A 144,179-nucleotide genomic window follows, 5' to 3' on the forward strand; every position below is an offset into this window, starting at 1 on the left:
GAGAAGGTGAGCATCTGTCATTTACAACATTACATCAATGTAAAATCAGTTTAAAAGTTCAACATTTAAGGTACATTTAGATACATTAAGACACAGTTTTTAAAGGTTCATTTTTACAGTGAAATTATGAATACAAATTTTGGTGGAGTCAGGATTATGGTAAACACAATGTTGCAGCTAAGAAATCTATTGTATCAATTGGCCATGCCACATTAACAATAATGCTCCCTAATAAATCACCCCCAAATTCAACAGTTTAAAACATTTATCTTCATGGCTACGTGATGGCCAGCTAATATCTGAATCAATAATCAAGAGTGAGATGATGGTAGCTCAGAGGAGGGCAGGAGTGAGGCCTTGGGTGGTAATGAGAAGTAACTGAATTTAAATATATGACAGTGAGAGGTGAAGCCAGCTGAGCTTCTGGGTCGTGGGGACTTTGAGAACTTTTGTGCCTAGCTAAAGGATTGTAAATGTATCAATCAGCGCTGTGTGTCTAGCTAAAGGATTGTAAACGCACCAATCAGCACTCTGTTAAATGGATCAATCAGCGCTCCGTAAAATGGAACCATCAGCAGGATGTGGGCAGGGCCAAATAAGGGAATAAAAGCTGGCCACCCGAGCCAGCAGTGGCAACCTGCTTGGGTCCCCTTCCACACAGTGGAGGCTTTGTTCTTTCGCTCTTCACAATAAATCTTGTTGCTGCTCACTCTTTGGGTCCGCACTACTTTATGAGCTGTAACACTCACTGCGAGGGTCTGCGGCTTCGTTCCTGAAGTCAGCGAGGCCACGAACACACCGGGAGGAACAAACAACTCCGGACGAGCCACCTTTAAGAGCTGTAACACTCACTGCTAAGGTCTGCGGCTTCACTCCTGAACCCACCGGAAGGAATAAACTCTGGACACATCTGAACATCTGAAGGAACAAACTCCAGACTCACCATCTTTAAGAGCTGTAAAACTCACCACGAGAGTCTGCAGCTTCATTCTTGGAGACCAAGAACCCACCGGAAGGAATAAATTCTGGACACAATAGGCTTTGCATCAGACTGTAGCAGCTGAATCCATTGATCTGAGCTCCATTCAGCTGACATAATAGTTCATGTGTTTCTCATTCTTCTCCTGGTACCAGTGGGCTAGATCAGGACATGTTCTTCTCATGGTGATAGCAAAAGCTTAAGAGGGCAAGCACAATTACCGAAGATCTCTTCAAGCCTGGGCTCAGAAATATTAATAGCACACTATCAAATCTGTCTATATGCCACTGGCCAAAATAAATCAAAGGATGGGAAAGTACAATCTGCTTAGGATGCCAAGGGTGTGGATACAAAGAAGGATGCAAAGACTTGGGCTAATGTAGTTTGATCTAGAAACCCTTCTGGCAACAATGAGCTCAAAAACAGACATATGCTGTATTTGGAAGTGGTTGTGGTAGACACATAATTAATTGCAAACTGAAAAAGTACAATATTCTATAATCAACATAGAGAATGTAGGTGTCAAAATTTACACATTTTTATATGTGTACAGAGTAGGTAAACTACAAAATTTTTGTGATAAAGTTGATCTTAAATAAGTTATAACACACTTCAGCATAGCAATACATGCTTTTTTTTCTCTTTGCTGCTCATCATCAATAGGATTTTAAGAAATGTTTGCAACTTGGAAAAATTAGTTTGCAAAACAACCTAAAAGGCTTACAGTGAACTGAACTTCTTTAAAAAAACACAAAGCCTCTAAATTTTGGTTCATTTTGTTCAAAATTAAGTTTGGAAATCTTTAATCAAAATGTTCTGCAAATAGAGCAATAAAAAAAAACTGCAGCTTTTCAGGCTTATGGAAAAGTAAAATGGAAAACAATGCTTAACACAGAAAGGCATTAAAATATATCTACATAACCAAGGTAATGACTGAATAAATTAAGAAATGAGATCTCAAATGATGTACATAATTTTGGAATACTATAATTTTACTTTGAAATACTTAAATTTGTGGGATGAACTTTTTGGTGTAGGTCTTTTAACAAATTAATTTATAATTTCTACTAAAATTGAATAAAACACCTATAGATTTAAACTTGGTGAAATACACAAAAGAATAAAAAAGAGACACTTATTTGACAAGTTATTTTCTTTTGTTTTATTTTTTCTTTTATTTGGAACGGAGTCTCTCTCTGTCACCCAGCCTGGAGTGCTGTGGCGCAATCTCGGCTCACTGCAACCTCCACCTCCCTGGTTCATGCCATTCTCCTGCCTCAGCCTCCTGAGTAGCTGGGAGTACAGGCGCCTGCCACCACGCCTGGCTAATTTTTTGTATTTTTAGCAGAAACTGGGTTTCACCGTGTTAGCCAGGATGGTCTCAATCTCCAGATCTCGTGATCCGACCGCCTCAGCCTCCCAAAGTGCTGGGATTACAGGCATGAGCCACCGTGCCTGGCCATTTTAACAAGTTATTTTCTTATGAAATACATATGAAAGAAAGGTTTTTAAAATGCAGACAATAAGATAAAGCCTGTTAAAAATATCTAGGTCGAAATATTTGTACATTTGAACACCAAAAAATAAAATAAAATAAACAATAACCTCCGTTTAGCAAAATTTGCTCAGGTCTTACTGGGCATCTTACATCTGTAAAGAGAATATTTGTTGTTTTTTGTTTGTTTGTTTGCTTGGTTTTTGTTTTTGAGACAGAGTCACGTTCTGTCGCCCAAACTGGAATGCAGTGGCAAGATCTCCACTCACTGCAACCTCCGCCTTCCAAGTTCAAGACATTCTCCTGCTTCAGCCTCCCAAGTAGCTTGGATTACAGGCCCCCGTCACCACGCCCAGCTAATTTTTTGTATTTTTAGTAGAAACGGGGTTTCCCCATGTTGGCCAGGGTGGTCTCAAACTCCTGACCTCAGGATATCTGCCCACCTCAGCCTCCCAAACTGCTGGGATTACAGGCATGAGCCACCATGCCTGACCAAGAGAATATTTGTTTAACTCAAAATATAATGGTCCACATAGAAAATCAACCTAAATTTTCAAAAATTCCAAATTTATTAGCCATAAGATACAACTTTGAAGAAGATTGTATGTAATTTTATGAAAACTGAAAATAATTAAACAGTATTAAAAAATAAATTATTAAGAAAAATTTCAGTGGCATTATATATAGACATGGATAACAAACTGCTTAAAGAACATGAATAGTGGGCCAGGCATGGTGGCTCATGCCTGTAATCCTAGCACTTTGGGAGGCTGAGGCTGGTGGATCACTTGAGGTCAGGAATTCGAGAATAGCCTGGCCAACATGGTGAAAACACATCTCTACTAAAAATACAAAAATTAGCTGGGCATGGTGGCGAGCGCCTGTAATCTCAGATACTCGAGAGGCTGAGGCAGGAAAATCACTTGAACCTGGGAGGTGGAGGTTGCAGTGAGCCAAGATCACGCCATTGCACTCCAGCCTGGGCAACAAGAACAAAACTCTGTCTCAAAAAAAAAAAAAAAAAAAAAGAATAAATAATATGAACAGTTTTCAAGAATAATTATTCTGCTTATATTTTTAACATTAATATAATCTATAAAATCGATATTAAAATTTTTGCTTTATGAACATGGACACATGCCACTTTTTATTTTTAGGAATTATTTTACAGTTTCAGCATAAAAATAATTGTTTGTAAAGAGATAAATATTTAAAAATATGTAATTTTAGAGGGGGCCTCTTTCATTCTCAGAAATTTCCTAGATTGAGATTTAAATAAATGGTCAAACCTATATTTCAGCAGTCTAGGCATAACGTAATATAGCAAAAACTACACAGATGATAGTTGTCAGAAATGTGGATAGAGTGTAATTATTTTTAAGTAAAATCAATAGGATATGAAGTAGACAATGCTAGGTTTTATAAGTTGATGCGTGGAACTAGTTGTTTAGTAGAAGGTGTTGACCCTCATGGGATGAAAATTTAAAAGGAGGCAAAAAGAGGTACAGTTTGGCCAGAAACCAGTTTTCCGGTGGAGAGATTCAAGAGACATTGATACATAGGTCTGAAGCCTACAGAAGTCTTGGCTATTGATATAAATTGAAGGTACAGCTTCTTCTAAATAATGTGAGGGTTAATATTGAGTGTCAACTTAATTGGATTAAAGGATGGAAAGTATTGTTCCTGGGTGTGTCTGTGAGGGTGTTGCCAAAGGAGATTAACATTTGACTCAGTGGAATGGGACAGGCAGACCTACCCTCATTTTGGGTGGGCACCATTTAATCAGCTGCCAGCATAAAAGCAGGCACGAAAGGAGCAGACTTGCTGAGTCTTCTGGCCTCTGTTTTTCTCCTGTGCTGGATGCTTCTCGCCCTCAAACATCAGACTCCAAGTTCTTCAGCTTTTGAACTCTTGGACTTACAGCAATGACTTACCAGGGGCTCTTGGGCCTTCGGTCACAGACTGAAGGCTGCACTGTCAGGTTCCCTACTTTTGAGGTTTTGGGACTCAGACTGGCTTCCTGGCTCCTCAGCTTGCAGACAGCCTATTGTGGGACTTCACCTTGTGATGCTGTGGGTCAATTCTCCTAATAAACTCCCCTTCATATATTCATCTATCCTATTACTTCTGTCCCTTTAGAGAACCCTGACTAATACACCATGTTAAAGGCATTTCTCTTATCAAATGTACAGAGTTCAATTCATTTGAAATCTCTGAATGTAATTATTTTAGGTGTTTTGAAAAAATATTAGGTAAAAGATAACATATTCTGTATTTGTCTTGTTATGATAGACCAGTAACAAGTTAGTAAACAAGAAACAAAAAAATACTCACTACATATTAGTTTTCTGTGATATCAAGGCAAATCAATGAAGCCCCCAGTAAGATAATATAGAGAAAGGTAATTTCATAATTCCATTTACCCAGCAAACATAATGTATAATTCAACTACACAATGAATCCACTGGAATTTAGTACATGGATGAAATTAAAAATTAATATATTTTCATTCTATATTGATTTATTTTATTACTCATGAGAAAACACTGTGTTGTCATTTACAAACATACAAATACTACATACCTTAAAATCCCAGCTCATATAATACACCAGTTGAAAATGTACAGATACAGCAGATAAACTAAGGCAACTTGGCATTTTTAATGTTTAAAAAAGACTGTTTCAAATTTTTCACATGGTTCACTTTGTAGTCATCCGATATATTTAGCAAGGTATTACCTATTGCTTTAGTACAAACTAGGTTATTCATTTGCATAATCTTATGATTACTAAATCCATGTTTTTGTGTTTTCTCTTTCAAGATTTTTCAAGATCTTTCAAGATCTTATTCAGTTATTTGAATCTGGAAATGAGATTTCTGTGTGTGTGCATATGTGTATATTTTGAAAAATCTTTGTGGAAAATATGTTGCAGAATCCTGCAGTAATATAACATCTAAATTTATAGGATTTGGTAGTTCTAAGACTTCTCATTACATCTGAAGAAAACTCTAAATACCTCTTTTTACTGGAGACATTTAGATATTTAGTCTGACTAGATGTCAGTAAGTGTAGATAATCAAGTGCTTCACAGGTAACTAAGAACAGAACAGAAAAACATGTGCTAGATGGAAACAGAATCAACTGGATTCTAACAATTATTAGAAAGCTAATTCTAAAATTAATATGAGGCTTTAATTTCCTGAACCTTTGAAAATATGTCAGTCATCCTACTTGATGAACTCAATCTTTCATGTCTTGAAAAATAACACATTCATTATAACATTAGAATACAACAGAAACATCCGCTCCTTGCTCCTGGTGAGGATATTCGTTTTCTCACCCCACCCCCAGTTAACTGTTACCCAGGTTTTTCTCTTACTTTATATTTACCTCTCCTTTCCCTTTAATTCTTAGCTGGTGCACACTAGACCTCATTGTTCACTAAGAAAAATGGCTACAGGGAAACTTCCTCACATTTCCTGCAGCAAATCTATTCATTTTCTCCACTATTCCTACTAGTACAAAAGAACTAACTGTGCTATCAAATCTACCCTCATCAGCATGCAGATATTCTCTATTATTTCTATGTTAAAAATCCCTTCCCTAATCCCATATTTCCTCCAGTTATTATCATATATTTTATTCCTTTCCTCAGCAAAAATCCTTTATCTAGTTGCCTGACTTACTCTCTCCAACTCCATTTGTCCAATTCATCCATCAAACTACACATATTTGACTTTATTCTCCTTTCCACTGACTTGATTCTTTTCAAGGTCAGCAACTACCTCAGAGTTGCCAGTGTCAATAGGAATTTAACCTACTTGGCAATGCTGTTCTTCGAGAAAGCTTCCCTCCTGGATTCCTGGATCTAATAGTTTCACGCTTTTCTTCCTACGTCACTATCTCTTGAACTCAATCTCTGATTTGCACCCTCCTGCTACTTCTGATTCAAGATTTACCTTTCCCTCCTCCTCTTTACTGTCCACATCTTCTTCCTAGGTTGTCCCTTTCTTTCCTATGGCTTTAGATCACATTCTTGTGCTCCCATGTTCCAAATCTCATTCTGAGGTCAGACCTATCCTCTTGGTCTGAATTCTAGACTCAGGTGTTCAACCGCCTGTCTGACATCTTCTCTTAGATACCTAATTGGGTTGAAAGGTTCAAACCATAGCTGGTGATTCTCTCCATTGATCCATTCCTCTTCCTGTTAAAAATGGCTCTGCCAATTAGTTAAAAAATATACACACACACACACACACAAATCATGCTTGATTCCTCTGTGTTCCACACTGGCATCCCTGATTGATGCCCAATTGACCATCAGGTCCTGTTGGTTCTAACTGAACTGCCACTGCCCTATTGTAAGTTATCTTCCTATCTTTTCTAAAATACTGCACGAACTTCTTACTTCTTAATTACAATCCCTGCTTTCATTTTCAATTTTTCTGTTCTCCAAACTGTGGCAACAGTGATCTTTTAAAATAAATCAGATTACATCCCTTCTCTGTTTATCCCCCTCTAATGGTTCCCATTGTGTCTTTTCATAATCAAGCCCCTAATTCCTCTGCAAACCCAGGTCCTCTATATTCTCTCTTGCTTACACTCCGTGTTTGAGCCCCCTGGCCTCCACTCTGCTCCTCTAGCCTCCACCTTACCTTTTTCTACTTGAAATGCTCTTCTTTCCATCCGTACCCATCACCAGGCTCATTCTCAGGAAAATATCCTTTAGATTTCAGCTCAAACATCCCCTCCCCTATAAGATTTAAAGTGGGCTCTGCCTACTCTCCTTTATCTTCTCACCCTAGCTATTTTGCTGTACACTTATCACCATCTGAAAACACCCAATTTGTTTTCTTGTTTACCATCCATCTATTTAAACGTCCATTTGGATGGATGCTCCCGAACAACAGGAACATTGTCACTTTGGATCTTCCTTAGACCTAGACCACTGCTCACCCTGTATAGCACTTAAGAAATAAATGTTAAATAAATATACAATTAAATAAATAGATTATTTGTATAGCATATTTGTTATATACAAAGGGCCAGGGATTTTGAAATTGGATGACATCACAATCTAACTCAAGCTAAGTGGTCCAACACCCTCAACTGTCTAGAAAATCCAGAAAACATTAATAATCAATGGAGACACAGAACAACAGCACAGCTGAAGAGAATAAAAGTAAAACAAATATATTAAGCTGGAAGGGACCATTATTTTCCTTTTCTGAGAAGTTACATAGAAATGCGTATATAACTATAGGAATCTTAGAATATGTTTATAAGAAAAAATAATCAAGAATACATAAAATCCTTCATTTGGTTAGGACCTGAGTTAACATTTTATTATATGATTTTCAGATTTTTCCCATGGAGAGCTGTACAGTTACTGAACTCTTGAAATGTAGTTAGTGCAAATGAAGAGCTTTTTATTTTATTAACCTAAAAGTAAAATTGAAGCAATATAAAAGGTTTTTACCAATAAACACCACTTTATTGTTTAGTATGACTGCATTTCACTTCAATTACTGAAAATAAAATGTGTGAATTTAGACACATAAATTCTGGATTTGTATGCTGGCTTTTTTTTTTTTTTTTTTTGAGACAGAGTCTCACTTTGTTGCCCAGGCTGGAGCGCAGTGACACGATCTCGGCTCCCTGCAACTTCTGCCTCCCTGGTTCAAGTGATTCTCCTGCCTCAGCCTCCCCAGTAGCTGGGATTGCAGGCACTTACCACCACGACTGGCTAATTTTTGTACTTGTAGTAGAGACAGGGTTTTGTCACGTTGGCCAGGCTGGCCTTGAACTCCTAACCTCAGATGATCCGCCCTCCTTGGCCTCCCAAAGTGTTGGGGTTACAGGCATGAGCCACTGTGCCTGGCCTAATTTTTGTATTTTTAATAGAGACAGGGTTTTGTCATGTTGGCCAGGCTGGCCTTGAACTCCTAACCTCAGATGATCCACCAGCCTTGGCCTCCCAAAGTGCTGGGATTACAGGCGTGAGCCACCATGCCCAGCCCATATGCTGGATTCTTGAAAGACTTAACTAAAAAAAAAGCAAAATATTTTGCTAATAAATTTCTGATGGATAACATGTTAAAATAACATTTGTGATATAATGGATTAAAATATATTTAAAATAAATTTAACCTATTTATTTTTATTTTTTTCTATGTGCCTATCAGAAAATTTAAACTACATATGTGGCTTATATTTCTACTGAATAGCACTGAATATTTAACCTTTTTGAGTAATTGTTTAGTATTTCACTGTGTGGAATATTAGAGCCATTCTTAGTGAGTGTTTAGATGGTTTCTAAATTTTCATTTGTGTATACAATGCCAGGATAAATGCATTAAGCAAAACTTTTATTGTTGATGGATGGTTATAAGGGCCAAGTATCTTTTATGCTGAATTTTAAAAGAATTGGAGAACGGCATGGCAAATTTTTAGAAAATCATTTTTATAAAGCACATAAAAGTACATAAACTTATATATTTTATAAAAGTATACATTTTATATACAGTTGTACCTTGGTATCCACAGAGGATTGGTCCCAAGAACCCCCAGGACACCAAAATTCACAGATGCTCAAGTCCCTAATGTCAAATGGCTTAGTATTTGCATATAACCCACACACATCTTCCTGTATACTTTAAATCGTCTCTATATGTACAACACCTAATACAAGGTCTACAACATCACTTCCTTCACATGGATTCAACATAGTACTCAGCACCTAGCAAATTCAAGTTTTCCCTTGGAACACTGCGGAAGTGTTTTTTCTGAATATTTTTGATTCATGTTGTTTAAATCCACAGATGTGGAACCCACTGATATGGAGGGCCAACTGTACTTTGATAAAATATACTCATTATACAGAGTATAAACTATAATCAATATACATTAACATAATGTATATTATAAAGATTTCCATGAAGAACATTTAAAACACTTAAATGCTAAATCATTATTTTCTTAAAAAACACATTCTATGACTATTTCACCTCCCTGAGAACATCTTACAATTTTTGATGAAATACTGTTATTTTAAAAAATAGAATACAAGCCCTTGGATATAAGGGACCAAAATCTCTGGTCTGTTTCTGCCATTTTTGCCTGTCTCTGCAGAGATGCCTTGAGTACAACCTCAGAAGACAAAAAGCCAAAAGACAGGTACCCCAGCAGCCCCCCTGGGAAAGTGTGTCCTCTCTGTGCTAATGTCACCCATCTAAGCGCTAGTGAAGGGTTTGCAAACAGAAATGGAATTGTTCTCAGTCCAGTTCAGAGAGGTCCTTACTTTCTGAGAGCCAACCTGTTAGACCCACTCCAAGTGGCCAGAATCTATAACAATATTGTCTCCAGAGAATCATAATACACTCCACATTAGAGGAAATAAACAAAGTAGGACTGTCTTCATTTTCCAAGCGTTTTGAGTACTTGACCTGAATATTGACCATTTGCTCAATATTTCAGTATTATATGAATTACATATTCCCAGTGTCCCCAGGCCACTATTAGGTTCCTAGACAGCCAAAGATTCAAGTTTAATATAGAGAAAATTAGAGACATAGAAAAATTATTTTATAATATATGAAAAAACTATCATATTTAATAATTCTAGAAAGTCTTTTAGAGTTTGAACCAGTTATGCTACTTACCTTATTCATAAAATTATATGACTTTCCTGGGTAAGAGCATTACAGTTTAGTCTTTTTCATTTGCTTGTTTCATCAGTAAGGGCTTTGCCTTCTATGTCCTACATTGGAATTTACTATAATTTCATTCAATTTATATAGATAATAAGTGAGATCTAACGTTGTTCACTTTCTCACAGTTACAGTTTTATATAACTAGGTTGGAAATTCAGTTAGAAGGCACTCCTCTCTACATAATCTTTGTAGTGTCACAGAAGCATCCAGAAGGTCTGCCTTCTTCTTCCAGCCCTGCCATGTATTGATTATGTAACCAAGGATCTGCCAATTGATCATTCTGGAAGTCAATTTCCTCATCTATAATATGGGGAAAATAATTTCTGTGCTACCAACCTCACAAGATTGCAGTGAGAATCAAATGGGGTAAAACATATAAATACATTTTGAAAAGAAAAAAAAAGAGAGAGAGAAATAACATTTCTGGAAACCCAGAACAACTTTAACAGCAATAACAATAACAAGTCCTCATTTTGTAACTATGTCTTGTATTAGGAATTTTATGATTGCAATCAATAGAAATCAACTCAAACTAGCTTAAGAGGGGGAAAAAGTGGAGAGAGGACTGCATCATAAGGATTCAATGTCATTCTGGGATCTGAAACTAGGAGCACATCAAGATCTCAGGAAAGAACTGGAACCAGTTACCTTTCCTCTCTTCTCTTGTATTTGTTCTCAGTTTATCTGAAATATTATTTCTAATATCTAAAGATATATTTCCTCTGCCTATCCTTGAATAAAAATTTGGTTGCTTGCATATGCAGAGCATGTATTTTCCAGATCCAGCCACTTCGAGACACCAATCTCTATTTAATTTCCAATTACAAATTCACTGGGAATCTGGTTACGCTTCGATTATGTGCCCACTTTCAGTTCTACAAATTGTGATGAATGATCAAGAATAAGATTTAAAAAATGGCTGTTGGGTGAATACTGCTATTCTCCAATATATTAGAGACTTTTTATTTCTTTTTCCTCCAGAAAAAAAAGGTTGTTGAATATAAAATCCCTTAGGTATCCACTCTTCTCTTTAACTTTCCAAAGCATTTTCACATGTGAATGAAATGAGATATTGTATTATCTTAACAGATAGAAACAGAATTTCTCTGAGGGATGGAACTATTTTTGTTGAAAGGGGGAAAAAAGATACTTCAGTAAGCCATTTGAAAGAGAAGAGAGATCTGGAGGGCATAGGTGCAAGCTGAGTCCCAAGAACAAAAGAGCAGCTTGGGGTGCTCTGCTTTAGAAAATGAAAGCCATTGGATTTTGCTCCTAAGAGGATTGGGGAGAAAAAAGAAAGAAGGAGGAGACTGGGAGGCAAAGAGTCCAAGAAATGTGGCGCATCAAAGTGGCATGAGGCAAGGAACTTGTAAAAATCTCCCCATTGGTACTGTGGCCCCCACCCCTTCACCTTTACCACCTCCACCCTACACAAACTCTTTAAGAAGAAAAATATTCAAGATGTGATTTTCAGTTGTTTTTGTGCAATTTGAATTATTTGTTCATTCTGCGGAATTAAGTAAGAGTGTGTGTGTTTGTGTGTGTGTGTGTGTGTGTGTGTCTAAATTTAGTACATCTGGCCGGAAGTGGTGTGGAACAGAGGGAAAGTGTGTTAAAGCAGAAGTGGAGGCAGAGCATACACCACCCAAGGTGTCAAGGGCAGGGAGGCAGCAGCTGACTCTGGGTCATAAATGCATTATCTCCTATGCTCCCTCCAATAACTTGCCAAGTAATTAAAACAGATATCATTACTGTTTGACAGATAAGGAAACCGAAGACAATCATTTACGGAATGTCTTACAGCAAATTAGTCTTGGAGCCAAACTAAAATCTATACATCTTTTCACTGAACTCAGGTTATTGCATTGAACTTCCTTCAAATGTTATGATAGGGACAGGACAATGGTAGCATACCTTAGTGGCAAGAATCAAGAAGACATTTCTTTAAATGAAATGCTCTTAATGCTTTTAGTGAAACCATTAAGATTACCTTTTAGTCATTCTTCCATTCATTTAATATATATGTGTTGAATTCATGCTCTGTAATTAGCATTACGATAGGTGATAGCCTTTTGCTTATGAGTGAGAATCATTTGATCAAAGTGAATCTTTTTTAAATATTTTATTTAATTTTAATTTTATCTATTTATTTTATTTTTTGAGATGGAGTTTCACTCTTGTTGCCCAGACTGGAGTGCAATGGTGCAATCTTGGCTCACTGCAACCTCCACCTCCCAGGTTCAAGTGATCCTCTTGCCTCAGCCTCCTGAGTAGCTGGGATTACAGGCATGCACCACCACGCTCAGCTAATCTTTTTGTATTTTTAGTAGAGACGGGGTTTCTCCATGTTGGTCCGGCTGGTCTCGAATTCCTGACCTCAGGTAATCCACCCACCTTGGCCTCCCAAAGTGCTGGGATTACAGGCGTGAGCCACCACACCCGGACTTGACCAAAGTGAATCTTAAAACTATGAGAAGAAAAAAAGGAATAAGAGGACCATGAAATCCACAGCATCCTGTTTTTTTCTGGTTTGTTTTGTTTCGTTTTGTTTTTTTGGTACTTTTTGAAATTGCAGTGACACAAAGTCTGACCTAGATTCAGCACCAGAAGTAACTAATTATGAATCCACAACTAACCATATTAATCTTCATACACTGATGGTGGGAATTGAATGGTATATAGCACTTTAGAAAACAGCTTGGTAATTCCTCAAAAAGTTAAATACAGAATTACCATATAACCCAGGAAAATCATTTTAAATTTTCCTAAGATCACGAAATGCCTGGAAAGTGCTCTGCCAGCCTAAACACTCTCCCTTATCCAAAAGTTCCCAAGGAGAAGGCTATATTCTGAATGTCTGTGTCCCTGCAAAATTCATATGTTGAAATCTAATCCCCAATTCAATAGCATTATGACGGGGGGTGCCTTTGGGAGGTGATTAAGTGATGAACGCAGTGCCTCATGCATGGAGTAGTTCCTCATAAAAGAGACCTGGGGAAGCCTGGTTGCCCCTTCCACCATGAGAGGACACACAGAAGCCATCATCTATGAGGAATGAGCCCTTGCCAGATGGCGAATCTGCTGACATCTTGATCTTATACTTTCAAGCCTGCAGAACTATGAGCAATACATTTCTGTTGCATATAAGTTTCTCAGTCTAAGGTATTTGTTATAGCAGCCAGAGTGGACTAACACAGAACTGTTTAGAAAGGGGACAGGAGCACTTTGTGAATTAAAGCACCACTCTTTCAATAGCTGTGCAGCCCCAGATACCCAAAGAAGTGCCTTGGTAAAAGAATGAGGTTGAATTTACAGCTGAAGCTTGAGAGCTAAGCAGCACTTTCCAGTTAACACAAATGAAAAATGGGTGAGCCCGCGTGCTCAGGCGTGCTTGTGAAAAACAATGTTTAACTCAGGCCGGTCCCGAACCCATTGACCCAACCAAGTGCACTGAATGGAAAAGAGAAGCTCCTGCAGAAGTTCTGCCTGTAACACGGAGATTGGAAACACATATGCAAGCAAAGCATGGAGAGCAGAACATTGCTTTTAAGATAAACTCAATGTTCTGAGGCTCATTCCATGTCTGAAACTTCTGCCTACTGAATTTTTAATGTATCTTCTTCAGTGTTAGAGTGATAGTGAGCTGGGAATAAAGGGGGTAAGGATAAGCCAGGCATAGGAGAGGTGACCAAAGATTTTCTTTCAACACATACATTTTTCCCCAGTCACTTTTATCAGAGATTTAGGATCTGATCTTGAGCACTTGGCTGACTGACTCTCCACTTTGCATAATGTTATAGATCGGTATATGGAAGATCTGGATAATTTCATGTCTTAAAGCTCCTCCTGTGTGATATTTTTCCCCATTCAACGGCCCTTAATTCTTTTTGTTTTGTTTTGTTTTTGTCTGAGACAGGGTCTTACTCTGTAGACCAAAGTGGAGTGCACTGATGCAAGGCTGGAGTGCAGTGGTGCAATTACAGCTGACTGCAGCCTCGAACTGCCAGGCTCAAGCAATCCTCCCATCTCAGCCTCCCAAAGTAGCTGGGACCACAGGTGCATGTCACCATCCCTAGCTAATTTTTAACTGTTTTGTAGAGTCAGGGTCTCACTATGTTGCCCAGGCTGGTCTTGAACTCCTGGGCTAAAGGGATCCTCCTGCCTTGGCCTCACAGAGTGCTGGGACTACAGGTATGAGCCAATGCACCTGGACCCTGAACTCTTACAAAGACATATATCTTAAAAACTGAAAACATTTTATTCCTTTTAGCCCCTACTCCATATGTGGTCTAATAAACCACTGATATTCAACAAATGTTTGCTAAATGCTTTAATACAATTATTTGGAATAATATTGCCACTGATAGTAATTAGAACAGAAAAGCACTCAATGCTTCCCTGAATCCCTTTGGCCTGCCTCCTATTCCCAGTCCTCTATCAACCCTTCTGTTGCAGTTCCTGCTGAGCTGAACAAGAGACACACATGCCAGCCTCACAGCTTAAACAAAGAGCTACAGTGAAAGAAAAACAGCTGAGCCAGCAGGAAGCATAAACAGAGGGGGAGGTGTCAAGATAGCTATTTTTAAAGCCAATGTAGTAAATAAACTCATAGGCTTTAATAAAGCCAGGTAGCTCTTTTCTTCAGAAGCTAGCCTATGCTTCAAGCTTGGCCCAAGGTTTGCTTGATCCTCTGTTAGGACAGCATATTTGAAATTTTGGTAAGGGCAAACAACACTGGGGCAGGGGAAGACATATCCTCATTCTTAGGTTTATTCTTAAAAAGAAAAATAGGAAGCTTGAGAACCATGAAAACACAATGCAGATAGGAATCACAAAATATGTACAAAATGTTATTGTTGCCCATCAAGATACAAACGGATACATCATGAATTTGATGACAATTTCTCCTCTTCGGATCTTATCTACATCCCTCCTTCTGGCCCTCAAAGTCCTCAATTATCCCTGTCACCTTAATCTCTTTCTCTTTCCTATTTTGTTCTTATTCTTGGATCTGACAAAACAGAAAGAAAAATGCACTATAATTATGAGCACATGATGTGCCTGGAACTGTGTTATGAGTTATCTTACTTAACACAACACTTCTAATATCTCCAGTGTTGAAGAAGAAACTGAGGTTTACAAATTCCAAAGTAGAAAAAATTCTCATCTCCACTTCAGTCAAACTAACCTTTGAGTTCCTTGATCAAGTCAACTTCCATTCCACCCTAGGGCTGTTGCCCTTGTATTCAACATTGAAAGGCACTGGAATCTTCTTCCTCCAAACATGGTTCTTTCTAGTCATCTGGTTCTCTGCTCAAACGTTGTCACCTCATTAGAGTAATCTTCATGAATGTTCAGTTGAAAGTACCTAATCTTTCCCTCAGAGTAACTCCTTGTTGTGGCCACGAAAGTGCACCATTCAGATGACCCTTTAAGGGAGCATAGTTGGCTGATAGCCTCCAACTGCCCCATCTTTAGATCCATTGCAGTGTTCTCACTTAGGCCTGAGGCTCTCTCTTCCAAGGCTGCCCTGAGCCTGTGACTGAGTAAGGTAGGGGTACTAGACCCAGCCCACTTCGCCACTTCCGCCCAGTACGGGACTTCCCTAATGAACAATATCTACTCAGGACTGGGTTGTGGGACAGAGATCTCATCAGGTTGGCCAAGACTTTCTTCAAGCTGCACCATAACCTGTCCCAAACTCCCTCTTTCCTTCTCTCCTTGTCCAGGTGTCAGAGCTGCATCACATTTGAAGTGCTCCCCAGCTACTCCTGCTCCTACTCTCTCTTATCCTTCACAGAATCTTCTCCCAATCTCTTGTTTGTCTAATTCTGTCTTGACGTCTGCTTCTCAGAAGACCTGAACTGGTGCACTCTCTTGTAAAACACTGTTTCATTACTTTCATAGCATTTATAACTATTTTTATTTTATCCAATTAAATTGATCCACTTGTGTATTTATTTAATATCTCCCTCCTACCACTGCCACCATCTCCTCGTCAATGTAATCTGTCTTATTCATCACCTTATTCCCAGTGCTAAGAACAGCACCTGGCTTATAATAGGTCTTCAGTTAATATTGTTGAATAAATGAATTAATGGATTTAGAAGGCTAGATTTATACTTTAGATCCAGAGGCTCCTCTTTATTCAATTACTGCGGGTTTTACTGTTCTAGGTTTTGGACATAAAACAGTAAGCAAGAAAGACAAAGTCTCTGCTCTTTTGAATTTATATTCAAGGGAGGGAAGACAGGTAATAAACACATAATCACAAATATATATATGCTATGTGATAAGAGATATAAAGAAATTATAGTGTGTAATAAGGGAATAAAGAGTGGTTGTTGAGTAGTTAGGAAAGATATCTCTCTGATAAGATGACATTTGAACAGAGATTTGGATGAAATAAGGGAGTGAGTCAAGCAGATACCTGGCTCAAGAGTGTTCCAGGCAGGGGGAGCATAAATGCCAAGGCCAATGATGGAGTGTGTTTGGCAAGTTCAAACAGTCTGGAGGTCAGGGAGGCTGAACCAGACAACAAGGAGAATGGCAGAAAATACTACGGGGAGGCACATGGTTAAAAAAAGGGTAAGTCCTTGTATGCCATCATAAGGATTTTAGATGAGATTTTCCTCTAAGTGAGATGGAAAGTGAATGGATAGTTCTCCCTGACATTTTAAAAGGATGCATCTGGCTGCTAGGTGGGAAACAGTAAGCAATTAAGGTAAAAGTAGAGGGAGCAGAAAGCAGGTTATTTAATATTTGATAAATATCTCCAGTGTCTATCAGTAAAGATGGCGATATTTGGCCAAGTTCTGGTTATATTTGAAGACAAAGTTAGTAAGACTTCCTAACAGATTGAATAACTAAGGCTTGCAGGAAAGGAAAGAATCTAGGATGACTCCAAGTATTTGGCCTGAGCAAACAGAAAGGTGGAGTTGTTGATTACCGTGTTTTCCTCTGGTCAAGCTCAGCTGAACAGGTATAGTCATACAGAGGCAGAGTAGATTTAACCAGATTTGAAGTTTTTCCTGTTGAATACAATGGTGGGAGTGTTTTGAGGATATTGCAAAGGAATAATTATCCTGATGGAAGATGGGATATAAGTTGCATAAGGAGAGACATTAGCACATGCAGCGCACGACAGAAAGAGAAAAGGCATATGGTCGGTAGATGGAAGGTCTCTGTGGGACTGGAGAATTGATGGTAATAATGTAACAGAGGGTGAGATGAAAAGGTCTGAAGTGGTGATCAGAAAGTAGGGTGGCCATATTTTTTCCTTTGTCCCATAACTGTATTAGTCTGTTCTTATGCTGCTAATAAAGACATACCCAAGACTGGGCAATTTATAAAGGAAAGAGGTTTAATTGACTCACAGTTCAGCATGGCTAGGGAGGCCTCACAATCATGGTGGGAGGCAAAGGAGGAGCAAAGTCACGTCTTACATGGCAGCAGGCAAGAAAGCTTATGCAGGAAAACTCCTACTTATAAAACCATTAGCTCTCATGAGACTTATTCACTACCAGGAGAACAGTATGGGGGAATTTGACCTCATGATTCAATTATCTCCACCTGGTCCCACCCTTGACATGTGGGGATTATTACAATTTAACCTGAGATTTAGTTGGGATCACAGTGAAACCATATCAATAGCAATCCTTTTTTCTCAGTTGAATAATATTTGAGAAGAGTTACGAGTGAAATGAAACAGATTCCATACCTACCTCTCCAACTACCATCCCATGTGTCAACCCCTCTCCATGGTTAAGATTCTTGAAAAAGTCTCCTTATTCAGCTTCTGCATTCTCCATGTTTACTTCTTAATTCCATATGGTAAGGCTCCCATTCACAACATAGCAAGGCAAAATTTTGTTTGCTACAGGTTTCAACACCACCTTGAAGCCAGCTAAAAAAGTCTATTCCTTTTGATTTATGACATCTCTTCAGTCATATCTTCTCATTCCTACATTAAATATCCCCCAATTTCTTCAATTATTCCTTATGACATAGTTTGTAGCTACTTTGAAACCTGAGGCTCTCAGCTGAATGTGTTCTAATTTGTCTCTTAACATATGTCTCTAACTCTCTTAACATATAACGTTCAGTATTATTCAGAAATAAGAAGAAATAAAGTACTGGTGGATGCTACATGGATGAACCCTGAAAACTTTATGCTAACTGAAGGCAGCCAGTCACAAAATACTGTATACTATATGATTCCTTTTATATAAAATGTCAGAATAGGCAAATCTAAAGAGACAGAAATTAGATTAGCGGTTGTCTAGAACTGGGGAAAGATAAAGGATTGGAGATGATGGCTAAGGAATGCAGAGCTTCTTTTTGTGGTGATGAAAATATTCTACAATTGATTGTAATCATGGTTGCACAACTCTGTGAATATACTGAAAGCCACTGAAGTGTACACTTTAAATAGGCAAATTCTATGGCATATGACTTATATCTCAAAAAAGCTTGAACCCGGGAGACGAGGTTGCGGTGAGCTGAGATCGTGCCACTGCACTCCAGCCTGGGCAACAAGAGTGAAACTCCGTCTCAAAAAAAAAAAAAAAAAAAAAGCTGTTAAAAAACAAACATGGTGTTGAAAAGAAAAAACAGTATTCTGAAGTAGAGTGCTTTAACCTCTATAATTTCAATTTCATTCTGTATAAAAGAGATAAATAAATAATATCTGCTCCACCTCCTTGACAAGGTTGAATCATATTTTGCAACATCCTAATTACGTAAGTTATTAGCTTGAGTGACTCTCACCACCTCACATTTGGATTACTAACACAATTCACTTGCTGGTACCCATTTGTTTTACGTGTAGTGGTAAGAGGGTTTTTTTATTTTTTTGCTTTTTAACATCTAGTACCCAACTCAGGAAAGAATGTAAGGAGCACTTTGTACCCACTGTATCAAGTCCAACCCTTCACCTTAGCATTTAAAGCTGTCTTCCAACTTTGTCCCACACATCCTATCATTCTTCACAACCAAACAACTTTCAGTTATAAAACCATTGTTTTCTCTTTCACGTATCTTGCATATTAACTCTTTAGCTGGTTATTCCCCTCAAACAAAATATACCCTATTATGGCCTGAATGTCTCCAAAGCCCTAACCCACAATACGATGGTATTTGGAGATGGAATCTTTGGGAGGTAATTAGATTTGGATGAGGTCTTGAGAGTGGGGCCTTTAAGACGGGGCCTTTATAAGAAGAGGAGAGACCAGACTGCTTTCAAGCTCTCTCTCTCTCGCTCTGCCATGTGAGGACGCAGCAAGAAAGAGGCCATCTGCAAGGCAGCAGCAGAACCCTTACTGAGGAACTGAATAAACTGGCACCTTAATCTTAGGTTTACCAGCTTCCAGAACGGTGAGAAATATATTCCTATTGTTTCAGCCACTCAGGCTATGGTATTTTTAGGGCAGCCTGAACTAATACATACTTCTTTAAACTCCCCACCAATATCCTGGTATCACTTCCTTCAAACGTTTTTTCAAAACTTTCTTATCTTAGAATTTCCCCCCATACTGATCAGTTCATTACTCTGCATCCTTTAGGAATTGTGTTACATAGAAATCTAATTTGCTGTTCTTATTCGTTTATGTAACACATTTTAACTCACCTATTTGACTAACTTCAAAGGATGGAAGTAATGTTACCTATTTGACAAACTTCTGTTACACATACTTCATTTCTCCGAAACACAAGTTTTGTAGTCATTTCTACCAATATTCAGCCAGCACTGCTTCTTCTTTTGCTGAATCTGTTGGTTCCACACTCTGGTCCGAACTTAATAGGAAAGACTCACCATAAAAGATAATCAAGAATGGCTAATACACAGTGTGTTGAAATTTGATTTCCTTAAGTTTAATTCCAGAGTTCTGATACACATTAGCATTTAGAGTGCCTAGAATTACAGTGTAGAAGGTGACTAAGTACATTTAAAGATTGTTCCTTTTTGTTGTTATATTACAAAAGATTATAGTTGAGGCAGATCTTGAAATTGCATCTCATCAGCCCAGCAGGTGGTGTGACTCCCATAGGAGAACAGGAAAGGACATGTCCCATAAGGAGACAACTCAGTCTCTGCTAGCTCACAAGCGTGGTCTCAGTGACCTACTCGAAAGCTATTCTGCTTGTATCATCAGTTCAGCCTCACCTTGGAAAACTCAAGCCCAGTTTTCCCAAATGATTTTTAGAGAATAAGATTTCCAGATGAAAACCAGGGAGCATGTTCCAATTTTTAATACATCAAGGACGATGTTTTTCCTTGCTACCAGCCCCATTTTCTAATCAGTTAACGCTTCCTGTGATATCTGTAGGGGAAAGGTGTAGTGCAACTGACAGGGAGAGACGAGATCTTAAGCCTCTGCTCATTCATTGGGTGCTGAGTAGCAATGCCTCCCGCGGGCCACAGGAACTTATCTCCGCCGATCTGTTACAGCTGGAAGGATGGGGCGATAGCACCATAGATCCACTCCTCATTTTATGGGCAAAGAAGCTAAGGCCTGTAAAAATGGCATGCCCAATGGTACAGGAGTTACAAACACGGTCATAAATATTGGCTCCTAATTTGGCATGGAAGCTTATGTGCTGCTCTAGAGGAGATCTGCTATGATGTGGAGATTGGCTTGTGTGGGTGTGTTTTATTGCTCTTGTCATTTAAAAATACTCTTGATTATTTGTCTTCCATTTTTTTAGGTTACGAGGAAATCCTTCAAAATGCGTTCTTGTGAAAAACGTGAGAGTGGAAGGAAGGAGGGAGGGATAGGAGGAAGGAAAGAGAAGCAAAAGGTAGGAAGAAAGTGACCTTGGTGCCCTTTTCTAGTCCCCTCCCCCGACTTTCCTGTTCTCCACTGTGCCCATCTCTGGTTTCACCAGGATCCATTCCTTCCCCAGTTCCCTGTTTCTCACGGCCCTGAAACCAGCCGACAGGGATTTGCATTTTGAAAAACCTTGCGTGGCTGCCGGCGCTGGGCATGCTCAAACGCCCAGAACTGGCTTTTTTCGGCAACTTTGGCAGCTCTCCCACCCCCACCCGAAGGGGCAGGTACGCACAGTTCCCTCCGTGTGAGTAAACGGAAAGAAATTACCCCACTCCCGCCCAGGGCAGAAGGCCACAGCCCCGCGGGGCAGTGGCGCGCCCCGGGGATGCTGCCAGGGGGCGCCAGGCCCTCAGTGGTGGCGCGGCGCCGGGGTCGGGGGCCGGGGGGCGCGCGCGCCCCTCCGAGGGGGCGCTGTCCGAGGGCACGTGCGCGGGCGCGCGCTCTGGGAGTGGTCGCGGGGTGGTGGGAGGGGCGGGCAGGGGCGGGGCCGCGGCGGCGCGCGGAGGCCGAGCTCCGCTGGGCTTGGCGAGGCTGCGGCGCGGCCACCGGCGGGAGTGCGGCGGCCACTGTACCCAGAGATTCAAAACCCCAAACCCGGGACTTGGGGGCGCTGAGCCGGGCCGGGAAGCAGAGCCTGGTCGTGAGGAACAGCCGCCCGTTGCTGTCTGCCCCTTTGCGGACAGCGTCTCCCTCGACTCCGCTTAGGCAGTGGTGGGGGCGGCGTGGCCCCCGTCGGGAGGCGTTCGAACGCCCGCTCGGAGAGAGAAAGGATTCCCCTGTGCTTGGAGCCCGCACTCGGGCGCGGAGGGAGCGGCGGCAGGCTCTCGCTTTCGGCACCATGGGCTGCACGCTGAGCGCCGAGGACAAGGCGGCGGTGGAGCGGAGTAAGATGATCGACCGCAACCTCCGTGAGGACGGCGAGAAGGCGGCGCGCGAGGTCAAGCTGCTGCTGCTCGGTAAGGGCGGCCGGGTCGGGGCCCGGGGGTCGGCGGGGGACCGGGTGCGGCGCTGCGCGGCCCTCGGCGTTTGGAAACCCGGAGGGAAGCGGGAGGAAGCGCCCGAGGAGGCTTCTGAGCGGGAGCTGGGTCCGGCGGTGCGGAGGCGAGGCGGGTCCCCCTCTCCCGGTGTCTGGCCTCTCTCCGCCCCGGCGGGCGAGGACTCCCCGCGGCGGGGCGGGCGCGTCACTTCACTCGGATGCCTTCGTGCGACCCAGCAAAGAGCCCAGGCGCGAGTCCGAGGCGGCGGGTCGCGTGGAAACCCTCTTTGCTTTGAAGTTTAGCTCAGCCTTGTAAAGATGAAGGGGCATTCGCGGCTAGAAAATGAAAACACCCCCCCCCCGCGCCCCCAACCCCCTCCCGGAAAACCCTTCTTCGTGTGCGGTGTAGGTTGTGTTTCGACTGTGGTTTTCTCATGCCCAGAGTGCCACGTTTGGTGAAATCAGTGCACCTTTTGTGGGGCCTCTGAGATGGGGCTGAAGCGTCTTTCCTGTTAACTTCCTATGGCGACTCCTTAAGTGGTCAAGGAGCGCTGATTACATTCCCCCTGCGCTGAGAAAAGGCTGCGCTGGATGCTTGATTTTTCTTGCTGTGGGGGCATGGAAGCCACCCAAGTGGGGTTGGGAAGCTTTGCTTTAGTAGTAGGCAAGGCAGATACTCGAGTGATGAAAACTGCTGTGAAAGAGCGAGAGGGTCACGCCAGACAACAGGGTTCTGTCTCCGCTGCCACCGTTTCTGATGAATGAGATTTGCCAGGTACACGCAAGGCTTTTATTTGTTCTTAGCACTGTTCTGTTCGTGAAACGCTACGTGGGGGTCTTTTCCAAATGTTTGACGGGGAAGAAAATAAAGAGTAAACCAGGGTTTTCACTGAGGGAAGCATTAGGAAAATCTTTACAGGTTAAGATTCGTGAGTTAGGGTTTTCTTTTGTTTGCATGTTTTCTTCTCACACTCTAGGTATTTAGATAGATGAAAAATTTCTCAGAATCTTCATTTGCATTTCCAAGGACTGCTTTTATTTTTATACCAGTTATAATAAAAAAGAAATGTTGCACAAACCTGTTTTCAGTAAGCTTCTGTTTCATTGGTTTAATGACTGCAGAAAAAATGGTGGGTTTTTTTTCTCCATTACTAGTAGGCTTGGGAGCAGCAAAGTTGGCATGACTAAAAGTAATCATGATCTGAGTCATTTTGCAAGTAAACTGTGAAATAACTTTGCATTTTAAAGACCTCGGTGGCTTTTTTCACCCTGTCGCCCCCAACATAAATCTTTCTCAGTTAATGTTGTTTGCCTAAGTTTTTACATTAATAAGAAATACTGTGTTTTGAGGAGGTTAGTGTATGTACTTCTCTTGTGAATTGAATGTGAGATAGATATGAAATAAGAGGATTAAGAAGTTTTTTTCTTGCAGTTTTTGCTCTCCTGGTGTGATACGTTGTTTCAGTGTATTTCTGTGTGACTCTTAGTTTGAGCCAGCCATCCACCATGTTTAAAGCAATTGAAAAATGAATCATCTGGTGGTGGTGTTTTGTCCTTTAATTAGGTGACTGTTAGGGATGGACTAGAATAAAGGTCCCAGGAGTAGGCTTTTGCTTATGTTCAGAAGAGATCAGTGTGTCTTGATCTTAGCACGGTTGGCATTTGGGGCTGGGTAATTCTTTGTTCTGCAGGTTGTTTTTGTGCATTGTAGGGTGTTCAGCAGCATCTTTGGCCTCCACTCATTGGATGCTAGTAGCAGCCCCCTAACCTGTGAGCTCCAAAAGTGTTTCCACATATTGCTAGAAGTCCTCTGGGGGCAAAATACAGCGTTAGTTAAGGACCACTGTTCTAGATTAAGACTTAAATATAACTGAATGTATAATACAGAACCAGAAGTTGAATCTTGACAGTCATCATAAGTGAGTTCAGAGAAAGATGTAGCAGAGGCCTCATTTCCAGAAGAAATTATGGAATTCTTATTTCTTTTTTTTTTCTTTTTTTTTTTTTCTTTTCTTTTCCTTTTTTTTTTTTTTTTTTTTTTTGAGACGGAGTCTTGCGCAGTCGCCCAGGCTGGAGTGCAGTGGCCCGATCTCGGCTCACTGCAACCTTCACCTCCTGGGTTCAAGCGATTCTCCAGCCTCAGCCTCCTGAGTACCCGGGACTACAGGTGCGTGCCACCATGCTCGGCTAATTTTGTATTTTTAGTAGAGACCGGGTTTCACCATGTTGGCCACGCTGGTCTCCAATTCCTGACCTCAGGTGATCCGCCCGCCTCAGCCTCCCAAAGTTCTGGGATTACAGGCGTGAGCCACCTCGCCCGGCCAGAATTCTTATTTCTCTAAACCAGTACTGGTGCCATTAGAAATATTTCAGAATGATTTTTAGAAATCTTTAAGTGACTGAATTCTTTTGGCTGTCTTTTCTAGCTTTGGTCTTTTGCTTTTCCCTACCTCTCTCCTCTCTGGAAATCCTGGCTGTCCCTGCTGGCCCAGCACTCTCCTCTGTCTTATACCCGTTCTAGTCTACCCTTTTGCCCAGAGTTCCATCACCCTAGTCCTGTAAACAGAATGCTGGCTTACTTATTCCAGAAATTCAATTCTTGGAATGTTCGAAAACATCGTTTTCCTAATTTGACTTTAGTAGTAAATTGTGACCTTTTGGTTCTTTTTTGAATCGTTAAAGCATATGTGTAAGCAGCTAAATGAAATAATTCCATGTAAAACACGGCAGTAGAATAAACTGGAAATGTAAAATCGTTTCTAGGTAACGTATAACCAGTGTCACAGTCATTTACATTAGATCGTGTTCATCTTCACTTATTCTGTTTTTCTCATCACATGATGTTTTTTAAATTTAAGGCATAAAATTTTTAAAGTACTTTTAAGACAGTCTGTTAAATATATTGCATTTTTTTCTTAAGGAATGTATTGTCATTTTAAACAGCTGGGCTGAGTAATTTAGATATGAGACTTGCACACTATTAGTAAAGATTTTGGCACTGTCTATATGATTTAAATCAGAGGTATTTCACTATACTGAGCGGTGAATTAGGCCTTAAAAAAAGAGGAGCTAGTCTAATCATTGACACTAAGGAAATCAGGCCAGAGTTTGGGTTGTTTGTCTTTTAGGTTTAGTTTTTATGCTTATTAGGATGCTAATACTTAATAGAGAAACATTTTAAAGAAGTAAGTAATGAAAGTTTTTTATATAATAATGTCTAATTGTTGAGGAAATTATTTTTTATTTTTATATCTTTGAGAATGTTTTAATTTATCATCCTTTTAAGGGCAGTAAGATTAAGCTTATGCTTTATTTCGGTAGGTAGCTATAGTATACTACTTGTACTTATGAAATATTATGTATTTTGAGGACATAAGAGTTGACATACAAATAAATGATCATGAATTTATTTTCTGTACTTTGAGCAGTATTCTCCTTTATTCCACCTCACTATCCTTCCTTCCGCTCCACTCCCCCTCATATACAAAATTCCACACCCTTGTCTCCTTCTTCAGCTTGGTTTAAGTATTCCAGGTTTGGGGGAAAATGAGCTGAGGGATTGGATTTCTTCTGTGTGGTGGATATTTTTCTATTGCTGCCACCAGGCAGCTCTTTGGGATGCTGCATCATTTATCTTCACTCCTTTTGAACTTGCCCTGTGACTTCCCCTAGTTGAGAAATGTTGGCATTGCAGGGCTTTTGATTTTTCATTGCTTTGACTTTCTTAGAATTGGTTTAGGATCTTAGATGTCAAAAAGCCCATTTCCTTGAATAAACGGATCCGGTATTTCAGTATGGGTTGTGTGCTTCTTTCTCATGGCATACCTTGTATTAGCAGTTACTTTAATAAGAAGCCACAGGTGGTTTAAGAGTATGTTTTGGAATTGCTGATTTTTTTCTGTACCTTCTGTTTTTCATTTTCATATTCATAGTTCAAGTCCTTCTCTGCCTCTGGCAGCCTAATTCCAATAGGCTCTCTTGCTTCTTGTCTTTTCCTCTAGCCTGTTCTTTCTACTGCAGATATCATGCTGCTTCCTTGCTCAGAAACCTTTGTTGACTTTTCCGTTTCCTGCAGAATAAAATCTTTTAGACTTGGCTTCCCTGTACACTTATACTTTTTCCTTAGGGCACCCTTCTCCAAACAGAAACTGTTGGCACATGTTAAAGCATATTTGCACTTGATTTCTGGTATTGTTTATCCTTCTGCCCAGCCTATTTTCCTACTGCTGTGGGCACTTTAAAGGCAGAATTTTTGTAGGTTTTCTTTGAATACCTAACAACCCTTCTATTTTATTATGTGTAAAATGACTTCTTAATTATGTAAAATTATTATCTTGCTGGAATATAAACTTTATGCTCTGCTGTTTTCAATATCAATGAGAGCAAATAACTGTCCAGCCAAATTATGTAAACAAAAAAGGAATAGTAAATTATGTGATGACCACAGTGAACACATGGCATCTAAAATCAAATTGTTTGGTTTAAGATTTTTTTTCATATTTATAAGAGCTTTTCACAGTCATTGTATTTGATAAATTAAAGTTGAGAAAATGATAATGGATATTCATTGGAGGAGGATCTGCTATGTTGCAATTATGGCACTTTGCCCTGCAATTTTTTTTTTTTTTTTTGTAAAGGTAGATCTCATTTTCTAATTTTTATTTTTGGCCCCAATTTCTTTTTTTTTTTCTTTTTTTTTGACGGAGTCTTGCTCTGTCGCCCAGGCTGGAGTGCAGTGGCGCAGTCTCCGCTCACTGCAAGCTCCGCCTTCCGGGTTCACGCCATTCTCCTGCCTCAGCCTCCCAAGTAGCTGGGACTACAGGTGCCTGCCACCACGCCCGGCTAATTTTTTTGTATTTGTAGTAGAGACGGGGTTTCACCGTGTTAGCCCGGGTGGTGTCGATCTCCTGACCTCGTGATCCGCCTGCCGCGGCCTCCCAAAGTGCTGGGATTACAGGGGTGAGCCACCGCACCCTTTGGCCCCAATTTCTAATGCATAAAAAGTATGACTGTTGTTGAATGTCTCAGTGATAGGAAACATGCCTCTCTTACAGAATTTAATAGATGTTATTTAAACTTGAAAAAGACTGCTGTAATTTTTTAAACAGAAATTGTGTATTCAACCACAATCAATTTTTATTTTGTTACACATTTCTAACTGCCTTGGAAAATTCTGTGTACAACAAATTCACACAGGAAGACCTGAGTGTATTTGAGTGTGTTTGTTGCAGATTTCTTGGTCACATGTTCTGGCATGCAGTTAACCAATGTATGACTCCCCAGAGTATGACACAGTGAAGTTCAGATCCCAGACTCCATTTGAGTCTTACGAACTAAGGTCAGCTCTACCTAATCTTTTAGTGCTCAGACTGGTTTCTGTCATAACTTGTTAGTGCCAATTAAAAACCGTAACGGAAATAGGGCAAAAAAATTTTTTTAATGAATGTTCATTACCATAAACGTAGTGACAACACAAAATTTATTGTCATACAGTTGTGGAGGTTAGAAGTCCAAAAAGGGTTTCCACTGGGCTAAAGTCAGGTTGTTGATAGGGCTTCTTTTCTTCTGGAGATTCTAGAGGAGAATTCATTCCCTTGCCTTTTTCAGCTCTACAGAGGCTGCCTGCTTTCATTGGCTCATGGTGCCTTCTCCATCTCAAAGCCAGCAATAGCTGGTGGAGTCTTTCTCATGTGGCATCACTCTCCTGCCTCCCCTTTTCACTTGGAAGGACCCGTGTAATTACATTGGGCCCACCCACATAATCCAAGTTATAGTCCCATCTCAAGATCACATCTGCAAAATTCCTTTTGCCCTATGAGGTGACATATTCACAGGTTTCAGGGATTGGGACATATTTATCTTTGGGGACCATTATTTTGCCTTCCACAGTCCGCCCTCTGGCTCCCAAAGGCTCATGTGCATCCTGCATGCAAAATGCATTCACCCTCTCCCAACATCTCCAAAAGTCTCAACCCAATACAGCCACAGCTGACTGCAAAATCTCAACCAGTGCTCTTGATCTAACTCAGGAATAGGTGAGATTCTGGGTGTAATCCATACTGGGACAAAATTCCTGTCTGTTTGTGGACCTGTGAAACTAGCAAACAAGTTATCTGCTCCCAGAATATGGTGGGTCAGGCATAGGTTATCATTAAATGGAAAGAAAAAAGGAGTCTCTAGTTTTGAGCACTTTCAAAACTCCTTTAGGTTTCAAGGACTGGGGATAGTTCTCTGTGACTCTTTACTCCACCCTGTGGGTACTGAACTTCTCCACTCTTGGGAGTCATCCTTCTTTTCTAATGAAGGGTGTAGCACCTGTATTCTGCTGATTACTTTTATCAGCCTGTTTCTTGCCTCTGGAATTATGGTGGTCTGACAGCATTATTTCATTTCATATTCTTTTACTTCACTTTTTTCCTGTCCCATTTTACTGTAACCAGCAAGAAAAAACAAAAACAAAGAACCGGCCACATCTTTAATACTTTGCTTGGAAATCTCTTCATCTTAATGTCCAGGTTCATAGCTTACAAGGTCTGCTTTCCACATAACTGCTGGACTTAATTCAGCTAAGCTTTCTGCCTGTATATAGCAAGGATCCCCTTCCTCTAGTTTCTGATAACATGTTTCACCTTTCTTCCCATCCAAGTCCTCATCAGCAGCAAATTTAAGCTCCATGCATCTAGCAATAGTATGTTCATGATAATTCACATATTTTCTAAGGTGATAATGTTTCATCTACCATGCTTCTCACTTCGTTCTGAGCCCACACTGGGAGAGACATTAACATCGTATTTCTATTAACAGTATGTCAAGACCACCTAGACTTTTTCTATTATGCTTCTCAAAATTCTTTTAGCCTCTGCCCATTGCCCATTTCTGCATTTTTAGGTGTTTGTTATAGCAGCACCCCATTTCCCATTATCTTCATTGGTATCTCATATATCACTTTTGAAAGCGCAAAATAATTGTAATTTTACATTCTCCAGTCCCTCATAATTTATGTGACTATCATGGTAACACTAAAAGCACCAGTTTCTTACACGTCATATTGAACCCATGGTGTTACTCAAGTCGTAGTGTGAAAGAATAAAGCTTTTCTTTGCCTCTTCTTTATTGACATTTTTCCTGATCATCCAGTCTAAATTAGTCTTCCTTCGTCTCCCTTCCTACTAATACCATATTGAAATCATCTTGTACTTTTATTTTTTATTGTCTGTTGCCTTTATGGCATTGGCCCCATAAGAGCATGAATCTTGTCAGACTTATCATCTGATGGGATGGTACATAGTAGCTGTTTCATAATTGTTATTTAAATTAATGGATAAATTGTTGAACATTAATTTTGACTAGTTTTCTTTTAAAGGGAAAAATTGGTGCATATTCTTTGTGCCTTGGGTATTTTGAGTGAATTTTAGCCCAATATATATCTTGCTGGTTTAGAGTAATGAAAACCTACTGCATTATTCCTAACACATTTCTAAAAAGTAAACTAATTTTGGGGACCATATTCTTGTTGCATGATCAAAATCATGATTCTTGGTAAATAATTAAGTGGTAGAGTGAAATGTGATTTTCATATTTGAATATTCTGGGAACTTTGTTTTTAACAGTATTGCTGCCTTGCTGTTTCACATGTTATTTTGCTGCTTTCTTAAAATGCATACACTATTGCAATGTGGCATTTAATATATACTCACAACTATATATTTCACACAGGATGATGTGACTCTGGTAAACCTCAGCTTTCAGGAGCCAGCAGGCTGCTCAGAGGCTCACCAGCAGACTGTTCTTTATGTCTTGCTTGTTCCTATGTGGTGAGGATGATCACTAGTAGCATTTGTAAGATGTGTTCCATGCTTTTCCTGTCAAATTACGCTTTAGCCTTACCAGATCCTTAAGAGAATTTACAGTCTACTTGGGGAAATACAATATATACATAAAGATAAGTCCTCATAATGTCAAATGGGGAAGAAAAAGAATAAAATAGATACTAGGTAGGGGAGGTGAGTGTCAATATTGGGACTTCATTGTTGATCTTGGGGGGTGGAGGTGGAGGTAGCCTGCCTCTCAGATATTACTTTGGTTATAAATCTGTCAATTGTTTTCATGTATTTCTGAACCTACTATTTAACCCTTACTGGGTGTAAGCTTTGTGTTGTATGGAAACTTATAATGTAGAAGAGACTTTGCTATCTATGAATTTAGTTTTCTAACATTTTCCATGTCTAAGGAATTTTTTTCCCCTCCAAGGTTTATTTAGCTCTGTAGAAAGACTTTCCAGAGAGGAAAGGTGAGTTGACTTAGAACTGTGGTGGTAAAAGTTTTCCCATGAGACCTTGGGCAAGTTACCAAATTTTATAAGCTTCAGTTTTTTCTTCTATAAATGCTGGATAATAAATATATCTACTTCATAGGGCTAGTGACAAAGTAAGCTAATGCATCTGAAGTACTTAGAATACTACATGGTACATACATTCTTAATAATTATAGGCTATTATTATAAATACTTTAGAGACTCTGTGGAATCAGCCCTCCCTTGCAGTTTCATCCATTTGTGGTCATAGGCATTAAATTCTTTTTATTGGCTTTTCTTAGCAAGGATATGTGTGTGTGTGTGTGTGTGTGTGCGCGTGTGTATCTATATGTGTGCATATATGTGTGTGTATCTATATGTGTTCATATATGTGTGTGTGTATATATATATAGTGAAGACTTCAAGAAGTATAAATTCAGTTTTAAACATTAGTTTCTAATCCCACCGTAACTTCCTTGAGGGACTTGGATTTCTCTTAACAGCCTCCTTACTGGGACTAGACCAGGTAAATATCTGTGCTGTGTTAAGAATTCTATAGAGAATGCACTTTACGTAATCAGAAGACTTTACAAGTGTTATAGCAGTAATTTTCTCTTCATTTTATTATCCATTTTTAGAATTAGTGCAGTGGCTTCTTGCAAACTTTTTTTTTTTTTTTGGAAAATAAAGCTGTTAGTGTAAATTATGAAACGTTAAGTTTATTCAAAAGATGGTGCCATTTCTCAGAGGAGTTTGACAACTTTCCACAAAATATAAAATCCTTTCTAAAACTTCCTGCACTGTTGATTCAAAGAGATTCCTGATAGAACTCCAGGATTATAATGGATTTACTTTTAGGAGAAGAATGTCTTTAAAAGTGGTGGTAACCGTGATAGAGAAACAGTGAATTGTTGAATCTGTGATAGTATTTGTGCCTTTTAATAAATTGTAAAATGAGTTCCTTAAGACTTACATCTTGAATTGTATGAAACTCCTCCTGTTACCCTTGCCTCACTAAAGTACAGTCCAGAATTTTTTCTAGTAACTAATCTATATTATTCATTTTTCTTGTTTGGGCACATACATCTTATTTGACAGCCGTTGCTGAAGGCTTACTAATTTTGTTCTTCATGGTATTTAAGAGGGATGGAACTTGTAAGTAAACTTACAGTTATAATCAATATAATGTAGTAGGAGTTAAACTGCCTTCTTATATGGTTCCGAAATTAATCTAATTCCAAGAATTACATTTATCTCGGTATAGCTTGAAATTGATCCATGTATACTAGCTCACTTAAGTTTTCACAAACTGAGCACATTCAATCAGCAATCAGATCAAGAAATGTATGCAAGGTATATTTTGTTACTGTAAAAAGTAATGCTGGTCAGTAAAGTTGCTGGGACTATAAGATGGTGCTCCTGTAATTCAAGACCAACACTGAGCACTTGCCTCCATCGATTCGTCCTCTCTTGCCTCCAGCACCTTTTTCCATCCACCTGATCCACTAGCATCTTCATACTGCTTTAAAGACTCCCGTGTCCTGGTCTCAAGTCATGCCTAGCTTTAAAAGTGATAAAATCCAAGTAATACACTCCTTAAGTAATTTTTAATCTATTTTTTTATTTAAACTTTTCAGAATATTCAGAAAAATAGGCAGTGTGCATATTTTTCCTTTTTCACTTTGCAGTCACTCTTTAAATTACTTTCTGCTTTAAATTATTGACTTTCTGATTGATATAGAAGTATTGAGAAATAGGCAGTCATGTAACCATATCAATCTATATATTTTTTAAAGAGGTAATGTGGTGTTTATTCCCGTGTACTTTTCTCCTTCTGGAGTTCCTTTTATATGAAGGTTGGGCTTCTCATTCGAACTTAATTGTAACTTCTTTGTGGTTTTTATCTTTTTGTGCTACTTACACATTTTCTAGGTTCACTTTTATCCAGTTGGTAATAACTAATCTACCTATTAATATATTGAGCTTTACATTTTAGTGGTGAAATTTCTATGTCTAAAAACCATTTCTAATCTTTAGCTTGAAAAAGTATCTGTTATTCTACTTCTTTATTTTCTGGCTTTTTCAAAGCCATTTTCATTATATTGTACCTATTTCATAGTCTGAAAAACGATTTTTGAAGTTCTTGAGCTTCAGCTATTTATGGTGTCTTGACTCTGTCTCGTGGTAAATTGTGTCCTCTTATAATTTTTCATTTGTGAGCATATATTAAGCAGTACGTTGTCTGTGTGAATCCTGTACACCCTGGGTTGGCTGCAGTTTTCCTTTCAATCTCGTGGATGCTGTGTCCTTCTTACTTGGTTTTTCCCAGGCAGCCCTTTCCTGTAGAGCCAGTATGAGGTAGCCAGGTTCTCAGCTGTTTCGAGTGCTTTGCCTTCTCTGGTTATCTCAAGCATCAGAAAAATTATATGTTGCATACATTCCACAGAGGTCCCATGGTGATGGGGAAGGGTCAGCTCAGGCATTCCCTCTGCTTAGCCACACTTCATCATACTGCTTGGATACATGTTGCTGCCTAGGAGACTTTCTTAACCCAAACAGGCCCCACTGCCTTTAGCAGTTTCTTCATCTTCTCTGACATACAATTCAGCTTTGGCCCAGAGTGGAGATTAAGATATGGGTCTGACTCTGCCTCTCTTTTCCCCGTCTGACTTCTGCAGTTGCTCCTAACTGAATGCCCTGTAGCTCCCAAGCTTGCAGGCTCTGCCATGGGATGCCTGGGAAAGTAAGGCACTTGTACTCTTCCATTTTTGTGTGGATGATACCAGTGTCTGCCTCTTCTCCCATTATTCATGTAAATGCAAAAGAGAAAAAAAGCACTTTAATAATTTTCAAAAATTTCTCATATTACATTCTCTATTGAGTTAGGTTTTTGTGTTTTTTTCCCACAATTATTCCTACTGTATGTCCTTGCTGCAATCCAAGTGCTGACCTTATTTTTTTAGAGCTCGTTCTTGTTAAAGTTAAACTTTACTATGCATAGAAGTAATTTTGAATCTTTCAAAATGCAGATTCTCATTGAGTAGGTCTGGGGTGGGGCCTGAGATTCTGCATTTCTCACAGGCTCCCGGGGTGCTTGTATTGCTGAGCCACAGTCCAGTCCATCTCAGAGTCCTAGAGGAGGTAATCTTCTCTGGTTCTTTTCCATTTATGCATTTCATAAGCATTTCTCACGTCTTATCTGGCCTTTGCCACATTCATGAAACCTATCACTTTATCAGTAAGGTATTTAAAACACTGCCTTGCACAGAGTAAACATTCATCATGTTCTAGATATTCGCATGTACATGAACACACACATATCTATCACACTTAATATTATTGCTGTTTTATAGTTAAACTTCTTCTAATGTCGATCTAGAAACTTGTTTTAGTAGTACATTTTGAGAGAAACCATTTGGTGTCATCTTGCATGGAAACATCCGCTTCCTTAGGAATGACCAAAAACTATTATTAGTGATAATGAATCTTTTATGATTTGGCAAGAGTGTTTTAAGTGGAGTTCTTTTGATGATACGATTATTCAGGTCAGGCTGAAAGAGCCCCAATAATAATGTTTTTCTGACTGTTTTCCTCTGGTAATGTTTGTGATAAAATTCCTTTGTCATAAATAAATATTGTTGCTGGTGCAGACTGAATATTTGTATTCCCCCAAAATTCACATGTCGAAACCCTAACCCCCAATGTGATAGGGTTTGGAGATGGGGCTTTTGGGAAGTAATTAAGGTTAGATTAGGTAATGAGGGCTGGTCCTTCATGATGAGATTGGTATCCTTATTAAAAAAAAAAAAAAAGACACAGGAGCTCTCTTGCTTTTGTACCAAGAAGTGGCCATATGAAACATAACTCAGTGAGGGCCCTCACCAAGAACCAGACCATTCTGGCCCCCTGATGCGATCTCCAGCTTCTTGACCTATGAGAAATAAATGTTGTTTAAGCCACCCAGTATAGTTTTCTTTTATAGCAGGCTTCACTGACTGAGACAGTTGTAAATTCTGATTAAGTTTACAGTCATTGGACTTGAAATAATCGTGCTGCTTTCCCATCACTTCAGCTCTTCTGATCTGTAGGTGGTGCATACAACATGATTTCCATTGCTTTTAAAAGGGAATTCTGATCTTAGAAAACTACCCTTCATGTTTAGTGATAAGTAATTGCAAAATAAGAACTATTTGGTGATTAAACAGCATGTGTTCTATAGCTTCTACTTTCATCATAATATCATTTGCTGGTTGGGCTTAGTTGCAGTTACGACATCTGGTTCTTATGAAACGTGTAAATTCATTCAACAAATATTTATAGAATGCCAGTTTTATGGCCTGCATTTTCTAAATATGTGGGAATGGAAGTCTTTGGGAAGCCGATAAAGTACATAACACATTATTGGAACATTTCACCATTAGGTAAAACAATGTGTTTTTTGTTGCTGCTGTTGTTGTTTAGTTATGTTTAAATATAAAAACTGGGCTGTGGGTTCTCTCTCTCATTTGTCTTGATAGGCCTTTGTAGTAAGATGATTATCTTAAAGATGTTTTAGATGAATGCAGTTTATAGGTCAGGTTGAGTTTTACTGCTTTTTGCCAAAAACTATTTCAGACTTTCAGAGCTAAGCACTAAGTAAATGGACTCCACAGTAATTTATACTGTGCACATGGTGATGCTTGGAATTTTAGAACTAATTCTCTGGAAAGTTGTCAACTGACAAATGTCCATTGTAGAATTAGCAGTCCCATCTGAAATAACTTAAACCGTAATTTGAAAAGTAGTATAGAAAGAGCAATTCTGAAAAATATGAAACTCTCAAAAAGATCTTAGTAGTGGCCCCCTTTGGAGAATCGGTAGGACTTAGGCTTTGTAATTCATAGACTTGTGTAGATTTTGCATTGTATTTGGGTATATGTCGACGTTTATGTCCATCAGTGAAAAAAATGTTATTTTAAAATTAAAAAAAAACAAAAAACTTGGAAAATTAGAGCATCTGAATGATTTTGTTAGATAAGCAACTTAACTTTTAAAAATATAAGCTAAAAACCATTTTGAAGAATTTCTAGAATGGGTTCATATCCATGGAGAAATAAGTTGAGAACCAAACTAATGTTTTAGAATTGAATGGTTGTATTCTAGAAATGACTTAGTATAAAGGTTTGTCTTTATTTCTGAAAGTTAGGATTAGCTATTTAGATTGAAGATAGTTTTAATAACTAAATATTATGTGGATGTTTACAACTAATATCTCCAGTTTATTTGATGGAACTTTTGAGGTAAAAATATAGTTATAACTTCCTTGTAATATATTTCCCACATATTTTGAGGTGTTCAGTCTTGAGACTGATATGTGGTATTACTAATACTAATGTAGTCTCAGTAGTCTTAATTATATGCAGTATCAGTGTAGAAAAAAATATAGGAATTGCTTTCTTTTGTTCTAGTATTTATTTTCAAATGCTGCTTCTCTCTATATAAAATATTACAGCTATACTGTGGACATTTAGGGAAGCAAACATTTGAGTAAATTTCTTTTCTCGATGTATTTTGAGTGATTGATGTTGTATTGCAAATGTAACTTTACACTTATTCTGGCTTAAATATTTACTTATTAAATATTTTCTGTAAATCCCAACTTTAGTGGCTATATAATATGTTTTACAGATATTCCATAATTTGTTTAATCACACTAATGTTGATAATTGATGTCGCCCACATTTACAGTCATGTACTATGCTGGAACTGTCAAATTTTATGCATGTATCATTGCCTGTATTCCTAATTATTTCCTTAAATTATTGGGTTAAAAGTTTTGAACCCTTTTAAAGCTTATGATGTGTATAGATATTCACCCCCTAAATGGTCCAGTTTCTATCCCTACAGGAGGCATGTGAAGCTGCTGTGTTTCACCTTACCCTCATGAGCATTGAGTGTTCTTGTAATTATCTGCACTAACTTGATGAATAACAATGGCTTCCCATTATTACTTTAATCTGCAATTTTGGATTTGCTGAGGGGCAGTAGAAGGACTATATACTCTAAAGAAGTTAATGTGCTCCATTTTGAGATTCATCAGAACCTGTCTTGTAATACTTTACATGTTTGTATATTCCCGCTTTCCCATGTACTTTTTGATTTTGTTATTTTTTCACCTAGATAGATTGTTTTGCTTCATGTTAATGAGTGGATTTAGAAAGCCTTAAATTGTTGGCCCATGTAACTATTCCTTGAGTGGTTTTAACAAGGCATTTTTAAAATTTACGTAATTTTATATGCCTTCAGGATATACAAACTAAAGTAGAGAAGAATTTGTTAAATGAGAAGAAAAAAGGAAACTACAATAGACAAGATTGATTAATTCACGTTAGCATTGAAAACCTACATACCCTAACAAAGTGGGACCAAACAGCATACCATCTATATACCACCTGTTTTCATGGAAGTGCAGATTACAATGAGATGCCATCAGAACCGGACAATACCAAATGTTGACTTGACAGCTTTAATGTACTGTTGGTTGGGAGCATCAATTGGTAAAACAATTTTGGGTAAAGCTTTATCAATACTTAGTAAAGGTTACATACCTTTAAATCGATAATCCCATTCCTAGGTATGGATTCCAGAGAAAGTGGTGTACATGTACCAGGAAAAATATTTACTACAACATTGTTAGTAATAGCAAAGTTTCAAAAGAACTAAATTATTAATCATCAGGAGTGAATAAATATGTGAGCAGGAATGAATAAATAAATGAGGGTATATACTGAAAGTGAAATACTATGTTAGAACTATACAAATGAAGTACTATACAGAGATAGTGAATGTTTGATAAATCTCAATAACAATGCTAAGTTAAATATGCACTTTGTAAAGTGATATGCTTTATGACCCATTCGTATAAAGTTAAAATATCCTCAGAACTATGCCATATGTTTATAGGTACAAACACATAAAGGAAAACTGTAAATAAATGCAGGGAGAGGATAAACATCAAATTCAGAGTGCTGGTTACTTCTGAGGAGGCGGAGAGGGAAGTGGATCAGGAGGATGCATCCAGGGTACTGCAGTGTTTTAATTCTCAAGCTGGATGCTGGACACACAGATGTTTATTATCTTATTTTCTCGATATTTTTATATGACTGAAATATTTCGTAAATAAACAGAACTTTTGTTATTGTAGGCTAATTCATCTCAATTTTGGCATGTTTTTCTGTGATTTCACATCCGGTTATTTCCCAAGCCTTATTTACTCCTTATTGCATTGCATTGTCCATCCATCATCCGCCGTTTTTCCATTTTTACTCAAGTTATTCTTTTGTAATGTCCTCCTACCTGGTCTTCCTCCCTATGTGCTTCCCACCCTTCAGTCTATATCAGTCCTCCAGAATGACAGCTTTGATGGTATCAGTAACTGGCCAGAAGTCGTCAGTAGCTCTGGTTATTTACAGAATATTGTTCTCTTCATTAGCATGGAATTCAGGAGCCTCTGTGGTTTGGCTTCCACACTGCATTTCCATATTTCCCATGATTCTCCCTTGCCACAGTATGAGAACTTCCCCTGCTTTCCCATCTTGATATCCTTGCTTATGTTCCTCTTTCAGGGAGTGCCTTTCCACCCTTACCTGTTTCCAGTCCTGCCCAGGCATGTTCATGAGCAGAGTTTGGGAGAACTTTTCTCAAAATTGAGTAATATCTGGATCCCTAATAAAACAGTTCTTAATGGATTCCTAATATTGATTTAAATGTATTGCAAAATCACTTCAATATACAAAACTATGAAAACATATAATTAAGTAGAAAAATGTTTCTCACTTCTAGATAACCACAAAGCCAAAAAAAAAATTACACACAAAACCACAAACCAATAGAGTTCTCATTAACATGACTTGTTCTCTGCTGGTTGTGATGTCAGTCAGCTATAAACTGCTTTCACATGTGGTATGCCTACTATCAAATGGCGCAAGATGTCTCAGTTCTTCCCTTCTCTTTCTCTAATTGCAAAGTCCTCATTCCTGGGGTGCTCCCACCCCCAGTGGAATAAATGCCTCAATGAAGCATCATGAATGAAAAGGCTCAGTAGTGTTCCCCACCAAGTGGCTGCATTCCTACATGAAAAAAATACATCTGCCTCTAACTTTCAAACTGCCTAAGTGCAGATTTATTTAATAAATATTAGCTATTGTCTGCTACAGGCTGTGTCAAAGGTTGTGTGGATCCAAACATGTATCATACATGGATCCTGCCCTTGAGGAGTTTCGTGGCAAAAGAAACCAAGGAAACATTATTTACGGGAGGGATAAATGCTAGGGGGTGTGATTTGAACTTGTATAGGGAGGCATCTGAATTTCAAGTTCAGAGCTGTTAGTACATAGCCCTTCAGCTATTAAAGGGCACAAGCAAGAATATGAAGTTGACATGTTTATTTTTAATTTTTTCACTTTGTTCTCCTTTCACGGCCTCTTTTCAGTTTTTTAGTATACGCTATTTCCTTCAGTTTTCTAGAACTAAGGTGGTAGGTAGTATTAATCTCATGTTACAAAGCAGGAAATTGAGTTTTTGATAGATAAGGAATTTGCCCAAGACATACTGCTAGTACGTGGCCATGCTGGGTGTTGTCTCCTTCTATACTGCCTCTCAGTCCTCTGTTATGCTTCTTTCCTTATGTTATTTCATGTGTGCATTTGCAGTTATGCAACTAAATGGTATTTTTCCCTCTATTAGGGAGAAAGGGCCTGGTCAAAAGTAGACACTAAGTAAATATCTGTTGAATAAATTAATGAACAATTATATCTTATGTTGCAAGAATTAATAACTACAATACCATTATTAGCTGATATACCCAACAGGTGTTTTAACTAGATAATTTAAAAGGGGAGACTAAGTCATGCATATCCATTGAAATAGGTCGGTGTTTTGTTTTTACAAAAACGGGTTAAAGAAACCAACTTAAGGATCTAATCTGGGGTAGATTCGGTCTCAATTCTTTTTTTTTTTTTTGAAACATAGTCTTGCTCTTGCCCACGCTGGAGTGCAGTGGCGCATTCTCGGCTCACTTCAACCTCCGACTTCCGGGTTCATGCCATTCTCCTGCCTCAGCCTCCCGAGTAGCTGGGACTACAGGCGCCCGCCACCATGCCTGGCTAATTTTTAAATATTTTTTTAGTAGAGATGAGGTTTCACTGTGTTAGCCAGGATGGTCTCGATCTCCTGACCTCCTGATCTGCCCGCCTCGGCCTCCCAAAGTGCTGGGATTACAGGCATGTAATCCAGGCCACTGCACCCAGCCAGATTCAGTCTCAATTCTTAAACACCTGCATTATTTATGGCTAAAAGATTTCAAATGAAAAGTGAAATTTATTTAAAAAAAAAACCTGAGGCAATTAAATATCCTGAATCTTTGAAGAGAGTTAATTATATCTAATACACTGTATTTACCGAAGAATGTAGACTTTTATATTTTAGAAAGATTTTTTTAACATCATTACTTTCCCATTAACCAAAATAACTAAAATATTAAATTTATGATAATGTGTCAAAAGTAAAAATATTCTTATCATTGACAGGCCAGCCCCTGCATGATAGTGGTGGAGATTCCAAGAGGGCAGTTAAATTAATCAAGCTTGTCATGTCATAGATAGTCTTCAAGAAGGATCAAAGGGTTCATTTTCACTTTGTATTCTTTTTTTTCCCCATTAATATGGCCATAATATAGTTTTACATCCTTGGTTTTGATTATACAATGTGCATCTTAAAAATTAGTAAGCTGTAGTTAATGCTTGTATTTTTCTAATAACTTTTAAATTATGTTTGAGCACTGATTTGTCTAATTATCAAATTGGAAGTAAAACTATTTCCAGTTCCACAAGTTAACTTGGAATAATGTCAGAGGTATTTTTTCTCTAATACAGTAGGAGAAAAACAGTGAGGTGGTTAATAAGACACAGGTGGCCGAGGTAGGATGCTTATTCTATCTGAAATGCTTAAATAGTGTAAATATACAAGGGAGTGTTTCTGGTGAGTTTGTTTTGAGGACTTGTATTAATGGCCTTAACATTCTGAAACATGGTCCTAAAATACTTTTTTCCTGAGGTCATCAAGAAGGTTTACATCCGTTGTGCCATAGTCAAGAAGGAGAAAATAAATTTAGGTAACAGAAAGTGGTATTTTATTTTTCTTGCACTTTGGTGATTGCCTAGTTTTCTTAATCTTTATATCTTCTGTAACTTCTTTGTTTCCTTGAGCATAACTCCTAGAAATATTTCAGGCAGGCAATTTACATACATTTCTATGGAAATCAGGCTTATATAGTCACTGAACTGATTATTTTTTAAATTAATTAATTATTTATTTATTTTTGAGACAGCCTCATTCTGTCACCCAGGCTGGAGTGCAGAGGCATGATCTCGGCTCACTGCAGCCTCGACTTCTCAGGCTCAAGCGATCCTCTCACCTTAGCCCCCCAAGTAGCTGGGACTACAGGCACTCACCACCAAACCCAGCTAAATTTTATATTTTTTTGTAGAGATGGGGTTTCACCATGTTGCCCAGGCTGGCCTCAAACTCCTGTACTCAAGTAGTCTGCCCGCCTTGGCCTTCCAAAGTGCTGGGATTTACAGGCATGAGCCACTGTGCATGGCCACTGAACTTTTTTTTAGAAAGGAAATAAAAGGTGCACTTTTAAATTGTTATTTTATGGTTATAATGTCTTGTGTTTAATAGAGTTCTCACTTGTAAACATTTTGTTAATGGTGTATTTTTAAGCTTCTCTGTGAATTTGGTGAATTTTGTACTTGGTGTAGTTATGAAAAACTAGGATTAAACTTGGTGCACAGGGATTTTAGAAATAAAGCCGTAATCTTCCCCAAGTTCTTGGGTTTGCTCTGGAAAGAGTGGCAGGAATGAGGTGGCAACATGATTTTTTGAACACTGTGTATACATTAATTTCCAGACTGAAGTTATCTGGGGCTTCCAGTTTTTATTTGGATTCTTCTTACATAAACAAGCCTCTAGCATGCTTTCTGTTGTTTACTACAGTAACTTTAGGTTCATTGTTGACAAATAACATGTTAAACTTTTACATCATCTTTTATAGTTGGTTTTCTTTATATTAAAGGAAATGATGTGCACACTGTATATTTAAGAGAAAACTATAATGTTTTCCTGAAAATGGTATTTTCTTGAAAATGGTATTTACATTTGCAAGAAGTTGGTTTTGATTATTGTCACTGGAGCTTTGGGCTCAGCAATAGCTTTCTGGGCTGTGTTCCAGAATTATTTGAGAGCTATAATTGTGAAAGACTTGGATTTACAACTTACTAGGTTATAGATAAAATATTTTTTAAAGTAGATTCTTTTTCTAGAAAATATAGTTTGATCTTTAGTGAGATATATTACTAGAGGAAAGTTACCTATTACCTATTCAGAAAAAAATAAAATAATACATTGCTTATTTTTTCCATTATAGCCTGATTTTGAATTCAAGTTTAAATGTATTGTTTGTTATAAATGTATTTCTAACTGAAGTGATTTTTCAAGATTACTGACTCAATATGTGGGATTATGCAATTTTTGAAGTATTGAGCTCTTCTTGGTAAAAGAAAAAGTTTAATACTTTTTATAGTCTCCTTACATGAAGGAAGACAGAATATTCTGCGTTGATATTAATCAAACACAGGAATTATTTTGGTTTTTGGATATTTTAATCAACATTGAATTGTTTTTTTCTTACATAAAAAGTAAACATTCATTGATACATTATCAACTTCAGTAATATCGAATTCTGTATTTCTATCCAGTAGTACATATATAATGCCTAACAGTGATTTCTTTGGGCCTCTGTAAGGTCTATAATATTAAATAAAGTTTTCAGTGATTTCCGTTAGGTAGTTAGAGGTTATGTTTTTATTTATTCTGAAATGATTTCATCAGGATTAAACAAACTTCTGTATGCTTACCTTCCTTAAATGTATTTTATGTAGTCTAGTTTTCAAGACTTTGTACTCTTAGTCATTAAGGTGTCAAAGTCAGTGAGTAGGCTGGTGCCTTTATTATTGAAGATCAGTGATTATAATTGAAGTTTTGAAATTTTAAGTAGCAATGGCATTCCAGGAGGAATGATAGCACAGTTACACAGTTAGATGTTTAAGAAAAAAAAAAATACATTGTGTTATTGAGCAGACTATTAGAAAACTGCTGGGCACGGTGGCTCACACCTGTAATCCCAGCACTTTGGGAGGCTGAGGCGGGTGGATCACGAGGTCAGGAGTTTGAGACCAGCCTGGCCAATATGGTGAAACCTGTGTCTACTAAAATTATAAAAATATTAGGCGTGGTGGCGTATGCCTGTAGTCCCAGCTACTCAGGAGACTGAGGCAGAAGAATCACTTGAACCCAGCTTGCAGTGAGCCGAGATCACACCACTGCACTCCAGCCTGGGCAACAGAGCAAGACTCTGTCTCAAAAAAAAAAAAAAAAGAAAGAAAGAAAGCTGATGTACGTATCAGCAAGCAAGTCTGCCTCTCTTCCTCGTGAAATTCAAAAACTAAGAGCTGTTGGTGCAGGCATTAGTTTTCTGAGGCTGTGGTATTCATTTGCATAATCTTCTCACTTTTCCAGTCCTAAAAAATATGTTGTACTCATTAGGCATTTATTGTATGCTTATCATGTACCATTTATCCTGTTAAAAGAAATGAAAGAAAATATGGAAATAAAAGATTCTTATACTCTGGATGTAGCAGTGAATAAGAGATTTAAGATTTCCTTTTGCAAGGTGAATCAAACACCCCGAGTGTATGTTATGTTGTGTTATGTCATGTCATATCATGTCTACCCTTATAAAGGAAAGCTTTTTTTTTTTGAGACGGTGTCTTGCTGTGTTGCCTAGGCTGGAGTGTAGCGGTGCAACCATAGCTCACTCTCACCTCAAACTCCTGACTCAAGTGATCTTCCTTGTCTTAGCCTCACAAGTAACTGGGACTGCAGGTACATGCCACCATTCCCAGCCAATTTTAAAATTTTTTATTTCGTAGAGGTGGTATCTTGCTCTGTTTCCCAGGCTGGTCTTAAACTCCTGGCCTCAAGTGACCCTCTTATCGCAGCCTTCCAAAGTGATGGAGTTACAGGAGTGAGCTGCTGTGCCTAGCTAAAGGAGGGCTTTTGAGCATTGAAATGAATCATTGCTTTCTAATTCTATAATTTTTTGACAGACTTTATTTTTTAGAGTAGTTTTAGGTTCACAGTACTATTGAGCAGAGAGGGTACAGAGCTTTCCCATATATCCCAGCCCCCACACATGCATAGACTCCTCCATTATCAAAATCTCCCAGCAGAATAGTACATTTGTTACAATGGATGAACCTACAGTGACACATCATCATTCAAAGACTATAGTTTTACATTAGGGTTTACCCTTGGTAGTGTACATTCTATTGGTTTGGAAAAATGCGTAATTACATTTATCCAGCATTATAGAATCACACGGAGTAGTTTTACTGCCCTTAAAATCCTCTGTACTCCTCGTATTTATTCTCCCTCCTACCTTATGCTAAGCAACCACTGATCTTTTTTACTGTCTCCATAGTTTTTTCTTTTCCAGAATGTCATATAGTTGAAATCATGTAGTATGTAGCCTTTTCAGATTGGCCTTTTCACTTAATAATATGCACTTAAGTTTCCTCTATGTCATAGTTTGATTATTTATTTTTAGAGCTGAATAATATTCCATTGTTTGAATGCACCACAGTTTATCTGTTCGCCTACTGAATGACATCTTAGTTTGCCCAAATTATGGTAATTATGAATAAAGCTATTGTAAGCATCCATGTGTAGATTTTTGTGTGGACATGTTTTAATGTCCTTTGTGTAAATACTAAGGGACACAATTTTTGGATAATATGGTAAGAGTGAGTTTAATTTTGTAAGAAACTACCAGACTGTGTTCCACAGAGACTGTACCATTTTGCACTTGCCAATGAGTGAGAGTTCCTGTTGTTCCATATTCTCACCAGCATTTGGTTGTGTCAGTGTTCTGGATTTTGGCCATTCTAATAAATGTGTAGTGGTATCTCATTGGTACTTCAATTTGCATTTTCTTGATGACATATGATGTGAAGCACGTTTTTTCTTTTTTTTATTTTTGAGACAGAGTCTCACTCTGTCGCCCAAGCTGCAAATGCAGTGGCATGATCTTAGCTCACTGCAACCTCTGTCTCCCAGATTCAAACAATTCTTCTGCCTCAGGCTCCCAGGTAGCTGGGATTACAGGCACTCACCAAAACACCTGGCTAATTTTTTTGTATTTTTAGTAGAGATGGGATTTCACCATATTGGCCAGGCTAGTCTTGAACTCCTGACCTCAAGTGATTCATCCACTTTGGCCTCCCAAAGTGCTGGGATTACAGGCATGAGCCACCATACCCGGCCCTGAAGAATATTTTTATACGCTTATTTTCCATCTGCATATCTTCTTTGGTGAGGTGTCAAAGTTTTTAGCCCATTTTTAAACTAAGTTATTTTCTTATTGTTGAGTTTTAAGAGTTCTTTGTGTATTTTGTATTTTTTAAAATATACATTATTTTTTGAATTGAGAAATATAACCTTTGTATATTTTGGATAATAGTCCTTTATCACTATGTCTTTTGCATGTTTTATCCCAGTCTTGTCTGTTCATTCTATTGACAGTGTTTTTCACAGAGTATACGTTTTTTATTTTAATGAAGTCGAGCTTATTAGTTCATTCTTTCATGGGGAGCGTGCCTTTGGTGTTGTATCTAAGTCATCACCAAACCCAAGGTGATGGAGAGTTTCTCTTCTTATCTTCTTGGAGTTTTATAGTTTTGCATTTTACATTTAGATCTGTGATCCATTTGATTTAATTTTTGTGAAGGATATAAGGTCTGTGCCTAGGTTAATTTTTTTTGCATGTGAATATCCAGTTCCGTCACCATTTGTTGAAAAGACTGCCTTTTTTCTATTGTATTATTGCCTTTGCTCCTTTGTCAGAGATCAGTTGACTTTTATCTATGTGGATCTGTTCCTGGGTTCTTTGTTCTGATCCATTGTTTAATCTGTCTGTTCTTTCACCGCTACTACACTGTGTTGATTATGATAGGCTTAAAGTAATCCTTGCGAACAAGCAGTGTCAGTACTCCAACTTTGTTCTTCTCCTTCAGTATCATGTTGGCTACTCTGGATTTTTTCTCATATAAAGTTTAGAATCGTTTTCTTGATATCTACAAAATAATTTGCTGGCTAATTCCGTAACTCTTAATGAGGTGTTTGTTTGCTTAATCAGTATTCTAATATTTAGCAGTGTTTCCACATACTTATGAAATTCCTGTTTTCTAAAGGGTGACTGAAAAGGTTTGGCTGAGTCCCTACCCAAATCTCATCTCGAATTGTAGTTCCCATAATCTTCACGTGGGAGGGACCTGGTGGGAGGTAATTCAACCATAGGGGTTGTTACCCTCATGCTGTTCTTACGATCATGATTTCACATGAGATCTGGTGGTTTTATAAGGGGCCTTTCCCCCTTTTACTCACTCCTCTTCCTGCTGCTATGTGAAGGATGTGTTTGCCTCTCCTGCCATGATTGTAAGTTTCCTGAGGCCTCCCCAGCCATGCTGAACTGTGAATCAGTTAAACCTCTTTCCTTTATAAATTACCCAGTCTCAGGTATGTCTTTAATTAACAACATGAGAACAAACTGATAGTCACAGTATAAATGGCAAAATACTATTTTCTCAGTTTGCCCCACGCTATTCATGCCAGCCTTAGGCAATCCATCCCTTTCAAATTCCTCCCAGTTCATCCTGGGATATGTAGGGAGGACCTTTCAGCTACAATCTTTGACCTATGGCTCCTGGATTCTACAGGAACTCTTATCATTTTCCTCTTTTCTCACTATGGCTCACAGTGGCGATGTCTTCTAAAGCTGTTGAGGTTAGAGGTGGCATAGCTTCTGCCACTGCCCACCACCCACCACAGACATGCTGATACTGCTGATGCCCAGGCTTGAATTTGCTGTGTCTATCTTGTGGCCTTGAAGAGTTGCTTGTGATGTTCTCCATGTCAAGCTGAGGGTGCCATCCTGGGCCACATAATAAATTTATCTTGTGCTGCTGGCTCAAGTTCTGGTGGCTTGTGCTCTCACAGTCCCACAGAGACTTTTGTGAAACAATTTTTTTGGGAGGCTTACTTGTTTGTTAGCAGTGCCCTTGTGCCCTATTTCAGTCCAAGTCCAGATGGGCTGGGCTAAGTGACACCATACTCAGAAACATAGTTCTTAGGCTTGTACTTTGTTTTTAATCCAAGCTGTGTACATTGATACCCTGTAGCCCCACCTTGAGAGGTGTCTAGACAAGCCTCATTTCTTGGTGAACACATCTAAAGTTCAGTCAATACTCTTGTTGGCCCATAGCAGACACTTTAAATATTTTCATTTACTGTCTTTTTTTGAAAAAAAAGTGTGATTGACACATAATAATTGAATGTAATTATGGGGTACAACATGTTTCAATACATGTATACGTTGTGTACATGATTGAATCAGGGTAATTAGCATATCCATGACTTTAAACATTTATTATTTCTTTGTGCTGAGAAGATTCAGCACAACACTAACATTTAAAAATATTCGTTGTTTCCTGTTTGGATGGTGGAGAATCTTTAGTTGCGGTTCTCTCCAGATAGATATTCTTGATTTCACTTTTTTGTATTGTATTAAGAGTCTAGTGTTCAAGTAGGCTGAATTTAGTTTGAATCTCAGCTTCCTCGCTGGTAGTGTGATTGTGGCACATTTCTAGATTTCTGGGGAACTCAATCTCCTTATCTGTGAAATTGACAGAAAACACATCTCATAGGGATTGCGTGAGGATTAGAGATATATGTTAAGTGTATTGGGCACTTGCCAGATACTGGTTATGTGGCAGTGACGTTGACCTCTCTGAGTTGGTTGTATCACTTATTAACTATCAGTAAATAAAGGAATCCCTCCTGTTACTTGGCTTCAAAGATCTGTGCTCAGAGGCAACTCTGTTGCAGATCAATTTCCTTAAAGCCTCTCTGGGAAGATGTCTGCTTCTGTAAGTATCACATCAACACTCTACAAGTGACTTGCATACTCTAGGTAGCCTCTCCTCTAAGTCAGGTTATTTTAGACAGTTTTTTTTTTTTTTTTAATGCAGCAGTCAGAAGACTGTAGGTAACAAAAACAAAACAAAACATTCCATGGAGCCCAGCTTCTCTGTAAATTTTCTGGACCTCATTTTGGTTACTAAAAAAAATGGGAGTAATGAGCCAGGTGATCTTTTAATAACTCGTTTGTGTTTAAAAAATTCATTATTCTGTAAGAGAAGATCTGTTAGGCTCAATTTTGTATTTTAGGCAGGTGGCTTCCATATATCTAGGATGTATTCTGGTATTTCTGGTGTGGAATTAATTAAGCATTCAGGAGAAATTCAGTATAGGTCAAAGTTTGGGAATTGACCAGGCAGCTTTCAGCCCGTTTTGGTTTTGGTCTGCAAACATTTTCATTACGTTTTAAAAATGAATTCTTGTGATATCCATTTGCAAATCAAATTCTTCATTTTAAGCTGTTTGCCAGTGTATTATCTGTTGTGATTTTGTCAGTTGTAACTTTTTAGAAGAATATTACTTTGAATTGTTGATGTAGCCCAGTATGTTCTTCAGACCATTATGAAAATCTGTTTTATTAAGGAGAATATTTTGGTAAAACAATTTGAGTATTTCCTAAGGAAGGCAAAAAGTATATTTTTTATATTCTTTCCATTTAATTCCATTATTTGGTGCTAGTTCTAATTTTTAGGAAAAAAAATGTCCTGGTAACTAATGTAATAGTTGGCATTGTGTAGTACGATATCTTGCAGTCTTCTCCAGAACACCAAATTTCCACAAACCAAGTGGCTCCCTAGTTAATCACATCTAAGAAGTGCCAAATGAAAGTAAGTTAACAGACTTTTAAAATATAGTACTCTTTTGAATCTTTGATACACTAAGTGAATTGTGAATCCTCAAAAAGAAAGTAGAGTATACACCTACTAAACTACCTAGCCTGGTATTCAAAGAACAGATGTTGAGATTCTTCATGATATTAGTGTTCCAAGGATATGGTTTGTGAGAAGCTCATTATATAGTACTTTGTAGTTTATAAAGTACTGTTGCATTATTACCTTATTTGTTTCTCACAACCCTTTTACGTATTGTTTTACTGGTCAGGTACATGAGCATCTGAGAAATTGTTGCTGCATATTGAAGGCACATACTTATTTACTTGGAGATTAATTTGTGTTAAGAAGGAAATTAGAATCTTATATCAGCAACATTATTTTTTTGATAAGCATTTTAGGAGTTAATTGAGTACAGCTCTGGTGATTACAGAGAAATCTGTTAGAAGTTGTTGACACAAAGAATGAGTTTTAAAAATGTCAACTATTTTACCACTGGGCATGCTAGTGAAATTTTCCACTCAATTATGTTTGTGTCAACAACAAAGAATTTCTTTAAATGTCATATATTTTTAGCAGTGCATTATGCATTATGGCTGTGCAATATAAACTCTCTTAGTTTTTATTAAATTTAAATGTGTGTTAGCCTGTAATGTTATCGTTAATGCTGTGCTTGTTTCTAAAGTGGGAGCTCCACAACTCAAAATACTCTGAATCATAGACTAATAGGAAGTTGAGTCCAAAGAGACTTTTTTTAGCATCCCTTGGTTTATACTCCTCTTCAAAAAGCTGAAATTACCCCTGAAACTACTGGATCATGGAATTATACAGTATGATTGAAAGTCACTGGAAAGATGCTCAATTTTTTATTTACTGATAGATACTTATACAGTGCTTACCATTTGCTAACCTATGTCCTAAAGGATCTATAAATACCAGGTTATTTAATAGTTATCGAGTGTCTGTGCTGTGGACTGAATGTGTCCCTCCGAAATTGTATGTTGAAGCCCTAACCCACAGTGTGATGGCATTTGGAGGTGGGGCATTTGGGAGGTAATTGGGTTGGAATGAGGTCATGGAATGGAGTCCTCATGATGGGCATGAAGGGACCTTGAGTTCTCTTTATCATGTCTGGATTCAGCAAGTAAGTGACTGGCTGTAAACCAGGAAGAGGGCCCTCACCAAGAACCTGACCATGCTGGCAATTTGATCTGAGACTTCTAGTTTCCAGAACTATCAGAAATAAGTGCTTGTTGTTTAGGCCACCCAGTCTGTGATACTCTCTTACAACAACCCAGACTAAGATAATCTGCTCCTGTGCCAGGTAGTTAGCCTGGTCTTTAAGGCATTTTATGAAATTCTACAGCACCTCACTGAAGAAGTTTGTATTATTTTACTCATTTTATAGATGAAGAAACAGATACTCTTCTAGAAATCTGCTTCTCAAACTGAAGGTACACAGCTGTATGGCAAGGTTAATACAAGCAACAGGAAAAGAACTATCCTACATCTTTAGGATTTGGCTTTGTTGCTGCACAAGCAAAATCAGCTGAATTCTTTTCAGCTTTATATTTTCGAAGAGAAAGTTGTTCTTGGAGCTTAACATTTCAGTACCAATGGAAAATTTCTCCACCTACGAAGAAACCCTCCTTGGGTTGAAGGCATACTTTGAACAGCTCCTTGAGGTTGGGGAATAGATGGTTAAGATACATACCTGGGATAAGTAATAAAATGGGCCTTATTCAGCCACACACTAGGATTTGGTGTGGCTGAGCACAATGGATGGGTTTTGAGACATCCTGTGGGAAGAGATTTAAGAGAGTTGAGGTGGCCTTCAGTGAAGAGAAACAGCAAGGAAGAATGGAAGTGTGTGGGTAATATTGATAGGTTTCTGCTCTGCATTGTTTGATGTTAATCTTATTCTTGTCTTCCCACAAAATCTTTAAAGTGTTTGCTTTAAAAAATAATTTGTAAAACTGGGTTTGTTTTAGGGAATGTGGCCAAGTACTGATGATAGATTCAAGGAAGCCTTAGAGGACTTGCTGAGACACCCAAGGGAGTCTGACACCCCTGGGTTTCATCTGTCTGTCTGGGACTTGTGTTGATTTCCTCTGGCAGTGTATGTGTCAGTTCTCTTTTATATAGCATCTGAAGGTTTTACATGTTTGAAATACGTTGAAATACAGAATGGTCCCTATCCCCCAGGACCCCTCAGTACTTTATTTAAGCTACATAATTTTAATTTTGTAATCATCTTTATCCTACACCTCAGCATGCATACTACTAGCCCTTCTGTGGGTAGGCTCATACCTGTTTACCAAATGCAGGTGTGTTCTGAACAGTAATGAGTTCTTACACCTTGCTTGATCTCTACGTGTCCTCTTAATAAGATGGTCTGTTCGTAGTAGATTCTCCATCACTCCATTGTGTGTTTAGCGAACTCTTCACTGTTGGCACGTTAATTATATTCAACTGAAATTCACTTACATAACTACTTAGCTCAAACCAGTAACACATATTTGAGAAACTGAGCATTTTGAGTCCAAGTTCTGTGTTTTACATTAATTTAAACATATGTGAAGATAGTTTTAGCCCATTATTGTTGAATTTTGAGATATTTAGAGACAGTAGTTTTCCTTTTGTCTTTTTGCCTACCTCATAGTCAGAGTATGAATTCTGTTGCATATAATCCACATGTTGATACTAATTCATTAATCAGTATTCTTTAGAGTTGCCCCACCAGGTGCAAACCTACGTAAACTGGAGGCCAGCCTTGTATTCTTGTATTGAACATAAGAATATCATGCGGCATATTGTAAAAGCATCACTGAGATTACACTACTCTAGGCCTCAGATATGGTCCATGCCTTTTTTCTTGTGTCTAATAGTCTTATCAAAACAGAACTGACCTTTTTTAGTGAATCTATGCTGCTTTGTCAAACTGGTGGTTTCTTTTTTTTCTTTTTGGTGGGGGGGACCGAGTCTCTCTCTGTCACCAGGCTTCTTTGTCAAACTGGTGCTTTCTATTTTTTTTTTTTCACCAGGCTTCTTTGTCAAACTGGTGCTTTCTATTTTTTTTTTTTGTGGGGACCGAGTCTCTCTCTGTCACCAGGCTGGAGTGCAGTGGCGTAATCTTGGCTCACTGCAACCTCCACCTCCTGGGTTCAAGCAATTCTTCTGCCTCAGCCTCCCAAGTAGCTGGGACTACAGGTGTGCGCCACCACATCCAGCTAATTTTTGTATTTTTAGTAGAGATGGAGTTTCACTGTGTTGGCCAGGATGGTCTCATCTCTTGACCTCGTGAGCTGCCACCTCGGCCTCCCAAAGTGCTGGGATTACAGGCGTAAGCCACTGCACCTGGCTGCTTTCTTTTTTTCTTGCTTTCCTTTTTTTCTTTTTTTTTGAGACGGAGTCTTGCTCTGTCGCCCAGGCTGGAGTGCAGTGGTGTAATCTTGGCTCACTGCAAGCTCCGCCTCCCGGGTTATGCCATTCTCCTGCCATAGCCTCCCTAGTAGCTAGGACTACAGGTGCCCACCACCACACCTGGCTAATTGTTTTGTATTTTTAGCAGAGACGGGGTTTCACCGTGTTAGCCAGGATGGTCTTGATCTCCTGACCTTGTGATCTGCCTGCCTCGGCCTCCCCACTTTCTGTTTGACTACTCACATTTTACTTTTTAATGAGTTGTCTTCAGAATTGGCAGAAGTTGACTCTAGACTTTACCTGATTTTATCACTGCCTCTTTTAATTTGGGGCATTTATCCATCTCTGCTCTTCTCTAACATCCTCCATGATTTCTCAAATTTCCTTTGATGAGTTTACAAAGATACCAGTAATTGGAGAAGCAAAAATGATGATTTAATAATAGCTGATTGACATTTCAGAGCATTAGTATACCACTTACTTCTTTACTCGACCTTTTTAATAGCAATGGAGAGGCATTGGAAAAAAGAATATATGAAAAGTTAGAAAATACGCCTGTGAGAAAAAGCTAAAGATGACATTATTTGTCTCCAAAAAAGAGAAAGCTCAGACTTTATATGTGAGGATGTATTGTAGTAGCCAGCTCTTTTGTATTTTCCACCAAGACCGAACTGAAGGGAATTGATTTAGGCTGCATTATTAAGGGATGTATATTGAGTATTAATAGGAGTTTTATGATTCTGAATATTGTTCATCTCTGGAGGGACTTTTTGGTAGAAGTTGTGATTTCTCTCCCCTCTTAAATCTCTAAAAATAACATCAATTTTCATCTCTCAGTAATGTTGTACAGTGCTCCCAAAGGCTAAAAGAGATATTAGGTGACCTTTCAAGTCCTTTCTTGCTCAGTGACTTTGTCTTTTCACAGATCTCACTCCACAGCTAGAGATCTGTTGCATTAGATTCACTTTTGTTCTTTCTTTGTCATTTAAAGGGCTGTTAACATTCCATCATGAATCTGCTAATGGAAGGGTGACCCTGCAGTTTAATATACTATCCTAGTGTAAAAATAAAACTCCACTTTGTATGTTTATGTAAAATACAGATACTTTATGTGGTATTTCAGTTATTTAAAAAACATGAGATATTTGATAAATTATTTTTAAAGACAGTCTTTATTTTCAGTTTACCTTCAGAGTTTTGGCAGAATGTTTTCTCTTTCTGTTGTGAAATTGAACATACTGTGCATTTATTTTTATTTTTTCATTCAAGCACTTTATTTCTAGTTCTTTTAGTTAACATATTCTGTAACTAGAAGTAGTTTTTAGTATAATAGTTTTTAAAAACTAGATTGCCAAAGAACAAATGCTATTTGAGAATATCATCTCTCAAAATTTCTGATTTGGAAATAAATCATAGATAAAAAATCAAGGTTAATATGTAAAATACTTTCATAGCAGTTACTGTACCATTTGGACAATATTATCTCGTTTGATCTTTGTTACTTTTACTTCGTTGAGAACTAAATACAGAGAGGGTAAATTAATATAAAACCTTGGACTCCTAGATCTCAGCTTACAAATAGGGATTTTGGGCAATTTGCTTAATCTTTGTTTATTAAACCTCAGTTTTACCATTTATAGTCTAGCATGGTAATGGCACAGTGCTTGTTTAGATTGCTGGAAAAATAAATACAGAATCCTTAGCATAGTGTTTGTCACATAGTAAGAGCTATAAAGATTATTATTTTTATGCATTAACAACAGATTACATTTTGCTTACTACCATTCACTAGGCATTATGCTAAGCAGTGAGCATATAAGGACAAAAATATTTCATTCTTTGTACTGGGGAATCTTTCATCCTTGTATTGGAAACATAGGTAGAAACATGTAATTGTGATATGAGTGCTCATAGACATGCAATCTTCCAGAAAGTAGAGTTGGATAATAATTTGATTGTTGGAGAAAACAGAATTTCGAAATTGTTTAAAAAAACAGAGGGGGTTACTATTTCTTTAGATTGTTCTCATTTTAGCAAAATAGATTGATACATTATTCTTACAAATAATCATAAAGTAGACATAAACAGTTTTCCTTTGCTTGAATATAAATGTGTTTAGAAGATAGTTGGAGGAACTGGAGAGCCTCTTAGTTCCATTTACATACTGATATTAATATTCTAAGTTGATTTTAGGATTACTCACATTCAATTTATATTCTAATGTTGTTTATTTAACTCTACATGTGATAATTTACTTTTAGTCCCTTAAAATGACATGGGTGCTTTGGCAATAATATCTATATTTATAAAGTTACTTTCAGTTTGATATCTCCCACCTCTCACTAATACTACTGTCATAGATTGGGGATGAAATGTTACAAATGAATCTTCTGCATGTAATACATGTGTATACCTGTGGTTCTTAAAAATGATTTGCTGCAGCTTCCCAAGCAGGTTCCAGGTGCTCTTCCCTTTTTAGTCTTTAGATTTATAAGTTGACAAGATGTATAAAGCACTTTTGTCATTTGAGGCTTATTTGTCATGATTAGAGTATATTACCTGAGATGTCAAACAGCCTGTGAGAGCTGATGAGGTGACTGTCATCATTATAAATAATAGCCAGTGAGAGTGAGTGGGTTAATGGATTGCCATTTCCTGGTAGTGTTTTAGAAGCTAAGGTCACCTGAGAACCATTGGTGGTTTCATAGACTTCTTAGAGTTGGAAAGAAACTTGGAGTTACCCCTTCAGCCTCACAGCTAAGATAAGAATGACCTTTTTCTACGTCTCTGACTAATGGACATCCAGACTCGAACACTGCACATGGATGCATGGAAGAAAGACAAGAAAGTTTTTCCTTGCAATGCTCAGCATTATGTGGAATGTAGACATTTGTAGCGTCTGTAGTGTATAGCAGGAGGCGTATGCAGTTAGGTTCACTTTTCTGTGCTTAAGATGGTGGTCAGTGTCACAAAAGTGAAGATGGAGTCAGAAGTCTGGCAAAGGAAAAGATTTTCGTATTTTACTTCACCTGGAGTAGTAGCTCCCATCCTGCCAGACCCGATGCTCACTTTTGTAATATAATTTTAATGCCTCCTATAATATTCCGAAACAAAATTTGTAGATAATAGTAACCTATTTTCATATATTTACTAAAAACCACTATAATATGCCCATCTGCAATATATTAGAGAAATAAAAGTAATTTATCCCGTTCTTCAGTATGTAAATGCTCAGCCACAACTGTGTCTTTATAAAAGTTGGATGCTTGTTTCCTTATATAGAATCATTTATAGTTCACTGTATATGCAAACTGCAATAGATGTGCCATTGAGACTATGGCATGCAGAAATGGTGTTCAACTTTACTGAAATTTCCAAATGACAAGGATTACAGTCTTCTCTCTTTTATGCAGTAGTTGCATTGCTGGAAAAAGTCAACACATATCAAAATCATGCAAAAAAGTCTTTGTGTTTATGTGGAAAATTGAGTTAGGTTGTAGATTCAGATATTATGAAGTTATGATTTTTCACCAACAGAATATAGGTCATTAGAAAATTGTGCAGGACATGGAAAGTACTCTGTTGATGGGATTCTTCTGTATATCACAGTAGTATACCCAACCACACCAATGACCAAAAATGTTCCCACAAATTCCCATTAAACTGTTCCTGGGGTAGCGCTATCCTTTTTGAGAATCATTGCCCTTAGCTGACTCCATGAGAACTTCAACTTGCAACTTGAAGCCCTAGATGCTGCCTCAGACTAGAGAATATACAAGAAATGGCTTTTGACAGGTGCTCTAGAAATCTCTAGTCATGTACTTAACCCTCTTTTTACTCATTTACTCGGTTTTTAAAAGATTACTGTGAAATGTATTAGAAACAAGCCCCCCCATGCATACAAAGGCCATAACTAGAACATCTGATTCACTTAAAAATTCTGACAAAATATACATAATATTCACCATTTTAATTATTTTATTTATTTATTTATTTTTTTGAGACAGAGTCTCGCTCTGTCACCTAGGCTGGAGTGCAGTGGCACGATCTCGGCTCACTGCAAGCTCCGCCTCCTGGGTTCACACCATTCTCCTGCCTCAGCCTCCCGAGTAGCTGGGACTACAGGTGCCCGCCACCACGCCCCGCTAATTTTTGTATTTTTAGTAGAGACAGGGTTTCACCGTGTTAGCCAGGATGGTCTCGATCTGACCTTGTGATCTGCCTGCCTTGGCCTCCCAAAGTGCTGGGATTACAGGCGTGAGCCACCGCGCCTGGCCAATTATTTTTAAGTGTACAATTCAGTGGCATTAAGTACAGTCACATTGTTGTTCACCATCACCAGTGTCCATCTCTGGGACTTCTACATCATCCCATATTAAAACTCTTTACCAATTAAATAATAAATCCCCATTGCTTCTTCATTCCCAGCTCCTGACAACCACTATCCTACCTTTCTAAAAATTTACCCTACTGGTTTGACTAAAAATATTTTATTACAGGTTTTCCTTTTTGATGATGTTAGATTGACTGTCTTTTTATGTTACAGGACCTATATATTGCCTCTGTTGCCAGAAACTTATGCTTCATTTTGTTTCTTTAATGTTGCTTGTTCTGTCCCTTAAATGTAACTAATAATATTCTAATTACTCTTCTTTCTGTACTTCTGTCCCTGATTCTTTTGATTTTGTCATAAACTATGATTTTCCCCTTTAAAACGTTCTTAGATTTAAAATAGGGAGTAAGAACTGTGTCTTGACAGATGACAATTGTAGTTAGATTCCGTAGTCTACACGTGGCTTTTGCGGTGGTTTTCCATCCACTTGCCTCTGCTCTCTTTAATAAAGTTCTGTTGTGACTGTTAAAAGGCCTAAAACCTTTTAACGTTTGCAAGTTGGAGACTTACAGGCTAAAATTTCCTCCTGAGGGAATCCTTTTGTATTTCCAGTATCATTTTAAAGTAATAGACATGTATCATTTTCTCATATCAAACACCACCCCTATCTATTAGGTAAAATCTTTGGACTTCTATTTTATATAAAATCAGTAGTCTTTCAGCAAATTGTGTATTCAGAAATGCTATACAATAGAAGAGGAGGTGGAATGAAGGTTCCATTTAGCAACAGTTTGCTCTTAGCAAGTAACCAGGTGTTAGTGTTTCAGGATGACTTCATGGAAGGGAAGTCATTGAAATGTCTATAATCAGGTTTTTAAGTGTCATTCCCAAATTATCTTGTTGATTATTGATTACCAAATTTTATTAACTTTTAAAGACAGTTTTATTGAGATATAATTCACCAAAAATCATTAAAGTATATTTCCATAATTTTCAAGTTTAGGCATAATGTTTTGCAGCCATTACCATAATCAGTTTTGGAATATTTATATTACCACCAAAAAGTTCATGACCTTTACCAGTCACTTCTCATTTCCCACAAAACCCACACCCTTACTCAACCACTGGTCTACGTTCTGTCTCTATAGATTTGACATTTCTGGACATTTCGTATAAATGGAATCATATAATACGATCTTTGGCTTCTTTCACTGAGCATAATAATGTTCATAAGGTTCCTCTACATTGTCACATGTATCAGTACTTTGTTCTTTTTCATAGCTGAGTAATTCCATTGTACAGACGGGCTACATTGTTTACCTCTTTATCCGTTGATGGACAGTTGTCTTGTTTCCACCATTTTGCTATTATGATGCTGCTATAAACATTCATGTACAACTTTTTGCCTGTGAGTATATTTCATTTTTGTTGTGTATGTATGTAGGATTGAGTGTTTAACCTTTTGAATAAATGCCAGAGTGTTTTCCAAAGTGGTTGTACCATTTACATTCCTAGCAAGCAGTGTATGAAGATTCCATAATTCTTCTACATTTCAGCAATACTTGGATTGTCTACCTTTTTATTATGGCCATCCTAGTGGGTGTGAAGTAGTACCTTTATTGTGGTTTTGATTTCCATTTCCCTGATGACTAATGTTATTGAGCATCTTTTCATGTTTATTAACCTCTATTAACTCTGAAAACTCAAGTGTACAAAATCCCTAATGGAAGCTTTATTAGTCCATTCCTGCACTGCTATCAAGAAATACCTGAGACTGGGTAGTTTATAAAGAAAAGAGTTTTAATTGGCTCACAATTCTGCAGGCAGTACAAGAAGCATGGCTGGGAGGCATCAGGAAACTTTCAGTTATGGTAGAACACGAAGGGGAAGCAGGTATGTCTTGCATGACTGGAGTAGGAGGAAGAGAGAGGCGGGGAGGTGATATATACTTGTAAGAAACCAGATCTCAGATAACTCACTCACTATCACCAGAACAGCACCAAAGGGGAAATCTAACCCCATGATGCAGTCACCTTCCACCAGCTCCACTTCCAACATTAGGGATTACAATTTGTCATGAGATTTGGCTGGGGACACAGACCCAAACCATATTAGAAACTCTAACCTGGCAGTTTGCTCCATTAGTGATGATGGATCAAAGGGACATAGTGTATTTCATTAATTCTAAGATAGACATTTTTCACATTTGACATCACTAAAATCAGTGCATTTTACAGTAAATATATTACGGCTTTAGTAAAGACAGTTTGGAAAAGAAAATTCAGCTTACAGTTGAGGTTTATTACTTCTGGTTGTCTTAGTCCTAGAGCAACTGATTCAACTAGAAACTAAAGTATATTGTTAAATTAGGACCAAATAGTTCCTTCTCTTACAGCTCATCAGATTAAAATTATGGTGTGATGCCTGTTTACCTACGTAAGCCTTTTCTGATTAGTATTTACTTGCCAATTTATAGGCAATGATAAATTTGATGTATTTATCCTCATTAAAAAATCCTTGTAAAAAATTTATTAATTTATTGAGTATTTCCTCAAGATTTTTTTCTATGTTCTTCTTTGTAAACCTTAGGTCTCTGTGTGTCAATGCACGTGAAATAGTGCAGGGATTTAGTGAAAGCTACACCATCATTTATCATTGTTAGACTCACTCTTGTCTGGCAAAGACAGCTGACGAAGAAAAATATTGAAGGCTTGTCTTTTATTCATCTCCACTGGACTTTGACCCTTGCAGAAACTGGCTATGGCCAGAATGTATGAAGTCAACGTCATCTTTTATTATTGATGTTTATTTTAATTTACATCTTGATGTAAAATGGCATCTAGCGAAACCGTATGCTTCCCATAGTATTATAGAAAACTAGGGTGCAGGGCGAAACAATCCTATTGACAGATGATGTACTTTGATAGATTCTGGCATCAGATTATTAGATTATATCTTTTCCGGAACCAAATTTGCTTCTGTATAACTTCTGTTTTTGATTTTAAATTTCAGTGTCTTAGTTACACAGTATGACTTCTCTTTCATAGGAGGGCTCTTCAGTTATTTATCAGACATCTTATTTACACTAGTCTTTTTTCCTTCTAAACATTCCTTCCTCCCTCAGCTTTTCTTCTAATGAAATAGTTTGTTTTGTACACCACATCTCTGTATATAATCCTATTTGTGTGCCTTTCCTGGAAAAATGTCTTTAAAAATGATATTTGAAAGAATAGTGGTCCAATGAAAAGTATAATAGTGCTTGTACTTTTAGGATTATGTGAACTTGTACACATTTTATTTGTATCAGCCTTTCTGTAATCTTTTACTGTCATTTTCTTGTAATCTGAGCTTTTTGGAATTAGGACCTACGTGTTATTTAACTTTGACTAGATTTCTTAACGTTGTCCTGGCTATGTCGATGAAATAGTTCATTTTGAAAGATTTCTATGGCTAGTGAATAGTTGGAGGTTCGTAAAAAGAGGTGAGGCTGAAAGGTCTTTGGGTCCAGTTCTAGAAATGCCTGGAATGCCATGCTAAGAAGTTTGCATTAAAAAGTTGTTACAGATTTAAACATTTTAGGAAAAGAGTTCTGTAAGGAATATGCAATTTGGGAGCTGAAGGTAGTTAAGTTTTGAATATGTTAATATGCAGAGGGAAGTTTCCTTTGTCTCATGGGATCAGATTTTGTCTGTCAAACCAACCTGTCTTAAGGGAACTTCTAAAAACAAAATAAAAATTGCCAGCATACCTTGAGTATTTATTTTAGTCAAAAACATATTCTTCTATTCAGCAATCTTTTGATGTAGAGTCATGACCTTTTTTTCTTGAAGTATTGTTCAGAGTTGTCTTTTTCACATAACCAAAATGTACTCCTTATTTCCAGTTTCTGTTTCTTTCAAGTGAGAATTTAAAGATACTTGCAAAGCAACGTGAATGAAGAATCCTTCCAGATTGTAACATCCTTTTTCCTCCGTACTTAAGAATTATCTCACCTTTTTACCTGTTCAGCGGCATTTTTTAGCAGCTTGCCTTACTTATTTTCTTTCCGTGGCATTCACCTTAGTTTTCACGAGGAAAACCAAAACAAATTTTTTTTTAAAAAACTTTCATCTTGCATGTTTATTTGCATAATATTAGAAGTTTTTTAAAACGTAAAGATGGAACCGAGGGTAAAGGAAAGAGTAGGTTTATGGAGTGTGACAGAGACTGCCAGTTATCCCCCAATAACCAGTGTCCTTCAGCATCTGTTTTCTGGGCACATGGCCACACAGTTAGTGACTGTATTTCCTAGCCTTTCTTGAAGCAAAATGAGGCCAGAAGACAAGCTTCTGCCTATGAGGATGTGAATGGAACTGATGGGTACTGGTACCACTTCTGGATTGTGCCCTTAAGGTGAAAGGACACCTCCTCCACTTCCCGTACTTGTTTTCTCCCTCCTGCTGACTGCAGGGTTCACGTACAGGTGGGATCATGAACAGATATCTTACATCTGAGGTGGAAGCCATCTCATGAAGATGGCAGCACAAAAATATATGTCTTTTATATCTTGTCTAAATATACTTTTAAAATATGCTTAGAAACCTGTTACGTATGTTTTAGTAGGATTACAGTAATTAATTTGGACTACAGCTTAGATGTCAAGTAAAAAAAAGTTATTTTAATTTATCCTGTACACAGCCTACCTCCTGCTGAGCCCCTATATTCTGATAAGTAGGGAAAAACTAGAGAATGTCCCAAAACTGCAAAATGCTTAAGCCTTAGTCCTGTCTGATAATTTAAAAAGTCCACTTATATAGTGTTCAGATAAAAATGTTTCATCACTTGCCATGCTCCCCTTCTGCTATTCTCCCCAATTGGTGTGGGGGACAGCAGGTGGGTGGGAAGGGAGGGAAGAGTGGCTTAAACTCATTGTAGCAGGAATTGTCTGATCGCATAGATGTGATGTTCTGTGCCTCCCTAGTCTCAGAGGTGATGGCTTCCTGGTATTCCTGGCATCACAAATGAAATATCTGGTGCTATAACTCACAGCTTGCTTGGAGCTTACCTGCTTGAGTTCCCTCTAAGTGCAGTCCTCAGTCTTTTACTAAGTCTTGGTCGTCTCTCCTACGCGATATTGGTCCATGTAACATCCCAGTGTCTGTCAACTCAGTTACCACACTGTCTGAAAATTAGAGGTGCCTTGATTGGGAAATATCAACCCCAGAGGCTCTCCTGCCCAAATGTGGTGTGGTCATTTTTAAGGCCCACGTTGATAAGGGGCCCAACTTGGGAGAAAGTGTGGGGAAGGATTGGAGGTAGGGGTTATCAGGAAACTTTTGAGAGTTAAAAGTAATTTGCTTCGACTAGGAGTGAGATTTATGTATATGAATGATGAGATGGGAAGATGGGTAGATGCAAAGGAAATTAAAGATGATTTTATTCAACTTAAATCATAGAGATACCATTTTTTTCTAAATAAATCGCATACTTTTGATTTTGTGTAAAAATTTGGAAATTACAGAAATATTCAAGAAGTAAAAACACACTACTCCAGTATAAACACTTTTTTCACTCAGAGATCATTGTTCTGAGTTTTAATTTTTTTAATTTATTTTTTAAACAGTATTTCTTCAATGTAATTTTTCCCATGTACTTGTCTTTTATGAATAAACATATGTATATATAGCTCTAAAATACACTATATATGCTTATTTTCCCTCTATGAATTGTTTTTATATCTTCTGCTGTTTTTTTTTTTTTTTTTAGAATATTGGTATTTTTCTTGTAAGTGTTCATTATGTATTAAAGAAAACTATAGTTTGATACTCATTAATTATAAATATTTTTTCCTATTCTGTAGTTTGCCTTTATATTTTATTTATGGTTTTACATTTTTTTCTTCAAGTAGGTTTTGGGGCTTTTTATTTTATCTTATGTGTTATGTTTACATGTTTATATATTTGTTTATATATTTAAGTCTAGCCTGCTTTTAAAAAATTTGTCAGCGTAAAAGCCAGGCTCTTGGATCACATAAACCGAACCTGACCATGGCTTAAGGAAGGCAGATGTTTATTTCTCCCATGTCACAAATATAAGTTTAAATAGTCTTGAGGCGCTTTACCCCATGTCATTCAGGGATCCAAGTACTAGTAGTCAGTCATTGATTCTTCACTACTGCGCACCTGTAATAAAAGAAAAAGCTAAAGAAGCAAAAAGTATTATTATTTTCATTAAACTTTGAGCCATAAATATATATCTCTTTAATATTCCATGTGACCAAATGGGAAATACGCTTACAGTACTCCTGTATACCAAAGCATGATGGTTGGTTATCGTGAGGGAAAGCAGTTGTATGAATGTTTGAGTTGTGAACTGAACTAGTTCTTTTCTTGGAAAACCATTTTTAATTGATAGACAAACTATGGTTAGTCCACCTTGGGATTGGCAGAGTTAGCCATTCACTTCAAGGAAAATAGCTAACAGTATTTGTTGTCAGCAATAAAATTTGAACTTTCAAGCCAAATAAAATTTTTAAAATAAAAATATTTAAAAACTTGTTCCTGCTACTGGCATCTCGGCGTCTTCACAAGACTGAAATCCTTTTCTGAGGAGATTATGAGTAATTTTGAAAAGGAAATTAAAAAATATATGTGTATATTTATGTGTGTGTGTGTGTATAAAAATAATGAAATACATCAACATTTGGTTCTGCAAAACTTAACCAATTTCCAAATCAAACATGGGTTAAAGATTCATTCCAAGTACAAGATAGACCGATGGATTTAATGTACAGGCATACCTTGTTTTATTGTTCTTCACTTGATTGTACTTTGCAGATACTGCCTTTTTTTTTTTTTTTTTAACAAATTGAAGGTTTGTGGCCACCCTGCATCCAGCAAGTCTGTCAACACCATTTTTCTAATATGTGTGCTCATTTTGTATCTCTGTGTCACGTTTTGATAGTTCTTACAATATTTCAAATGTGATCTGGGATCAGTGATCTTTGATGTTACTATTCTAATTGTTTTAGAGTGCCATAAACTCTGCCCACATAAGACAAAGAACTTAGTTAATAAATATATGTGTTCTCATTGCTTCACTGGACTGGCTGTTCTCTCATATCTCTACCTCTCCTCAAACCTCCCTATTTCCTGAGACACAGGAATATTGAAATTAGGCTTATTACTAACCCTGCAGAGTGGCCTCTAGTGTTCAAAGGAAAGGAAGAGTCACAAGTCTCTCAGTTTAAGTCAAAAGCTAGAAATGATTAAGCTTAGTGAGGAAGTCATGTCCAAAGATAGGCTAAATGCTAGTGCTGTTGCACCTGAGATAGGCTGAATGCTAGTCCTCTTGCACCAAACATTTAGCCAAGTTGTGAATGTAAGGGAAAAGTTCTTGAAGGAAATTAAAAGTGCTACTGCAATGGGCACACAAATGATAAAGTGAAACAGCCTTATTGCTGACATGGAGAAAGTTTTAGTGGTCTGGATAGAAGATCAAACTAGCCACAACATTCCCTTAAGCCAAAGCCTAAGCCGTATCTAGGCCCTACCTCTTCCGTTCTGTGAAGGTTGAGAGAAGTGAGGAAGCTGCAGAAGAAAAGTTGGTTCAGGAGCTTGAAGGAAAGAAGCCATCTCCATAAAATAAAAGTGTAAGGTAAAGCAGCAAGTGCTGATGAAGAAGCAGCAGCAGGTTATCCGGAAGATCTAGCTAAGATCGTTGATGAAGATGACTACACTGAACAACAGATTTTCAATGTAGGCAAAACAGCCTTCTATTTGAAGAAAGTCTCATCTAGGACATTCATAGCTAGAGAGGAAAAGTCAGTGCCTGGCTTCAGAGCTACAAAGGACAGACTTACTCTCTTGTTAGGGGCTAATGCAGCTGGTGACTGCTGAAGTCAGTGCTCATTTAGCATTCTGAATATCCTAGAGCCCTTAAGAATTATACTAACTCTTGGCCAGGTGTGGTGGCTCACGCCTGTAATGCCAGCACTTTTAGGAGGCCAAGGCGGGCAGATCACCTGAGGTCAGGAGTTCGAGACCAGCCTGGCCAACATGGTGAAACCCCCATTTCTACTAAAAATATAAAAATTAGCCAGGGGTGGTGATGGGCTGTAATCCCAGCTACTCGGGAGGCTGAGGCAGGAGAATCTCTTGAACCCAGGAGGCTGAGGCTGCAGTGAGCTGAGATCACGCCACCGCACTCCAGCCTGGGCGACAAGGGGAGACTCTGTCTCAAAAAAAAAAAATTATACTAAGTCTGCTGTGCCTGTGCTCTGTAAATGGAAGAACAAAAGCATGGATGACAGCATATCTTTTTTTTTTTTTTTTTTTGAGATGGAGTTTTGCTCTGTCGCCCAGGCTGGAGTGTAGTGGCACAATCTTGGCTCACTGCAAGCTCCGCCTCCCGGGTTCATGCCATTCTCCTGCCTCTGCCTCCCGGGTAGCTGGGACTACAGACACCCACTGCCATTCCCTGTTAACTTTTTGTATTTTTAGTAGAGATGGGGTTTCACCGTGTTAGCCAGGATGGTCTTGATCTCCTCACCTTGTGATCCACCCGCCTCAGCCTCCCAAAGTGCTGGGATTACAGGCGTGAGCCACCGTGCCCGGCCAGCGTATCTTTTTAGAGCATGGTTTTCCTAATATCTTAAGCCCAGTGTTAAGACCTTACTGCACATATATAAAGATTCTTTTCAATATATTTCTGCTCTTTCACAATGCACCGCATTATCCAAGAGCACTGATGGAGAGGTACAAGGAAATTGTTGTTGTTGCTGTTTTTAGAGACAAGATCTTGCTCTGTTACCAGGATGGAGTGCTGTGGCATGGTCATAGTTTACTGCAGCCTTTGACTCCTGAGCTCAGGTGATTCTCCCTCCATAGCCTCCCATGTAGCTAGGACTACAAAATGCCTGGCCAGTGTTTTTTATTCTTATTTTTTGTAGAGTTGGGGGTCTTGTTATGTTGCCCAGATTGGTCTTGTACTCATGGCCTGAAGCTATTCTCCTGACTTGGCCTCCCAAGGGGATTATAGGTTTGAGCCACTGTGCCCAGCCTGATGTTGTTTTTATGCCTTCTAACACAGTATTTGTTCTGCAGCTTATGATCAGGAAGTAATTTCAACTTTCATGTGTTATTATGTAAGAAACACATTTTGTGAGGCTATAGCTGCCATTAGATAGTGATTCCTTTAATAGATCTGAGTAAAGTAAATTGAAAACCTTCTGAAAAGGATTAATCATTCTAGATGCCATGAAAAACATTTGTGATTCATGGGAAGAGACCAGAATATTAACATTAACAGGCATTTGAAAGAATGCCTGGGTTGATTCTAACCCTCATGAATGACTTTGAGGGGTTTGGGACTTCAGTAGAGGAAGAAGCTGCAGATGTGGTGGAAATAACAAGAGAACTAGAATTAGAAGTGGAGCCTGAAGATGTGAATGATTTGCTGCAATATCATGATAAAACTTTAAGGAAAGAGGAATTGCTTCTCGTAGATGAACAAAGAAAATGGTTTCTTGAGATGGAGTCTTTTCCTGGTGAAGATGCTGTGAACATTGTTGAAATGACAACAAAGGATTTAGAATCTTAAATAAACTTAGTTGATAAAGCAGTGGCAGGGTTTTAGAGGATTGGATCCAATTTTGAAAGAAGTTCTACTGCTGTGGGTAAAGTGTTACTCAAAGAGCGTCACATGCTGCAGAAAAATCTTTCTTGAAAGGTAGAGTCAGTCAGTGCAGCAGACTTCATTATTGTATTTTAAGAAATTGCCACAGCCACCCTCAACTTTCACCAACACTACCCTGATCAGTTGGCAGCCATCACCATGGAGGCAGGACCCTTCTCCAGCAGAAGATGATGACTCGCTGAAGGGTCAGATGATTGTTAACATTTTTTAGTAATAAAGTATTTTTTATTAAGGTATGTACATTTTTTAGACATCATGCTATTGCATAGTTAATATAGACTATGGTAGAGTGTGAACATAATTGTTATATGCACTGGGAAACCAAAAAATTCATATGAATTGATTTATTGCAATATTCTCTTTACTGCAGTGGTTTTGAATAGAACCCGTAATATCTCTGAGGTATACCTGTACAAAAATAAGAAAACTTCATAGAAATCGTTTCAGATTCTACACTGTAATCAAACTTTAAGAAGTTACCGCTTCTCAAATTACGACGTAGAATAAGACTATCCATAATTATACTTAAATGTTATTGAATGATCCACCCTTTTCTAACTAAAGTATGTGAAAATGGATTTTCTTCTTATATTTCAACCAAAGTGTAATGTATTACAGTATATTAAATGCAGAAATAGATATGAGAATCCAGCTGCCTTTTATTGTGCTATTTGTAGAAATGCAAAACAGTGCTACTTGTCTTACTATTTTGGGGAGGAAAGGGAAAATATAATTATTTCATTAAAATAGTGTATTCCTTTTTAATAACTAGTTAGCAACTTAATGACTGTGTTATGATAACTAATCAAGAAAAAAGGAGGTGACCTTTTTCTTCTTTTTCTTCTTAGTGGCTCTCCATCTTTAGCATGCATCAGAATCACTTGGAGGAATTGTTAAAACACAGATTACTGGACCCCTCACCTCCAGAGTTTCTTTCTGTTTCAGTAAACGCTGGATGGGGCCTGAGATGTCCATTTCTAACCAAATCCTCAGGTCATGCAGATACTGCCATCATAGCTTCAGAACCACTGTTCTACGTATTTCTTTGGCTTATTAGGCAAACTTGTTTTACCTGCCATTTGGGAAGGAAAAGTACTAGAATTTTAAAAAGACATGTAGTTCAGGTATAAAGATGCTGGAAGTGTAGTATCCTTAGTTGCCAGAAATTTGGGAATTAATTAAAAATTAAGCAGAACAGTTTGTCAGGAATTATTCAGTGTCTGAGACTTTCCCCTACGTACAAGCTAACAATTTACCATATCACCATTTCATAAGTACTGTGAAAAGACCTGAAATTCCTGGGTTAGAGACAAAAAGTTACTTTAATACAGCAGTTATGCCAGAGAATCAGCACTGGTGGTGATTTACCCAGTCCATAAGGGCAACCTGAACAGTGCCAGGTGATAGGTGCACAAGAAGTGGGTTACGTTATAGTAGAGGAACCCTGACCTTAGGGATCACAATTTTTTAAAAATAAGTCAGTGTCTGACCTTTGTCCCAGAGGATATATTACCTTTATTATACTGGACAGTAAACCTATTTTTTGCCGTAGAAGGAGACATTATCTGTATCTTCTTGTCTCTGCAAATATCCTTGAAAAGATAGGAATAGGTAGTCTGTGACTCTGCTCACAAACGTGAGAGAGGCCCATGAAGAATTGTAGCTTGGCATAGGAAATGTTGAAAAAGTTTGTATATGTTAATTATTTGCCAGTCCTTAATAGAAAACAGCTTAGCAAAAACATGAGCGCAGTTAGACTTGAGCTTTAGACAAAGCAGTATATGATTTCCTGATGAAGAAAAACATCCTCCTCTTGTGTGGTTCTAAATTATTTTCATAAATGTGTATGTATAATTGTCATAGGAAGTAAAATTTCTTACCCTTATAGGTCTTACATGAACTATAAAACAGAACATTCTTATAAAGTATGTATTTGTGTGTGTGTGTGTGTGTGTGTGTATATATATATATATAAAGTGTAAATGTGAAGTTAGTATAAGAAGTAATGGTATGTTAGCCACAATAAATTGCACTTGCGATATGATTCTTTTGATTTGGCATACCTCTTCTGCAAAGGGCTGTATAATGTCAAATTTTCCCACATCTTTTTCTACCTAAAATTCTGTAGCTTTCTTTTGTGCAGCATGCAGTGTTTATTTGGCCTTCACTTGGTACAGATGCCTCATTAACCTCCTTTGTTTTTCCCTCATTAGCTCAAGATAATTAAAGTATTACTACTTGGCACAGGGGTAGTCAAGACTCTCTGGGTCAGTGTGACAGAAAGCAACCTCATACCTGGCTCTCATAGCTGAGAAATCAAGGTGGATTTGTCTGCAGTTACGACTAGAATGATATATTTCCTGCTTGGCCCAGGTCAGTCCAGTTGAGCTTGTGTCCACTTTAACTCTCAAAAGTCCCTACTTTGAAGATAAATTATATGTTCTCCTGACTGTGGCTTCATGTAAAGGTTCAAACAGTACTGTCAGGCCTCTAATGTCCTAGTCTTCATTCAGTGCTGCTCTCCTAGGTTTTGGCCCATCCTTTAAGGGCATCCTCCATTATGTGATCATTGAAAATGGCTTTTGTGGGCCAGATTTCACATACCTTTTCAGTGCTGTAATCTTTCTTGATAGCTTTCATATAAAAGGGAAGGGAAAGACCAGCTCATTCCTTTGTGGGAGGAAAAAAAAATCACTGTATCTTAAGTGATTGTTTTGTAAGTTTTTATATATATATATTACATGTATATATCTTACATTGTAAAATTTTTGTTTGCTGGTTTATCTATAAGCATAAGGAATTTTATTCCCAATGACACCACTCTCATGGGCCACTTGGAAACACATGACACTTCTTCTTTGACCAGTTGGGTGACTGACAGTCAAACCAGATAGAGTGGTAGATGGAAAAGTCCCTCCAGCACAACATTTAACATTTGCTTAAGTATCTTAGGGACTTATAAACACAAACTCAAATATAGACCTTGAAACTGTATGACACCCTTCAAACATATGGTGTGATTAGAGTGACTTAGAGTTTATCACTATACAAATAAAAACACTGTATTAAAATTTTTTGCAGAAAACGTACACCTGAAAATATGCCTGTGGCCTCTGGTCCTCCACCCTTCCTCATCGAGTGGGTGTGTAGATTCAAATTTTAGAAACATTTTGTCTGTCAGTTCAGTTAGCCGAATGGTCTATTTGACGGGCATCTCAGAAAAGAGCTTCCAGTGCTGCACACAATTCTTTCTTTTGTCCTGCCTTTCTAGGGTAGCTTTGTGTGTGCATTCATTCATTTTTTTAAAACCACATAAATGTATTCTTTCATGCTTCTGCAGCTAAATGTTCAAAATCAAAGCGTCAGTGGGGTTGCCTCCTTTGATACATAAAAATTATATATATTTACAGTATACAAGCTGATGTTTTACTATATGGGTACGTAAATAATTAAGTCAGGCTAATTAACGTATCCATCATCTTGCATACATACCATTTTTTGTGGTGAAAACATTTAAGATCTACTCTGTTAGTAGTTTTCAAGTATACAATATGTTGTTATTAACTGTTGTCACCATGATGTACAGTGGATCTCTACAACTTATTCATCGTAACTAAAACTTGGTACCCTTTGACCCACATCTCCCTCCCTCCCCTTCAGTTCCCCCAGCTAATCCTCCTGGTAATCACAGTTCTAAGCTGTTTCTATGAGTCTGACTTTTTTAGATTCTACATGTACTATACAAGTTAGATTATGTGGTATTTGCCCAGGTTTATCCATACTATCACGAATGACAGGATTTCCTTTTTAAGGCTGAATAGTATTTCATTGTGTATATATACACAACATTTTCTTTATCCATTCATCTCTTGACAGATAATTTAGATTGATAGCATAAGTTGGCTATTGTGAATAATGCTGCAGTGAACATATCTCATCAATATACTGATTTCATTTCCTTTGTGTGCATACATTCTTGCTCATTGTAATAGTATGATACCTATCTCAGAAGTGAATGGCTCAGGGGATAGTTTTATATGGAGTTAAGATTGGGGAAAGTGGGTCATTTTGAAGCTGTGGATTTTGGATTTGAACGTTTACAGTCATTATTAAATTCTTCTTATATTCCAGAATGTCAGATATCTCCCATGTATGTGTAAATATTTATTTAAATATAAGTTCAGAGCTTCTTAGAACTAAATGGAAAAGATTTTAGATAATTACCTTTGTTGGGGAATGATAATTAAAAACAAAATCTTCTCCCAACCCAGGAATCCTCTTTACAAAAATAGCACAGAAAGAAAATATTTTCATTATTAAATAAGCATTAAAGCAGATTGTGATGTACATCTAAGAGATTGAAAAGACAAAAGACCCTCACCCCTTTATACATTACAGCCTATTCAGCCCGTTACATGCATGTTCACGTGACAAACAGTAAGTCCTCAAGTAAGAAGACTTCGAAGCACCTTTGTCACACATAGCTTACCCTACCTTTACTGTGGTAATTGGGATGACCATCGTGTTAGCTAATTGGCCTTATTCATAGGAGAAAAAGAAACTTCTATCTTTAGGACAGAAGTTAGTTTTGCATCTTGGAGCAAGGTGCCCATGAAGTCAAGTTCCTACCTTGCCACAGAAACTGGGAGACAGGATGCTATCTCCCTTGATATTTACATTTCAAAGAGATGGCTCCCAGGTCCTTGAGAAAGACATTCCTGAGTCATAAAGCTGGCAGAAGGCCTATTTTGTTTTCAAAAGAATATATTATATACATTTCAAAGAAAGAGAAACGTATTTCCAATTATAATTTTTCTAAAGTAAATGCTCTAAGAAAAAGGGAGGGAAATGTTTTTCATTTCAACAGGGAGAATTGAACGTTTTATTTTTAATTTATATTTGCCCTTGCACTCCTACTTTATCTACTTCTGTCTTAAATATAAGGACCTTGATCTTATTAATCTTACAGTAGCATTATAATAAAGAGAAAGGATTTTAAATGCATTTATAATTTAGTTTTAGTTCATTGTAGTTTAGTTTTATTCAGTGTTAACATTTTAAATCAGTAAATTCAACATAAAAATTAAGATTTCTTAAAAGGAGAGTAGAGGTATGAGGACTTCAGCATAAGATAACTTGGCTAAATCCCCATGTTGTAGCTGAACAGCCTGTGATGTTGGACACCCTCCATCCTTGAAGCCAGGAAATAAATGATATAAATGTGACCCTAAGCAAAAGTTGACCAAAGAATTTTTTTCTTTGAAAGAAAAAAAAAAAAAAGATACTTGTTTTCTGAGGTCAGAAGTGTTTTTTTGTTTTAAACTTTACCAGCAGATAAAACTAAAATTTCCTATGCTACCCCCAACCAAATCAGAGCAGACACTGTTTGACTATCACATTGATAGCGATAAATTACATAACTCTCTTAAAGGAATTAGAATCTAGCAAAGGGTTACCTTATATCTTGATTTGTTTTTATTTTTTCTCCCTTCCTCCCACCATCTTGACTTGATGCATTTCCCTTTCCTGGATCCTACCGGTAGGCTGCTGTATGTTTGAGACCCCAAAATGCCTGTGAGTTCTCTCCCCGGTGTTAATGTGATGGTGCTCCTTTGTCCTCAGCACAGTCTTATTTGCTGGGCTCCATATTTGCTGTCAGAGATGCAGTTTTTCGTTAGCCACTTCCTCCTTAAAGGAGACCAGTGGGCGGAGGGGGAGGACTCCTCTGTGTGCCTGTTACCAGTAGCGAATCTGATGCATCTGCAGCAACCTCAATTCTTACCTCCTCAGAAGAAAGAATTCGGCCGAGGGGCATAAGGTAGGGAGACCGAGAAGTTTTAGAGGAGTGAACATTTATTAAAAAGTTTTAGAGCAGGAACAAAAGGAAGGAACGCGCACCTGGAAGAGGGCCAAGCTGGTGACTCGAACGGTTATTGTGCAGTTTGGCCTTTTGACTTGAGGTTTTATACATTGGTACGTCCAGGGTCTTGTGTCCTTTCTCCCCTGATTCTTCCCTTGGGGTGGGCTGTTCACATGCGCAGTGGCCTGCTAGCGCTTGGGAGAGGAGCCTGTGCAGTGTGCTTACTGGAGTTATGCCCATACTCACTTGAGGCATTCTTCCCTTACCAGTCTAGCATTCCTAGAGGAAGGTCGTATACCAGTTAAACTCCACCATTTTGCCTCTTAATGTGCATGCTTGAGCTCACTCACCCATCTCTTCAGATCTTATTGGGAAGCTGCTGATCACCAGTTGCAGGTTTTTTTCTATCTATATGGAGACTGCCTTTCCCTTTCACTGGCTGTGACCAATTACTATTTTAGAGAAACATTTAACAACCTCCTGTCCATCACCTGATGGTCACCTGACATTCCTGGTCAGGTGGAGCCCTCTCCTGCCCTGCTCATGCCTGACTAGCTACCTACTATAACATCACAACTTTGGCTTTATCGCCACTGGCCAACCATAACCATTGCACACACATTCTCAGCCCTCTGGGAGTCACATTCTTCCCTCTAAACTCTCATTCACTCCACAGTGATTAGTTGACTGATAGTTCCTGTGCGGGCCACTTAGTCACCTTGACCAGCCAGGTTTCGTGACTGCAAATGGTCACGCACTTTGATCTTTCTTGACTGACACATGTTACATATTTCTCTTTTCTTCTTGAAGTTGCTCTTGGTAGATGGGAGCACTTTTCATCCCATCCTGGATTTAAGTGAAAAGTAACAGCAACTTGGCTGAGTACTACTGGAAAAAATTTACCCCCCAACCCCATTTTTTTCTTTACAATATTGTTTCCTGCTGAAGCCATGTTCACAGGGTTAAAAAGAATTCTAGACAGAAATATAGCTGTAATTAAGCATTATTCAGTCTGTGCTTTGACCCACTTCCTTGTAACTGAAAGTCACATAACACTGGATACTGACCATTTGCATCCCGGTTGTTCCTATAGATAGTATTTCTGGCCTTAGATTGGATCTCTGGTGTTAGAATCATGAGGCTTTTGTTTAAGAATTGTTTAAGTAGATTCTGAATTCCAATTTAACAGCTGAGGCCATGCAGTTTAAAGACCCTCACAGAAGAACCGAATCAGCCTAAGAATAGTTTCTTCATTTCCCTGTCCTATGGCTTTACCCTGCATTCGTTGACCGTTCAATCTGTACACTTCAACCCACTCCAAACCCCCTAAAAACGCTAGCCCCAAACTCCTCAGGCAGATAGATTTGTGGTTTCCTCTATCTCTGTTCAGTGGCTCTACTACGATTAAACTTCTTTCTCTGCTGCAGCCCAGGGTCTCGGCATATTGACTTGGCATGCACATCAGGCAACGATGTGCAGCGTTACACTCCCAGCCTCCCAGAAGTGACTGTGCTGCCTGAGATTTGTAGAGAACAACTATTTACTCTTTCCTGTATGCTATATGGAGAAAATACCAGTGTTCAGAATGTTGAAACCCTAACCACGTGGCATTTGTAATTTTCCTGTTAGGAGACTCTGTATGGAATTGAGAGTTGAAAACTAATTATGTAAATTGCTAAGCTTTGAAACGTTTTTGCAAAATTTCTGCCTGTAGATATCTATTCCACAGAGTATTTTGTGACTGGTAAAGAAAGTACAAATCCAGTTAATAAGACTGCCATCCCCACTCTTTTTTTTTTTTTTTTTTGAGACGGAGTCTCAATCTGTTGCCCAGGCTGGAGTGCAGCGGCACAATCTCCGTTCACTGCAACCTCTGCCTCCCGGGTTCAAGCAACTCTTCTGCCTCAGCTTCCCGAGTAGCTGGGTCTATAGGCACCTACCACCACGCCCAGTTAATTTTTGTATTTTTAGTAGAGACAGGATTTCACCATATTGGCCAGGCTGGTCTAGAACTCTTGTCCTCGTGATCTGCCCACCTCAGCCTCCCAAAGTGCTGGGATTACAGGCATGAGCCACCGTGCCCGGCCCCCCACTCTTTAATGTTAAACAGATTTCAGGACTTTTTGAACCACAAGCCATTGACTGGATGTGCAATGCAAAGTAAGCTAAGAGTCCCATGTTCCCATTTATTTGAAGAGATAAAAAGTTAATTAGAATGTAGAGATAATATCTAATAGGAAAATTTGTTTTTTTTCTTAAGGTTTAAACATTCTCATTTGTACATACATAGTTCAACTGGAAACAATCTTATTCTTTACTATTTCTGATTTTCTTCCTTTCGTGGGTCTCAAAACTCACGAGCTTACATCACTTGAACCTTTCTCTGGGCTTTTCAGTTGTTTCACTAACAAAATGGACCATAGTGGCTATTCATCAAAGTTCACTATATCTGTGGAATCACCATCCCTGTGTACGAATCCTGGGATCTAGAGTGTCCCATCATCACAGCATGGCAACCACTGCCTCAACTCACAGTACTCTAGAAACCCAGAGTGGTTTATTAAAGACAGCCCCACTGGAAACTGCCTAGGTTATATTGCTTGGGTGGACCCCCTGGATTAGAGAAATGTGTGAGCCAGAATGCCTGCCATTATGCTTTTCATGGAGCCAAGCACACTGTTGTTGATTAATAAATAATGGGTTGTTTATCTTGGAATTGTTTTCATTGGCAGATGCCCTGAAAGATTCAAAGGCTGTCTGTAAATGGAGAATGCCTTTATTGTTTATTCAGTGCCTGCTTTTCTATTCAGTGTGAGGGTATTTTGGGAAAATTTCTTACATATCAAACCACAAGTAAAATTTAGGGAGTTTTATCCTCAGATTTTCAAATAGGCCATTTAACTATGACCTCTTTTCAGATGCCTCTGATGATTTGGGTGTGTGTGTGTGTGTGTGTGTGTGTCTTTGTGTGTGTGTGTGTGTCTTTGTGTGTCTGGAGAGGGAAAGAGGTAAAGGGAGAGATGAGGCCCAGAAGTTGACCATCAGTTGTATCAGTCAGAAATAAATTCAAGTACATTTCTGGTTGGTTGATTTTGTGTATAGCACAAGCTAGCTTCTGAGAATTCAAATACAAACATGTGCAAAGTGAGAGGCAGCAGGAATCACATGCAGAGTGGGTAAGGAGAGGTTGACAAAGGAGGTAAGTTCGATGCTTAATAAAAAATCACCAGGGTGGCAAGACCAGAGCAAATTGCATTTTGGCAGGGGAAACAGTGTTTGAAGATGTGTGGCATGAGCAGCAGTGGGTGTTCCTGGAACTGTAAGTTGTTCAGTAATGCTGAACATGAAACTCTGTAGGAATGGCCCAGGGAAAATGGGAATATGGAGCCTAAAATGAAATGAAAATATAGTGAAAATCCTGGGCCCGGTGTCTCAAACAGTCATAAATTCCTCCAGGATATTGTAGTATTGGCCAAAGAGTATGTGAAGCCAAATGATAGACTTGTCATATCTTCCATGTCTTGTGTCCTTTGCTCAGATGTTCTCAATACCCAGCAATCAAGGGAGGGGAGCCTGACAAATAATTGATCTAATTTGGTATAAAGATAGCAGCTATTGTTAAGTGGAAAGGGTATTTAAGAAGGGCCTGATTTTGTAAACTGTCATTTCCTTAGTAGTATTTTCATGTTAGGGTAGCATAGCACTAGGAACTCAAATCTTGAGGAGAGCCTGCATGTATACAGAGTGAAGGAGAGTTCTGAGAATGGCTCCTGGCCTTATGGCTTGCATGACAATGAAGATGAAAAAACACTTTTTATTTTATTTTATTTTATTTTGTCCAGCACAACACTGAATCCTCAGTGCTAGCAAGTCATGTTAGTTCTGTATTCGGTTTTTAATAATGGTGATCGAACACATATTCCATGAGACATAGCTGTTTGAACATCCGATATTTTAAAATAGTTTTTCATGTGGCTTCTTGGTGCCACTGCTGCCTATTTCACAAGAGCCACAGGTTAAAATTAAGATAATTGGTCAGGCAGTTAAAACATCTTCCAATGGGGAGCAGAGTCTTAAATAAAACTAATTTATACAGGTTTAATTTAACTTAGAGAAGACTGAATTTTTTAATGCTTTGGAGAATACACACAAACAACAGTAGAAGCATGTTTTTTTATTTGAGTTGATTGACTTTAAGTATATGAAATAATAGGTAGAGCAGACTTATTTCCCAGAACTTTTCTGTGTGTTTGGAAACCGATGAAGCTCATTTTATTTATTTGTTTTAAAGTAAATTTTAAATGCATACAACATGATATTACAAAATATATGTATCAAAATGGTTACTATATTGGGACAAATGAACATATACATCATTTCATGTAATTACCTGTTTGTCCCCTGTGGCTAGAACAGCTGTCATCTACTCATTTAGCAAAATCCTGACTCCATACAGTATTATTACTGTACAACTACAGTTCTCATGTTGTATGTTAGATCTTTATACTTATTCATCCTACATATTTGCTGCCTTGTATCTCATTTTAGTATAAAACAAAATTCAGCTCTAAGAGGTAGACACACGGAGAGAGACTGGGTGTGTGTGTGTGTGTGTGTGTGTGTGTGTGTTGGGAGTTGAATATACTTAAGTGATTATGATGAAATTAGAAACCTTTTGTGTTTTATATTTTTAGGTGCTGGTGAATCTGGTAAAAGTACAATTGTGAAGCAGATGAAGTAAGTAGATTTAAACACCAAATTTGCTGTTTAAGTTAGTGTACCGTTCTACCAAAGGAAGTAAATAATTCTTTTTTTTCCCTTTTGTCTCATTAGAATTATCCATGAAGCTGGTTATTCAGAAGAGGAGTGTAAACAATACAAAGCAGTGGTCTACAGTAACACCATCCAGTCAATTATTGCTATCATTAGGGCTATGGGGAGGTTGAAGATAGACTTTGGTGACTCAGCCCGGGCGGTAAGTTATTAAATTTGTTGGAGCTGACCTGATGAGTAAAAAGAATAACTTGTATGCTAATACCATACTGTGTAACATAGGCTTGTCAACTATCAGGGCCATTTCATAAAAGGAACCAAAAGGATAGAAGTGAGTGAAATGAGGAACGTTAGAAGTGAGTGAAATATTAGAATATGTAGGATTGTATAATCTCTCCTTTATGCTTTCCTTATCCATTAGATGATTTGGACAACTGAATAATCACCACAGTGCTTTCTGTATAGCATGCTGTGTTGGGTACCCCTGTATTCCCATAATAATTTTTAGTACTGAGTAAACTGCTTACCCTGGCCCTCTTCAAAATCTATTTCTGCAATTTGGAATACTGAAGTGATCTAGTCATTTGTATTCATGCCTAGACTGAAAAGCAATCTAATCTCGAATAATGAAAACAGTATAAAAGTTTGCTTATCTTTGGAATAGGAAAATATCGGCTATTAAAAACCATGTATCAAAATTTGAGAGCTAAAAGAGATTTTTGGAGACAAGCTAGTTTCAATTCTTTATTTTGCCAAGAAAGAAACTAGCACCCAGGAAATTACATGGTACAGAGATTGCCATACAGCTCGTGGTAACCAAGGCACTATGCCTGTGCCTCCTCATTTGGCCCAATAACTTGTTTCAGTTGGATTGGAAGCAGCCCAATCCAATCCATAAGGCACCTTTGTTTTCTTTTTTTTTTCTCTTATCTTCTGTTTGATTGCTTAATGTATTTATTTCTAGCAGATATATTATTGTATTATTTTTACTAGTATTTATTTTTATGGTTCCTTTATAATTCTGTATATTCAGTATACATACTGTCTTCCTACTAATACTATGAAGATTTTGTGTATAGAGACTATAAATTTTTCTTTTTGTCTTAGTATCAGCTAGATTTTATTTTTTAAACATGTAGGCTCAATTCATGCTTACTAGGGAAGAAAAATGAATGAAAGCAATATTAGGGAATATACATTGGAAAAATCTGTAAAATCTAGTTTTTAAAATGTTACTTTAAGAATTCTCTTACAAGTTACTGAGCTATATTAATTTACTGTTTTTTAAACTTTTTAAAAAAGCTTAGTGTCATTAATTAAAAATTTCAAGTAGATTTCAATATCATTTTAAATAATTTATACATTTATCATTTATTCAGCAAACTTTTTGAGCTCAAAAAGCATTTGTTGAATGAATAAATGATAAATGCATAAATTAGAGTGATTTCCAAGCAATAAGTTTTCTTGAGATGATCAAATCTTATTTCAGAAAAGACATTTTAAAAGAACATTATAAATTATTATTGAAAATATTGTTGAAATCTACTTGGAAATGCTAATTAAACTAAGCCTTTTTAATCTTTGTTTAAAAGACTGCACAGTAGGGAACCATGCTTAGATTAAGAAAAAAGAATTAATAAAAATTGTACCTTACACCAATTCCAATTATAAACTTTTAATTTAAACCTTTTGCCAAATTCCACATATATGACATTCTGCATTTGGATCTTTTATGTGCTTACGAAAGAAAAAAGCGTTGTAGCCTCCATTTTAGGAGATCATGAAGGGTCAATACAGTTTCTCATGAGTTCTTTCTATTTTCAAGTTTTTCTCTCAAGGAATGTTGTCGTTTTCTCTTTCTTTTTTTAAACATAACTTGGGCGTAGTTTCAAGACTGGAAATAACTACTCTCAAGCTCTGTTTTTTTTTTTAAACCAGTTTTCTGATGCTTTGGAATCTTATGTGGGCCTGCTTTGCTCATCTTTGTTTCACTATTGCTGGTTTGACCCACTCTTTTTAGACTGTCTTTAGCGATACTTCAGTAACTGTCTTCTTCCTGCCTTTAGACTATTACTTCTGTTTGCTTTCTCCATCATCATTAACTCATTCACACAAATGCCTCATGTCCTCCCGTTGCTTCTCTTTGGTCTACTCCGTGTTTTGTGTTACCTATCTTTACGTAAGCTTTCAAAACTACTGGGCTTTTGCAGTTGTGCTAAGGAATACAAAGACGAATTAAACGTGGCCTGGACACGAGGAAGGGGCATTGAAACTGAGTGTTGAAACATGAATAAGAGTTTTCTGGACAAAAATGGAAAAAGCGTTCTATGAATAAGAAACAGTATATTATTATTATATTTATTGTTATTATTATTTTGAGACAGTCTCGCTCTGTAGCCCAGGCTGGAGTACAGTGGTGCAATCTCAGCTCACTGCAACCTCTGCTTCCCAGGTTCAAGCAATTCTCATGCCTCAGCCTCCCAAGTAGCTGGAACCACGGATGTATGCCACCACACCTGGCTAATTTTTGTATTTTTAGTAAAGATGGGGTTTCACTGTGTTGGCTAGACTGGTCTCGAGCTCCTGGCCTCAAGTAATCCGCCCACCTCGGCCTCCCAAAGTGCTAGGATTACAAGCGTGAGCCACCACGCCCAGCCACAAACAGTATATTCAAAAGAAGTCTGAATATATTTCTGTTTCTGGAAGTATTAACCCTGAGTTGAAGGATAACCAGATACTGAATTTTGATAGGTACCACAGGTTTGCTTTCCGAAGAAAAGCAACATGAATAATCTGTTTTAATAACCGTTCATCAGTGTCTGTTTTACCATAGTCTCAACAACTTAGGTGTTATCAACATTTCAGTTTTTAACATCTGATAAATCAGAAGTATTGTCTTTTTCTAGTTTTTTTCTGATTTTTACTGAACTTGAGAATTATTTTAAAACATTTTGTTCATTTATATTTCTTCTGTGAACTCCTCTTAGTTTTCACTCATTTCTGTTCAATTACTTACCTTTTCACATTGATTCTGTTTAAGTATTAAGCATATTAATCCTTCCTTGCATATTGCAGACACTTTTGCCTAGCATATTTCTTTTAGTTTTTGAAATAGTACGTTACAGAACTGTTAAGATTTTTACAATCGATTCTCACTTCTGTGTTTTGTTTCTTATTAGAATGGCATTCTTCACCTTATAATTTTTTAAATTCTCTTATTTTTTTAGAATGTTTGTAGTTTTATTTTTTATATTTATCTCTGTCTCTTCACACACCTTTAAATGTTGTGTTTGTTGCTAGTTAGGATCTAAGTATATTTTATAATATCTTTTGCCTAACAGTCATTTGTTAAATATTAAATAATCAGCCTATTCCGTCTATTCCTCAGTGACTTGAAATTGCTGCCCTTAGCATTAAATTGGGTGTGTTTCTGGACTCCAGTTTTTCTTTCTATTGATGTGTTCTTTTTCCCCACATCTGTCACTTACTAAGCTATTCAACCTCCCTAAGCTTGTTTCCTTACAAGGGAAATAATATCTATGTTGTAGGGTTGTGAGGAATAATGACATTTTGAATATTAAGCACTCCCCACATGCCTTGGTCATAATACAGGCTCAATAAATGTCTGTTGCTGCTATTGTTATCTTTTGTTTTTTTTTTTTTCTGTTTGATTTTTTTGAAATGGAGTTTTGCTCTTGTTGCCAGGCTTCAGTGCAGGAGCACGATCTCAGCTCACTGCAACCTCCGCCTTCCTGGTTCAGCGATTCTCCTGCCTCAGCCTCCCGAGTAGCTAGGATTGCAGGCGTCCAGCACCACCACACCTGGCTGATTTTTTGTATTTTTAGTAGAGACGGGGTTTCACCTTGTTGGCCAGGCTGGTCTCGATCTCCTGACCTCAGGCGATCCACCTGCCTCAGCCTCCCAAAGTGCTGGGATTATAGGCATGAGGCACCGCACCCGGCCTTGTTTTTTTTTGTTGTTGTTGTTTTTTTTGTTTGTTTTTAGTAATTATTATTACATTACTGTTATTCTACTGAGAGTCACATCATTTTAATTTCTATGGTTTCATGGATTAGTTGGCACCTGGTAGAGTAAACGCACCCCATTTCATTCCGTTGTTCTTTTGCCGAATATCAAGGCCATCATGGTTTTCTCTGCCAGATGAACTTGAGAGCCAGCTTAATTCCCCCACAACCCTGTTGAAACACAACAAACCAAAACAGCTTGTTGACTTGGCTGGGATTACATCTTACTTAGTATATAGGTTGATTTGGTAAGAATTGAGTAAGAAGATGTAAAATCTTAATAAGTGTTGACTAATTTTCTGTGGTTTGCTTCATATTTGGCAGTTACCAGATTTTCAGAAGAGATTAAAGAGTGGTTATTTAAAATGAGAAGAAATAAAATTGTTTTCAAGGCTTGCATAGAGCAATCACATTTTATGCCTAATATCATTTCACAGCTTTCGTAGAATGAGGATAGTCCATCTGCGAGTGATAATATATTGATAATTTAGGTGATTATGTTTCTAATGAAGTAAAATTTTAGAAGCTTTACAAAGGGGCCTATTCACCTGTTCAGGCACTGAGCACTTAGAGGAGAGCTGTTCAAAATGTGATTCATGGACTTGTGGACTAGTGCCTGTCCACAAGAGTGTGCACAAAATGGATATAGAAATTAAATGTAAGCATTGGGTTTACAGCAATTGACAGAGTAATTTATATGTTCACTCTTGAGAGTTTTAAAAATATTAATTTATATTTTGTGTGTCATTTAATTTTTACTACTATTATTCTGGAATAGACTGTAAACAAATGCAAATGAAATAAAACACAACACCGGTTCTTCATCACAGATAGCTTGAGAAGCACTTATTTAGAATATAGGCTGTGAGGAGTAGGAAACGTCACCTTGAATTGACTTAAATAAGTTTTCCCCCCAAGCCTCATACATGCTCCTGCATAATGGCCATTTTTCTGTTCCAATAACTTTGTTATTTACTTTCATTAGTTAGTTTGTCTGTGTCTGTCTGCCAGATTTGCTAGATTGTCTTTTAGAAAGGTTCTATCAGTTTACCTTCCTTGCAGCAGTTTTTGGAATGCCTTTTCTTAGCACTCTGGGCAGCCAAAATTTAGGAGTCTTGTATTTAAAAAAACTTTGCTAATTTGTTGTTAGTAAATCATGTATCAGTTTAATTTGAATTTTCCATTTTTAATGTAGCTGAACAGTTTTCCCTGTCTATTGATTATATTTTTATTTTTCTATGTGGCTTGTGCACTTTATTCATTTACCACTTGGAATCTTGGTGTTTTGATGATCTGTTTGCTTGTTTATATGTGTGTATGTATTAACTCTTTGTCCATTAATACAAATGTTTAGTAAGTCACATTTTACTTAACTGCCATTAATGTTATGGTAATACTGTATTTTAAAAAATGTTTAAATTTCCCGTTATTTCTTCCATTGTGTTTAAATGTAGAACATCCTCTCTCAACAAAAGATTGACCAAATATTGATGCTCTTTTTAAAGCAAGGGGAATTTCGAGGGAGTGAATTTTAACATTTGTTTCTGTGTTTATTTTTTAATCTGTCTGAAGCATGTTTTGTTATGTGCATGGAGTAAGGATGCACATTATTTTATTTCTCTTCAGGTGGCTATCTAATTATCACCAGTGTTTTGGATTAATCGTATCTTTTCTGACTGATGTATCTTGCCACATTTATCATGTAATAAGTTCAGATTTGGGATTTTTTTCCCCTATGGATCTGCCTTCATAGTAGACTGTTTCTACATATTGTAGGCTTTTAATATCTGATAATAACATCCCTGTGCTCCCAGTCTTTTACAAAATGCTCCTTGTTACTTTTACTTGCTTTTTCCACATGAATGTTTGAATCATTTATAGTAGTATTCTGGTTTATGTTTGAGAACTAAGATGAAAATACGGTTTTTGTTTTGATTCTGAAAAATATTGATATATATGTGGCAAAATGATACTAGCCACCATTTGAAATGAATGTGTGCTTCTAATACAGTATTTTTCTATCCTCATTTCACTTATCTCACGTTTCTGTATTGACAAGTTCTCTTGTCAATACCAGGAACACTTAAATGTCAATATTTCTCCATTTTACCAATTTGAAAAAATATATCTATACATGTATAAGATTTATAAATTTGTATATTTATATAATATGTTTATTGATAATTTCCCTTCTTAATGAAACTCATACTTCATGCTAAATTCATGGAATTTGGTTAAAAATTTATCTCTGCAATTTAGTTAAAATTGACTTTTTATTTTAGGCTTTTTCCCCCCTTTTAAGTATTGTTATGGGGAAAAAAGAAAAATGACTTCCTATTTCATTTCCTCAAGACATTTTTACTTTGATTATATTTGTGCTTTTAGAAAAAAAATGTATTTTACATGTATGTATTCCTTAAAGCAACTCTTCAACATCTGATCAAGTCGGCTTCATCCCTGGGATGCAAGGCTGGTTCAGCATACGCAAATCAATAAACGTAATCCATCACATAAACAGAACCAATGACAAAAAACACATGATTATCTCAATAGGTGAAAGAAAGGCCTTCAATAAAATTCAACAGCCCTACATGCTAAAAACTCTCAATAACACTCCATTACCATATTATTTAGCTTCTATTTTAGAAGGGCTTGCAGATCTTTTTAAACTCTTAATCTCATACATAAATTCTATCTGCTGTATTACAATAGTCATCTGACCTTTGCTTTAAAACCTCTGTCTCTCATTCCCCTTCCCTTTTTTGTTTTTCAGGTGGCTTTGATTATTTAAAAAAAAATTCCTCTAGTTGAGATGAACTCTGACATCTTTTGCTCTAAGAATGCTCCTTTTTCTGCTCTGTGCCTAAACATGAACTCTGTTCTTTCTTACCTTTAATTATGTCAGATGACAGCCATCATGCTCCCTTAAAGTCTTCTCCTCCCATCCTAGGCAGACTCTTCTGAATTTTCATCAAGTGGGTGACAGCTTTAAATAAAACATGTAATCACTAAATAAGTACAGCATGCCAGATATCCCCTGACCACCGCTTGGAATGAGGACTTATTATTTGTCTCTTTGACAAAATAGTGCTTCATAGCTCCTTTCTGAGTTCTCAGAGCACATGGATATATGAACTGGAATTTACTTTCTCTAAATCAACTTATTTTTGTTTAGCTTTTAGTAATTTGAAAATATTTTAGCTTTGCTACATCCAAGGAATTTTTCTGTCAAATAATTGGCTGGCAAATAATCTTTCTTTTCACCACCACAAAGACTTCCTGTAAACTGCTTTATTAACCTGTAACCCTCCTTACCAAACTCCAGTCTTCTCTTAAGTAATCCCTATTCTTTTTCTACTCTGTATCACACTATTTTGGTACACTTACATTTATATTTATAGATGTTAAGTAATTTTCTTTCTCACAAATTTTGCGAAGACCTCATTCCATGGCAAGATAAAATCGTTGTCATCATTCTGTGTTTTTAAAATTTATCCTGTTTTAGATAATGAATCATTGACTCCCTAATTTGTATGATTGGGTGACTAGCCATGGAACTTTAAGTAAGTTGCTTAACCTCTTTGTGCCTTGGGTTCGTTTTATACAGAAGATCAGGTAGAATAATTTCAGCAGTGTTTTCCTGGTCAGATTTATTGCCTGAAAGCTCATCTACAGACACACCTGAATGTCCTGGTAATGATGTGGAAGTGAATAATCCCAGTAAATTTTTTTTAAAGAAAAGAGGCTTGAAAAAATTATCTGAGCTTTACAACTTGATGTTATGAGATACATATAGATAGTAAAATGGTTACTATAGTGGAGCAAGTTAACATGCCCATTATCTCACATAGTTAATTTTTTTGACTAGAAGAGCAGTTAAAACCTGTTTAACAAAAATCTCGAATACAGTACTTTTTAATTAGCTGCAGTCCTCATATTGTACTTCAGTCTGGACTTCTGTAGACTTGGTCATCCCATGTATCTGCTACTTTGTATTCTTTCAGTATGTCTCTCTATTTTCTCTTTCCTCTCCCTCCTCTCCTCCCCCACCCCATAACCATAACTACTGGTTTGTTCTCTATCTTTGTATATTTGACCTTGACCTATTTTTGTTTCTGTGGATTTTTTTTTTTGGAGACCTGGAGGACATTATGCTTAGTGAAATAAGCCAGACACAGAAAGAAAAATATTACATCATCTCACTTACATGTAGAATTATGAAAAAGAAACATTTTTTTAATGCCACAGAGAGAATGTGATTTATAAATACAGCTTCCAAAGTTTCTTAAGTCTTTACTTCAGGCCTATTCCTGGAAAGTTTGAGAAGAATGTGATCTTGTGACCCATACTGGAGGGCATTAGTCTTTTTTTGTCAAAAAACGCTATTGAAATTGAATGAAGACGTCGTAATGAAAGCTCATTTAAAAACCTACTTAAGCGAAGAGTACTTTTCTAAAATAGAAAGGTTATATTTGATGTAATTTAATAAATAAAAATGGTCAAATTCAGAAATTTCTCATGTATAGGTAATAATTTGGATAATTGAATAATTCTTTACTGGAATTAGACTAATGGTGCAAAAATGACTGGAAACCATGTTATGTGAGGTTTATTAAGGATATCATGCACGTGTCACTTGCTTGCATGCATTTCTCTTGTGATTTGCTAAAAAGGGAAGCATATGCTTGAATAATATGTTCTCATGCTGAGAGACTTAATTGTTTTTCATGATGGGTTCCAGCTGAAAAGAAAATGTTTCACAAATTGGCAACAGCATGAATTTATATTGTCAGCTAGTACACTCTGCTAGCCTGTGTCACCAAATGCTGCTTCTCTTCTATACCCCTTATAATAATGTGTGCCATCACTTTATAAGCATCTGCTACAATACTTTGGAAGAATGCCTCTTGAAAGAAATTAGGAATTGTCCACCCAGTTATCTTAAAGCTACATATCTCAAGTTAAGGAGAATCTCTGTGAAGAAAGAAACTTCATATCTGGGTTTTTTGTTTGTTTATTGTTTTGTTTTTTTTTTAATTGTGTTATTACTTGGAAACTAGAGTTAGGTTATCCAGTATGGTAGCTACTATCCGCATGTGGCTACTGAATCCTTAAAATGTATCTACTTTGAATTGAAATGGGGTGTATGCATAAAATACACACCAGATGTTGTAATACATATGAAAAAAATATGAAATATAATTGTGTATTTATTACATATAAATGAATTGATATTTTTATACATAGGTTAAGTATACTGTTAAAAATCATTTCACCTAGCTTTAAAAAAAGCTTTTAAAAATGTAGCTATTAGAATATTTAGATTGTATTAGTGTTGCACATTATATTTCTCTTGGTCCACACACTGATTTAGAGTGGTTGATTACTTGTGGGTCAGAATAACCAAATATGAGTAGCCTCAAATTTTAAGCTAAGTTTAATTAACTTTATATAAGGTATCTTTTCATTTAGAAATTTTTACATACTGTCCTCTATATATATCATTGAGTATTTCTACTCCAAAGCTGTGCTTATTTTGTTTTCTATGCCTGGATTAGCAAAACACCTGCTCCCAACTTCTGCCCCATTGATTTTAATGTGTCCATACTTAAAATCTCCTGAAAATCTCAGACCATTACATGAAATTAGTCTTCTGATCTTGCCCACTCCACATTGATTTCTCCCTTCTCTGAACTTACTTTGCAACTATAAGGTATATCAGAAAGCTAACACTTAATTCAATTCTATCTCTAATCTTTGAAAGTTGTGTTTCTTAGTTTAGAAAACATTTTGAGGAGAGAGGAAGAAGACATAGGTTCTTCTTCTTTTTTCTCAAAAATGATCATCTTCAATACACAACAAACTGTCAGTGGATAATTGGCTAATGTCCCCTTTATGAGCCAGAACCTTAATTATTCTTCCAGCTTCCTAGTGCCTTGACAGATACTACTAACACCACAAAACATAGACATATGATGTGTGATTATTGTCTTTTGGTCAAGGCAATTTTTAAGTGGTGCCTTAGAGAAAGAAAAGTAATGACATGTTAATAAAAACAAAGGAAGTTCGCTATTGTCTTTTTTTTTTTTAACTCTAAAATTGTCTCCTTTGTACTTTTTATCTCTGACGTATCCCTTTTTACTTAAAAAATGTCCTTTGAATGTTCAGGATGATGCACGCCAACTCTTTGTGCTAGCTGGAGCTGCTGAAGAAGGCTTTATGACTGCAGAACTTGCTGGAGTTATAAAGAGATTGTGGAAAGATAGTGGTGTACAAGCCTGTTTCAACAGATCCCGAGAGTACCAGCTTAATGATTCTGCAGCATAGTAAGTAATCATAACTTCAGAACTAAACTATCATGAATAATTACTTGCAAGTCAAATATACTTCCAAGTCAATTTTACTGCAGAATTGGCTGACACATTCTTGTACAACTTAGGATATTCAGGATGACAATATTTTAAAACTTTGTCTTATATGTGTTGTGTGTGTGTAGATAGCAACGTTATTTCCTATATATTCAATAGTGTCTCAAGAGACTCATGCTATGTAACTCTAATTGAAACATGGAGAATGGTACCTTTTCCAATATATTTTCAAGAAAGTAACTGGAACTTTCCAAAATCCACTCCAAATTGGGGTGTATTTCTAGTTTACTTGGAGCTATGTTAATGAGAGTGTAACTGATTTGAGTTCTTTTCATTATGTTAGCAATGCCGGAGAAGAGTTACTTGTCCAATGACAGGTACTGTAAGTAGGGATTTTTTGAAGGAGTGCAAGATGACTCCGAGGTATTTTTTGACTAAGTAAAATAGCTCTGTATTTGAAAATTGTCAGTTGTGTGTGTGCCCTGTTGTATTTGACACTGTTTCCAGATATTTAAGTACAGTTTTTTGGAAGAAAAATCTGCCTTGAATTTTCAGGTGGTGGCCCCAGAAAGTTTGCAAAGCAAGTTGTGATGAAACCTAATCAGGGAGGCTGGGTGAGGTGGCTCATTGCTTGTAATCCCAGCACTTTGGGAGGCTAAGGTGGGCAGATCACTTGAGCCCAGGTGTTTGAGACCCATCTGGGTAACTTAGCGAGATCTCCCCCCACCATCTCTACAAAAAATACAAAAATTAGCCAGTCATGATGGTGCACACCTGTTGTCCCAGTTACTCAGCGGGGGCTGAGAGAGGATGATTGCTTGAACCCAGGACTTTGAGTTTGCAGTGAGCCATGATCGTACCACTGCACTCCAGCCTGGAGATGGAGTGAGGCCATGTCTCAAAAAAAAAAAGAAAAAAAAGAAACAAAAAAAAACCTAATCAGGGAGCTTTCTGTTTGGTGATCTCCATAGAACAACACCAAAACAAAAAAAAATTTATAATTTGTCACACATACTCAAAATGTCCTATATGATATGTATTGCTCTTAAAACCTATGTTGTGCATTTGTTTTACTTTCCAGGATTGTTCCATTTTCTTGACACAGCTGTTGGCTGTTAGGGACACAAGTAAGGATTAGATAGATGACAAATTTTGAAAGGTCTAGGTGAATGCATGCACTTTGCCACAATGAATAAATAAATGAGGTGTGCCTCCTGAAGAGCGAATTATATTATTTGTTCAGCATCAGACTAGGTACTATATGTTGTGTGATTTAGTGTGTTTAAGAAATAATGAATATTGTATCACCCACATCAATCTTTATAACCCTGTATTTCATAATCTATATTTTTAACATTTTACACTTGTATTAATCATATGTATTATTACATGGTTTATACATGTATATATAACATAAACATATTGAATATGTAGCCCATCTCTCTAACTGGTATCATATCCTATACAAAGAAATATTCCTTGACCCACTGAGTTGGTCCTTGCGCTCCAGTTTTAGGTACTCCTAATGTACTTTTTCTTCAGCTTTACATTTATTTTGAGATTATTTTGTTTCTATTTATGTTGTGAATATTTGATTATTTTCTGTCTCTGCCATTACATTGTAAATTCAGTAATGTGTTTTTACCTAATATTGTATTCCCATAGCCTGACACAGTCATCACTCAGTATGATCTTGTTTAATAATGAATGAATTCATAAACCAGACATCACAGAGGCTAGAAGACAAATTAGAAAAAATACTTACAGGAAGAACACAACTCATAAACCATATTTGCTTTGACACCACCAGCATCTGTGGAGATTTAAGTGGGAGTCACTATGATGAGAAGATTGCTTTGAGTCGAGTCCAGCAAAAGGAGCTACTTCAATAATTAAGGGGTACTACTTGGGAATGACAGATTGAAGTTCTCTTTCTCACTATATGGGGGAACTTCCAGACCCCCTCAGTCTCTTGTCCAAGACCCTGTCTCCTGTGCACACTACTTGGACGTGAGTTAACAGAAACATAGGCTGGGCATTGGTGGCTCATGCTTTGTAATCCCAGCATTTTGGGAGGCTGAGGTGAGACGATCGCTTGAGCCCAGGAATTCCAGACCAGCCTGGCCAACATACTGAGACCTTGTCTCTACAAAAAGTAAAAATAAAAAATTTAGCCAGCATGGTGGCCCATCCCTGTAGTCCTAGCTACTTGAGAGGCTGAGTCAGGAGAATCACCCAAGCCCAGAAGGTTGAGGCTATAGTGAGCTATGACTGCACAGCTGTATTCCAGCCTGGGTGACAGAGCAAGACCATGTCTCAAAGAAAAAAAAATTAAAATTATAAAATGAAAAATATGTTGCTTTAGTTTTACATTATTTTATTTCTAATAGTTGTGACCTTAAGATGGCACTAATGCAGCTGCTTTTTAGGAATGAAGAAAGTCTTAGAAACATTTTTCTCCATAGTGATTAGAGGGCATCTTGATCTATGAGTTCTTGACTGGGGATGCTAAGATGCAGTCACGTTGCCCATTAGGACTGACTAGCCACCAATTCACACTTTAAATTTGTAATCATTTAAAACAATCAGAATTTTTCACAGTGCCTGCTTTTCTTCTTTGTCTTATTGAAATACTATTTTTAGAGATTTTTTTGAACTATAGCAGTTTTTTCGTTGTTGTTTCTGGTTTTTTTGTTTTTTGAGATGGAGTCGGGCTTTGTCTCCAGGCTGGAGTGCAGTGACGTGATCTTGGCTCACTGCAACCTGGGCCTCCCAGGTGCAAGCGATTCTCCTGCCTCAGCCTCCCGAATAGCTGGGATTACAGGCACGCCTTACCACGCCCAGCTGATTTTTGCATTTTTAGTAGAGACTGGGTTTCACCATGTTGGCCAGGATGGTCTTGATTGCCTGACCTCGTGATCCGCCCACCTCGGCCCCACAAAGTGCTGGGATTACAGGCGCGAGCCACCACGCCTGGCGAACTGTAACGGTTTTAAGCAAAGAAATCTGTGAGTAATCAAAGAACGTTTTAAATAAGAGTAGCTCATTATTTTAAAGAGGCAGTAAAATCTTGCCATGGCTTGTTTGATTTGTTAAGTCGGATTTTCTTACAGTAAAGTAGAACATTTAGAATTAAAAGCACAGAGAAAGTACTGGAGGATTATCACCAATGTGATAATAAGATTCTCTTAAATTCAGTAAATACAATACAGGTAACTCAGGCTGTCATCTGTCTATGTATTCTAGTATAATTACCACATACATACACTTGACTGTCTAAAACATTTTTTTATTTCTAAGTTATCAGTCACCTTATAGGTCTCGTAATAAAAACACTGCGGTGATGGTCTCTACATTCAGCTGACCTTAGGACTCATTCCAAACTCCTCATTTAAGGCTTTATATAGCTTACTAGTGGCTTCACTTTCCAAGAAAGACCATGCAACTGTTCCCATCTCCATACTGATTTACAGCTTCTCCTGGGGCAGTGTCATTCCTTTTCTTCCATCCCCATTATTCATGTTTCTGTTTAGACCCCTCGCTATCCATGAATCCTTCTTTAATCACCTAGGTCCACGTTAATCTCTCCATACCTGTATTTTCTGTGAATTACTGACTATACCATATAATTTGACACAAGATAACTTACTCTCTTACATTGCATGGTATGATACCACTACATTTTTATATCACAACATATGTAGCACCAGTGGCAGAGAGTATTACATGAGTGACTAAAACATGTATTGATTTAGAGAGCAGTAAAGTGCAGCGTAAAGGAGTATGTGCTGTTTTCCTGTATGTAACATAAGACTGGTTGAAAAGAAACATCTCGTTCAGCCTTTGGGAAGAGCTTTCATCACTACTTGCTCCAAAATTAAGACTTTAAAAATCTTCAGTAAAAAAAAGAATGATGTCTGGATCATAAACACAGTGCTATATCCAAAAGGTGTGATAAAGAATTCTAAGAAACAAACTCATGGTGTGTATTAGCTTTTTTTTTTTAAGTTATTCTTTTTCCTTTGAATCACTGATAACTGTCCCTAAGAAATAAAGTACACATTTAAAAAATACTAAAAGAGCTTTGTGGTTGCAGAGGTGTAAACATTTTTATTTCCGTGGGAGTTTATAAGATAAGATACAAGCTTAAACTGGTTTATATCTTTACACACAAATTTAAAAACTTTTAGTGATTTCAGATTATCGCTTGTATTGAAATGTGTTTTAATTTTTGTTTTGGATGATCTTTATTGGCTATATTTACCATTAACATGTTGTTTTGTTTAATTTTTTTCAGCTATTTGAATGACTTGGACAGAATAGCTCAACCAAATTACATCCCAACTCAACAAGATGTTCTCAGAACTAGAGTGAAAACTACAGGAATTGTTGAAACCCATTTTACTTTCAAAGATCTTCATTTTAAGTGAGTAGCTTTGAAATATATGATTTCTAAATTTAGATAAAAACACATTGCTTTAGAAATAAAAAGTATAATAAAAGTTTACAACATTTTTACAGTTGGAAATTACAGTTGGAAAAAAACTTTCTTCAGATGATTGGACAAAAGAATGTTTGGGTGAAAGAAGTCAAAAAAAGCATTCCTAAGAGGAATATTTTTATTTAAGAAAATCTATCCACACAAATTCCGTTTTGCCTATAGTTTTTACAGTGATTCAAACAAAATAGTTTTTGGCTTTTATTTCTAAACAGAAAATTCTGCTCTAATATACTGTGTTTTCGGAAAGTGTTGCCATCTATTTTTAGGTAATAGAGCAAGTTTTACTGATAGCATAAGTGCTTATTTATGGAAATATTAAGAAGAGCACCTTTAACAATTTTTTCGTGAACAGTTTTCTTCATAGGGAACTTACCTTCCCTATGAAGGTAGTCCTTATGCACTATTTCATGATAAGAAGTATTCATTTAAAGTGTACTGAATATCCACTTACTGAGGTCGGAGCAGAAAAGCACCGAATCGTAGTCTTTAGAAATGCAAGGGGTCTTGGAGTGCATATTTTTCCAATTCCCTCATTTTATGATGAACGAGGCTCAGGAAAGTTTAGTAAAATATCATATTCAAATTTACAAAACTACTTTCCTCTTTTTCCAGTAAATAACATTTTCCAAGGTATGAGGAGAACTGTTGGACTTAAACACAACGAAATATAATGTTTTCATTTGCAGAGTCTTGTTTTATCTATACAGCCTTCCTGGTCAGTTAATCTGTTTCCCTTCCAGGTCATCTGCTAGTCATTACCATGACTTTCTTCTTCTAAAATGCTCCACCTACTGATTTCATTGTTCACTCAAACAAAATTACCTTTAAGTCTGTACTGTTATTCATCATTTCTGTTAATGTAATAGTAAAATCATGAAAAAAGAAATTATGTAGCCTATGTAAAGATATATACATTAATAAGATAACATCACAGGATATTCTACTGAAACAAAACTTCTGTATTTTCATAGACATCTAAGACCACTGTAGTGTTACTTGATGTTAAAAAAATACTAATTTAAAAATACAGATGTTCCTTTTTTGCTTCTTAGTATTATTTATTTCAGTACATTGAAGCTAAATAAAGAGGCAGAAGTTCTTTTTTTAAAATCGCTAGTTTCTTATAATTCACATTCATTTAAAATGTCACATGTCCCAAGTGCCAGTTGAGTGTTCAGCTGAAGGAACACCAAACACAAAGCCCTTGAACAGCGTTGGGAGGCCCGTCTGAAGTCAATGACAAATTTATATGAATATAATAGAGTCACATTATTCACACAGTATTAAAACCTATGCATGTCCTATACCAAATATTCCTGGAAATGAAAATAATAAAAATGCTAGAATTAAATGAGTTGTAGACTTATAGGGATTTTGTTGTTCTTTTAAGTTTAACAGATAGGGATATTTTTGGGTTTTTTTAACCCAACAAGGTTAAGATTGATTTTAAGGAAGATTGCCACTGCAGTCATGGGCATCAATTAGATATCATCTCTCAGCTGCAGAGCTTTATAGATACGTTGACCCAAATTGAGCACACTCCAGTTGTCACTGCAGGAAATTGGATTAGAAAAGGTGTTTATGATCTGTTTTTTAAGGAAAATTTTAATATTTCATGTTTTTCTAAATTTCAACTTTTAAATACAGTGAAGGATTAGATAAATCATTTGTTACCAGTTTGTGATTTTTTTTAAGATTATGTTTAGTGGTGGTTTTTGGTTTCTTTGTAGAAATTCAAACTTTACAAGACCGTGTATATATCTAACTTTTACCCAACTCCATCCCCACAATACCAAACAGAATTTTTTAAAAGATTACAAAAGCAGAAAGCAGAATTTACTGTTATATTATTCTGTTTGCAAAAAAGTAATTTATCTGCATTTGGTTTGCAAATGGAGTATCCCATGTCGTTATTGAAATTATTTTGGCTTTTTTATTTTCATTAAAAATTTTATGATTCAACATAATCATTCTAAATAAATCTTTACTGTGAATTATGGATTAGGCTTTGCTTCAGCTAACTCTGTTGCTCTGAAATGGTCGTGATGATAAAGCAGAATTTCTAAAATCATCTTGGAAAAAAAGGTTCCTAAGTGAGAGAAAAAATAATTATCAGTTCATCTCATAAAGAAGTCTCACTGTTACAAGTAGTCAACACTGTTAAATTATATGCAACGATACTTCTGATTGCTTCCATAAGTATTTTAAATTTAATACATTTGTTACTATCACTTGTCACTGATTTACAGGTGGTTCATGTAATTGAATTTACAGAAAACTAAAGCTTTATTTCAATTTTTCATGGCTACTTCTCTCCAAAAAACAAACATTGACCTGCTTTCTTAAACAAAGATATAGGTAATAATTAATTTATGTGGCAACATTAGCTTTGTGCTTTAATACATGCTATGGTGTTGCATATGCTTTTTTTTTATTTTCATTTTTTTCTTAAAAAAAGCCTTCAGTGGACATTTTACGCTGCTGTCATTATCTGTTACTGAAATCGTTTAACTTCTTTTAGTCTGCTCATTACTATTTCCATAATATTAAAGAAACAAACTCAGTACTCTGATTTCAAGTAATCAGATATGTCTGATCTGGAGAATATTGTCATTTTATCTTAAAACTAAGAAGTGATTTTAATGACAAGGAAGTTCACTATTAGATTGGGACTTAGAATTTTTTTTTAACCTAGTATACCTTAGATTCTGATTTTGGTTTTGTTCACCTTGTTTTAAAGATTATGTTCTAAAGCAAACTTAAATTATGTTCAGGTAATGGCTTACGGTAGTCTCCCCTTATTCGAGGGGATACGTTCCAAGACCCCCCATATATGCTTGAAACTACTGATAGTACTGAACCCTATATACACCATGTTTCTTCGTAGGCATACATATCTATGATAAAGTTTATAAATTCAGCACAGTAAGAGACTAACAAGTAATAATAACATAGAACAATCATAGCAACGTACTATAAAAGGTATGTGAATGTGGTCTCACTTTCTCAAAATACTGTAATATTTTTGGACCTTGGTTGACCACAGGTAACTGAAACTGCAGAGAGTGAAACCAGGAGTAAGGGGGAGCTACTGTATTTCTAACCAATATTGTCTGAGGAGAAAATGTGTGGAGTTGGAGTTAACAAGTAAAGATTCTAGACTTAGGTTCCCCTAATAAGTAGTTGGGTAAACTTGGTTAAGTTTCTTAACAGGCTATTACAGTTTTGCTCTGTGTTAGAGGCTTAAAAATGAAATGAGTTATTGCCTATGAAAAATGTTGTAAAAGTGAGAACTGTATACATAGTAATAAGTGGCAGAGGCAAATATTAAATCGATTATTTGGTACTTAAGGCAGTCTGACTATATAAAATTCACTTTTCATCTTGGTTAGGTGCACTCTTCAACATTTATTTCAGGACCATAGTTTTCACTTCCAGCCTAGGTTTTTCAAACTTGTCATTTCAACATCCAGCAAATACTGGGATTCAGTAAAGTTGACTCTCAACATTATCCTTCCAGGAGGTTCATTTATCATACTCCATTTAGGCTTCTTGGTTGAGGTTGATGTATTTAGTTGCTGTTTTTATTCGGTGACTTAAAGATAAACACAGGTTTGTCAGGAACCTCAGATAAACTTTGTCTTATTTTGGATTTTGAGTTCTGTTAAATTACTATCATTACTAGCATATAGTTTCAACTTTGCTTTTTATAGGTTAAATGAGCCTCAGATGAATGAGAGCAGAAATGCATTTAGAATAATTCTACTGGGAACTCTTGAGTGTGGTCATCATTTTGTGGTTTTTTCGTGCTCTTCATGTTGTAATTCTGTTTAATTTTAACTGCTGAGTAAAATTTCAGTTTCACATTAAAAAAATGGTATTAACAAATTCAAAATGAAGCAATAGGGCATCATAATTTAAGAATTCATATTATCCCTGTGATTAGGCATTTATGGCCAGTGTCTATGTGGATCATTTTGCTTTAATTAAAGAATCAGCAACTGTGTTTTACTTTTTTTTGTCAGATATAAAGCATTCTTTCTATCCTAAAATTATCATAATATGAGATAAATTTCTATTTCATTTCTATAGTAGTATAAATGCATTATGCATTTGGGAATGCAACATCCAGTTTATGAGTTTGATATCCATATATGGTTAGCTAGCTTTGTACCAGTTAGTTTTGGTGACAGTGGTATTAGATGCTAGTCTAAGGCATAAATCATCACTTCTCAGCATGTCCAACATCTCCTTCCACCCCACCCTTCAGAATCCCTAAGAAAACTCAAATTCATTTCCTATGTGATGTTGGTTTAAACTCTTATCTTTTTATATGAAGGAGAAAATACCATATTTTTGCTCTTTTTAAATAGAAGTTCAGAACTTAACAGTATATAAAATAATGAAGATACTTCTAATATAAGTGTAGAGCAATGAATAATGCTTGTACATTTTTAGCTACCATTATATGGAAAATGAAAGCAGTGATAAAAATTAGTGTTTCTTCTAGTTATCTTCATCTAGCTCTCTCTGAATTCCAACAAACTTAAGCAGTTTGATCATTTGTAGTATCAGTTCTCTGTCATTGTTGCTTCTGGATTAATTGACTTGGGGATTAATTGATCCTCAAAAGGATGGTCCCCCAAGCTAGTAACATCTGACTCCTAACATTCTGAATCACATCAGAGTTTGAGAACCACTAGCTTAGACTCTGAGTTCTTCGTTTATGACCATGACCATTCTCCACCTGTCATCACATGTCCTCCTTCCCTGTGCGTCTGGTTCCATTTGGCTTAATAGTTCATTCCTCAGTTTATCTCTTCCACTCTCATTTTACTATAAGCAGCAAGCAGGAAACTGCAGCCTTCTACAGTTTGCTTGCAGTTTTCCTCAGCTAAATATCCAAGTTCATTGCTTAGAAGTTGCACCTTCCACCCAGCGCTGGAACACACAGTTCAGCCAGCTGTTTGCCACTTTATAACAAGGACTGTCTTCTCTGTAGTGTATAATAACATGTTTTCATTTCCTTCTGAGGCCTCATTAAAAGCTCCTTTAACGTTTGTATATCTACAACATTCTGTCCACAATGATACATGTATTCTCTAAGACAACAGAAGGTTCTTTCCAGCTTTATTTCCATCTCAGCTCTTAGCAGAATTGTCTTTAATCTCCCTATTTCTACCAGCAATCTCTTCAAGATAGTGTAGTTTTCTTTTCTATCAAATGCTTAAATATTCTTCTACCTCCTACATATTACCCAATTCCAAAGTCACTTCCATGTTTTTAGGTATTTGTTAGAGTAGCACCTCATTCTCTGCACTAAAGTTGTATCATCAGTATTCACCAGAAAAGCAGATCCAGTAGGTTATGTTTATTTCAAGGAATTGGTTTATGGGATTATGAAGGCTAACAAGTCCGAAGTTTGTAGGGTAGGCTGGCAAGCTTGGACATGAATTGTCATAACATTGTGGAGGAAGCATTACATTTTCTTCTGGGAAACCTCAGTTTTTGCCAGTTTTAGCCTGTAGAGTGATTGAGGGCTGTTGTATTATTAAGGATAGTCTCCATTACTTAAAGTTAACTGATTACAGATGTTAATCATATCTATAAAATACAGCAACATCTAAATAAATGTTTCATTAAATAACACCTAGATAAATGTATGATGGCGTAGCCAAGTTAACACACAAAACTATACCATCACAGAGAGGAAATGTGGGCTAGGGTCATTTGGGTTGTTATTGACATCTGTTATTGGATGGACAGAGGATGTGTGACATCTAATCAGAGAAGTTATCTGAGATATGCTATCTTTTCAGTAAAGTTATTTTCAAATTGTGTTCCTGGGCATTTTAGCAAATGGTAACCCAATTTATATCATTTTAATTTACTGTCATTTATTTTGTTCTTGTTTGATCGTTATTACCAGCTATGTTTTTTACATCTTAACTCTGTGATTTAGTTTGTGGTAGAAACATTTTGTTATATAGCTTACCTGAATTTAATGAACAATGGTACCAGCTAAGCCAAAAGAATGAAGAAGCCCACTTAAGTGATCATAAAAGTAACAATACTAGTTGATGTACTCAAATTTGGTTTATAGGCCAGTACTGCTCTGTAGGGAAAATTCTTTTTGCCTGGGAATTAAATAGGGACTATTTTAATTAGTGCACCATCTAGATAAATGGAGCCTTTAAAAATGTACCAGTTCGCATAGTGTTTTCATTATATAAGTGGTTATTTCTAGGTTGCATAATGTAGTCTATGCAAATTTTAACTTTTGCTTAACTTTATAAAGTCTTATAAGAGAAAAGGAATAGACTATTGTCTTTATATTGTTTGATTTTGCTACTACTTTGTTCACTAACCTATAGTGGTTCACTCTTATATATTGTATAAAAATTGAATTTTTTTCATTCTAAATTTTAAGGCCATTCGATAGGATCCCTCATTTATTTCATATTTCAGTTCTCTCATTTTGTAATGTATCATGATTTTACTTTTTATGCAAACCTACCCTATCTGAATTTCATTTGCTTGCCCTACATTTTCTTACCTGAAATGGTTTCTTCTTTACATCAAAGCCTTGCTTATTACTTCTGAGTTAAAACGACATGTTTTAGTAGGAGGAGGGGTCTCTGTTCTCTGCCTTCAATGTTCCGTGACTGTGGCAAATGGAATATTTACTCTTTGATCTCTGCATTCCCCAGTTGCTTCATGTGACTTCTCAGTGTTTACACATAGTGCAGTCCATTCATTTGTATTTGCTTTAATGTTCTAAGTGTTCTCATGTGTGTTAATGTTTCGTTTTTTTGAGGGTATTTTTGTTTTTGCTTTTTTTTTTTTTTTAGAGATACCGTCCCTTCAATCAAAAATTTTAAAAACTAGCAGGTTTTTTTCCCCTTTTGAGAAGTCCAGTTTGTGACATTTTTTTCTCGCATAAAGTCCTTCTCTCCTTCCTTTTCATCAGACATTTCCACAACTATTTAGAGCTTTTTTTGTTAGTATTAAAGAACTTCTCAGAGCTTTTTGAACATTTAATGTGATGTTAACTCATTTCTCCTCTTAACAGAATGTTTGATGTGGGAGGTCAGAGATCTGAGCGGAAGAAGTGGATTCATTGCTTCGAAGGAGTGACGGCGATCATCTTCTGTGTAGCACTGAGTGACTACGACCTGGTTCTAGCTGAAGATGAAGAAATGGCAAGTAGAACTACTTTAAGAGTTGAGCTTGCAACATGAAGAGCTGAAGGTGTTGCCAAGAATTTCTTTCTAATGTCTGTAACAATTTGAAAGTACAGGGTCTTTCCTCTAACTTTTCTATTTGATAAAAGAGAGATATACTAGAGAAGCACAGGTGGATCTTGAGGAAAAGGAAAACATGGAGAGTCAATCTCACCTCAAGCCTGTAAGCTTAACTATGCATTTCTATATCTAATATCAACATAGCACATGGAAATATAGTTACATAGTAGTCCAAGATTCCCTTTTCTTAATTTGTTACTTCTGTTAGTTTAGTAAATCTTTTTTTTTTTTTTTTTGAGACGGAGTCTCGCCCTGTTGCCAGGCTGGAGTGCAGTGGCACCATCTCTGCTCACTGCAACTTCCACCTCCCAGGTTCAAGCCAGTTCTCCTGCCTCAGCCTCCCAAGTAGCTGGGATTACAGGCACGTGCCACCACACCCAGCTGATTTTTGTATTTTTAGTAGAAATGGGGTTTCACCATGTTGGCCAGGTTGGTCAGAAACTCCTGACCTCAGATGAGCCACCCACCTCGGCCTCCCAAAGTGCTGGGGTTACAGGCCTGAGCCACCGCACCCAGCCGGTAAATCTTTAATATATGTTATGCTTTGTTGCTGCCCTGTAATTTTCAGATAGGTTTCAGTGTACCATTAATATGGGGGAAATGTTTTTAAATAGAAATGTAAAACTTTGTCATTTTAAGTTAACTTTATTACAAAGTGGGGGAAAAAGTAGAAATGTCGGTTTTGTTCAGTTGACCCTTGAACGACAGGGGTTTAAGCTGCATGGGTCCACATATATGAAAATTTTTTCAACCAGGCACATTCATGGGATGCAAAACCTGAGTATACAGAAAGCCAGCTTTTCGTATGTGTGGGTTCCACAGAACTGCCTGCTGGACTTGAGTGTATGCAGATTTTGGTACCCTTGGAGGTCTTTGTACTAATCCCCCTGAGTATACCGAGAGACGATTGTATTTTTAAAATCAAGTATATGAAATTATAGTGCAGCAGGTGCAGTGCAACACCACATGTTCATTTCTTTCATTTCAGCACTATAAAATATATCAGTGCCCTCTTTGATGAGCACAGATCCTGGAAGGTCAAGAAACAGGAATCGGAAGTGTCCTTCCAGTATTTATATTTATTATAATATTTAGAGTATTGGGCTAATTGGGTCTTAGCTTGTTCAATTTAATTTATTAATCTTTAAAAACCTCTATTTATCTTTTAATGGAAATTTAGATGAAATGAACTCTATGACAATGTCATTTCTTTTCACATGTTCACACTTCACATCCCTAGATTATAATGTCCTGTAGCAGGATATTCCCTGGCACAGAGCATGACATACAGTGGGCACTTGGCAAGTAAAAGTTGAATGCAAAAAGTGGTGAAAGATGATCACACACTTCTCTTACCTAAAGTGAAAGTGTGTTCTGAAATGGCAGAAATGTATTTTTGTGATATGTATTTTTCAATCACTAAACTCTGTTTTATTACAACACCTTTTATTTTTTAAAATAGTCCTCAAAAATCCTTGCTGTTAGTGACAATTGGTTGTATTTTTTTCTATTACAGAACCGAATGCATGAAAGCATGAAATTGTTTGACAGCATATGTAACAACAAGTGGTTTACAGATACATCCATTATACTTTTTCTAAACAAGAAGGATCTCTTTGAAGAAAAAATCAAAAAGAGCCCTCTCACTATATGCTATCCAGAATATGCAGGTATTTTCCTTTTCTGGGAATAACTTGTCAAGTTACATATTTCTAAGTGAAACTTCCGCTAAGGCAAGAATTCAGTTGTTAATTTAAATCTCTTGGCTTAGTGATTCTTAGACCTTTAAGGGGTATTATTTATCAAACTGCAGTTGAGCATAAAAATTTCCTTAAGATGTGGATGAAATTACTGAAAATAATGTATTCATTTTATGGAAAAGCAGTTAGATAATTTTTAGTGATGACTCCAAGTTAAAATACTATTTTTTAAATCCAGTTAACAGATTTCATATCAGGTACTGTGTGATGTACAATAAATAAGACATGTCTCTGCCCACCATCTAATCTGAAAGACAGACATACTTAAACAACAGGCAATAGAAGTGCAACCTACTGCTAAAATAAGGAACATGAACATTATAGTAAGGGGAAATGAAGACAGGATCATTGAGGCAGCTAACTCTTCCAGAAGGGCAGGGAAGGTTTCACAAGAAGCCTAAACTTTGGTAATGAGTCTGTTAATAGTGCTTTAATTTTACTATGATGGAAAATTCCCTGGAGTGAGGAAAGTAGACCTGAAGTACAGTCCTGACTTTTCCATAATTAGCTCTTTGATCTTGAACAAGGCAGTTAGTTCACCTAGGTCTCAGTATTCCATCTGTGAAGTCAGGAGTTGGGCTAAAACATTAGTTTTAGTTTAATTTAGTTCCTTGGAGCACCTCCTGGGTTGCTGTTGAAGGTGGAAATGGGAGAGGGAACAGAGCTAATTACTGCCCCCTGCACCCACCACCTTATAACTTTTTCATTAAAGCAGAGTAACTCAGCTTTCATCTGGTTTATGTATTGAGTAAAGTTTTACTTTAGTGAAGAGCATTCAGTATGCCTTAAAAAAACAGGGAGTTTGATTACCACTGGTTTATGCAATCTCCAAATCTAGATCGTTTGAAGAGTTTAGTTATTTACCCTCACCCCACTCTTCCTGTTTTTTTTTTTAAAGTCTCAAGAATTTGTTTTTTTATAAACAGAATTTTCTTCAGTCTTGTGTTGAGTAAATTGTACGATGAGTATTCACTGCCATTTTACAGGAAATGTTAAGGCAACCCTGTGATGTCAGTGCTCAGGTATCCCTACCCATACAAATGAGAATACCGGGGCTTCCTGAAGCCAGAGTCCAGTTCCAGACCCAAGTCCATTGTCCTCCTGCTCCTAGACCATGAACGACTAGGCTACATTTAATTAAACATTCAGTGGAACCAAAAGGGGAGGGTTCTTTGGTAAATATAATCATGTTACTTATAGCTTTTTTTGTGTACTGTGAAGTTACACTTCAGTTCAAACTAATTTCACACATTTACTTACTTTAAAACTTTGCTTTCTTTTTGAAAGTCAAAGTCCTAAATCACTGTATTCAGGAACATTTTTTTGTGCTTATTAGAAATAAGCTACCCAGAGTCAAGATGGCTTAATTTTTCCCTTATTTGAATATATTTTTCAGTTTATTTTTATCATATTCTATGATGTAGCCATTTTGTACTAATTCATAGTACCAGATTCCCCAAGTGAATCCATAAATATTGTATACCTACGGGGATTTTAGAGCAACTAAGAATATACTTGTTAGCTCTTTCCTTGCCAAGTAGACAGTGTGTTTAGGAATTTTTGCTTGTGTTTTGCCTAAGTTAATAAGAATACCTGACTTCAGAATCTTTGCACAAAAAGAATATTACATAATTCTTTCACATCCCCAGAGTTAAGATTATTGTTTAAGATTTCCATGGCATGCCCGAAGTATTGATTCAGTTGCTTCTTGCTTCAGCCGCAACTCTCAATTTCCTGTGGCTGTGGAAGAACCCTGTGTAGCCCCTAAACAACTCACTTGATTTATCTCCTGTCTGTCTGCTCCTGTGTTATCCTTCTCCTCCTCTTCTTTTTACTGTATGTTGCCACTTCACCAATTTCATCTGCAGTCACGTCATCTTAGCTCTCTATCCTTTCATAGTCGTATCTCTTCTCAATAGGTTAAATTTTGTGGTCAGCCCTAATTTCTCTCTGGAGCCTTAGATTTACATTAGCAACTGCTTGAACATACATGTTTTGTTGTTGTTCAGTTGGTTGGTTGGTTAGTTGGTTGGTTAGTTAGCACCTGAAGCTCAAACAGAACTCTTTTTCTTGTTTACACTCAGATCTCTTCTCTTTCCCTTTTGATTACGTCATCAGCCTCCCAGTTCTTCATTTTTGAACCTGGTTATCACCTATACTTACCTTTGTTCAGGACAATTCTATCACACATTAAAAAACAATCTATCATATTTGCTCTCCTGTCCCTGCTTTGCCATTTGTTTCTTTAGACTTAAAATCAGAATGAAGAATGTTCATTCATATGTGTTGTAGCTTTTAGGGTAATCTAGCTAGGTGCCTAGGATATATAGAGCAAATTTAGCTAGGCACTCAATGTAAGCTGTTTGGCTGAAGCATAGTTTAATTTAGCAGTTGCATTAGCTTCTGTGGGCCAACAAGATGCTGTTGATTGCTTTAAAATTTTGGAGAACGAAACTTATGATTTAATAAAATTTGATTTTTAAAAGTATGTGATTTCTAGTGATATAAAAGAGTTAAAATGTAAACTTAAAGACGATAGCTTTAGTACCTTTTTATCCCTAATAAAAATCTCATAATCTATGCTGTCATAGCACATTACACAACATTCCTATGGGCATTTGTCACATTGTATTACACTGGATTCTATAAGATATAAAAGGAGTATGAGGCTTGTGGGGTATGATATTTACTCTTGAAGAGTTCACATTCTAGTTGAGGAGATTCAACACTGAAAAAGAATTTAAGACTCTATAAAGCAATATAACAAAAACTGAAATAATTATTTCTAGGAGGAGGAAAAAGTTTTTAAGTGATAGAGAACCCAGCTAGATTTGATTAATTAGGAAAAGTTAGATGGAGTGCCAATTTTGAGCAAATGTGAAGGCAGGCAGAGATCTCAGCCGGTGAAGTAGAATGAAGAGGAAGTACTACAGTACCACAGGTGGCAGTTTGCATGTTAGGTCCTCACGACATAGACCTGGGGTGAGCGCCAGTGTGGAGGAGAGGATCTCAGAATGATGGCACTGCAGAGCAGGCTGGGTAGTAGAGGACCTTGAAAGTCTGGCAGATAATTTTGGATTATTACTACAAAAGAGGGGTTTAAACAGTTTTTTTCCAAATGAAATTTGAATGTTTTTCAGTTTTTTTATTGAAGCATTACATAGAGCATTACATTATATACATTAATGTATGTTATATTATGTACATACATACGTACACACACACCCTCAGCATAAGTGCGTGTTTAAAGGTTAATGTACCAGTATCCACCACTCAGGTCAAGAAACCAAACAGCTTCAGGACCCCAGAAAGCCCCATCATGCTTCCTCTCAGTCTTAACCAATCAAACCTTCCCCACAACACACACATAAGACAATCACAACCCATACACATAGTAATCACTGATTACTCACTGATAATCACTGAAGACCTTAATAAAAGAAAGAACACAAAGAAATATACACCCACTTCACATGTTCCACAGACACTGTTGGTGAGGTTTTTGTCCTCACCAGTTCATTTTTCAAACATTGTTGGATCATACAGTATGTGATCTTTTTGCATCTAGCTTCTTTTGCTCAACAGTACACTTAGGAGATTAATTCATGTTACTGAGTACTTTCATTCTCACTTCTTCTGTGTCTTCAGTGATACACAGTTCTGTCAAGTGTATATCTAGAAACTGAATTGCGGGGTCAGAGTGTGTGTGTGATTATCTTTAGATATTGCCAAACAATTTCTGGAGTGTTTGTACTCAGAGGAAGTCTTTTATAGTCAATAACCTGAAAGCTGGAGTGTGTCATTCACTTTTTTTGTAACCTCATACTCCTAAACATCATTGTAGACCTTGGTACAATTTTTGAATAAAGAAAAATGAGTGAAGAATGCAAATTAATGTACATATAGAAAAGGGAGGAAAAAATACTGATCAGCATTCAGCCAACATTTTTTGATCCACCATTGGGCCAGAACTGAAATAGCATGCCGTCATCAAGCATCTGAGCTGGGGTGTAGAGGACAGAGGATAAGAGGATAAAAGATCTGGCATTTGAGGATTGAGGCAGGAACAAAGATCATGATGAACACGGAATGCCATGTAAAGGAAATTTTTTGTTTAAGGGATAACTTAGTCATTAAAGGTAATTAACATGGAGTGTTTTTCATTTAGAAGAAATAGTGTCTCCCATTCTAGAAGGGAAAGCACAGTTAAGGAGTCCATGAATGAAACTGTATGAAACTGACTTCAGTTTCATATGTATGAAACTGAATTCAGTATTTTAAGCAGTTATTTTAACTTTTTGCATTTATGTTTCTTTCCTTTTTCCATCTCAGGATCAAACACATATGAAGAGGCAGCTGCATATATTCAATGTCAGTTTGAAGACCTCAATAAAAGAAAGGACACAAAGGAAATATACACCCACTTCACATGTGCCACAGATACTAAGAATGTGCAGTTTGTTTTTGATGCTGTAACAGATGTCATCATAAAAAATAATCTAAAAGATTGTGGTCTCTTTTAAGTTTTGCAGTTCATGGTAAAATGCATTTTCAAACCAAATGAGTACTTATATATGGATCTCTGTAGACTAGAGTCTTGCAGCAACACAGAATGTAATATAAGGCAAATGCATCTGGGACTTGACCAAAGTTGTTCTGTTTTTTTTAACTGAAAGTAACAGAAGGACCTTTCTTAAATGTGACAGATGGTCCTGCAGTGTGAAACTGAAGGACAGTGTTAAAGCTGGGCTCTAGTATATTGATGATTTCTGCATAAGTGTAAATATGCAAATGTATGTATACATGTATTTATGACTTTAGTTTTCAACATTATTTTTAGGTTTTGAGAGTGGCAACTTAGGATTTTAGGGTGATGGCTTTGGAAATAACATAAATATACCTTGTACTGAATGACAGACTATTACTACGTTTGCCAGTTTTAAACAGCTTTATTTATGTTCATGTCCTGTAAATTTTTAAGTCCAGTAATTAATATTAGGAAACATTACAGCCCTTATCTAGATTATATGTATACTTGTATTAATAAAAATGTTATTTGTACAAACATTGCACAGACTATTTTAATAACATGATTTGTTCTTTAAATTTTATGTGTTTTATTGAAATGTTCTTAAGATGAATACACCTGCCTTTGGATCAACTATTTAAACATTGTATGCATTTTGATTTTTCCTACTTTAAGAAAATAAAATAATTTAATTTTACATTAGATTCCACGTTAGATTTGGTTTGAAAAACAAATTTCAGATTTTTGAGGATATACTGTCTTAGACTTATTGTACACACTTAGTTTTTATTCACTTGTTTTCACTCTGAATTTTAATATTTGGCTGATATGAATGCATTGCCTCAAAGGTGATGTCATATTAATTTTTATTCACTTTAAATAACTACATTTTTGTTTATAACTAAGTTTGGAGGGATCCTAAGAGCATTTTTGTGGGTAAAAAAAAAAAACCTGTGGGCATAATGAATTTTGAGACATTGATTGGTGAGGCTTTTATTTCCCTTGAGGAGTCTCTTGTACCTAGCATACATGATAGCTCCTTGTTGGGAAGATAACAAGAAGGATCTTTGAATACTCTATTGCTGATATAATGCAAGATTTAAATTTATACATATAACTAATTTCAAATGTAATTATCACACTATGTTAAAATTACTTTTTTCCCTTAGATAATTCAAATTTCTCCACTTGCTTGAGTTTATATCATTTCTTTTTCAATTATACTATTATTTCTGAGAATGAAATGGACAATTACACTTAGAAAATGAGTAATAGTGTTTAATAAGTCAGTGATTATATGTATGCTCAAATAAGTGTTATGTATCAGCTAGATACTGAGCTTTGATAGAATAATTTTCTTTTGATTATTCATGATGTGTCATCTCTGACCTTGTTTCAGCAAAGTAAACAGCACTCCCCACCCCACCCTCCTTTTTTTACTCATCTTGGAAAAAGTTAGTCTTTCAGTACACGTTGCTGGTAAGTAGTTTCCAAGTTACGTGTTGTCACTGGGTTGAAGTATATTTGTGTGTGTGTGTGTGTGTGTGTAACCATAAACTATATTCATATCTGTTTCATTTGGAGGATTTTCTTCTTTGTAATGTAAAGAAATTCAAAGTTATCAAAGTTCCTTAAATGTGTTAGTTTAGATTCTTTATGTGCCTTTCATGAAAGATATGTTTTCATTAATTTTACTGGTGGACCTGTAATATCCACATTGTGAAGCTGTGTATGAAATTCAACTATAATGTGAATAAATTTGAATCATGAGAATTATGGGTTAAAAAGCCACAAAGAAGCACATATTGGTGACCATCATTAATGAAATCCTGAACTTTATTCTGTGTAATTGTGTTAATCCTAATAAATTTAAATTTTTAAAATTTTACAAACCTATTGGCTAAGTACATTTTGGATTAGAATTTAAGTATCAGTCTGTTGTATCTCCATTTCTTCTTTTTCTATGCTCTTTTTACAATTTCAGCTACTCCAGAAGCTCAGATTTTCCCTGCTCCAAGCTATGAGATGTGATGCCACATTTGGAATTGCCTTCTTGATATCCCCTTCTGAGAATCCATTGCCTGCTTTAACTCATTGTATTCAAAACTAAATTCATCATCATTCTCTCCTTAAACCAGTTCTCACCCTGACTTTGCCATTTTTCCTTACTAAGTACCATCATCATTTATTCCTTCAATGGGGAACTTTTTAGTTTAAGTTCTGGGATACGTGTGCTGAACATGCAGGTTTGTTACATAGGTATACATGTGCCATGGTGGTTTGCTGCACCTATCAACCCGTCATCTAAGTTTTAAGCCCTACATGCATTAGGTGGAGCTCTTCTGATTCCTAATCTCCATTTCAGTTTACTGACAGTTCTACAAAGGCTTAAATCTGTTTTTTGTTTGTTTTCCTTTCTATTCCTACTACTACCTATTCAAGTCTTTGCTAAACTTCCTCTTGAAATGGCTTATTAGTTAAATTCCCCACCTCCCATTTCTCTCTTCTCAAAAAACCCAGGTTAGTTATCCTAATATAGAACTGTGGCCCTATCACCTTCTATTCCTTGATCTGCATTGGCTCTGATTTGTCAATAAAATTAAGTATAAGTTAGCCTGCCATTTAATGCTCTTCATCACCTGAGGCCTCTTCACTACTTCCTCATTCCTTTCTACACTGTATCCAAATAGTGTCCTGTGCATAACCTGGGCTTTCCTCCAAGTACTGTATTACTTACTACATGTGATATGCTTAGAGCAGTGCCTACAATGTGGGAAGTGTTCATTTGTGTCTGTCAATGTTATTTTTATTAGCACTTTTAAAATGGTGTGTAAAATGTATTGGCACTTTTAAATTTGGCACTTTTAAATTTGTTTGTGATACCTCTTTTAGACTCCTCTGGCATCTGTTCTTCAGGGTGCCCTTCTGGGAACTACATGATTCTGATAGAGCTGCCAATCGCATTTCTTACTTCTCAGTCTCTAGGCTTAGACCTGACCAATCCGAGTCCTCCAGCATTGGACGAGTGAGCCAATCATTGTCCCAGTTGCCATTCTTAAAGTCCCTAAGGCGCTTGTGGTTTCTAAAATTCTGTTCATTTCAATACCCTTCTAAAAGTCTACTTTTTTATGCCTAATCTAGTTTAATCGAATTCAGTTTGTTACTGAAAAAGTACTGATTAAAATCCATATGTTCTCATTGAATACTGACAGTAACTAGAGATCAAAAAAGGCTTAAAGAGGTTAATTAACTTGAGCAAGACCAGATGAAGGTTTTAAACCTAGAGCTTCTGACTCCATGTCTGTCAGAGGACCCCAAAGATGCTACCTTATTTCCAGAAAATGTGTAAGTAGTGTTTCGCCTATCCCCACTCTGCCCTTCTGAGTTCCTCTGAGCCATAATAGTTTTTCAGATTTAAAAAAGGAGATACTTATTAATGTCTTTCATCAGAGCTATTTTTTACTCCTTAGATTTGAAGCTACTTAAGAGCACAGTTACCATTTTTTACATCATTTGTCGTTTGCAGAACCACCTTATGTAAATGAACTTAGTTGATACTGTAATCATTATTACAGATGGTAGCATCATCATTGCTTAGTGTGTTATGTTGGAAGTAGAAAGTGATGGTGAAAATCCTAGGCTCTGGCACCCCGTCTGGCTTCAAATCCTGGCTCAATTTCTTATTAACTGGGAAAATCTGGGCAAATAATTTAGTTTTGCTCTGCCTCCATTTATATCATCTGAAAATAAATAAGGATTAAATAATCCATTAATTTTAATGGTTGTTGTCAGCATTAAATAAGTTCACAGTACATGTTAAGTACCTAGAGGGGAGTGTGGAATGTATAAGCCGTCAATACAATTTGCTGTTATTTGATTATAAATAATAGTGTTAAGGTGCCTTTAAAATCATAATCAGTGCTTAACAAATGGTTGTTGATATGTGCTTTGAATGAAATGCCTCAAAAACAAAACTCTCATAATTCGTTTTCATAATGAAAACTAAGTGTCTCACATATTGATACTGGAAAACGAGAAAATGCAATCTCTAATCAACTTGAGGACACTTCTGTCGTTTTAATATAACCAATAGTATGAGAGAGTTGATATTTTAATGTTAGGTTGGAAAATTTTCTTTCTTTCTTTTTTCTTTTTTTTGATATGGAGTCTTGCTCCTTCACCAGGCTGGAGTGCAGTCATGCAGTCTCCACTCTCTGCAACCTCCAACTCCATGGTTCAAGCAATTCTCCTGCCTCAGCCTCCCGAGTAGCTGGGATTACAGGCATGCGCCACTACACCCAGCTAATTTTTGTATTTTTAGTAAAGAGGGGGTTTCACCATGTTGGCCAGGATGGTCTTGATCTCCTGACCTTGTGATCTGCCAGCCTCGGCCTCCCAAAGTGCTGGGATTACAGACGTGAGCCACTGCGCCCAGCCAGTTTTCTTTTTTAGTTCTTTTCAAAACCCTTTCTTAACAGTTGAAATGCATTTATATAAAGAAGTTTACGTTTCGCAATCCCACTGGCCTGTTTCCCAGGCATTTTTTTTAACCAATTACTGTTTGCTTTGGTGTCTGTTGTGATTTCTCTTATTTAGTTGGATTTTGTAGTTACTTTAAAAGTTATGAAATTTCACATTTCATCAAGTCCAGAGGCCAGAGACATCCAAATATGCACAGACAGGAATCAGCTGCAATTGTCCAAGTCAGAGCTGATTAGGCCTCAACTGGAATAGTCCCACCATGTAATAAATCTTCCTGAGTATTGTGTATAAGGTCAAATATTTCCAGCTTCTTTGATTTTACTGCCCGTCTTCCTAGGTCTCCATCCATAAAGTGGATGGAAACACTGTCATTGAAGGAGCTAGTTCTTCAAATTTAATTTTTTTTTTTTTTTTTTTTTTTCTGAGACAGAGTTTCGTTCTTGTTTCCCAGGCTGGAGCGCAATGGTGCGATCTTGGCTCACCGCAACATCTGCCTCCCGGGTTCAAGCAATTCTCCTGCCTCAGGTTCCCGAGTAGCTGGGATTACAGGCATGCGACACTACACCCAACTAATCTTGTATTTTTAGTAGAGACGGGGTTTCTCCATGTCGGTCGGGCTGGTCTCGAACTCCTGACCTCAGGTAATCCGCCCGCCTCGGCCGCCCAAAGTGCTGGGATTACAGGTGTGAGCCACCGCACCTGGCCAAAATATTTTTAATTGATTAAAAATGAGATAATTTGAGGAAACATGCATAGAATACTAGACAGAGACTATTTTAGCAGATAAGAGTGCCACTTTTAGTAAAAGAAGTTGTCACCTAGAAGAAAGTACAGGTGCTCCTTGACTTACCGTGGGTTAAGTCCTGAAAAGCCCACTGTAAGTTGATAATACCTTATTTTGAAAATGCATTTAATACACCTAACCTACCAAATGTAGCTTAGCCTGGCCTAACTTAAAGGTGCTCAGAACACTTAGATTAGCATACAGTTGGACAAGATAGCATAAAGCCTATTTTACAATAAAGGATATATCATGTAATTTTCTTGGATACTATACTGAAAATGAAAAACAGATTGATTGCATGGGTACTTGAAATATGGTTTCTAACGGAATGCATACCAGTTTCGCACCAACGTAAAGTTGAAAAATTGTTAAGTTGGACCATCATACATTGGGGACCATCTGTACATAGAGTAGGACTCTTGAGAGCCTAAGGGCCACAGAAATTCCTTTTCCAACTGCAGTGTCTATGGAGGGATTCTTATAATTAATTTTATTCCTGTGCAAACACACTATCTGTGTATTCTCTATTTTACCAGGATTTTTTGTTTTTGCTAAATTAGACATACAATTTTGCAGTTATTTTTTACTAAGTTGACAAATGTTTGTACAATTTCAGTGTAAAGCTAGTCTTCAAAATAAACCACTGTGAAGATTGGATATTACCTTGGATTTTCTGTTGTGCACTCTTGAATTTTAATTATGTTCTGTGGAAACTTCACAGAGTTTTAGCTTTGATCCTTCCTTCACTTTTGAAAATCAAGAGTAAAGTTAAGTCAAAGCTACTTCTAAACAGCTCTATCTTTAATTTCTATTAAATAGTACTGAGGTATCAATTTTGTAGCTTGTGGAATGCGGACTATCCCAGCAGCAAATTCATTAATATGGTTTGTATAGGACTCACTTTGCAGCATTCAATTTTAGTATAACATGTTTTCCTGTTTACAAATATAAGTAATTACCTTTCCATTTTAAGTGACCAATTGTCCTAGCAATCTACTTCACAAGGCAATTTACCTGTAATAAATATAACTTTTTTGCAGACTTGAGCATACGTTTAAACCATTTAACCATTCTTGAATTTCTTAACATAGTAAGTTACAAATTTTAACTATGAATCTTTTTCTTCGAAAGGAATCTTGTCTAAATCTAATAAAGCATTTTTCTGGCTGAAGCTGCAATGGAAAGCTTCAGTATGAAGCTGGCATAAGGAAAGCCAGTAAAAAGTGCCCTTTCTTCTTTCTGAGAGCCCCACCTCTGATCCTCCTACACTTAAGGCTTCTAGATGCAGATATATACAATAGTGCTAAATCAAGACCTTGAAAAATGTACTCATATAGTAAGATTTACTCAAAACCACGAACTCCTCCATTATTTAAAATGTTAGAGATACATAAATATATAGAGAAAATGCATACATACATAATTTATTGAGTGTCTACTGTGTGCTAGGTACTTTCCTGGGTACCTTACTAATGCTCTCATTTAGTCATCAGAGCAGTCCTGCAATATTGGTAAAATTTCCATTTTCTATATAAGGAAACACATTTAAGAGAGGTTAGTATTTTGTGCAATGTTGGCTATCTAGGAAGTGGCAGAGCTGGGTGTAAAATCTAGAGTTAAGACCTTTGTTAGCCATATCTTCAAAATCCAGTGTCATTTCTTAGCCATATCTTCAAAATCCAGTGTCATTTCTTAGCCATATCTTCAAAATCCAGTGTCATTTGTTAGCCATATCTTCAAAATCCAATGGCATAAAGAAGTTTTTCACAAGGGTGCCACATGGTGTAGTGCAGCATGTCCAACAGCATTGCCTGAACAGATGTTAATAAGTATGCATGATGCACATTAGCATGTCAATGGCTGTGAAAAGCCAGTGCGGTAAAGAAGTAAAGAGCTCTCTGTGTGTTAACCCTCCATTTCACAAACATAGGAACTGCACAGACACAGCAGCCACTACCCAGGTGTGAATGCAGAGCACTTAAAACGTAGCTAGTCCAAAGTGAGTTGGCCTATTAGTGTAAAATACAAGAGTTCAGATACACAGAATTTAAAAATTACATGTTGAACTGATTTGTGATATATTGGGTTATATAATTTTAAAATTCTACTTTTTTTTACATTTTTAATGTGGTTTTGGAAAATAGGTACTCATGTGTCTTTGCATTATATTTGTATTTGGGAAATGAAATGCTTTATTTTTCTTCCACAACAACTCTATTTGCATTGCATGGAAATGTTCCCAAGTTTTAGAGAAACACATACAAAAAATAAAAAGGATAGAATGCTAAAATTTGAATGTGGAAGATGTGGGTCTTGGTGTCTTGAATAAATCACACCTTCAGTGACTTTCTTGGGAAATGGTGGGCCTCAGTAAAGACTTGGACTATTCCAGTTTTAAATGCTATCGTTTGGTTTGGTGTAATATAGCCTTTCCTGTGGGGGGAAAACCCATCTCATTTTCACTTTAAATATGTCAGCTATAATAAAAGAGAGACATACACATTTTAAGATCTATACTCTAAAACAGGGTTTTGAAATTAGCAGCTCTCTTTATTTTTAGTTCCAATACATGGAGGGGGAGTTGACCCTTCAAGATACTGGAAAATTATTAAATCCAGTTTACAGACTCATCTCTTTAGTCTGCAGCCAAATCAAAAGATTAGTGGTTTTTTTTTTTAATGTTGTTATTGTGTTGTGTTGTGTTTTTTTAATATGTTTCAATTCCCCTAGCCAAATTCCTTTCTTTCTCCACACCTCCCACAGGACTGGGCTGAGCACAGTCATGCATTAAAAAAGCTTCTGAACTTATTTTGGAAAGAGTAGCTCCCTGGAGTGTGGAGGAGGACAGGAATTTGCTATCTGCAGGACTTAAATCAGGATAGAGTATCAAATATTCCAAGGCCTTACATGCATGTTTTGTTTTTTGATAAAGACAGAAGATTGCAAATGGTTTGCTCTTTAACAGTCAATAAAATCATATCTACTAATCAATACATTTGAAGTTTACTAGATTCTCAAACTTTCCATAAGATTTGAGTTCATTAGTTTAATGGGATCGATCTGAGAAAAATTAGATTTATGTGCAGATTTTAGCTATCCTTGTCCTTGGAATGTGTATGCACACACACACACATCTGTGAGAATGATTATTTTCTACTTGATACAGTGTGCATCAAATAAAAGTTTACTATATTGGAATATGGGAATAAATTCATTTATAATTAGTTGAAGTTGTCCAGACACATATTTTAGAAAAGTATGTTATTTTTGTTTTAAGTTTGGAAGAACCTGAATGATTAAACCTGATTTAAGTCCCTCTAACAATTATGAAGAAAAAAAAGACTAGATTTTATATCAACTTAATTGTCTTTTGGTTTAAAATTATGTATCCAATAAAGACATTTAAAAAGTAAATTTATGTCCATATTATTTTTAACAATCCAACCTTTGAAAAAAATCATTGGCCGGGCACGGTGGCTCAAGCCTGTAATCCCAGCACTTTGGGAGGCCAAGGCAGGCGGATCACGAGGTCAGGAGATCGAGACCATCCTGGCTAACACAGTGAAACCCCATCTCTACTAAAAATACAAAAAAAAATTAGCTGGACATAGTGATGGGCACCTGTAGTCCCAGCTACTCGGGAGGCTGAGGCAGGAGAATGGAGTGAACCCAGGAAGCTGAGCTTGCAGTAAGCCAAGATTGTACCACTGCACTCCAGCCTGGACGACAGAGCAAGACTCCATCTCAAAAAAAAAAAAAAAATCATTTTTTAATCACATCATGTTCATATTTATACACATCATTAAGGTAATTCTATTTTTACCTCTTGTATTAAGTTGGTTGAATGCACTTATCTTTATTTAAATACATTATGGTTCACATGGAAAGCAGAGCTTTACATGGAAGAAAAGCAGCATCAATCCTACCTAATTTCTTGGAATCCAAGTTTTTTTTAGGACTGTGATTTTTCTTGGCATTAAGTATGTGGATAATCAAAATCAAGGATTATTCTGTTTACTAACACATATTTGACTGGCAATCTCAGGCCAGGGCTGTTTTAAACACGACTTATCTCAAATTTAGCGAAAGAGTTCACTTAAGTCATATAAACGCTTCATCTTTTCTAATTAAGTGTTATCTCTTTTTTCCATGAACCTTTGGCAAAAATGTCCTTTGTGTTTAGCTACTGTCAAGGACAGTTTGGAAGCATTTGACCTGTTAAGGAAAATACAGCTGCTATCTCCACTTATAGACATTGTGGCAAAGCTCTAATGAAAAAGCAACTTTAAAAATGTATATGTTTCTTCTAATAACTCATTTCACCAAGTCAATTTAATACTTTTAATTTAGGTCTGAAAAGACTAAGGACAACATTTGGTGTGGATAGGTTTTTAAAAATTTTGCCACAGAGATTTGGACAGAACAAAACTATTATATTGACATTATTATTTTTATTCCAAACCCTGTTTTTCCACAGTATTTAGGAATAGGAGTGTAAGTGTGTGAACTCGGGTGTCATTTACTTTTCAAATGACAACTTAGCACCTTTGCTGTGAAAAGTCCCATTTAGGGACACAAAACAGGAATAGTAATGAAGAGGCCAGACTGTCTGAAACTGAATCCTGGCCCTGCTGCCTCCAATTGTGTGACTTTGAATAAGTTACCTGGCCTTTCTATGCCTCAATGATTTCCATATAAAATGAGGATAACATTAGTGCTGTCCTCCTGTAGTTGCTGCAGGGACTCATGAGTTATTAATGTAAGGTGCATGATGTGTGCCAGACACATGGTAATTGTGATGGAACTTTTAAATATAAATTTCATCATAGTGATGTTGGTGATGATGACAAATATGAAGAATAGAGAGGAAAAGAAAAGGGAGATAGACATTTAAGTAACTAATTGTAATTCAAGGCAAAACAAAATGGGTTTGGTGACCGTCTGTTCCAGCACAGTTCCAGTTTATCCCTATTGTCACAGCATGATTATTAACTTCATCCCATTGCAGTCTCAGAATGGATCTATAGTCCTGGACATAAGAGCAACCTGATATGAGAGGTCACAGGACAGACTTAAGGCCTTACGAAGGAAAAGACTTTTGAACTGACCCATAAAAGGAACAGGGGCAGAGAGGGAAAGTCATTTCTCTCTCTCTTGCCCAGCTCTTCGTGAAGGGGAGCTAGAAGAAGCTACATTTTCCTTTAATTTTCAGCAGAGCAGAAAAAAATTCCAAACAAGACTATATTAGTGTTCTATTGCCACTGTAACAATTTACCACAAAATTACTGGTATAAAGCAATATAAATTTATACACTTAAATTCTGGAGGTCAAAAGTCTAAAATGGGTCCATGGGACTGCACATCATCTAGAAGCTCTAGGGGAGAATCTGTTTCTTTGCCTTTTCCTCTTTCTAGAGGCTGTTCACATTCCCTGGCTCATAAGCCCTTCCACTGTCTTCAAAACCCAAAGCCTATCCTCTTCCCTCCAATCTCTGCATCTGTCCTTACATTTTCTCTATATGTGTTCTGACTCCTGCCTCTTTCCTGTAAGGACCCTTTTGATTACACTGAGCTCATCTGGGTAATCCGGAATAACCTCTGTAATTTAAGAGGCTTAATTTAATCACATCTGTAAAATCCCTTTCACCCTATAAAGTAACATGTCCACAGCTTTCAGGAATTAGAACATGGACAACTTTTGGTGGGGGCGGTGTGTTATTCAGCCTACAACCGAGACTCATTTTTCTGGTATCAACAGTACAGTATTTAAAGTCAAATGTCATCCTATTAAAGATGAAAGGTTCAATGTTTTAACAATCTCAGGCACAGAGCTGTCAGCTAACTGCAGTTTCCAAAACCAGAATCAGGAATTCTCTGAGTTACTTTAATGTGACTTTTTAGCTATATGTTTAGGAGAATATCAGTGCAAGAAATCCTCATTATCTGAGAGCAATTGGTAATGGAAAGGATTTTAAAGTTAGACCCTTTAAAATAGGAAGAGAAATTCACAATAAATAATCATAAACAAGGTTGACTGGTTTATTTTTTGACAAATGAAGTGTAACATTCTAAAAATATGCTTTTTGTGCTTAACAAAATTTAAATTACAATTTCAGTTGTGCTCTGATTTGTTGAACAAAGAGTAAAGTAAGTTGATTCTTTTAGTATGGTATTTTTCAAAAATGTCATAGCATGACTGCCTTCCTATTTGGCTTTCACAGAATGATCATAAAGTGTTATTTCTGAAAATACATTTGAGGACTTTCCAGGTTTTTCAAAGACCTCCCTTAATAATTCACTTCTGAATAATTTTGTTATCATTCTTATATTCTTTATTTTTAAACAATTCTCATTCTGTGTCTTCATTTTTTATGGGCTTTGATTAAAGAATTTCTCCAGTATTACTTTCATCAATTACATTAACAATATATTCACAATATTTCTAATTTCACTAACAGTTTATTTGAATCATATTTGCAGTGAACATCAAACCACACAATGCAAATAGAATAATAAAACTTGGATGGGCAAAGATGTTGCTGTCATTGGTATGGCTGTGTACTCCTATTAATAGAAGAGCACTGCTTGAGCAGAGACTAAATCAAAAGTTCCGAATGAAATTTTCATTATATGATGCCTTTTTCTTCCCCATGCAATCTTTTTTTATAATGGGTAAATCAAATAATAAATACCCAGGTAATCAATCTAGCCTTTTACTTGAATAGAGATGTTATAACTTGGGGGAAAAAAATTGGGACTAAAAACTCCATTTAATTTGTCAAAATTATGTTTTTTATGTTACTATTATAATAATTATATTCAATAGTGTGGTGATCAATTTCTGACAATTTTTTCCTTACCTATAAGCTCCATGAGGGCAGTAATTATGTCTATAATGTTCACTATTTTGTCCCAAACACTAAGATACTGTTACAGAATAGGCAATCGTTCAATTTTCAAGCAGGAAGCAAGATGTAAAATGTTCTAAAAGATGGTAATGTTGAGCAAGTACTCACTTATAGCTATAATATTTACTATAGAGAACTTGTTATATCCATGTGAACCTAGAATTCATTGTAGAAAGTGGGAGAATTCAATAAAAATATTTTGTCACTAAGACTTAATGTAGAAAGAAGTATAATTTCTTCTCCTTATACTTTGAAGAACATTCTTGGTGGTAATTCAAACTCAACATTTCCCACATTTTTCCACTGAACATAGTATTATTCAAGATAGGTATTTGGAGAAAAGGGAAATTGTTTCATCAAACAAATTTGTAAATAAACAACATACTATACCCTCCTCTTAAAGTTCTCTAAGTCTTGCTGCAAAAAAAGAAAAATGTGTCATTGGCTATGTTTATTTGATAAGGAGACGTCAACTCCCCCTGCCCCCCAAATACCAACAAGGACACAATGAGTATACTTAGAATAGTTTTTAAGTACTTCCTGCATTTTTCTCCTCTTCCCACACCATCTCTATTATTTTGAGCTTTAAGAACTTGGCAAGTAGAGAATGGAGGGAAAAAATAGAAAAGTAGGTGAAGAAAAGAAGAGAGAAAAAAAGAAGAGTGGAAATGTTCAATAAATACAGATGGGTGAACAAGAGGCTGTACTCTGGAGCCAGGGTTTCAGGGAGAGGAGAGACTTAGTAAAACTGCTGGAAGATGTGGGTGGTTTTCATCCACAGGAAGGCTTTTTCAGGAGGAAGCTATCCAGTGTTTAAGGATATGGTAATAAATGTCTGTGGTTGTTTGCAGAGAACAGCTAAGAAAGAGTTGGTATTTTGGTCCTTCCTCTCAGAAAGCCTCTTGGATTCTTATCCAAATGAGTCTTCACCCGCCTAGAGTTTTGTGAGCCAGGGAGTTAAGGGATAGCCATGGAGATTTACGGACTTTCACTTATGTAACTAACCCCACCTAAGTGAGTCTTTATAAAAATTGTTTATGAAATTGTATATGTGTTTGTGAATGGGTATGCACAACACATAATGTATAAGATACGCATGCATGTGTGCATATGGAATATATGTAATATATGCATGTATGTCTTAAAGAAGAATAAAGCAAACACTTGTGTTCTGTATGATATATGAAGTTACAATATCTGGAGGCTACCATGTGTCTGTCCCTGATCAGTCCCTGATCACAGCTCTCTCTATTCCCTACAGAGCTAAGCAGGATCCTGAAGTTTGTGTTCATTGTTCCTTTGTGGTTTTTTAAAATTTATCACATATGTACATACTCTTTATATATTTTTCTTTTTTTTTTTTTTTTTGCTTTTTTGAGATGGAGTCTTGCTCTGTCACCCAGGCTGGAGTGCAGTGGTGTGATCTCAGCTCATGGCAATCTCTGCCTCCTGAGTTCAAGTGATTCTTTTGCCTCAGCCTCCTGAGTAGCTGAGTGCCTCTGGGACTACTGGCATGCGCCACCATGCCTGGCTAATTTTTGTATTTTTGTAGAGGCAAGGTTTCACCATGTTGGCCAGGCTGGTCTTGAACTCCTGACCCCAGGTGATCCACCGGCCATGGCCTCCCAAAGTGCTGGGATTACAGGTGTGGGCCACTGTGCCCAGCCCTGTTTTTCATTTTTGAACTTTAGATATATGACCTCCAACTGTAGGTGTCCTTCTACAACTTGCTTTTGTTGTTGTTCAACATTGTTTGTGAGATTTATCCATGTTGGCATGTCTTGCTTTTCATATACTTTCACTGGTAAATTTTAATTGATTGTATGAGCATGTCATAACTTATTTAGTAATTCTCTATTGTTAGACATTTTGATCATTTCCCCTTCTTTGGTCAATACTGCTGTGAATCCACTCATCTGGAGCTGCTACTTGGGGAATGGAAATATTTGATACAAACATACTTGTATCTTGAACTTGGCTAGATGTGAAATTACTTTTCAAGGTGGACATAGCAATTTATACTCCTGTGCACATTTTATAAAACTTGCTGTTCATTGTTATACTCAAGAGCACTTGGTATTGTTAAAGTCGTATCCAATATGCAGCAGGGCAGCAAAATTTGCACCATGATCAGCTGCTAGGGAGACAGCTTGTGAAATTTTGAGCATACTCTCTAAAAACACGTCTGCACTCTGTCTCTGTGAGTCAGCATGAGTTCAGCCCCAGCCAGTCTGTATGGTGTCCTGTCTTAGGAAACAATGTTTGAGAACAGAAAGATTTGCTTAAGATCTTTCTTTGAAACTGAAAGATGGCCACCACTCCATCCTGTGCAGGTATCTGGACGAGCAAGGGCGTGTCTGCAAGAGGGGGAGAAACCTCTGACTGTGTGAGATGCACATGATCAAATCAATGGTGTATGGGGACTCATCTAACTTTACAGTTCCCTTTTCCTGTTTGGTATTTGGAAACAGAACTAATCTCCCTTTATATATGTATTGAGTTAGCCCCTTGGTTTTTGGACATTTCAGTGTGGGGCGTGAGTATAGGGGGCTATCTCAAAAAGGGAAATAGAGAATCTCAGGAGGTATAAGGAAGAAAACTTGAAAGCTTAAGCGACTATCTGAAAAATAAGAAGTGTGATTGTATTTATGCTGCAAACAAGTTAAACAGGTGTTGCCAAGTCCACAACAGGTGATGTAGAAACCCTCCTTTTGCTTCCTATTTCATTCATACTAAATCCAATTTAAACTTCTCTCATAAACTGTACCCTAACGCAACCCTCTCATAACTAGCCAGCTTTATTTCTCACAACTCCCTCCAAAATTTCATCTTGTCTCATCAGTTTGGTCTCAAAGCCTTGTGAATATGCCAAGGTTTATTGTCAATATTTTCCTTTTTCTGGCATGACCTTCTCACTTTCTTCTCTGATGTAAGTAGTCTGAGGTTATACTCAACAACTCTTCCTTAAATCACAATAGCTGCAAGCCTTCACCAACCTTGCTTATAGAAATTCTAATAGATCTAAGGACCTCCCTTTTCTAGATATTCCCAGTATCTTCTTGTGGTGAATTATGAAATGTTTCCCATTGGTCTTACACTTCATGATTCCAAGGAAGCAGTACCTCAAAGCTCCTAGAGGTCAAACTTCATTTCCAAACCCCTTTTGTCCAACAGTTGACCATGATCCATGTGGCATTGCCAATGATTTATTGCCGTTCTTCTCAGTGGTGCAACTGGACATACACTATCACTGATAACTTTGCTATAAGTCCTAATAATTCTTCAAGCCTATGACTCACCTGAACACCAATCATCTCTTTCTGAATTTCTGGTACTACTGCTGTCCCACATGCTCTCCAGGATCCTGAAGAAAACTTCTGTCAATGGCTCCATCCATTTCCTGGCTCCTTTTTGTGAAAACGGGGTGACTATCCATTAGTCAACACCCACTTTGTAAAAGAAACCAAACATAAATTCAAGACAGTTTAATAAGTACGTATTAACTCCTGTAACTGGCAAGTCTGAGCATGGGGTATACTTTGAGCACATTGTGATCTAGAGTTTCTAACAAAGCTGTCATTCATACTCAGCTTTTCTATGACTCTGGGCTCTGCTTTCCTCTGTGCGATGGTTTCATTCTTATGCAAGCTTTTTTTCCACACGGTAAGAAAAATGGTTCCTGTCAGCCTCAAGTCATTATTCTCTATAACTTATTAACCAAAAGAAAGAGAGTCTCTCTCTTTCCCAGTGTCTAGCTAATCTCATGGGGGACTGAGACAGGTATTTCTGGGATCATATGTCTAGCCCTTGGATTATCCCCCTTGCTAATCAGGAAGGTAAGTTACTGTGATAAGCTAGGCCAGGTCTGGGGCAGAGCCCTGTGGCTAGAGCTGGTGGAACTATGTAATTGACAGGCCTCCTCAGAATCACACCAGATGGAAGAGGAACATTTCCCGAGGAAATATGATGAATGAAGCATGCATGCATGCATGTGTGTGCATGCAGACACATATACACACAATATCCCCTGGAGTCTTCTTGACTAAGCCCAGTTAGGAGTTCTACACACTTCCATGGCCCTACATATAAGAGCTTTTTAATGGTTTAAGCTCTTTCTTTCTTACAGTACAACTTGTCAAACTGTCACTCTCTAAGTTTTCCCTCAATGCTAGAAGGACTGCTTAGAAAGTTCTGGAATTAAGTGTGTAATGTGCCTGAAAAGTCGCTTTCTTCAAATAACTTAGACCTTGGCACTAAGTATGGTTCACTGGCCCAGCTTCCCTTTCTGAGGTAAATTTCTTTTTGAGGAAGAGAAGCTTGAGGAAACATAAGCTTCATTTAATAGGTTCCACTTGCGTCAATTAGGCTTTTATGCATTTAAATCTCAGTGATCAAGGTGTCGGTGCCTTTTCCCCCTGGAGGCTCCTAAATATAAATGAATACGTTGGGTAGAGTTGCTCATAAATCCACCCACTAGCACCCAGGTTCTAGCTTTGGAAATAGATGGTGCCTCACTCCAGTGCTCAACACAATCTGAGCCCCATGTTTTAAAACTCCAATGAGGTCCCATATTATTTTCCCAGGGCCCATTTAGATCCCTCCTGTATCTTTAACTTTTCCAGTGTTTATTTCAGCTGACATTGCTCTACAGTCTCCCTGAACTGTTAGGCATTTATAGTCCTTACAATTCAGAACACCCATCCAGCACAGTCATTGTATGTTCAACAAGAATGTGTAGTTATCGAAAGAGCCATATCTTATACATACAATACTGCATGTTGTATGTGTTTAATACATACTTTTAAATAGTCTTGAAGATACACACATCGGTCACTCATTTTGTATATACATTTTTTAAGCTCACAAAGTTCACATAGTTCAGAAAATAATTCTGAGCAATCAATTTCCTGAGAGATAGCGGAAAGCTCCCAGCAACACTCCCCGTGATTTTCCTCAACTTTCTTGGAGTGAGATATGTACTGATGCGTTTAAACTAATGCTTTTCAAACTGTTTCACTGACTATTAATTCTGCAAGATGTCTTTCAAAATATTTCCAAAGAAATGTTTACTATTTCTCCCTTTGGGAGATTTACAAAGCACATCACCATAATAAAGATTCTGAATATGACTGCATTAGAGAAAGCTACTTAATTTAACACAGCACCTCACAAACTTGTTCCACCAGAGAAATGAATTTATATGAAACATGTATTAACCTCTTGTACATTTAGTGCTTGAGGAACACAGTATGAGAAGTGCTAATCAATTGAGAGATGTAGACTTTTTTTAATACATCAATTGCATCTCAAATGTTTGCCAGTAAACAGTTACTTTATGTAAGATGGAAAGGAAGGGATTAAAGTGTTAGGATGGTGTAAGAAAAAGGACATTTACCTGGGAGATCAGTTTTCCTGGGCCCTATGTCTATCATAGCACATTTAATGTGCAATTTCACTCCTGATCCTATATTACCTTATTGATTTTATTCTTTGGTTCACTTCTTGATGATTTTTAATTTGTTATTTGGTTGCATTACCTGTGTTTAGGTTGTTTTAAATTCATCCTCTCATTTACTCAATAAAAGTTTTTTCAAAACATATAACCTCTCTGCTAGCTGTGGTAATGAAAAATTAACAATAGATACATGAAAATACCTTCCCTAATTTTCCAGCCCACTGGAGATTTCAGTAAGTAATTACTGCAAACTATAAAAATTCTAGGGCTTTCCAGAGAGTGCTATCTCAAGCTCAAATAATCGGGTAAGTTTTCTTGGAAGAAATCATATCAAAGACTTGAAGGATGAATGAGTGATGGTGAGCTGACCATCTGTCAGAGGCGGCGTTCCAAGTAAAGAGAACAACATGTGTTCTGCTGATAAGAAGAGAGAAAAAACATGCTGGGTTCAAGAAACCTAACATTTAGTATGGCTACATCATTGAAGGGATTCAGGGAGGGGAATAGTTGATAAAAGTTAGATGAAGCAGGGCTATTACACAGAGCTTATGCAGTGCTTTGCAAGTCATTTTAAAAAGTTTGAACACAATCAAATTTGCATTTTAGACAGATAACATTGACTACAATGTGAAGAATGGGTTGAAAAGGGATAAAACAGAGCAAGCAGATCAGTACTAGCAGTGTGTTTAATAATCCAAAGAATAGTGGGCTGATTTTTAAATCGAATATACAAGTTTCTAAAATGGAGCAACTCAGATGAATGCCACTCTAGTAGCTAGGTGTGGGAATGAAAAAGTAACAATAGATATATGAAAATATCTTCTTAATGTTCATCTTCTTTCTGGCTCTTGTAGCTTCAGCTATTGAAATAGTGAGGAACAGCAAGAAAGCAGGGTCAACAAAAAGGGGCAACAGTTATCACCACAGATTAGTATATGCTTAAGACATGGTAAGAAGTTGATCTATGGAACAAATATGTGTTGCTTATACCAGTGTCTCTCTATCCTGCCTGCTCAACAGCCAGAGAGCTTTGGAAAATTCTGATACTAGGGCCGAGATTCTGATTCAGTTCAATTCTGATTATCTGGTTTGGGGTCTTATAAACATCCCCAGGTAGGATTAGAGGGCGAGAGTGAGATCCAATGAGAACCAATGAGTCTACAGATAAATTCAGACCTATCTATTTTAGCTTTGTTAATTTACATTCCATAGTCAAAGGTAGTTTTCCTCAAATTTTAGCAGGCATTAGAATTACATGGGAGGCTTGTGAAACTCAGATCGATGGGCCCTACTCTGAGAGTTTATGATTCAGTAGGCCTGGGTGGGACCTGAGAATATACATTTATAACAAATGCTCAGGTGGTGCTGCTATTGTTCCAGAAACCAAGATTTCAGAACCACAAGTCTAAGAACCACTAGTCACTTTGGAAATAAGAACTTCATAATTTCTTTTTTGCTAGTGGAACAATATTTTCTTATTTTATTCTTTTATTTATTTAGATATTTGGAATTGTTTCAGTTTCCCACCTGTGCACTGCACACCAAAATGGAAACAAAATTGAGAAACTATGATATGCTTTTATTTTATTATAGACATGAGAAGTAAATACAGGGCTTAGAAGAATTTCCTCAAAATATTTTCTATGCTGAAATTTCTTTTAAAAAATTTATTCTGATTCAAATAAGGAAGGAAACCCACATTTTAAACATGATGCATATGCCGTGGGAGAAAATATAAAATAATCTGATGATTCACCACTGTTCATGATTTAGCAAAAGCTTGCCCACCATAGTTACTAGAGTGGCATGTCTGCCTTATGTTTCTCTCTGAAGTGAGTCTACAGCTTATACCAACACCCAGTACCTGGGGTTGGCTGGCTGGCTCACAACTCACAGTCAGAATCAACTACGTTGTAGTCTGTGCTAATGAGTTATTTTTATGTGACATTATTGTTGTTCTGATATTTTAGGAACCTTGGTTAGTTTATAAAAGACTGTTTTTTAACAGCAAAATATTACCAAGAAAATTTTGATTTCATAGTCAAGTCTGACATGTTTCTCAAACGCACACAAATCATTTCAAAGTTTTAATTAAAAGTAAAATCTACGCTAAAAAAACTGCACATGGATTAATCACATCAATTATAATTTAGAAATTATATACAGACATGTGTTGCTAAATTGGGAAAAGTTCTGAGAGATATACTGTTAAGTGATTTTGTTGTACAAACATTATAGACTGTACTTCCATAAACCTAGATCGCCTACTACACACTTAGGTTATATGGTACAGCCTATTGTTTCTAGACTACAAACCTGTACAGCATGTTACTGTAGTGAATACAGTAGTGAATACTGCCATGTTAACACAATGGCAACTATTTTTGTGTCTAAACATAGAAAAGGTATGGTATAAATATGTTATAAAAGATAAAAAATGGTATTGTGTATTGATCTGTTCTCACACTGCTATAAAGAACTACCTGAGACTGGGTAATTTATGAAAAAAAGAGGTTTAATTGACTCACAGTTCTGCAGGCTGTACAGGAAGGATGGCGAGAGGCCCCAGGATACTTAGAATCATGGAAGAAGGCAAAGGGGAAGAAAGTATGTCTTACCATGCTGGAGCAGGAGAAAGAGCATGAAGGGGGAAGGGCTACATACTTTCAAATAACTAGATCTCGTAAGAATTCACTCGCTATCAGGAGAACAGCAAGGGGGAAATCTATCACCCTATGGTCCAATCACCTTTCACCAGATTCCTCCCCTAACATTGGGAATTACAATTCAACATGAAATTTGGGTGGGCCACAGAGCCAAACCATTACAACCTATATAAGACACTTATCATAAATAGAGCCTACAGGACTGGAAATTGCTCTGGGTACGTTAACGAGTGAGGCCTGGCACAGTGGCTCACACCTGTAATTCCAGCACTTTGGGAGGCCAAGGCAGGAGGATGACCTGAGGTCAGGAGTTTAAGACCAGCCAGGCCAACATGGTGAAACCCTGTCTCTTATACTAAAAAAAACAAAAATTAGCCGGGCACTGGTGGCTGGCACCTGTAATCCCACCTACTTGGGAGACTGAGGCAGCAGAATCGCTTGAACCCGGGCAGCGGAGGTTGCAGTGAGCAGAGATTGCACCATTGCACTCCAGCCTGGGCGATGAGTGAAATTCCATCTAAAAAAAAGTTAATGAGTGAGTGGTGAGTAAATGTGAAGGCCTAGGATATTATTGTACATTACTATATATTTTATAAACTTTATACTTAGACTACACTAAATTTATAAAAATATTTTTATTTCTACAATAATTTAACCTTAGCTTATAAAGTAACTTTTAACTTTATAAACATTTTAATTTTAAACTTTTTGACTCTTTTGTAATAACATCTTAAAACACAAACATTGTACAGCTGTAGAAACTATGTCTTCTTTCTTTATATTTTTGAAAGGTTTTTCTTATTTTTAAATTTAAATTTTTTTTTCTTTTTGCTTTTTAAACTTTTTTGTTAAAAACTAAGACATAAACATACACATTATCCTAGGCCTACACACAGGGTCAGGATCATGACGACGTCACTAGACAGAATTTTTCAACTCCATTATAATTTTATGGGACCACTGTTGTGGATGTGGTCCCTCATTGACCAAAATGTCATTATGTGGCACACGACTATATTAAATTTTAATATGAATCATTAGAAATTTAAATTTTTTCATAAAATTAATTCTTAAGGAATATAAGAGCCACAGTGTCAAAGGTCTTAGCATTACCCTTTCTGCTTAGCATGTAACATTTCTTGTGCCTATTGGTGAATGAAGCATTATGGATAGGAAGAAATTTTCATACTGAATAATTTCCCAAAAATATATTTTTTCGGAATAAGTTTGGCATGTTTTTTACATACCATACATTTTTTTCTACCAATATCATTTTTAGCAGTAACAAAATGAAATCTACTCAATGCCCCAAAACGTAATGATCACTATAGATTTTACCTCTAAAAATATACCAATATGAAATATCACAGGAAGTATGGCTATAAAAGCAAAACTCTCAAAATAAAATGAAATGTTGCAATTTTGAAGTTAAAGAGCCAACTGACTTCTTCTCAATTAGAAAAAGATCTGGCTAAGCAGATGGATCCTGTACTGAGAGCCCCAAGGCCAACAGACTTGGATTTATTGGACCATGACCATTAGCCATAGCTATGCCCTTTTCTTGTCATTAACTCATATTACTTTACCAAACTGGAATATTCTAAAAATAAGGTAACTATTATATTAGTTTTTGGGAGCATCATAAAAACTGACAGGAAAAGCCAACAAACCAATACTGTTTATTACTTATCATTCCAGATTGTCACCAAACAACATGAGAAGTTTTCATCAATTTTGGATGCTTGCCAAATTTCATCTTTACCCCAATTTTTCTTGATAGTCCCTTCTTTAATAAGATGGTCCCTGTAACCTCCAAAATTCCATTATGAAAAAAACAATATTGTTTCCACAATCTTGCTATTGTGAAAACATGCACTTAAGAACTCATAATTTATCCAGAGCAGTTTCAAAATGTCAGGGTAATAGGAAATTATTTTAAAATATGTTAAAATTGCAGACAAAAACCCTGTAACCTCTGTAAGCTCCTCGAAAACTTTACTGTTGATTATTTAAATTATCATTTGTGTCAGAATTTGTGGAGTATTTAATTGCCAGCCAAGTAAAGAAACGTTTACTACCAGTACCAGTACAAGACATTGCACTAGATACTTTTCAACATAGATTTAATTTCATTCTGAGTACATATATTATCTATCATTACTTATTCATAGCTTAAGAAGATATATTTTAACTCAAAACAATAATAGAAAGCCTCAATAGTTAAATATATATTCCAAATTAGCCATTAATAGAATGTAAAGATTGCATTTTTACAATAAAAAATAAAGAAAATCTATGACTAGAATTAGACGTTGAGACAAAATAGGATGTTATTGGATATTACGTTTTGATGTTTTAAGTATTTATGCCAACAATGGTGATAAACTTGAAATATTTGTCTCTAGCCAATGCAACAAATGCATGGTGAACATGGAGTCCCAAGAAAGGCTGTATAATATTATTTACGGTTTTTGGAAGTGGCTATAGGTTGATAAATAAGTAAATTAATCATAGCACTTTAGAACAGGAAGAGAAATTAGAGATAATCTACTTCCACATGAAGTAGATTTATTTTACCCATGAAGCACAGAACTAATACCAGTAATGCTTGTAGGTCTACTTTTGTTGTATTTACACTTGAAGTACAGATAGCACATCTGATAACACATTCTCATATAGTATAGCGTAAACTTGGAAAGAGTTTATTCTTGGCTTTCAAGCTTTTGTGTGCTGCTGTGTTTGTTAATGCCCAGAGATCCCATGCAATAAGTCTGAATGGAACCCAGGTATCTGCAATTTCAGTGGACACTCGTAGTGATTGTGATGCAAGTCATCTTTGGTTAGTACTAATGAAATACAGAACTATAGAATCTTAAAGTTCTAAAAAGGGATTTTATGTTGAGTAAGCACACTTTTCCAAACAACTCACAGTTTTTTTCTTATTCAAATATGTTGCTTTTTCTTTTCCTTTGTCAACTCTAAGGAAAAGGGAACGTTGTTTAAACAAGAAGCCTGGAAGACCCTAGAGCGATACATTTGACTCACTTCCTGCACTTGACTAAGAATCAGAATCACTTGTAAAAATACACATTCATAGGCCCTTTTCTTGGAGAGTCTTATTTATGGGAAGATACATGGTAGGATACACAAATCTCCAGTTTTCAGAATCACTCCTGGTGATTTTGTTAACTCACCCAATTTGAAAGCCCAGCCATGATCTGTTATATTGGAATATCTTTCAGTGGTTCTCAACTTTGGCATATAGGATTAACTAAGGGGCTCTGTGAAACCTAGAGTGTTAGACTCCAACTCCAGAGCTTCTGAATGTGTAGGTCTGGGGTCAAGAATTTGCATCTCTCCCAAGTTACCAGGCAATGCTGCTGATGTTTCAGGGATGACACTGAGAACAACTGGGCTAGATGATGCTGTGCCGAAGCAGATAATTAACAGAAAGTGCCTAGAAGTTGCTGCAATACCTCTGCCAAAACCCACAATTTGCCTCCTGTTGCCTAAGAACAATATTATGCCCTCTACTTTTCTTTCTTCCAAATCTCAAGCAGGAGTTTCTGATTAGTGGAACCCAAACTGGAAACTCCTGGTAGAGATTCTGGTACCTGTAGTTCCAAGGCTTCTAGCTGTTACAATGTTTGGGTGCAGCTGGAGCTAGACTGGAGGCTACAAGAGGGAAAATGATGTTCAGTCACCAATACATAACGTAGCACAAACGTGCAGGTAGGTTTTCGTAGTAGTTGGTCCCAAGCTAAGGAAGTCAGTTAATTCCTGACCGTACTCCAAATGTGAAAGGGCCAGTAGGATCTGAGGGTCTGGAAAATGGAAAAAAATATAAGACACTTAAAAGAGAGAAACGAATTTTAGAGTTAGGTGATCAGGATGAGACCCGACTGCCCAATATGACTAGTAATATAGACTCAATCAAGGCCAAAAAGAAATCTGACCAACGAAGAAAGGCATTACACTTTTGACAATGCACCCAAATGTAGAAAAGACCTGGACATCTGAAAACTATTATATGTATAAGTGATCAGTAGACAGAACAGGAACTGGAAGCAAAAACAGATTGCAAGAAGGGCCAAAAATCTGTGTTAGGGAAAAAGTATGCACAGAATAAGGCATACTTCAAGTGAGAGTACAAGAGAGAAAAGAAAACTGAAATCTGATCTGAATATACAGAGGTCTCACATTCACCAGGTAAATGAATGCATTCATATGCAATGACCAAAATGAAAATAGGAAAAAATATTTCAGGACATAGAAAGAAATGAATGTTAAAGGTATAACTATAGAGGAAAACAGCAGCTAAGGCAAGAAGCATAGTGTTCACAATTAGCGTCCAGTGAGTGGAAAGAAGTAAATTATTAAGATTCTGGTTAGCTTGACTGACTTCTGCCAGGCCTTCATTTGTACAGACACCATTTTTAAAATCAGATGTCAAAACAGAGAATAGTCCTGAGATAAAAGATACAGTTTTACGAATGAAACTAAACAGGGACATTGAAGCTGTCATTGATTTGGGTAGCCCAAGGTACCAAGATGATCACATTAGCACAGAACAAGACTTTCAAGCACTAGGTTCTTTTCAATTTTCTCTTGAATCCCTATCTTAGTTACAGTTTAGGGAGATAAAAAAGCAATATTCTTTGCTTTCAGTAAATTGAATAAATACCCTACATTGCTGCAATATCTAAACACATTTTAGCTTTCATTTAAGCATTTAGAAATGTTTAGGTAGAAGAAATCATAAAATAATAAACATATATGTGACCACATTAAAATTTAAAACCTTTTAATGCTAAAACAAAAACAAAAAATAATACGTATTAGAAGGGAAGGGTGCCTAGGATAGCTACATTGTGTGAACAACGCAAATTGCAGCATAATATGTATGGTTTTCTCACATCTTGTAAGATTAAAAAATGAATATGGAGAGACAGACCTTAAACTGTGAAGTGGGTATGTCTGGGAGTGAGGCAGGAAAGGGAGGAAGGGGGCTTAAACTTTTTACTTTATACAGTTTAGTTCCACTCAAATATTTTATAATGAGCCTTTTGTTTTATATATATAAATGACTGACCACTTAAGTATTCAATATTAAAATATTGGATTGTGGGATGTTGGTTATTTGTACATTTTCATCACTCCCCTGGCTTTAGGATCTCAGTAGCATTTTGTAACAAAAAGCAATGGAGGGATATCTGCTGAATCATGAGGAAAAAAATTATTTCTCAGAAGTGTCACAATAATTGAAGACATCAGAAAGACATTTTCCAATGCACAAGGACTCATGAAACATATTAAGCATGTACTACTAAATAAGACATCCATCCATGCATACATACATATATATAATTCACTAATTAGAAATCACTGTGCTGAAGACCAGTGGTGAATGTAATCATTAGAACATGGAAATAATGCTAAAATAATATGGACTGTCATTACAGAAAATAACCTAGAAATTACAATTCGTGAAATAAACCTACATAACAAAAATAATAATTTCTCTATAAAAGACCAAAACAAAAATTATGCAGTGTCTCCCTTAAAGTGGTAAAATTGAGACGGAAGCAGCATAATCGCAAAAGTGTCCTCTTTTTTAATGCATGACGTGCAGTGAGTGCTGTGATATGCTACCCGGATCCCTCTTCAGGAGTGACACACATTTCCTCAGCTGCCTGGAAAGTTGCTGGGTGTGCTGCCTGGTCAACAACTGTCTGTCTTCAGCTGTTTTCAGGCAATGCCTCATTTGAAGTGACACCTGGCCCAAGGTCACAGCCCCTTCTAGGGACAAGGCAGTATGCAGTGACTGGTCATCTGGATCCCCTCGCCAAAACTCTCAAGGATTGATTGTCTAAGCTTCAGAGCTCCCTGTGGGTTGCTAAGGACTTTATTGAGATTGCACAACAACACATTTTTTCGGCTGCCCAGTCCTGTTTTCCTCTATTCCTTCTCACAGGTGTTGATTTCAAGAGCAATTCCCCCAAATCTTCCTGCACTCAAATCTCCATCTCAAAAAGTATGGTAGGTTCTGACTTTTATAATAAGGTTAGTGAGAACTAAATTCAATATTAATTATTGAAAAGTAAAAAATTACTAATTTTTTTAAAAATGAGGAAAATGAACAAATGTAAAAACTCATTGAATTCCATAAGGGGATCAATAAAAGATCAATTAATAATAAAACCTTTAATCACCCCATCTCAGCAATCAAAACCTTGAAAATGTAACAGAATAATTTTGAATAGCAAGTAAAAGTAAAACATCATGATAATAAACTTAGAAAAGTATGTGATATATAGAAAATAAATTTAAAATTTTAAAAGAAGAGGATAATGAGAAGGAATGTCTTACCCTACCATTGAGCAAAATGTCATATAAACCTACGGTAATTTTATCAATTTATTATTGGATGAGGAATAAAGAGGTTATGAAATAGATGAGCCTAAAAATAAACTCAGGCATATATAATTTAGTTTGTGCTAAAAGTAGCAATTTATATAAGTGGGGAAAGAAGAAACTGGTCAAGAACAGTGTTGAAATGAGTGACTAACCATTTGCAAAACATTAAGTCAGATTTTTAAGTCATCCCGTCTAAATAAGGTTAAGCCTTAACTTTCCACTTGAGCCTGTGATTCCCACTCTTCCTGTCCCCTCTGTAACCTCATACAATTTATTTTTCTCATATATTTTTCTGTATCTCCTGTCCCTCCCCCTCCATTCTGTCAACATGTAAGCATCCTTAAGCCTTTTCTATCTTAAACAAACAACCAACAATAAGGAAATAAAACCTCTCTCAACCCCTCTAGCTCTTGGAGCTTCCACCATATTTCTTGCCTCTTTTTGACTGAAACAGCTTCCTATTGTTACTCTCTTGGCTGCTTCTCCTGCAGTCACTTCTGCTTACAGCAGCTTGTTTTTTGGCCCCATGTCTTAGACTCAGTCCCTAGAGACAGATTCTGAGACAGAGAATTTGGGCCAAAGGGTTTGTTGTACATGCTCCTAGGAGATGCTCTAGTAAGGACACGAGGCAGGCAGGATTAAACAGGGGGAAGGAGATCTCCAGCGTGTTTCCTCCTGAGGCCTCAGTTGATCCTGTGGGGAAGGACTGGAATTCTTCCAATTAAGACAAATCTCCTCACCATACAGTCATTGACCTGGGCTGCCTCTTGCATGGCAGTTCTGCAAATGGGGGCACCTGCCTCTGACGGATGGCAATTCCCAGAGAAGGAATGAGGTAATTGGCTCTACAGAGAGGGTCTGTATAAGCAACATAGTATGCACTACACCTAAACTTTGAGAGGTTCACAGCTACTTCCTTCCTAAATTCTATCTTCCTACCAGGGCAAAGCTTTCCGGGATTCTGATTAGTCTTGTTTCCTGGGAAATTATGAAAAGAAGTGTCAGTTGGATGAACTACAGCCCCTGTTGCTGCAGCTGATTTCAAAACTATAACTGATACCATCTTCCTGTACCATCCATTGGAGGTTCTCCTCTCCCTCAGCTCACACTTCCATTGATCTAGGAAGTTTGCCTCATTAGGTGATGCACACCATCATTCTTGAGCAGTTTGAGCTCCTGGTTGCTATTCTCAGGCCATGGCAGATGTATTTTCCTATATAGGATTAAAACTGGTCATGGCAGCACCAAAGAGGCCCAAACATATCCCATCCTGCCCTCATGGGGTAGCAGCTGCCCTTCCTCCTCCTGAAGACCGTATCAATTACCTCTTCCAGGGTGGTGCCTCCTTTCCTTCCCTGCTGGTTTCTTGGCACAAGGATTCTGGAAGACTGAATAGCAGTAGTAGTCTAAAATTCAATGGTACTGTTATAGGAACCAGAATTTCCAGACATGTAGAATCTAAAACATATAGGGGAAAACGCCAATTCCCTCCAAGTGGATCACTGGGAGTAATGGTTTTCGGGGCCACTACAACTTTAATCTTTCAGTTCCCAAGCCCTTGAATTCTACCTTTGGGGAACAAAGCTCCATATGATGATTGTTGATTTAGGCTGTATGTGACACCCTGGATGGTGATGCCCATTCTCATAGGGTATCCTTTCTAAGCTGGCACCTCAGCTAGGCTTTTAAGAAGCCAATCTGCCAGGTGTGGTAGTCCACACCTGGAATCTCATCTGCTTGGGAGGCTGAGGCCAGGAGCATAGCTTGAGCTCCTGAGTTCTGGGCTGTACTGTGATATGCCAGTTGGGTGTCCACATTAAGTTCAGTGTCACTATGGAGACCTCCCAGGAACAGGCAACCACCAGGTTGCCTAAGGAGGGGTGAACCAGCTCATGTTGGAAATGGAGCAGGTCAAAACTCCTGTGCTGACCAGTGGTGGGATCACATGTGTGAACAGTCAGTGCACTCCAGCCTGGGTAACACAGAAAGACCCCTCTCTCTCTCTCTTTTTTTTTTTAAAGAGGCCAATTTATCTCTACCAAGCTGATTGCTTCTGAGTTGGGCAGGATATCATAGGAACAGTGGATCCCTTAATCTCAGACAGGACCAGGAGTAGTGTGAGGCAAGAGGGTCCCCTAGAATGCAACATTTAAGGAGCCACTCAATCTCAGGATTGTGCCACTTACCTCAGGCTGTTTCTCATTCCATACAAAATGGCTGACCAAGTCCATTACTGGGAGCTCTGCCCATCCAGAAGTTTTCCTCTCACTGTTGATGAAAAAAGTCAAACTCTCTAAATAGTTGAAGAGATTTATTCTGAGTCAAATATGAATGACCACTGGCCTGTGACACAGCCCTCAGGAGGTCCTAAGAACATGTGCCAAAGGTGGCCGGGCCATCGCTTGGTTTTATCCATCTTAGGGAGGCATAACGCATCAATCAATACATGTAAGATGTACATTGGTTTAGTCCCAAAAGGTAGGACAACTGGAAGTGGAGGCTTCCAGGTCATAGGTGGAGTCAAAGATTTCCTGATTGGGAATTGGTTAAAAGAGTTACTATCAATAGAAAGGAATGTCTGGGTTATGATAAGGGGTTGTGGAGACCAAGGCTTTATCATGCAGATGAAGCCTCCAGGCAGCAGGTTTCACAGACAAAGATTGTAAATGTTTCTTATCGGACTTAAAGTATCTTCTATCAGTAATTCCAAAAGGGAAGTGGGTATAATGAGGCATGTGTGGCTCCTCCTTCCCTTCATGGCCCAAACTAGTTTTTCAGGTTAATTTTGGAATGCGCTTGCTGAGAGGAGGGGTCCATTCACATGGTTTTGGGGTTTAGAATTTTATATTTTTGGTTTACATCACTGATGACTTGCAGGGCCAGGCTTGAGAGAGATTATAGTGTAGAAGCCTCCACTTCTAGCTTGAACCCACCATAATAATTTACCCATCTATTAATCCTGTTTGTCCTTTTACCTTCTCAGTAGTTGCCATAGGGGTTTCCTGTGAGGCAGCAGGCATGAGCAGAGGGAAACAAGCTGTACAACCCTGGCAGATGACTGGGAAGCTCGGCCCCACGTCATGCAGTTTACTTGTACATTCCAGCTTTCTGGATCTGTCATGCTCAACTCCAGATGTACCAATTCCATCTGGCAATGGATTGCTGCTGGGCTTTTTTGAGCCCTTTATGACTTGGTGATTTAGACAGAATAATGCTCATGAGGAAAACTCTAGCCATGTGGTTACCTGATGGTCCAGCATCAGATGCCCTCATCTATTAGGCTTGCCATAAAATCCATACGGTGTTTGATCCCACTGCAGATAACTCTAGCACTAGAGTCCCAGGTTGTATGGCCTCAGTGACAGGTTGTTTGCACTGTAGCCTAAACTTGTTCTTTCCTGGAAAGCTCTTTCCTGTTTTTGTCTCCACTCAAATATGGCAATTTTTCATGTCACTGTCTGTGGTAAATAGGTTAATCAGTATTTCCAGTAGAAGAGCTCCAAAATACCTACTCAGTGTGGTGATTTTGTTTTGTTTTTAGTTGTGGGAGATGCAAGATGCAATCACTTGCCCTTTATTTGTCCTCACACACCCAAGATTACTGGGTCCCTAAAAAACTTTACTGATTTGGCAGTTTGCTAATACATTGTAGTATGTATCTACCACCCTATGGCGTGCATGAGTCTATTAAGTTTCTGACATACTGTTTACTGCTCGCTCATCCCATGAGATTAAAATAATGCCTCTGTGACATGTCCAGATAATTAAAGTTCCTTCAGACTCTGATAGACAAGCAGGAGAGCTAACAGTGTCCTGAGGCAAGACCATTGTGTGTTGTCCATTACACATGAATTCAAACTGCTCCTCATCCTACTTCTCATATGAGTGGGAAAGAAGGCATTTTCCAGGTTAATGGCTACATAGTATGTGCCAGAGGCCATGTTAATCTGCCATAGCAAGTACCTTGCTGACAGCTGCAATTGAGACTACCATTTGATTAAGTTTATGGCAACCCACTAGCAACCACAATGATTTATCTGATTTTTGCAAATTAAATGGGTATATTACATGGATAATCACCTCTGCCTTGTTTAAATCTCTGGGGGTGGTATTCCTCCTGAGACAATTTTTTTAATTAAATAAAGTTATTATCAGGGCTGATGTAGGGGCTGAAGGCAAGTCACACCAGTCCATCAAGATAACTTTCACCTCACAGGTCAAGCAAACAAAATAAGGGGTTGGGCCCATCATCAAGTATGTCCATTTCAAATACAAATAGAGGGAGCAGAGAAATAACCATCAGGTGGGTCTGTGGACCCAGTGGACCAACTGTGAGCCAGACCTGGCCAAGACTTTATTTATTACCTTTCCTCCTATAGGCACCCATACTAACTGGGAGAGCAAGAGAATCCTGGTGCTTTGTGTCTCCAGTTTCAAAATCTGTTCTTACCCCGACAACACTTCAGAAAATCTGGAAAATCTTTCCACAATACAGTTACCTGAGCAAATGGTTATGACCCCCTAGGGAAGTTGTAAGTGATCCTGAATTGAACTGCAGTTTTCTAGGTTCCTTCCCCATCAGGCCCTGGCTTCTCCTTTGTTCATTGCTTGGATTTAACCCTTAATGTGATCGCCTGCCAGGGAAGTAGGAATAGAGTTTAAAGAGGGCAAACATTGCTTTTTGAGCTGCTGATGCATTTGAGGCCTCTGCATGATCTTCAAGCAAGGGGGACAGCCACTATATTTTAATAAGAGGGAATGGGCCACATCTTCAGGCACAATGGTTTTATGGAACTCTGGGAGCTCAAGATATTCAATACCATTTATCCCTTCCAGGGTCTCTGCTTTTCCTATTAGGGTTCTATCAGTATGCAGAAAAAATTTCAGAGCTGAAAATTTAACCTCTTTGAAGTTCCTCTGCTCTTATCAATAAATCATGAGCCCAATCCTCTCCTCCCTCTGGCTTTAGGAGATTAGGATTTTCATAAAACTTGCCAAGAAGTCCCTCTGACTCTCATATTTTGTCTTTAATTGGTGATTTCTCACCTCAAGCCCATCTTTATCTTTATTCAATGATAATCAGCCATAGCCACCCAATTTCAGGATGTATTTTAACTCATTCCTGTCAAGTGTCAGAGATATTCCATTAGTCAGCATATCCTTTTCTACTGGTATTCTATCCAAGCTCACCATCAGTGAAAGTTTTAACAATTGTACTATCATAGCATGGCAGGAGCTATCCATACTACAACTACTATCCTCATTGCCAGCTTGCCAGTGAGAGATCCACCTCCAAAACCCAATTTAGAGTCTACTTTGTAGGACTACTTCTTGTACCAGCTAGTTTAGATTAAATTTCCTGAAATTGACTCTGATATGAGAAATTGTGAGCCCAAAGTTTATTGGAAATTATCCTTGGGAGATTCACTTGTAAGAAAGTGATGAAGGTAGAATTGGGCAAAGGGAGAAACTGACTCATTCTGCAAGTACAATTGCAATCTCAGCTAAAGCTATAAGAGCTATGAAACTAAGATGGCTTTTCAGAGTTATCTCAAATTGAGAGAAGAGGTTCTTTGTATTCTCACATCAGCAAGTATGTGGTCACAGGCCATCCTCAGGGGAGGGCATAACTCTGGGCAAGGAAGTCCTCTGTTGGCTGAAGGCAGTTCTCACTAAGGGACACAGCTGAGGACTAACAGATATTCAGAGCAGCTGGGGATGGATGTTTGGGCCCTATAGAGATCTGGATGGAGCATGCCACTCTCCTCCACTACTTCACTGATCCACTGAATCTATGCCTGTCTTGTTGCACAATGAACACTTTTTAGATTTTTATCTTACTTGTGTTTATCCCAGCATTAGGTTTTGTGGTCATTACTCTCCTCTTGAAACACTCTTTTTCTTGCTTCCTTGAGACCATTTCCTTGCCGCAATAACCTCTTGGTTTTTCTGTCTAGTCACTGCTTTGTCTCTGCTGTTAGTTCTCTTTCTCTGCATATTTCTTAGATGCTGTTTTTCTCAGGATTCTGTACAAAGCCCTCCTCATTCCCAGCCAGTATCACAGCCAGTTGTGTAGAATCAATTTCAGTCCAAGTAATGATGACTCCTGAATATAGATTATACCTTTATACTGATTGTATCTTAAATAGGCATCTTGCTTTCTTGATATTTGGAAAAGCCACATTTAGGCTCAACATGTCAACAATGGAAACTATCTTCTTTGTTAAAGATGGGCTCGTCTTCTCAGGTTTTCTATCTTGGTGAAAGTCATCACCTTCCAACAATTACTTTAACTAGAAACTTGGGAGACTTCTTTGCTCACTCTCGTTCTCACATTCATTATTCTGTTTCACCAAGTGCGGCTGATTTTACCTCAATTCTATTTACTTTCCTTTACTTCATTTGCCCCATCTTTGATCAGACTACGTCAACAGCCTTCTAATTGGTGCCCATTGCTATTATTCTGAAATTCAAACTTCTTGTGGAATTTTCAATCTCTTTATTTTCTTGCCACTCCTTATTCCCTACAGCCTATTTCTCACCACTTCTCAATTTCTACTGTTTCTATTTATCTCTGACCTTTGATTGGACAATCTATTTTTAGCTCTGAGATCTTATTTGTTGCTCACCTTTGAAGAAATGCTATTAAGCATAGCTAAAATAGTATAGTACATTGGTTAATAGAATGTGTTCTGAAATTAGAATCCTTTAGGTCAAAGCCTCCACTGCGTATTAGCTGTAAGCCCGTTGACAACTTACTAGATCTCTTTGAGCCTGAGTTTCTTTCTCACAGATTTGTGGTGATAATGATACAAGATAGCACATGTAACATATTTAGAATATCCTATGTGACAAATAATGCACTAAACAATGTCAATACGATACATGGAAATGAAACAACTTACACCTGAATAACTCTTGGGTGAATATTAACATTAAGGCAGAAATAAAAAAGACTTTGAAATTAATGAAAATATGGATGGAACTTAACAAAAATCTCTGGGATGCCACCAAAGCAGTGTTAAAAGAAAAGTTTGTAACCCTAAATGCCTTCATCAAGAAGTTAGAAATATCTCAAATGAACAATGCAACTTTGCACCTAAAGGAACTAGGGAAAAAAAGAACAAACCATCCCCAAAGCTAACAGAAAAAAAAAATAACAAAAACTGGGGCCAGGCACGGTGGCTCACACCTGTAATCCCAGTGCTTTGGGAGGCCAAGGTGGGTGGATCACAAGGTCAGGAGATGAAGACCATCATGGCTAACATGGTGAAACCCTGTATCTACTAAAAATACAAAAAATTAGCCGGGCGTGGTGGCAGGCACCTGTAGTCCCAGCTACTCGGGAGGCTAAGGCGGGAGAAGGGCGTGAACCCGGCAGGCGGAGCTTGCAGAGAGCCGAGATTGCGCCACTGCCCTCCAGCCTGGGCGACAGAGCAAGACTCTGTCTCAAAAAAAAAAAAAAAAGAAAAAGAAAAAGAAATAGACAAGAAATTAAGAAAATTGAGATGGAAAAATTTCATACTAAAGATCAATGAAACCAAGTGTTGGTTCTTTGAAAACATAAATAAGACTGCCAGCTAGATTAACAAAGAAAAAGAAAGAAATCTAAACAAGCACAGTCAGAAATGACAAAGGCAATACTACAACTTATACGACAGAAGATCCTCAGAGACTCCTATAAACAACTCTATGTACACAAATTAGTAAATCTGGAGGAAATGGATAAATTCCTGGAGGCACACAATCTCCCAGGATTGAATCAGGAAGAGATTGAAACTCTGAATAGGCCAATATCAATTTCTGAAAATGAATCAGTAATAAAGAACCTACGAACAAAATAAAGCCCTGGACCAGGTGGATTTACAGCCGAATTCTACCAGATATACAAAGAAAAACTGGCACCAATCCTACTGAAACTTTTTTAAAAATCGAGGGAAAAGGGGCTCCTCCCTAACTTACTCTATGAAGCCAGCATCGACCTGATACCAAAATCTGGCAGAGACACCATGAAAAAAAGAAAACTTCAGGCTAATATCCCTGATGAACATAGATGCAAAAATCGTCAACAAAATATTGGCAAACTGAATCCATCAGCACATCAAAAAGTAAGTACATCACGATTAAGTAGGCTTTAGTCCTGGGATGCAAGGCTGTTTCAACATACGCAAACCAATAAATGTGATTCTCCACATAAATAGAATTAAAAGCAAAAATCATATGATCATCTCAATAGACACAGAAAAAGCTTTTGATAAAATCCAACATCCCTTCATGATAAAAACTTTCAACAGACTAGGCATCAAAGGAACATACCTCAAAATAATAACAGCCATCTATTACAAACCCACAGCCAACAACGTAATAAATGGGGAAAAATGGAAAGTATTTCCCCTGAGAAATGGAACAAGACAAAGCTGCCTACTCTCACCACTCCTATCCAACACAGTACTGGAAATCCTAGCATAGCAATCAGGCAAGAGGAAAAAAAGAAAGGACATACAAATAGGAAAAGAAGAATTCAAACTATCTCTCTTTGCTGATGATACGATTCTATACCTAGAAAATCCTAATGAATCTGTCAAAGGCTCCTAGAATAAATACATGACTATAGTATACTTTCAGGATACAATATCAATTTACAAGAATCAGTAGCATTTCTATGCACCAATAACACTCAGGGTGAGAGTGAAATCAAGAACATGCTCCCACTTTATAGCAGCCACAAAGAAAATGAAATACCTAGGAATACAGCCACTGAAGGAGGTAAAAGATATCTACAAGTAGAACTTTGATATTATTACTTCTTCTACTGAACTTCATATATATTATTGCAATTGCCTATTTTCTCCTTAAATTCTTCCTTAGAGTATAAGTTCCTTGGTAACCTAATATATTCCCTGTTCTAATAAAATAATCTAGTAATAATTTTACAAGGTTTGTATAGTCTACAGTGACAATGATTAAAGTATGTGTAAATCATGCTAAAAAAAAAAAGATTAAAGAGCTTGGGAAAGGAGCAAATAATTTCATTGAGTTCTGAGGGATAAATAAGACAGATACAAGAAAGGAAGGATGATCCCTGTAGAGAAAACAGGATCCGTGAAGGCTTAGACACAATTAACAGTAGTTGGTAAGACCGCTGCAAAGCATGGACAGGGAAGCAGTAGGAGAGGAGATCAGAGGCTGGTAGCAAACAGATGACTACACAAGTCAAGGCCTTGTTTTCTAGGTGCCTCGTAAACCTTCCTGATTGACTATGAACCTAGAAAGTAGAGGGTCCTTAGGAAAGCAAATAGTAACTTTCTCAACATCCCGGATGAATAGAGACTTACAGTTCTATTTAATTTGATTGAAAGTAATTAAGAAATGTTCCTTCTTTTTTATGTGTGTGTGTCTTTAGGTGTAGAGTCATATCTGCTGCAGAGTTTCAGTGAAGTATGATTAGCAACATGACCTTAGGTTTTATATCAAATTTTAGCTGAGGTAGTTATGATAACATACTACTTCATAAAAAAGGTATATTATAAAATCTATGAGAGATATGAGAGGTTAACTAAGACATAACGTGGGATCACAAACAAGCTGTGTATATTTAACATAGATGGGTCTTGAAAGTGTTTGAATGCTGTACAAAGGGGAAACCATAGGCTGATGATGAATCATAGTTTTTGAGGAATGAAAATAAATAAAATCCAAAGAACAGGAGGAAGAATTAGACTTAACCTGGAGACGAGAAACATTTTCTACCAAGGCTAAGTAGGAAAGTGTACAAATTAAATTATGTTTATGTGGGGAAGAGAAGGATTAAGTACCTGGGAGAATGAAGGGGACAGTGGTGGGGTGAGAGTACTCAGGAAGAAGATAAAAACTTGATGTTATGGTCCAAATGCTTGTGTTCTCTCCCAAATTTACATGTTAAAATCTGAATCCCCAAGGCAATGATATTAAGAAGTTCGAACTTTGGGGAGGTGATTAGGTCTTGAGGGTGAAGCTCTCATGACTGGGGATTAGTGCTGTTATAAAAGAGGTCCTCTCTGCCTTGCCCCTTATACCATATGAAGATACAGCAAGAAGGCACCATGATGAACTAGGTAAGGGGCCCTCACCAGATTCCGAATTTGCTGGCACCTGGATCTTGGATTTCTCAGCTTCCAGAGCTATGAGGAATACATTTCTGTTGCATATAAGCCACCCAGTAAGTTTATGGTATTTTGTAGTGGCCTGAATGGACAAAGATACTTGAAGAATTCCCTGAGAAGAAAAAAGAAATGAGTATTTTGGGGCGTCATTTAGAATTGTACCTAGGAAGAACTGAGGGTAGACCTAATATGTTGGTCAGTCTGCACCTTGAAGAAAGAGGATTTGTTGGAGGCTGGAGGAGTAATGATCTGAAAAGGCAATGGGAGCCAAAAGAATCATTGGTGTCCCCCAAAATACAAAAATTAGCTGGGCATGGTGGCACATGCCTATAGTCCCTGCTACTCAGAAGGGTGAGGTAGAAACCCAGGAGGTTGAGATTGCAGTGACCTGTGACGGCAGCATTGGACTCCAGCCTGGGTGACAGAATGAGACCCTGTCTTAAAAAAAAAAAAAAAAATGAATCATGGCATCATCTATTATCACCTTTAACCATATTACATTGGCATTATCTATTTACTGTCCTACCTAATGGCAAGATTTAATCTACAAAGACAGTGACTATGGTTTTTAAAATATATTTTTGTATTCCTGACACTAGAACTATTTTTGTATCCACACAGTAAGCACTGAAAGAAATTGACAGGGATCTGCCTGCAAAGGTAACATTCTGTTTTTATTTTTTAAAAAATGGTTAACTGTACATTTCCTATGAAATAGGGGTTTATGGAGACAAAATGGAAAGGTGTCATAAGGAAATAAGTTGTGAGGGCTGGAAAGAGAAAGAAGGACAGAGAAAAGTTGTGATGAGGACACAGTGTAGGAGAGAAGGACAGAGAGATTTGCATTGAAGCTCATTGTTAAGTAGGGCAGAGTGAGATGAACTGACCTCAAGCTGAAATTCTGGCCTCAAGTTGTTTCCATATTAAAGTAGTTTGATTCTAAATTGTATGTTTTATTTGGAGTCAACATTTGCAGGCTCTGTTTTGGAATACCAACAGGATATTGGTAGGAAGTTGTTTTTTGCCTGATCAGAACTCAACAAAAGAAATGGTGTGGTTGACCCAAGTTATGAAGTCATGTTACAACAACCAGTACTAGGATATGTTTTAAACTAATCCCTCAGGATATAAACCAGTTTATATAAACCAGTCTTTAATTCTGAGTACTTCAGTATTATTTCTGCCTGTTCCTTTTCTTCTTTTAGCTTTTTCTGCTCTCTCTCTCCCCTGTTGTACCTCTGCCTAATATTTCCTTGTTTTTTAAATTTACCCTTTATTCTTTCCCTAACCCTTTCTCCTTTGTGAGGAAGGGGGAAAGTTTGTGTGATGAGACCTAACACAGAAAAATCAACATGAAGAAAAGAGAGGGGGGCTATGAAGTACAATAAGCATGTCTTTCTCTTCCCTGTTACATAGAAAAATGTCATCCACAAGCTGTGTTTGATTAGAAATAAACTGCATCAATTATCCAAAGTGAACAATGAGCATGGAAGAAAGAATTTCAGGGTCATGGGAAACACTAAGCCTAGACTCAAATGCCTTTGTCCTTTAATTTTAGCTTTGTCATTTACGATCTGTGTGATTTCTGGTGAGTTTTCTTTTCTGAATCTCAACTTTCTTATTTCTGAAATGAAAATGTTATTCTGTAACTGTGGTAAGCAGAATCCTGGTCCTTATGATCATTGCTCCCTGATGTTACACCCATGAATGTGTTACTTTACATGATATAAGGAACTTTCAGGATGTAATTAAGGTTACTAATATGTTGAGTTTAATAAGATTGTGAGATTATGCTGAATTGTCTAGCTTCACCCATTGTACTCATATGAGACCTTCAAAGTAGAAGAGGAAGGAAGAAGAGCAAGTTCGAGAGATTCAGGTCATGAGTAAGGTTCTGTGTGCTGTTGCTGACTTGAAGATGAAGAGGGCTGCCTGGAAATCAAAAGAAGTAATAAATTCTGGCAACAATCAGTTATCTTGGTAGAGGACCCTCAGCCTCAGTGGAGACCTGCAGACCTGTCCAGCACTTTGACTTCAGCCTGCTTAGAGGCTGAGCAAAGAATCCAAACATGCTGTGACCTATAGAGCTTCTGACCTATAGAAACTATGAGATAATAAATTTGCATTATTTAAAGGTGCTGAGTTTGTGTGAATTTGTTATTGCAGCAATAGAAAACTACTACTAGTAGTACTACTAATATTACAAGAATTAAAGGAATTGACACATGTTGGAGTTTAGGGAGTAAATAAATCACATCTCTTTCTTCTCTCGAATAAAGGACCAAGTGAGAAAGAAGACAGAAAGGATAAATGGAAAATTTACTGATAAAGACTGAATTGCATGACATGACCTCAATGTGTGGCCATCATAGGCTTTCTAATATTTTTTCTCTGGAAATAAATGTACACTTCTAGTCATGATCAGAGTCAAATACGTCAGGCATCCTCTGTAGAAGTAGATTATTTACTACGTGGTTGAGAAGAGACTAAATAGCAGCATGAAATAGTATGAGAGAGACC

At 37.2% G+C, this 144,179-nt stretch overlaps 1 protein-coding gene across 3 annotated transcripts; it reads left to right on the forward strand.

Moving 5' to 3' along the window:
• Positions 1–21,479: 21,479 nt before the first annotated feature.
• On the forward strand, positions 21,480–106,697 carry GNAI1 (G protein subunit alpha i1). 3 transcript variants are annotated; one of them, XM_034964331.3, is made up of 8 exons: positions 21,480–21,976; positions 76,241–76,283; positions 76,380–76,521; positions 86,513–86,670; positions 91,010–91,138; positions 98,286–98,415; positions 100,034–100,187; positions 104,610–106,697. In XM_034964331.3, the coding sequence occupies exons 1-8, from the start codon at positions 21,859–21,861 to the stop codon at positions 104,798–104,800; spliced, it is 1,065 nt and encodes a 354-aa protein (XP_034820222.1). In that variant the 5' UTR covers positions 21,480–21,858; the 3' UTR covers positions 104,801–106,697. The 3 variants fall into 3 exon arrangements, with proteins under 3 accessions (XP_034820222.1, XP_003822796.1, XP_034820223.2); XM_003822748.5 differs by lacking the exon at positions 21,480–21,976 and adding an exon at positions 22,685–22,771; XM_034964332.4 differs by lacking the exon at positions 21,480–21,976 and adding an exon at positions 67,905–68,059.
• The last annotated feature ends 37,482 nt before the right edge of the window (positions 106,698–144,179 follow it).

This window comes from Pan paniscus, chromosome 6 (genome assembly GCF_029289425.2).
Source record: "Pan paniscus chromosome 6, NHGRI_mPanPan1-v2.0_pri, whole genome shotgun sequence".
Lineage (NCBI taxonomy): Eukaryota > Metazoa > Chordata > Mammalia > Primates > Hominidae > Pan > Pan paniscus.

Coding starts and splice junctions, on each gene's coding strand:
- GNAI1 (XM_034964331.3), top strand. CDS start 21,859: ATGGGCTGCACGCTGAGCGCCGAGGACAAGGCGGCGGTGGAGCGGAGT. Junction 76,284..76,379: donor ACAATTGTGAAGCAGATGAA/GTAAGTAGATTT, acceptor TTGTCTCATTAG/AATTATCCATGAAGCTGGTT. Junction 98,416..100,033: donor TAGCTGAAGATGAAGAAATG/GCAAGTAGAACT, acceptor TTTCTATTACAG/AACCGAATGCATGAAAGCAT.